The 144,179-nt window shown below is 40.7% G+C and overlaps 2 protein-coding genes and 1 pseudogene across 13 annotated transcripts in view; 2 read left to right on the forward strand and 1 right to left on the reverse strand.

The window, feature by feature from the left end:
• Positions 1 to 3,683: 3,683 nt before the first annotated feature.
• On the forward strand, positions 3,684 to 3,928 carry LOC118976837 (40S ribosomal protein S27-like; annotated as a pseudogene).
• Positions 3,929 to 10,879: 6,951 nt separating this feature from the next.
• On the reverse strand, positions 10,880 to 107,171 carry TSHR (thyroid stimulating hormone receptor). Of its 3 annotated transcripts, XM_037031479.1 has the most exons (11): positions 107,068 to 107,171; positions 106,355 to 106,668; positions 63,149 to 63,220; positions 61,230 to 61,304; positions 53,349 to 53,423; positions 50,395 to 50,469; positions 47,580 to 47,657; positions 44,017 to 44,085; positions 33,778 to 33,855; positions 19,039 to 19,227; positions 10,880 to 17,046 (listed from the first exon to the last, which is right to left on the reverse strand). In XM_037031479.1, the coding sequence occupies exons 2-11, from the start codon at positions 106,543 to 106,545 to the stop codon at positions 15,639 to 15,641; spliced, it is 2,310 nt and encodes a 769-aa protein (XP_036887374.1). In that variant the 5' UTR covers positions 106,546 to 106,668; positions 107,068 to 107,171; the 3' UTR covers positions 10,880 to 15,638. The 3 variants fall into 3 exon arrangements, with proteins under 3 accessions (XP_036887374.1, XP_036887373.1, XP_036887375.1); XM_037031478.1 differs by lacking the exon at positions 107,068 to 107,171 and having other exon boundaries at positions 106,355 to 107,054; XM_037031480.1 differs by lacking the exons at positions 53,349 to 53,423; positions 107,068 to 107,171 and having other exon boundaries at positions 106,355 to 107,054.
• Positions 107,172 to 117,052: 9,881 nt separating this feature from the next.
• The window catches only part of CEP128 (centrosomal protein 128), a 363,215-nt gene continuing 336,088 nt past the window's right edge, over positions 117,053 to 144,179 (forward strand). For 7 of the 10 annotated variants that reach the window (XM_037031444.1, XM_037031446.1, XM_037031449.1 and 4 more), the window contains exons 1-4: positions 117,053 to 117,231; positions 119,013 to 119,168; positions 136,505 to 136,666; positions 139,361 to 139,447. In XM_037031444.1, the coding sequence (XP_036887339.1) occupies positions 136,520 to 136,666; positions 139,361 to 139,447 (234 nt within the window). In that variant the 5' untranslated portion in view covers positions 117,053 to 117,231; positions 119,013 to 119,168; positions 136,505 to 136,519. The remainder of the gene's footprint in view (positions 117,232 to 119,012; positions 119,169 to 136,504; positions 136,667 to 139,360; positions 139,448 to 144,179) is intronic. The other 3 variants (XM_037031447.1, XM_037031453.1, XM_037031445.1) reach the window with 2 other exon arrangements.

Below are 144,179 nucleotides of genomic sequence, written 5' to 3' on the forward strand. Positions count from 1 at the left end.
TGAGGTCTGGGGTAACCAGAGCCTCTGTGTGGGTCGCCTCTGGCTGAGAGTGGCCTCATCCATTTACCTAGTGTGCATGTAGTACAGCTATATTCTCAGTGTTCCAGGAACACATTTGGGGAGCCCTGCTGTAAAGGGCCACTTGTCAGAGGACGAGGATTTAACACCTTAAAGGAAATGCCTAGTTCTTATACTGGGTTATCTGGTTCCCAGAACCACCACAGACTAATATTGGAAAAGGGTGCTGTGGGAACCTGGGGGCCCACCGGTCACTGAGCTGGAAGTGCCACTGTGGGCTGAACTCTGAAACACTGGAGTGAGTGCGAGCTGTAACTCAGAGTGCAGTAGCCGCGACAGTCTCTGCTGAGAACGGACAGACCACGCTTACTCCCCCTCACAGTGGTAGAGTGTGCCCATGATGGTCTGGGCTGCCGGTGACTGCTTCAAGTTCATTCTCTTCTTCGAACACCTCCCCAGCCAACCTCCTTCTTAGTGTTCTCCTCAATCCTATCACCCCTTTCTTTTTTAAAAAAATATATTTTATTGATTATGCCATTGCAGTTGTCCCATTCCCCCCTTCATTCCCCTCCATCCTGCACACCCTTCCCCCACCATTTCCCCCCACCTCGTTTATGTCCATGTGTCACAATTTCTTTAGATTCTATATTTCCCATATTATTCTTGCCCTACCCGCTATCTATTTTCTACCTACCATATATGCTGCTTATTCTCTGTACCTTCTCCCCCCTTCTTCTCCCACTCCCCTGTTGCCAACCCTCCATGTGATCTCCATTTCTGTGGTTCTGCCATTGTTTTAGTTGTTTCCTTAGTTTGTTTTTATTTTAGGTGTGGTTGTGAATAATTGTGTTTGCTGTCATTTTACTATGCATGTTTTTTATCTTCTTTTTCTTAGATAAGTCCCTTTAACATTTCCTGTAATAAGGGCTTGGTGATGATGAACTCCTTGAACTTGACCTTATCTGAGAAGCACTTTATCTGCCCTTCCATCCTAAATGAAAGCTTTGCTGGATATAGCAATCTTGGATGCAGGTCTTTGGATTTCATGACTTGGAATACTTCTTTCCAGCCCCTTCTTGCCTGTAAGGTCTCTTGAGTAGTTAGCTGACAGTCTGATGGGAACTCCTTTGTAGGTGACTGTCCCCTTATCTCTGGCTGCTTCTAGGAGTCTCTCCTTCATTTTAATCTTGGTTAATGTAATTATGATGTGCCTTGCTGTGTTCCTTCTTGGGTCCAACTTCTTTGGGACCCTCTGAGCTTCCTGGATTTACCAGAAGTCTATTTCCTTTGCTAGACTGGGGAAGTTCTCCTTTATTATTTGTTCAAATAAGTTTTCTACTTGCTCTTTCTCTCCCCCTTCTGGTACCCCTATAATTCAAATGTTGGCATGTTTAAAGATGTCCTGGAGGTTCTTAAGCCTCTCCTCATTTTTTTGAATTCTTGTTTCTTCATTCTTTTCTGTTTGGTCTTTTTTTTCTTCTTTCTGGTCCACTCCCTTGATTTGAGTCCCATTTCCTTTCAATCACTATTGGTTTCCTGTGCATTTCCCTTCATTTCAATTAGTTTAGCCTTCATTTGTGCCTCTAATTTGTGACTAAAACCAACCAGTTCTGTGAGCATCCTGATCACCAGTATTTTGAACTGTGCATCTGAAAGGTTGGCTATCTCTTGGTTGCTTAGAATTATTGGCTCTGGGGCTTTGAGCTGTTCTTGAGCCATAATATTTTGGTCTGTTGGTGCATGTTATGTATGAGGGGCAGAGCCTTAGGTGTTCACGAGGGTGGGCCGACCCAGGTTGCTGGGTTTTGACGCTGTATGTGGGGGCGGGTTCAGAGAGGGGCAATGGCGTTTGTTCTACGTTTTCTTGGGTTTTGGTCCCCTCTGCTGCTTCCCGCAAGCAAACCTGGCCCCCCTGGTGCTGGCTCCCAGATGTGTGGGCCTGTGCACCCTCCAGGACCCTGTGGGTCTCTCCAACAAACTCTCTGTGAGCTTGGGAGCCTCTCCTGGCACCTCAACCTTGAAAGTCTTTCCAGTTGGTGCTTTCAGGCTCTAATTCCCGTCGCTGGGATCTTAGCCTGAGTGGTCTGTCTCACTGCTCACTCCTTTGCTTGGTTTATCTGCACGCGAATATGTGAACGTGGTCAGCCAGCCACCTTGCACCCTCACTGGGTCTGCCAGTTGTCACCCCACACCTGGGATCTGCCCACCGCTGCCTGTGCTCCCACACGCCTGGGTCAGTCCGGCCAATCTTTCTTGCCCAACCCCGCTCCACCGCTGACTCCACCCCTCTTACTGGTCTGGCTGAATGGTTCATTGTTGTCGGACGTCCTTACAGTTCAATTTTCTGTGTTTTGGCTGCATTTTTGTTACTAAAACTTTGTTGTCTTTAAACTTGGTTGTGCAAGGACGCACAGTGTTTCCACCTACGCCTCCATCTTGTCTGGAAGTCTATCACCCCTTTCTTAAGAGGAAGAGCTTTACATGTGGTTGTATAGCACAACACACAACCCACACAACTCCATGTGAAGATCCCTGATGTTCCCCGTCATCTGCTGAATAGAGGCTCAACTTTACAGTCTGGCACACAAGACTCTCCATGATCTGCCTTTAATCTACCGGAATCAGTGAAGGTGCTGGCAGGAAACAGCCCACTCAGAGAGATTAGCTAAGAACTGAATGAATAGACTCTTTCCAGAGTGATGGGTATGACTGAGGGAACCTTCATAAAGGTTGACTTTCTTAAAGATTTCTCTGTCCCCCAAACCTAATCTTCTAGGTCAAGGGTATGTATGTCTAGCAAAACCTAACACGCTTTCTCTCCAACCCTTCACGGGAAAGGTTGGCGATTCCTGCTGTAAACCCTGTCCTGTGTGGGAGCCATTAACCACATGTGGCTGTTGCACAGGTGAAATGTGGCCAGTGCCACTCAAAACCATAATTTTAAATATTAATTAGCATATTTTGCTATGTATAGTGTGTACCATTTTTTGCCTAAATTTTTGAGGGAAAAATGAAGATGTGTATCATACATGGGTGTGATAATCCTGTGTATAATGCACCCCCAAACACGGCTGTGCATTATACACGCCAAAATGCAGTAACTGCGTGTCAAGTTAAAAAACCAATACTCAGTTGGTTATGTGAAAATTTTTAAGCCCTTTTAGAACAACTTGGGCATGCAAGTCTGTTTTTCAACTGTACATTTTATGAACTTCGAATATAGATCAATTTTTTCTGAAGAAAATTTAGTTTTCAAATTTCAAAGTGTTGTAATTATACATTGACTTTTGAAGACTTAGTAATAAGAAAAAGACCATAAACCAATGCAATAATTTCTATATTATGTGTCAAAATGATCATATTTTATATATGTTAGGTTAAGTATAATAAGTAACATAATAAATTATGTTATTAAAAGTAATTTGACCTGTTTCATTTTACCTTTCTGTAATGTGGCTACTGGAAAATTTACAGTGATATAGTGACTTGCCTTATGTTTCTTTTGAGTAGCACTGTTCTATACTAACATTCAGAAATCCTTCGCAATAATTTTTATACTGCTGTGAACACATCTGTCTCCCTCTCTAGATGCTAAGGTTTTTAAAGACTGGGATGTAGTTAAAAATCTTTGCTGTTTTTGGCGGTGACATCCTCCCCACGATACCATGCCACTGGCCTCCTTCATCCCTCTCCAGAAGAGGGGAAGGAAACACAGGAAGAAGTGCCTGGTGCAGAGCCCCAGCTCCTACTTTCTGGATGCGAAGTGCCCAGGATGCTTTAAAATCACCACCGTCTTCAGCCATGCACGGAGGTAGTTTTGTGTTTTGGCTTTTCCAAGGTCCTCTGTGGGCCTATAGGAGGAAAAGCAATGCTTACAGAAAGATGCTCCTTCAGAAGGAAACGACACTGAAAGCTCCCCAAATCAAGAGGAGCGGGAACCATCCCAATAAACACATTTTGGAAACAAAAAAAAATCTCTGATGTACATGTCTTTCATGTAATCAGTACTCAATAATTGCATGAGTTGAACCAAAAAAAAAAAAAATTCATTCAAATGCTTCTAATTGGATGTGGGTGACCAGAACTCTAGGTGTTTAAAAGGGAAGCTTAGACTGAATCTCAGTGATCTTCAGGGTTTTTAGCTTTGTGACCACAAGTACATCCTTCCTGTAAGACTGATGCCTCAAAAGATAGACTTTTTACAGAGGAAATGGTGTGTTGTGAAAACTTTCCTCATAGTTATTAAGAATATATAAAGCCATTTCTAATTTTTAACCAAAGAGGATGCCTAACTATACCGTAAAGCAGATAACCACCAAATAGTTAAGCTACTCCAGATATGCTGTTATATTTGGGACGATGCATTTTAAGGGCTCAGCATTATGTCTGTGACATAGACATGAACAATAATATATTGGAAAAGTAATTTAAATCCAACAAATATTTACTGAGTATCTATGAGGTATCAGGGATTGTTCTAGACTTTTGGGATAGTTCTGTGAATAAAATCAGCAAAAACATCTGTTCTGGGGGAGGCTGTGTTCTATTATGTTTATTAGAACATGATAAATAAATTATACAGTGTGTTTTGAGGTGATAAGTACAATAGGAAAAAAACAGCAGGATAAGAGCTTACAACAAGAAACAGGTTAGAATCTGAAGTAGGGTGGTCAGTGTAGGACTCCCTAAAAAGATGTCATTTGGGCAAAGGCCTGCGGGAGGTGAGGGATTTGTCCATAGAGCTATCTGGGGGAAAAGCAGTTCAGACAGTGATGAGCCAATGCCGAGGGTCTGGTTAGGGAATCTGGTGCTGTGATTAAGGGATAGCAGGAAGGCAGAGCAGCGGGAGCAAAGTCAACAGGAGGAGAGTTGTGGGAAATGAAAATAGTGAGACAATCAGGGCCAAATCATATGGACCTTGTTGGCTACTGCGAGGACTTTGGCTTTTGCTTTGAGAAAGCAACTGGAGAGCCACTTAAGGGATGTTGCTCAGAGCAACGACCTAATCTGACTTAAGTTTTAAAAGGACCACTCTGGCTGGCCTGTTGAGGGTATATCAGAGGTTGGCAAAATGTTCTATGATGGGCTGAAGACTAGATATTTCAGGCTCTGTGGGCCATGCACTCTGTCTCACAGTCACTCAACTCTGTTGTTGTAGCGCAAAAGTAGCCACTGACAATATGTCAATGAACAAATGTGGCTGTGTTTCGTTAAAACTTTGTGGGCGTCAACATCTGAATTTTATATAATTTTTATGTGTCTCAAAATGCTCTTCTTCTTTTGATTTCTTTGAACATTTAGCTCTTAGGAGGTACAAAACCTGACAGTGGGCTCAATTTGGCCAGTGGGAAGTTTGTCATCCCCTTAAATAGGACTGTAAGGGGACAAGAGAAGAAACATGGAGACCATTTAGTGACCCAGGGAAAAGAGGCGATGGTAATCCAGACCAAGATGCCAGCCGTAATGGTCTAAGGAGCAGTCATATTCTAAACATACGTTGCAGGTTAAGCCATAAAGACTTGATGATTTGGATGTGGGGTGTGAGAGAAAGAGGAGAATGAAGGAAAACATCACAAGTTGGGTCTGAGCACCTTGTGGTATGTATCGCTTTAAGCATGAGGTGGAGAAGGCTGGAGGGAAAGTGGGTGTTGGGGTAGAAGGTTTGATTTTAGTTGAGGACATGGTGACTTTGAGACATCGAAACGGAGATGGTAAGGAGGCAGGTGGATATATGAGTTTGGAGTTTGGAGAAAAGTCTGATCTGGAGGTATGTTCTTGGGAGCGTTCACAAAGAGGCAGCCTTCATACTCTGCATGAAATCACTTAAGGAACACGTGTTGGTAGAAAAGACAGAAGAACTGAAGTCTAAACCTGTGGGTGTCACCACATTGACAGGTTGATACAAAGAGAAAGCAGCAGAGGCCATTGAAAAGGAGCAATCAGTGAGGTGATGATGGCGCTTTCCCTGGAAGCAACGGGAAGAGAGGGCATAGGTCGTGAACATTGTATCAAGTACTTCTGATAGGTCACATAAGATGAGGACAGAAATATGGCCATGGAATTTAGCAACATGGGCTCAGAGGTGACCTTAATTCAGTCAGTTTTCATGGCGCTGTGAGATGGAAAACCTAGTGAGAGTGAGTGTAACAGAGAATGGGAGGGAAGCAATTTGCAGCAGTGAGTAAGGGCAACTCTTATTTCCTAGTCTTGTGACAAAGGAGCCGAGGTGAAAGGATAAGGTAGGGTGGAAGGGACCAAAGAAATGGGGGAGGAGTGGAGTCAAGAGGAGATATTTTTTTTTTAACATGGGAAAAACAACATCATGTTTCTAGGCTGATCAGCTAACAATAGAGGAGAATTCAAAGTATGGTAACTTTAACTCAAAAAGGAAAATCTTTACTTCATTTCTTAGAAAATTGGCATCCTTGTCTATAATTATACCAGGTTTACAATATACAGATTACATAAAAATGCTCCAAGTTAGTTGAATAACTACCTGTAAAACCTTTTGATGTTTAATTGACTACTTCACTTGCCCCTTTAGAATTTAGAAGAACTTTTTCTTTTGTAATAAATCCTATGACCCAATTTTGTTAAAGAAGCTGAGCTGGTACCTAGTTTTCCTCTTCATGAAATTTTCCTATAACAGAGGCATTTAATATTATTTCACTGAACATAGAACTATCATCATTAGCTTTACTTAACAGTAATTTTATTATCAACAAAGTTGATGATGTTTTTTTTTCCTTGAAAAATATTTCTATATGTTAAGGTCATTACCAATTTCTTCACTTTGCCCTTCCCTTCCTTGTCAGTTAATTCAGAGCAAGCACACCCAGAGGAAATACGGTCTACTAAGAAAACAAATCAGTGGTTATCAACTTCCGAGTTTCCATTGAACACTGAGTAGACAGCTCTCCTGGAGCTTTGTCATTGGAAAATCAAAGTCATAGAAGCAGTTATCAGGATGAGCTGAGATTTATCAAAAGCAGTTTCTAAACATCACTGTGGAACTAAGATCACTAGATAATCTTATTTCCCAGCCTGTTGGTGTCTCCCTAAACTCATTCTTTGAATAAATGAATGAATTGAGCTTTGTCTTTCAATTAATTATTTGAGGACATCAATGAGGACATCTCTTAGTACATAAGAGTACTTTGTGCAAGACAAAGCTGAGGGTTGATTTAGGCATTTTTGAGAAGGTTCTTTCAATAAAACCTTAAAGCAGGTAGGTGGATTAGATGCCTCTGGATGTATCTTCCAACCACCAATTTTGTTGTGGTTGTTAGTGACACATCAAAAGTTGTGGAATCTTTCCCGAGACATGGTGGACGACAGTAATTACTGCAAGCAGTAGCCATGTAAGTGTGAAATTATTAGCCCCCACATTTCCTTTTCAGCCGTCTGGGGCACATGATAAGACGCACTAGCCACAGTTTTCTTTCTCATATACAATTACTTTCCCTACTTGTGAACCATTCCTGATACTATGCTCTTCACCTTCTCACCTTTTCCATGGCCGGAGACGTGAAAATGGTTCTTGAAAAGTTTCTGAATATATCCTAGATGCAGCATCAACCACACTGCCCTTTCCCCCCTTTTTATGATGGCATGAGGGGCACAGTCGTGTCATTTTTAGCATTCAGAGAGAGAGAGAGAGAAGAGCATGAATGCTTAGAGAGAGGGTTCTGGGACTAGCATAGGTTGGAAGGGTTGGTGTAGGTTGAGGGTCTTCCAGGTGGTAGAGAGGGTGCGTGGGTTTGGAGACAACTCATTGGTACTCCATAGGCTGGATGGCCAAACAGTTAAAGAAGCAGAAGAAAATACTTTCAACTTCCTCTCAGTAGTGCTCCCACTAGTGGCTCAGCTGCACTAGTTAAAACGGCATCCAGTACAACTTGGATGTCTGGGAAGGGCTCTGAGAGCCAGAGGCGTGTGCTCACTTTTTCCCTCTGTCCGCTGGCCCGCAGATGGTGAAAACAGGTATGATGTCAGGCATCTCCTCTTTCATCTGGACAGTGGCATCAGTTGGCCAGGGGATCTCATTTCTCCAACATTTGCTGAAGCTATTAATACTTCCTCTCGTTCTTCAGTGAGACTGCTTAAGGGACATTCCGAGAAATCAGAGAGAGAGAGCTGACAGTGAGTAACGAAATGGCTGTGTGTCGCTCACAAGAAACCCTAGAAACCCCATATTCCCGGGTCCACAAATCATTTGCCAATATCTAGATTGACAGTATTTAAATTTGTCTGCTATTGTTCCACAAGCATTTTCCACATACTGTCTGGAGAACTCGAGGGGTATGTAATACAATTTAAGCCTGAGATTTGCTAAAACAACAACAACAAACCGCCCCCCCCCTCCCCAAACAAAACCCGGGGATGACTCTACTAGTCTTGTTTTTCTCAAACTTTTCCCTCACCTATTTAATATGGCCCTTGCTGAGAAACTCGAAAAGCATCCCGGAGAGCAGAGGCTCTTTCAGACCATTCTGCAACTCCTTTTGGGGGTAGTCCTTACATCACATCGCTGGTAGGGATAGAAAACTGAGTCACAGGAATACCTTATAAATAGGCTATTGTCAAAATATTACTTCACATGTAATGGGCAGATCTGTAAGGCTGTGTTTGACTGTGAATTGTACAGTCTCCCAGTGTATACTAGGGGAGACCCCAAACACCCAGGATTATCTTCTGGAGGGTGGGCCCCTTGTAGTTCAGGTTTTCCTTGCTAGGTGTGTGTTCTAGGAACCTGTCTGTGTCAGTGCACCAGCTGGCGTTGTGAGAGGCCGTGTTTAGCTTCAGTGAATTTTTTTTTGAAGAATCTCAATGCACTCATTTTGTGATGGGTGATTTATGAGTGTACCTGCCCACACCACGTTCAGTGTTCAGCATTTTTTGACTGAAAAAAAAAACAGCACGACCCCTTTGCCCTCCCCTCCCCATTCACCTGACCTTGCCTGGAGTGACTCTTTTTGTTTCCCAAGATGAAAAAAGTCCTCAAAGGGAAACGTTTTGCCAATGTGGAAGAGATGAAACAAAAACAGCAAAAATACTAAAAGGCATAAAAAAACCCGATGTGTTCAAAAGCTGTTTTGAGCAGTGGAAAAAATGTCTCTGTAGGTGTATTGCATCAAATGTAGAGTACTTTGAAGGTGACTAAAGTTTAAACCCATAAGAATAAATGCACATTTTTTATAAATAGATTTCACTTTTTTGCCCCTCCTCCTGTATATGAGAAACAAAAATTCTGATTTAATATAATTTGGCTGGAAAATAGAATAAGCTATAAAGGGATTTTACTCTTTTTTTGTTTAGCTTACCAGATGTTGTTACAAAGGATGAACTTTAAAACTCACTGGCTTAGATTTAGTATTTTCTAAGAATCTCAGTTTCATAGTGGCTAAATAATTGCTCAGGTTGCCTTCAATGTGCTATTTGCCTCGCCCTCTCAGCACTCCAAGGCATAGAGTAGTCCATTACCTGGTGAAATTATCTGTTCTCTCCCTTCCTCTAAATGTCACATTGTAATTGTTAATTGTCTTAAAGTCTAATATTATTAAAATTTCCATTTGAATATCCTAAAAAATTATGTACATCATAAAAAAAATCACCAGTACAAAAGAGCACCTTTGGAAAAGTTTCCATCTGTATCAGTGTGCTTGGGCTGCCGTAACGAAATACCACCCACTGAGTGGTCTAAACAACAGACACCCGTTTTCTCCCATTTCCGGAGGCCGGAAGTCCAGCATGGAGGTGCTGGCAGGCTCAGCTTCTGGTAAAGGGCACTCTTGCCAGCTGGCTGACAGCCACCTCCTTGCTGTGTCCTCACACGACCTTTTCTCTGTGTGTGTATGGAGAGAGTCTCCTGTGTCCGTTCCTCTTCTTACAAGGACATTAGTCCTGTGGTGTTAGGGCCTCACCACGGGAACCTAATTACCTCCATGCAGGCCCTATCCCCAAACATAGTCCCCTTAGAGGTTCGGACTTCAGTGTGTGAGTTTGACCAGGACACAGTTCCGTCCAAAACACCACTCAGTCCATCGTCCCGCTCTCCAGAGAAGACCACTTTCAGCCATTTTCTGATGTTAGTTAAGACGGTTGGTACTGTAATTCTGTTCTGTACTTGCGCACCTATTTTTTGAATTGTAGGTATTTAGACAGTATATCTTTTGGCTGCATATAATGATGACTAGGAAATTAGTTGACGGCATTATCTCCTAGCTCCCAGCTTTAAAAGGTTTTGCCAGTGTTAATTTTAACTTTTTCAGCTGGTTGACTTTGTAACCGAAGAAAACACATTTCCATTTCTTACTCTGTTAACTGTGGTGGTCTTCCTTCTCTTCCCCCGTGTGAGAGAGGAAATTAGCCCCTTGACTGTGTTCTGTCCCTCTCTGTGTTTCCCTCTCGCTCCTGACTTGGGTGGCTTGTTAGGGTTTGCAATATCACTTTATGGGTATCTCACAGGATTTGATTTAAAAATGAAAGGACAACAGTATTTATAGTATTATGGCATACAAATATTATTAACACAAACTGGTTGTGTGTTAGCATTCATTGAGAAGGTAATTACATTTTATCTGAAGTACAATTTTAAGTAACTTTTTAGAAGATTTTATTTATTTATTTTTAGAGAGGAAGGAAGAGAAACATCAGTGTGTGGTTGCCTCTTGTGTGTCCCCAATTAAGGACTGGTCTACAACCCAGGCATGTGCCCTGACTGGGAATTGAACTGGTGACACTTTGGTTCACAGGCTGGTAGTCAATCCACTGAGGAACACCAGCCAGGGCTGAATTTCAAGTAATTTTTCAAAAGGGGCAATATGGGGAACTTAAAAGAAACGACTCTTATGCAAATATGAAATAAACACTTGTCAAATATTTTATTTAACTTATAATTTAATGAAGAAACCAGCAAAATTGCTCCAAAGCACTTCGGAAGCTAGGTACTGATACACCGTTTTATAAGTGTTAGAGTTAGATTGCTGGGTTAAATACAATCTGCTTAACGTCTGATGCGGCCATATACGGTGCAGAGGTTATTTGAGTCTCTCGCAGAAAGGCATCCTCTGGATGAGTTCACCTCTGTTTCTACAGAGTCATAAAATGACCCAGACGCTAGGAAGTCAAGCCCAGCACCACACCAAAAAACGCCCAGCAATCCCACGAAACACCTGGTTATCTTTTTGCTTATTTCCAAGTTTTGAGGAATTTGTCTGACAGAGTAAGCTTTCTAAGTACATACATAGATAAACATGTCATTATTTCACCTTATACTTGGATGATAATTTGGCTGGGTATAGACTCTTGTGGGTCAAAGACCTTTTCTCTAATGCTTTCAAAATGTGCTCCGTTGTCATCTAGTGTACGGCGTTGTTCATGCACAGTGAAAAGATCAGCCTGCTTGTTTATCCCGTCCAATTCCTGAGTGTTCTTTCTCTCTTGCTACTCTCTTAAGCATCTTAGATCTCCCTTTAGTTTTGGTGTTCTGACATTTTTCAGGAACTCTTTTATTTTTTCCTTTATTCTTATTGTTGACGCCATTGCAGATGTCTCCTTTTTCTCTCCTTCACCCCCTCATCTCAGCACCCCTTCCCCATTCCCTTAGTCCCCACCACCACACTGTAGTCTGCGTCTATGGTATAAGAACTGTGTTACAAGTGAGTCTTTTTCATTCATCCCCCTTTGCATGAAGGAGACACTCTCCATCTTTGTCAATTCAAGAAGTATGTGTTTCCTCGTTTCCCTGATTATTGTTTTCTACATTTTCTCTAGAACTCCTTAGCTAGATGATGGGCATTGAGAATAATCTTCTATATCTTTCAATACTTAGCTCATATTTACAATCTTTGTTTAGTTGTTCAACATTCTAGGAGATTTCTTCTACTGTACTTTAATTCCCAATCCTTATTAAAGCTCTTGGTTTGGCAATTCAGTTTTAAATTTGCCAAAATTCTACTTCATTTTTGATCACTACTTTTAAAAAATAATAACTCACTTTTGTTTTAGGGCTAATTATTTCTCAATTTTCTCTGGTGTTACTAATTGGAATTAAAAAAAATACTCTGTTTTTGGACCATATGTTTTTTCTGGTGAAATGTTCTGTTGTTCAAGGTGTACCTTTGTGTGTGTACTTTTGACCTGAGGTTTGTTTTCCTGAAGTGTCTGGTAATTCTCGTGGTTCATTTATATTTCTGAGTGAAGAATGATGATGGTTCATGTGAGCAGATGGTGTGTATCTTCTCCCCAAGCACACCCTTTCCAACACGGGGCTGATGCTGATGCCTCGGTGCCTGCGTCCAGACTTCCTTTTATGATGTGAGAGCAGGAAATGGGGAAGTGGGCTGGTTTCCTGCCCCCTGCCCTCTGTCTCAGACCAGGAACTTAGCTCTACCTACATCAACCATTCCCAGTTTTTAAGATCAGCTTCTGGTTTCAGCCTGGGGCTAACACTAAGCTGTCCATTCTAACTGAATGGAGTGAGGGAATGGGTGGGTCCAAGTGAGATAGACTTGTAAGTACTTACCCTAAGTCTTGTGACTTAGCCCCTCAGTCTCGTGACTTTCAGGCTTGGGTCCCTCTGGGAATCTGCAGAGGGGATCCATCCACAGCTGTAGCCTTATTCTATATATGTTCTAGGCTGCAGCCTTTTCAGCCCAAAGCTATCCATCAACTCAGGGCCGTAGACTTTCCGTCTCTCAGAAGGCCGTCACAGACTCTGGTCTTTTATTGGTGCTGTTCTTCCTGTTCACTGTAGTTTTGTCTTGATCCCATTTTATATTTCTTCGCTGTCACTTCTGAGGAATTTGAAAGAGGAAGGCTGGTAGATGCTGGGACTCAGTCCACCGCTTTGAGATGGAACTTTTATATCTTTCAAAGCAATGCATTTCTACCCCCAAGTTTTCCTTGTCCCTTTAGGTGTCAGAATAAATAAGAATCACTCTACTGTGTTTTAATACATTATTTTCCTTAAAGACCTCAAGCAGTTAAGAATATTTATTCTCAAACTGCTATTGTTTTGAATTCTCATGATTACAGTTTTTCTCTTTGGCCCTCACAGTTACCTTATTGCCACTCTCAAGGCCGTGAAATACATTCTCTTCCTCCAACTGGCTGTTTGTGGTATGTAGTAGATTATCTGTAAAGCAAGAGTCAATAAACTTAGAGAGTGTTTTGGGAGACATTCTTTGAAGTAATGCATACACTTTAGGATATGCATTTTTGTGACTTCTGTTATGACAGGCCTGAGCTCATTTGTCCTCATCGATTTGGGTCTATTTTCAAATAGTTAAAAGCCACCAGATAAAGTGAACTCTGACCAGGTCTTATAGATTTATTATCTTCAGTTCAGTGCTATTTATATTCCTAGCATTAATATCAGTCATATTTTTCCTTAGCCATCATTGCCTGTCAATATATCATAATTTAACATAAGTTTTTTCATATAAAGATCATTTATAATCAGGATAAAATGTTGTAATAAAGCTATTGATAGTTAATAATTTATTAAAATGGGTTTATTAGTAAATGTGCCAATTGTCTTTTCCTGTTTTTAGTTTTAACATATAATGGTAACCCTGAAAAACGCTCACAAATTACAAAAATCAATACTCTAGGATCCAACACAGTCCTTTTCCTAGGAAGGAAATTTATTTCATGTTGTTAATGCAAATTTTAGTAACAATTCTGTTAAAGTTACTTTACTAGGACTGTTATCAAAGCACTATTTCAACTTCTCAAGATGAAACGCATTCTTTATTAAGATGTCACATTTCAAAATGTCACAGCTGAGAAATCTCTTGCCAAAAGGTAACACATTTGTTTAATTTCATTAGTTGCAAGTGAACTGGTGGATAAATTATGATTTTAGGTGTACATGACATTCTACTAAGACATCCAAGTTGCAGTGATAATCAGAAGTGCATATGGCTATCAAAGATTCCAGACGAATCGGCGGGGAGGGGGTCACCTCTGGGGGCCCACTGGGCCCACCAATCCTACTCCACAGACTTAAAACAACAAAATCTTTTGATTCACGGTGTGGTTTTAATTCATGGGTGGTTGGTTCATGAGCACTGAGAACTAAATGCCATCTCTGCTTGGGGTGAAATTAGGGGCTGCCTTGACAGATAACTTGGAGATTACTTCTATGGGTAAAGATCCTGACCATTTTAAGTAAGGGAGCACTATTGGAGTAGAAAGTTTATGTCCAGTGAGCAACAAGGTTGAAGAGATCTGGTAGTTTCTGAGAGAAGAAACCTCTCTTGTTGGCTTTAGTATTGGATTTTGGGTTGGAAACAGTGAAATAAAGTAACCAGTCCCCGAAGGCAAGTTAAATGTTTTCATGTGAATCTGCACAGTGACAGAGTAGTTCTAAATAGCCGAAATATGCAGAACTATCTTTTATGCTATTATATGAATACCAATCTGTTTTTGGCCTGATAATTAATTATAGCTGTGTAGGGCTAGTAATGAGATGAGTGACTCAAATCTAGCCCAATATTATCATTCAAAAGAATTTTTGGTAGAGTCATAACCAAAAATGAAACAATGAAATGTTCCCTGGGTCATCTGTCCCAGCTCCAGAGAGGAGGATACCACAGCCTACAGGAGGGAACAACAGAATCTTCTTCCTTAACGTATTTCTTTCTCTTTGTCATGGAAACATATGTTTTTAGGGGAAGAGATCTACGTAAAGTTTTAAAGCTGGAAGAGGCCATCAAGTTTTTCATTTCTACAGAATTCTGAGGCCCAGGAAGTTGCCTAAGGTTCAACAGTTACCTGGTGTCCAGCCTGCCTTATTAATCAGTGGGTGATTTAGTGTGCTCTGCTCATAATTCCCACTTGTTGCTACTTAGAAACATCTCTTCATGTCTTTTAGGCTATGAGACTAGCCAAGATGAGCAATTCTTTGTTGTATAAGTTGGCTGTATATGTTGTATTCTTTGGCTGTATAAGTTGAAATCCTGCCAGTTTTTCTGGGCAGCACATTACAGTTGGGTCACATCAGGTAGGTCTTTATGAGGAGATGATTAATAGTTTCAGGGTCTGAAAAAAATCAACTCAAAGCTAATCTTTCCCTTCCTTCCTTCAGGTCTCAAAATAACCATTTCTTGTGTGATGTTGTCCTGTTTGACTTTTCACTTTCAAGGAACTCAAACTCTCTTTGATTGTATCAGGAAACATGAACTTGGACTGAGCCAACATGTGGCTGATTATTTTGTGACTTGCAACCAAGGTGTTCTTTTGCCATTTGCTGAATCTTTTGTATGAAATGCTATATAACAGGAAGAAGGTCAGTGTTGATGTGGATGAGTTGACATCTGTTGAGCATCTTACATAATGTCATCTCTGCACTTAGCACCAAGCAAGCCTTCCAGAAAGTATAGATCATTTTGATATTCCCAGGGGTTCAGACATGCTGGTAGCCTCTCTTCCTTCTTGGGGTGATTATTAAGTTAATGCCAGTTCCCCTCAAGAGATGAATTCTTGCCCAATGAAATGTCACCTGCACAAGTGTTAGTGAGCTGTCGTGTGTGTTGAGGGATTGGAATACATGTTCAAGAAACCAGTATATTTTAAGCCCCTCTACAACAGTGAGTGGTGAGTGTAGGGTCAGCTTACAAAACTGTTTGCTTATACTCTTTTGAGATTTGGCTCTGCTTATTTGGGGTTAGATGGGACTTTTCAAGCAGTTCATAGTCATCTTGCATGTTGGGGTGATTTTGCCTCATGTCTTGGGTGACCTTTGGGACTTGAATACCAGTGCTGTTCTTTGGAGAAACCCTCTGGCCCCGGTAGGCCTGAGCCTGGTGTTTACAGATGCCAAACTTGCTGAGCAGGATAAATACATCCCGCTGGAAGGTCTTGGTGAAAATAGCATAGAGGAATGGATTGGCACACGAGTTAAGTGGATAGAAGAGAACCAGCAAAATTTTGGAGTTGGAAACAGTAATGAGAGGCTTGTTCATAAGTGCTGACAGAGCATAAAATGAGATTGGGGCCATGCACATGAAGTCAGTGAAGATCAAGACAGCCATCCTTTTGGCAATTTTGGTGTCTTTGTCCCTTGGGTTGTACTGGGGATTTCGGACTGTGATGTAGATCTTCACATAACAGAAGCAGACAATGATAAAGGCAACTATGTTGAGCAGCAGAACAAGGATAATATATGCCAGGGCAAGAGGGGTCTCGGTGTCCATGGGCAGGCAGATGCTGACCTTGGTGTAGCTGCTTATTCCTACCAAAGGGAGCAGGGCAAGCAGGAAGCAGCAAACCCAGCCCCCGACCATGACGGCAGATGCATGCCTGAGGCGGATTTTCCGATCCAGGCGCATGGCGAAGGTGATGGCGTACCAGCGCTCCAGGGTGATGACGGTCAGTGTGTACACTGACAACTCACTGGCAAAGACAGTGAAGAAACCAGCCGTGTTGCAGCCGAGACCTGTCTGCCAGTCGATGGCATGGTTGTAGTACTCAGAGTGAGTGTAGAGGTCTATGGAGGCGATGAGCAGTAGATACATCCCCATGCAGAAGTCCGCAAAGGCCAAGTTGCACATGAGGAAACGTGGGACGGTCAGTTTGTAGTGGCTGGTGAGGAGGACGAGCAGGACAAAGACATTGCCCAAGAGAGCCAGCAGACTAACAAACCACACCGCAATTCTCAGGAACTTGTAGCCCATTATGTCTTCGCAGGGGTTGAACTCATCTGACTTGGGGGTACACACCATGTCTTCGTTGCCCCCACACACTGTGTAGTCGTAATAGCTATCAAAGGCCTGTAGGGTCTCTTCCTGTGGGTTTTTGAGTTTCTGGCCAAAACCGATGATCTCATCTTCTTGTTCCTCAAAGAAGACATAATAATGAGAGTAGGTATCCTGGAACTTGGAGTTTTCCTTGTACCCAGCACTGTGGTCACCTGGATCCTCTTCGTAATCCTGGTAGAGGGGACCATTCAAAGCATTCACAGACTTTCTCTGCCGCAGCCTTCGAATACTGCTCTCGTTACACATTAAAGACTCAAGGATCCTGCAAAGCAACATAAATAAGTCACTGCTTCCTGAAAACCCACTAATGGTTCCCACAACACTTAGTGAAATTTGCAGAGTGCCTAGTATGATGTACGTGATTCTATGAGACCCTACATGACCTGGAAGGCCCTCTCCTATGTCATTGCCCCAGTGATATTGGCTCTTATTTCTCACCTGCAACCAGTTCAAGAACAGTAGTGAGAAAAAAGGTTTGGATGCTGGAGCCAGTCTGCCTTGGTTAGGACCTGGCTCTTTTATTTACCAGCTACTTCACCTTGGGCAGGTCTGTGAACCTTGGTTTCTCCCATTTTAAAAATGGAATCACGAAAGTATGTATTTCATATAAGACTGTTAAAGAAATAGATGAGTTCATCTTTTTAAACTCTTCCACAGCACCTAGAATGTGGTTAGTGCTGTATATGTGTGGTTATTGTTGTTATTCCTCTTCAGAGCTTTGGAATGCCATGCTCCCTTTGCCTGAAAAACTCACTCTTCAGTTCATTATTCAGTTTTAAACTCCATGTCCCTCTGTCTGAGGGTTCTTCAATGATCTCCTTAAATAAATTGTCCTGTCCTTGTGCTTATTTCCTTCATAGCATTATCTAGTATCTTATCTGTTTGCTTGTTTATTTTCTAACTTCCCCTACTAGAATGTAAATAAAATACTCTTGTCTGTCCTCTTCATTGCCATGGATAAGACAGTACCCGGCACACAGGAGGTCTTGAATAAATATTTATTGAACAAATGAATAAATGGACACTATCATGCCGGCATGCTCATGGGAGTAAGACTTAGTTTATTATTGGCCCCCCAGACTGACCTCAAAAGTCAGTCTTTACCTTGCTGCAGCTGCTGAGCAAATGTTGCTTCACCTACTGGGTTAAAACGCCCTGTGGGCTGCCTATTCCAGCCTGCTTGGAGGTCAGTGGGACATCTGGATCCCGCGCTTGGCGTCCATTTCAGCCTCCTGCACATCCCTGGTCCTCTCCCATGGCATCAGTATAGAGTCTGCTATCATCAGCCCTGTACCCAGCTCCTGGATTGTTGCAAGTGTTATGCCCATGCTGGCCTCTGCACAGCTGCTCAACTTTTCCATTTGCTTCCGCCCCACTATTAGGTCCAGTTTCTTTCCAAATGCAGGTATGAGTGCAGAAGTCAGCCAGTAGGTATTGTTTAGAGACAGAGAGAGTGAATAAGCTATAAATGGTGGTGGTGTTAAGACAACGGGATTGCATGAGACTTAGGTGGATATAATGCAGAGTGAACGTGTAGGTGAAGAGAAGATTCAGAGAAAGCCTGGGGAGAAAAAAAAAGGGCATCCCTCCTTTATGGCCTCACAAGCAGTCTAATCATAACATGATATACATTGAAAGCTTACAATATTCCAGGTTGTCATGATAGGTGTTTTCTATTCAGTTTCACATGCAGTCTTCTCAAAACCTTTATGAATGATAGCATCACGATCTCCGTTCACAGAGGCTCAGGGAGGTTAGGTTAGTAGGCTGGAATAACACAGCTAGGAAGTGGCAGACATGGGCTGTGAACCCAGTGGACTCCCCAGTCCACACACATGTAACCAGTAGGCTGTAGCCTTTGCAAAGCCCTTATTGACCAGGTAACCCGATTGCTTGTGTTTCTAAGTTTGTCTTCATAGCTGTGGCATCTAATGCGTGTTGCATCTGGAGGCCAGAAATCCTATCGTGTAATCTTGATAAGATTCTACATGATCTGGTCACTCCTGTCTCTCCTACGTCATCTTCTGTTCTCCTCCCCTCCCCTGCTGTGATCCATTGACCTTGGCCTTATTTCTTATCTGCAGCCACTTTGAGTCTGCAGTCATTGTGTCCCATGGATTTCATGTTCCTTATAGAGGCCTCTAATTCTTTCCACATGGGTTTCAAACCAACAAAGCTTCTTCTCCAGACCCAGAAATTAATTCAACTTTTTTCTGAGGCCTTTTGTCCCTTAGTCCAGACACCTGCCACTTACCCTCTGATTTTCTTCTGATTCTTAAAAGCACAGCAGTGGCTCGGATAAGAAAGGTCGGCCCGTGTGAGGTGAAGGAAGCTCAAGGAAAGTGGAAGTTTCTTTAGAGTCCAAGTGTTTCTTGCTACCAATTCCCTGAGGTGCTCCAGGCCTTTGGATGGCAGGGCAGTGACTCTGGTATAGGAGACGTCCCTGGGTGGGATGGGGAGGGAACAGAATAACACAGAGAGGTGGTGAGCAGCCAGAGCCTCCAGCTCTTGGCCAGAAAGTGAAACAGGCCTGAAATTAAGAGAGATCACAGACTCCTTCCCGTGGAGGAGGAAATTAACAGAGAGGTCACAGGCTCCTTCCTGCTATGGAATACGCACCCTGAATTCTTTTTATACAGTCACTGATCTACAAAAGGATATTAGGCTTCTAAATGATAGGATACAAGGGACTTTTGTTTTTATTGCTTGGAGCTCCAATATCCATCAATATCCATATAAATAGCTGCTTAGCAGACATTTTTTTTTTTGTATTTTTTAAAAGGTTTTAGTTATTTACTTTCAGAGAGGGGAAGGGAGGGAGAAAGAGAGGAAGAGGAAACATCAATGTGTGGTTTCCTCTCACATGCCCCCTACTGGCCTGCAAGCCAGGCATGTGCCCTGACTGGGAATCAAACCGGTGACCCTCTGGTTCTCAGGCCAGCACTCAATCCACTCAGCCACACCAGCCAGGGCTATTTTATCAATTGCAATACATACAAACTCGGAGTCAGAGGCAGAGTCAATTCTACTCTGGGAAACTATACCTATAACTCTTGGTAGTGTCTCAAGAGGCAAGAGAAATCCATTTGAACAGGCTCAAAGAGGCCAGAAGTGCTCTCAGTCTCTGTGGGACCTGGGGTTTGGGGGTTAATAAGCTGCTCAATGATACAGATCAACACCAGCACCCTGAAAATATCCTGAAGAATTTGGGAGTCATACCAGTTGCATGGGAAATTCATGACTCAGAACAGCTTCCCCACAGTTTCTTTAGACGGCTATAAATGTGTTCCTGGAAAGAAAACACTAGTACGTACATTAAAAACCTGACATCGGATTCAAGTCTCTCTGAAAACAATGGGAATGGTGGAAAGCTGGGAACAACGTGCATGTTTGTGTGTTAGTTACTAAAGCAGAATCAGTGCACAGCTTTTCGTGTGACATTTCCAGTCCTTTTCTCAGTCCCTGAGGGTCCAGGTTACCGATCTTGCTCCATCATTTTTAACTGCATTGAATAATAGCTTGAATGAGACCATGACTATTTAACTTAATATTGTATTTTATCAGTTAAAATATTTGCTACCTATTCCTTATATTTTACATATTTTACTATTCTTTACAATTACATGTTAAACTAATATAATTGTAGTGCCTGATTAGCAAGTGAATGTCAATGCTTACAACTTCTTCCTGCACATCACTGTAACTGGACGTTGCTGGGATTAACATTCTCAGGGTTCAAGTCTGCAAGAGCTTGCTACACAGTTTTTATAGACACAAGCTCATGTATTAACCCCTTTCTCACCACAGAACTGTGATTCTCAGAGAAGGGTTCCATGTTTGCTCTGTTGCTTTGTATTTGATTTAAAACTTCTATAATTTAGTATTTCCCACACTTGCCTGGTGCTAAGAATTACCTTTGGTGCTTGTTACTGTCCGACGCTCAGGTGATTTTTAATTGTAAGCAAGTACTTTTGGGGGAAAGAAACTGTCATACACAAGCAACTCTGCAGTTAGCGAGGGAGCTGAGGGATTTTGCAGCCAAGCTTGAGCACAGTTGTGAAGTGAGTGACACTGGCCTTTGCTGTCCTCGTCTGTCTGTCTGATTCATGCCTTTTTCTTTGCTCGTGCTCTGATCAAGGTGTGGCCATTTTTCTGCCTCCAGTTTCCTGGAAGCAACTTGTGTGTCTGTTTATCCAGTGATGAATTGTGTCGGTGCTGGGTACACTGACGGTGTGCGTTCCTTCAAAACGGTTTATCCTTCCAAGTACTGTGTTTCTGTTTTATTAGGTATTTCTTTTCTTAAGTTAAATTAATTTTTGTATGTTTTAATTCTAGTTTACATTCAGCATCATTCCGTGTTCGTTTCAGATGCACAGCACAGTAGTTTTACAGAATGGTCTCCCCAGTGTTTCAAGTCCCCCCACCACACACACACATAGTTGCCACTATGTTAGTGACTGACTCTATTCCCTTTGCTGTAATCCATGTCTCTGTTTTGTAACTACCAATGTGTACTTCTTAATCCCTTCACCTTTTGCACCCAGTTCCACTCCCCACCCCTGACAGCTGTCAGTCTGTTCTCTGTGTTCAGTAGATATTTCCTGACAAAACACTTTCATAACCATTCCAGTAACCACAGGGCAAAACATCCTCAAACTACGTGGCATCGAGCAACAATCCTTTGATCTAAGAATTGCTTTTATGGGTCAGGGATCTGAGCAGCACATGCTGTGGACGTCTCGTCGCTGCTCTGCGGTGCCTGGGGCTCTGCTGAGGAGACTGGAAGGCTGGGTTGACTCAGAGGCTGGGGGTGGGTTATCTGTGGGCTCCTTTGCTTAAATGTCTGGTGCCAGCACTGGGATGATTCAGAGCGGAGCTCAACTGGGACTGCTGCTGTGGCTCTCTGGGTGGCGTGCGTTTCTCACCTCATGGCAGCCGGGTTCTGAGAGGGAGCATTTGGAGCACGCGTTTTAAGAGAACTGGTAGATCCAAGGGCCAGGGACACAGAACCCATCTCCCAATGGGAGGAGTGTCGAAGAATTTGATGCCTAATTTTAACACCACCACAGTGATTTAAGTGGTGGGATATCACCGAGGCAGGTATTTGGTAAAAACTGGTAGCTTGCTGCTCTGTAAATCAGTGTTTCTGGTTCAGACACCACCCAGGACCAGTATCAGAACCACCTTGCTGTACAGTCTCCTGAGCTACCCCAAGCCAACTGAATTAGAATCTCTGAGGGTGGGGCACAGGTACGGGCATTATCTAAAATGCTCTGTAGATAATTTAGAATCTTATCTGAGTTCTCAGCTTTTTTAATGAAACAGGCGGATGCTAAAGTTAAGACAAAGGAACAAGGGGTGTTCTGTCCAAAGATGCAGCAAACCAAGGGTGGAACCCTAACTGTCACCTGGGGTTAGAACTGAGCCACACTGCACATTCTCCCAACTCGGGGACTGCTGGAGGAAGGGCCTCAGTCTGGACAAATCCTAAAATTCAAGAAGGCAGGGCCAATTTGAAGTTATTTGAAGCTACATCTTTTCTCATTCATCTAAAATTTTTAGCACACCTTGAATCCAGAATTTCTGAATAATGTACCTTCATTTATGAAATAACATCTTCAAAATATAGTTAAATTTTGTTTTCAGAATGAAAAGAATATAGACAGCGGTAGCTACCGGCAGTTAAGGGATCTTGAGTCTGAGAATGTAGCCATGTGGATGGAGACCTACAAGCTGGAGGGCCTCTCTCCCTCTTATTGACTCTGGCACTTTCCACAAAGAGTTCATTAAGCAATAGGCACTAAGCTCCAGGAGAATCTGTCTCTAGCACATATTTACTCACAAAACAGAATGCAGCTGAGCTGAGCCTGGCAGACAGTGTGAAGTCTAATTGCCTAGGTCATGGGAACCACCTCCAGTGAAGTGCCTGATGAAACTAACAGGACCTGAATTTGGAGAGAGTCAGTCTTACAGGGTTCTACCCAAGGCAAGAATATCGCCGGATTCTACGTTGCTAGGAATTTAAAAAAGAGCCAATTGATATTTGACGTCATAGGAAGAACAGATTGCTCCTCAGAAGCAATTATGTACAGTGGCACCCTCAAACACCAGAACAGTTTCCATTTTTTGTGTGAGATATTTTGTCTTTATTATTTAAGGGGAACCTTTAATGAGTTTACTTGCAAATCAAATAAGCACTAATTGGCTTGCCCGTGTTTCAGCAGCAGTGTAGTCTCTGTTGTGCTTGTAATGAGTGTGGGTTTTCTAAAGGTCACCGTGAAGAGGCTGTTATAAGCGGGTAGCCAACTCTGTAAGTTGGCAGATGAAATACATCTAAGAGCAGAAAAAAGATTAACTTACTACTTAAAAGGCAGTTTAATCGATTTATTAATTTTAAGTTAAAAATAACTTAAGGGTGTTAAAGCTGTAAGTTCAAGACAGGGAGCTTGTCTAATTATTTGTTTAAAAGAATTTAAAAACACGATACGCATTTATTCAGCCAGTGTGTGTGCATTGCTTTCTGTGTCTTGGGTACAATTCTAGATGCTAGGGCTATAGCAGAAAGACGAACAGGCAGAAATTCCTATTCTTCTCATGCTTACATTCTAGAGGGGAGAGAGAATTTAACATAAGTAAAACTTGCAGTATGTTAGATGATGACCATTAGTACCACAGGGAAAAGAAATACAGGGAAGGAGAAAGGAAGAGCCCAGAAGGGTGGTCACAATTTGAGGTAAGGGAGGCTGTCAAGGAAGGCCTCACTGAAGAGAAAGTTGAGCGAAGATCTGACAGGGGTGAACAAGAGAGACATGCCGATATCTGGGGAGAGCGTAGTAAGCAGAGACACCAGCCAGTGCAAAGGCCCTGAGGTGAGGGTGGACCTTGGTGTGTTTAAGCATGCAAGGGGGCCAATATGTCTAGAGCTGAGACAGTGGTGGTCTGGGGTAGGGGGAGAGAGTATAGGAAATGTCGGAGAGGAAGTCAGAGAGGTAGTGGGGAGCTATATCATGTATACTTTGTAGGTCATCAAGAGTACTTTGTCTTTCCATCAGAGTGGGATCATAAGCCTTCAGAGGAATGGTATAAACTGACTTACTTTAAAAGGATCAATCTGACTATTGCTTTGAAAGTAAACCAAAGAGAGCAAAGAGTAGAAACAAGATACCAACAAGAGAGAGGATAGTGCTTCAGACAAGTGTGGTAGCAGTGGGGATGCTAAGAACTGTTGGAATTTGTATAGCTTTAACAGGTAGAGCCAATGGGATTCACTGATGGCTTGGATACAGGGTATGAGAGAAAGAGGGAAGTCAAGAATGACTCCATGATTTCTGGTGTGCAACTAAAAGGATATAGTTGACATTTCCTGAGATGGGGAAGGCCACAGGCAAGGCAGGTTTGGAAGGAATGATCAGGAGGATTCAGTGTCAGACAGATCAAGTTTGAGATGCTTATTGGACATCCAGAGGGCAATGCCAAGTAGGCAGTGTATTGTAAGTCTGGAATTTTAGAGAGGTGTCTGGATTGCAATGTTCCATTTGGGTAGCATAGACATTGTGTGAAGTCATATGACAAGATGAGATCACCAAAGAAGTGAATGGAGCTAGAGATAAAAAGGAGACCAAAGGTGGAGCCCAGGGGTCTCTAACATTAAGAGATCAGGAAGAATTAGAAAAGGAGATGGGGAAGGAGCAATCAAAGGTGAGAAGAAAAACTGAGAGACTGGTGTCTTGGAAGCCAGAAGAAGGAGGTACTCCAAAGAGACAGGAGTCGTCATCTGAGTCAAATGCTTCTGAGATAACAACTAAGAACCGGTCATTTGATGTGAGGTCACTGGGTCCACAGTGTCACTAGCATGGTGGGTGGTGAGAACCTGACGGGGCGAGCACAGAGGTGCGGGGAGAGGCATTAGAACCCTAGCCAACTCTTCTGTGTTGTCTTGCTGTAAAAGGACACAAATAAATAGGTCAGAAGTAGGTATGGAATTGAAGGGATATTTTAAATTTATAAATATTTCAATATATAGCTCTGAAAGATCATCTCTTTAAAATGAAAGAGCACCTGAACATAATAATAACCCTTCAAAGACATCAAATATTCTACCAGTGTTCCAAGAGAGGTAAGGGAGTTGTCTTACCAGAGTCAGGACCCAAGTAGACCTAAGCATTATAGCTGATTGATATATAGTTCAGGTGTATTTTAAACTACAGGCTCAAGAAATATTGCTTTACAATGGCAGAAACTGTAGCATGTTTAAGTGCTGATGGGGAATCATCTGGCAAAGAAGAAAATATAGGGTGCTTCACTACAGAAAGGCAAGGCTCGCTAAAGAAATGCCCTCGAATCACTAAGAGAGCATGGAACGTAGGCCATGGTGAAGGGACCAGCTTTAAACAGGGACTGAAAACACAGGAGAGAAGACAGAGGATGCGGATGTAGATGGAAGATGGGCGGATGCGGTGGTGGGAGTGCTGGAATTCTCTTCTCATTTTGTTCTCAGTGGAATGGAGGTCAAGGTACGCCAGTGGGTGGGACAAAGAGGGAAAAGCACTAGAGGGAACTCACCCAGGCAAGTGGAAGAGTGAGAGGGTGGATGGGGTGTTGCTGCGCTGTAGCATGGAGGACCCTGTGGGGTGAATGACTTAATGTGAGACCACTTGCCACACCCACCTGCAAACGTTCAAGCCCATAAAAAGTGGGTAGGTGGACTTAACCAGGGTAGGGTTTTCCTAGGAAAGGATTATAAGAGAGAAGGGCATTCAGTTAGTTGTCTGTAGGTACACGTCAGTGTTTGTAATGACAGATCCGGGAATCCAAGCTCACTCAGAAGGAATGAGGATATGAGAGAGGCAAAATATAATGCAGTGTTAGTGATGGATTGTAGATCCCCGTGGGACCAAAAAAAATGGAAGGAGTCGGTGTATTACTAGGAGAGAGATGGAAAGACAACAGGGTGTTTGAGGTTGAGATTATGGAGGGTCCGCAGTCATTGGTAATAGCAGGTCCAGGGTCAGACCGTGGAAGTACAACTTGGAGGGAGAGCGGGAGGGCAAGTTTATTGGAGGGATGAAGGTCAGAGGCCAAAGTATAGAAAAGATGATGTATGTGGGTATTGAAATCACCAAAAATTATGAGAGCAGTAGCGTTAGAAAAGTCAGTAACATTGAATAAATAGCCAAAATCTTTTAGAAGCGAGACAAAATTACTTTGGAGTTCATGGATAACAAATAAGAAACACATCTGAGTGGTAATGTCTGATGACATGAGATGGAAGTCGGGGAGGGTTTTGAGGAGGAGGGAGGGATAATGATTCAAAATTGACAATGAGGAGGGAGGACCTCCGACTCAACTCCATTTCATAGAACCTAGTTTAGGCTCCTGCGACCTGAGTCAACAATCAACTGAGTCCTTAAAATAAGGACCCCTCAGTGCAGTTACCTGTGCACCTCAGTCTTCTCGGTTGCTAAGCAGAGATAGTAACACCCACTGTGGAACAGTTAAAAAGGGCTTGAGGTGAACAAGAACCTAGCACAAAGCTGAAGCTCAAAAATAGCTGCTATTAAAATTGTTTAGAAATACCTGTCTATAAATTCAGATGATCGTAAGTGACCAGTCTTTTCCAAACTGCATGTGTACGAATGAAATTGCTTTGTAACTCAGATTGCTTTGTAATCACCGCTACCCTCTTTCTCTCCCTCTTGAGTTTGCTTAATTACATTTTTTAAAAGCCTATAGTTTCCATGACAGATTTTGAAATCTCATGGGGTTTAATGTCGCAGCATAACAGACACTGCAGTGAAAAACTACCTGTGTACTGTAACTCGGTGAGGCCAGAGATCCTCCACACAGTGACGAGAGGACACGATGCCAATTTGTTATCAATAGTCAGAAGCTGACACAGAAGTATGCCCTCCCCAATTTTACATCCTCTCCCCGCTCCTTCCCTACCCCCAACAGATGTACAAAATGACCATCACTATAGTGACAAAGCGTCAGCCTCAATTCTGTGAGAAATGAAAACTCCACTTAAAAAAAGTGCTCAGAAGCAGAACGTAATTTACAAAATGGATTTCAGAGACTTGGCAGAGCCAGTGTGTCGGAATGAAACCCCGTAACTACCTTACTTCCTTCCACCTGTTCTTAGAGTAAAACTCCCAGGGGAGTCAAAGAACTCAGTGCTCATCTCATCTTTGCTTGGGAAAAATTGAAAACTGCTTCTTGTGTTTGGATTGTGGGTTATTTACTGAAAATTTTAATTGCAGGTGGATTTATCCCCTCCTGTTGGTTAGCTTATTCGCAGCCTCTTTTAGTTAATGGTGAAGCCGTGAGGAAGATGTGCTACCCAACAGAGTAGACATGATTTTTGTCCCGTCTGTTTGGCCCTATGTAATCTCATCTCTCTTCTTTCATCACACAGACAGTTGGAGCTTGATATGGTGAAAATCAATAGAAATTATGAGAGGAGTGATGGTAAACAGGTCAGAACACTTTGTGATTGATAGGCTGAAACAACAATTTAATTAAAAGTGTCTAGCGGTGAGCCTAGTAGATAGACACTAATAGGTAGACCTATGTATATTTAAAGTTGCAAAGAAAAAAATTGTGCTCCTACTTGTTTCTTTTATTTTGAAGATTTATCACTGCCGATAGATTCCTGGCTAAAGAGTGATGACTGGTTAATAGAAGTGTTCAGAATTCATATCACTTAGAAAATGTTACAAATATTATTTTCCTAGGATTCAGATTCAGCAAATATTCCTTTATGTTCTGCCAGTTTTGATCAAGGCAAAAAGCTCTTACTTAAACAATTAACTTGGGCAAAACCATGTCACAAGAAACAGTTCATGGATTTGTGAATTATTCTTTTTAAAGATGAAAAGTCATCTTAGTTTATTGTTTGGCTTGGCTTGGGTATGAAAACATTTACTCAGACCGAATCCCCTGACGCCAAATGTGTGATCGTTTGAGGTCACCGCTCTTGGCCAGTGGCTCTCTGTGCTTTGGAGAACGCCTCCTTTTTGAAAGTAAAAAAAGTTTTGAGGATGATAGTAGCCACGCTGTCAGTCATCCAAAGAATCACAAAGGTTTGCATGACTTCAAGGATCTTTGCAATAACTCCATTACCTCTCTCCCACCAAGAGCAAGCCCCCTGGTTGGGGGACTGCTATGCAAATTTCTCAGTAGTTATAAAAAGAAACCTTATCATTATAGTATTAATTGTTTTTGTCATACTGGTGGCTATGGTAAAAGATGTTACTAATGAATAAATTTGAATTTTTGGACGAATCAATTATCTTGCATTGTTGACACAACTTCAGTGGCCTGACGGTCCTAGGGCTCAAATTGACCATCCTCTTGCTCCCAGCAAGAAACCCGCATGCACACAGTTCTGGAAAGGTCATTGTTCTTTCTCTTCAAATCCTTCTGTGACCTCCGTGGAAGCCCTCAGAGACTCCATCAAACGGGAACAGGCTCTCTCCTCTGAAGACAAGGGTGTGTTTGACTTAAGAAGCACAACCTGCTTCAGTCGCTAACCCAGCACCTCGGCCCCTTGGCACGCATGAGTTTGGCTTGGTGCCCAAAAGGGAACTGCAGAAGTCTGTTTATCTTTGCCACTCCCTTCATAGTCCAGGAGCAGGGCAGCCTAGCAGACAAAGCTCCTCTGGTTTCCGCCCGAGGAGGTTCCCTTCCTCTCCGAGCGAGTTGCTTCAGAGGCCCTGCTCAGCGAGCACCCACAGGAAAACGAGGAACCCCAGACTGATTAGGTCTCTAGGCTCCATCTGACCCCCACGGAGGGAGGTCCAGTGCCCGCCAAAGAAGGAGGAGCAGGTCCGGAGCAGCTGCGGGGACAGGGTATCCAGGACTGACAGTCAGGGCAGAGGGCAGGGAGAGGCGAAGGAAAGAGGCACAGCGAGGAGCCACACACTGTGCATTATGCAACCATCACTAATATTTCCATGGCAACCCTCAGTGGGTCAACTTACCTACTGAGTCAGGCTATATTCCTCACAATATGATCTCAACATAACACACTTTTAGACACTATCATTTGGCCCAAACTCTGTTTTTCTTTCCTTTTTTCCATTTACAGTTGACATTCAGTATTGTATTAGTTTCAGGTATATAGCATAGTGATTAACACTAATATAACTTATGAAGAGATTCCCCCAGTAAGTCGACCTGGCACCTTACACAGTTATTGCAATATTATTGACTATATTTCCTATGCTGTGCTTTACATCCTTGTCACTATTTTGGAACTGCCAGTGTTTCTTTTGTTCCCTCTCTCTCTTGTTCTTTGAACACATCCTGTATTATCCTTAGACTTGCCTTTTGTTTCTTCACTCCTAACTCTATCTTTGTTGCAATTCCACCCCTCATCTGAAGACCATCTCAATACCACCTCCTGAAATGAGGCCTTTGCTGGCTACCCTAGGGAGAAGTGATATCTTGATTCTCTAATATCTCTTATGGCTCTTTTTACTTGAAACTTATCGTATAGTTACTTACATTCCTCCTGAATTTGACTGCAACCTCTTTACAAGCAGAGGCTGTGTCTTATCCTTCTAACTTTCCTGGCGTTCAGTAGGTGCTCAGTAAAAAGCCTGTAGAATAAGTGAGTAAATGAACACCTTGCATGAGTTTGTGTCAAATTAACCATTTCTTCTTAGACAAGGAGGAGAAAAGGGAAAGGGGGTGGGGGAGAGCTGGTAGTTTGGACTAAAGCTGATTTTACTTAGGCCAAAAATTTTACCCAGGATCACAACTCAATAAAAAGACAAACAACCCAATTTTAAAAGTGGGTAGAATAGCTGAATAGGCACTTGACAAAAGAAAATATACAAATGACTAATAAGTACAGGAAAAGATGCTCAACATCATTAACAGTCCTGGAAACACAAAGTAAAGCCACAGCGTGATACCACTTTATACCTGTTCATGGCTAGAGTCAAAAAGATTGACAATGAAGTGAAAGAGCTGGCCAGCCTGCAACTCCCCGACCTCACTGGTACAGACAGAAAATGGGACAACCATCCTGGAAAAGTTTGGCAGTATTTTTTACGAAGTTAAATACATATTTATCCTGTGACCTGATCATTTTTCTCTTAGAGACTTATACGAGGTAAGATATGTACACATCTGTGAAACAGAGGGGCATAAGGGAACTTTCTGGGTTATGAAACGATCCTAAGCCTCAACTGGCATGGGGTAACGTAGTTTTGCTAAAACTTATCACACTGTACACTTGAAAACTCTGTGTGTTGTTGTATATAAATTATACCTCAATAAATTGAGTGATCTAGAAACGCATGTATTCAAACATAGCTGTGGACTTTAGGAATACCCAAAAGAACCCTGTTACAATTTTTCAGCCATCTAATAGTATGATCTTGTGACAGTCATTAAGCATCAGAAAAAAATAGAAGACGTATTTTTTTTTTTTGTGAACCAAGCTGGCAGTGCCATGACCCTTAGATTGTCAAAAAATTAGTTGGATTACCTAAAAGAACAAAATTTAATTTTGAAAGTTTATTTTCATTGATCCATATAATGTAAACAAGGATAGTGTACAGAGATTTTCTCTTCTTAGGAGATGCTAATAATAGTAAGGGGGACTGTGATAATATAGTCATGTTGGACAGTAAGTTAGTGCTTCTCAGTGTGGGTTACATAATTCAGGCCGTAGAGAACTCTGATTATTATGGAAGGCATTACATTTCACTGTGTTCTTTCTGTTGGGATTATAAACACCAAGAGCTTCTCTTTCAAAATAAGATGAAAAGAAAAGAAGATAATAAAGAGTGGAAAGTATAAAAATAGAAAATGAGGTTGCATATCTTGATTAAAAATCAATAAATAAAATGTCATTAAATGAAATTAAAAAGGCTTATTTTAAAAATAGCCAAGTTTGGAGAAAAGACTTCACTTTAGATGTGGCACCTATTTAAAATTAGATTCTTTTTTGAGAAATTACTCTGCAATAAGGTGGTAAACTAAGTGGGCAAGTTGGTTTTTGCCAACTGTTAGAGACAAGTGTATTTTTTTCATAAATAGCTTTACGAGGCAGAAATGTACATGTCATTCAAATCTATTTTTAGATGGAGTTTAAGCTGGTCCCAGTTTGGCTTTTACATCAAATCACAACCAAATCCTGGCTGTTTGATGTCCAGTTACAATTTATTAAATATTTACTGAGTGGATGCTGTCTTTTCCTTTGAAGTGGAGGAGAGATTACAAAAATATATGACATAGCCCATTTCCTCTACCATCTTAAAATCTAGTTACGAGGAGAAGATATGTAGGAAATAAAGTAATGAAGATTTTAACGAAAGGTCAAGGTCAGAATTAAAGTGATGTCAGTGCATGATGAGTTAACAAATGCATTTTAAGACAACTCTGGGCTCACCCTTGTTCATTTTTACTTTCCTCCTCTTGGCCTCTCAGAGGCTGCCAGCTCCCCTGCCTTCTTTTCTTAGGCCTGTGGCTTTCTTTTGACATTGAATTTTTATTTCTATTAAAATTACACATGGGCTGATTTTTTTTTTAAGTTACACTGGAGGCTTGATAGCACTCCTAGCTTGCCTCCTGTGCGGCCCCTCCTTGCATTCTGCTTTTTAAAGAAGCAACCACTCTCAACTGACATTTTTCCATAATTGTAAATATGTCTTGATTCATTGGTTCTTGATCTACCCACCAACTCCCTACTATGGATAATGAGGGTTTAGTTCTTTTTTTTAAAAAAGAGTTTATTTATTTATTTATCTTTAGAGGGGAAGGAGAGAGGGAGAGAAACATCAATGTATGGTTGCCTCTTGTATGTCTCCTGCTGGGAACTGGCCTGCAACCCGGGCATGTGCCCTGACTGGGAATCGAAACCGCGATCCTCTGGTTTGCTCAATCCACTGAGCTACGCCAGCCAGGGCGAGGGTTTAGTTCTTATCACCCTGCACACACCTACCTGTTACCCCTCTACTCTCCTAAAATAGTTTGAGGACGTATTTGGTTAAACCCATATTCAGTACTTCAGTCATTACAACACAACTCTGCATATTATAATTTGATGTCCTTTCTTGTAAACTTTTTTGTTTCTTCATGAGATGTCTCTCTCTTTTTTTTTTTATTCACATCTCTTGGTTTGAGTAGCCCTCTGGCTTAGTCTTGCCCCCCATCTCCTAAGTTGCATAAAAAACCTTCTCAAACCAGTTTTTCAGATCTTTGAAAAGATTGACAGATATGAAAATTTGTCAGATACTCCATCAATCCTTTTTATTTCTAGAACTTTCTCTTGGTACCCTCCATCCTTTAGCTCTGGTATAGATGCCTTCGTTTCAAGATTCCCAGGACCTTCCTTTTTGGTCTTCCTGGGAATTACATCTGTTTCTCTTCTGTGTTGATTACTGCTTCTGAATTCCTCACTTTTCTCTTTCTTGGTGGGATGGAGCGGGACCAAGAGGGAGGGCAAGGGGAGATCTGGAGACCCTTGTTCTCCAATCTAGTGCTACTTAGAGCGTGGTGCCCTTTGGCTAACTGCATCGTACAAGTCCTTGGTAAGGTGGGAAGCTCGGACTGGAGTGTAAACCAAATACTTCACTCAGCACACAGCGCAGTCTGAGCAACTTCATTCTCATGGGAAGTAGGGGTCAGCATTTAATTTCTGATTTTAACAAAACCATTGTTATTAAGGGACATTCACCATTTTCATCAGAAAAGTACATAATTGGAAGAGTTTCCAAATACCTATTTCTAAAGGCTCTTTCCAAGTCACAAATTTCTTTAGAAAAGCAACAATTTTCTCATTCCTTGGTGAACTATCACTTTTATCTTGAAGTACAAATGTCTTTGAAAAATATCTTTCATGTTAAAGAAAATGACAGAGAGGGTCAACTCATTTTTTCTGCTTGTCTTTTGTAAAAAGAAAAAAAACACTATTTTAAAGTAGTTGCCATGAATTACAATGAATCTCCATGTGAAAGAGTAATTTTTCAGGGTCGCTCTGCCCTTTTACATGGAGCCTATATATTAAGAGAATAAGGCCGTATACCCAAGTAAGTGGGTGCGCTTCATCCAAAAGTATAGTAGAAGCATTAACAGTGAGAATGAGGATAAGTTCTTGAGACTGGATCACCCACTGTTTCCTTGCGATGCATCCATTCCCCACCTGACAGGTAAGTGATAGTGGTCATCAGTATATACAATATTAGTAAAACGCAATTTGTTCTTATTTTCAAAAGCATAAATATACATAGAGCCTCTACTATTTCCATTTGCCTCTACTGGATTGTCTCGTGCTTCTCCTGGAATGCTGTGCTCCAGTCTGGCAAGGAGTTGGCTGAGATGCTCCTTGCCAGACTGGAGAGTCTAAACTAAGGTCAGACCAAGGGGATGAGAACGTGGCACTGATAGAGAGGCTGGAGGGAGACCGAACTGACAGACCTTGATCACCGATTGGACATGGAGGTGTACAGCAGAGCAAAGGCACAGATAGATACTTCTTTCTGTGCTGTTTTTAAAAAGGTTTATACCCCATCTTCCCCAATGATGACAAGTTCTTCCAGATATAAATACAACGATCATTTATACTCTTCCCTCTTTGTCCCAGGCATTGTTCATAGAAGCTTTCTGTGCAAACTAAAGTGCTCTCCGCCTTTATCTAGACCCCATGTCCTAGCATTTTGCAAATAGCAGCTGTTCAGAAGTGTCTGTTATTTTCCACAAGAGGACCTCCCTGAACGTCCACACCAAAATGGCTGCCTGATCCAGCATCGGGTTAACATGGTGGGGGACTGGGCCTCCTGAGTCTCAAAGAACAAGGACTTTCTTCCACCAGTAGTAGCCTGTATAGCTGGGCAGAAAAGTCCTGTCCGAAGTCTTTACCCAACCCAACTAGTGTTCTATACAATGAACATCAGCTGCTTCCCTTAATGCCTACCTCCCATCCAGAAAAAGAAGGTAAAAGAAAAATTAGTCTACATATTGTTTTGTTTGTCTTACTCACAGCAAGGTTGGTCCACTGTATGCTCCTTCAAATGCATCTTTGTCGATAACTGTCAGGTATTTATTCTTGTTCAGGTAACTAGAGGGAGAGAGAGAAAGTAGATTAGGTGAAGTTAAGCAAATGAATAGAAATACCAAAATAAATTGTGAGTGTGGTCCCTTGTAGCTATTAACTGGTTTTTAAGAACTTGGAAATTTAAGAATTACCTTCTATGGTTTAAGTACTCAAAAATTCTAGATTTTACTTGTTTATACACATTGATGATGGCAGAAATCTTTCAAAGTGAGCATGTTTATCATTCTGTTTGTATATCTAGATTTTACACAAGTTGCCTAATCCCCTTTTTATGCAGCCGGTGGCAACTGTGTTTTTCAATCCTCTTCAACACCAAGTGATTTAAACGTTTTCTCAATATAGTTCAATATTCCCATTTCCTTCCCCCCTTTTTATTGAACTTATTGGGGAGACACTGGTTAACAAACTTATACAGGTTTCAGCTGCACAATTCCATAACATGTGGACACCGTATTGTGCATTCACCTCCCCCGTCAAAAGATGGGGCTTCAGTAGGAATGGAAGGAAGGTGGTGAGTGGTGATGCGAATGGTCAGGGAGTCAGATCTTTCCTCTGTGGCAGGGTTACCGGATTTAGCAAATAAAAATACAGCCCAGAAGAACAATGAATGCATTTTTAGTATAAGCATTCCCCATGCAATTTTTGAAAGTCGAGTGAAAAGTTATTTGTTGTTTATCTGAAATGCAAATTTAATTGGGTAACTTGTATTTTCTTTAGCAATCCCATTGTGGGGGGTTAGCTTATGCAGTCCAGATTACAGAGGATACCTTCATGGAAGAGGTTTGATGGGCACGTTGATCTTTCTGTTTTGAAAATGCATTGGGCATTTGAGGGTAAAATAGTTTTGAAGGAAAATAAGTCACAAAGTATGTTTGAAACAAAGTTACCTTGAAATGGATAAAAGCTTACAAGGATTTTAAAACTGGCTTTTTCCCCCTACTTTTTTTTAGAGAACAAATTCTCTGAAAAGAAACAAAGCATAAATATATATATATATATATATATATATAGGTAGATAGATATAGATATATATATATATCCATCCTTGTTATAAGCGATCTAAATTTACACATGTTTAGGATAACATGCCCCATAGCCCGGTCAATTGAAGAGTTAGTGAGTGGTCCCCTGTCGATGCAAAATGAATGCAACAGAGGCCCTCAGGAGGTCTGCCTTGATACAGATAATGCTACCATCATTCTGTTTATGGTGTTTGCTCTTCATGATGGAACATTCTCCAGGATGATGGCTAATAATAATAGTGTGATAGGACTTCCGGTCAAGAGGATCCCTTTCCAGAGCCCTCACAGACAAACTTCTTGGTTAATTGGCTCTTCCTCTTCTCGTGGAATCAGAGTTTTGGAGAAGGAGGGTGACTCCATTTGTGGCTGACTCGAGGGGAGGCAGCCTCTGTTACTGCTCAGTGGCAAAGCCAGGAGCAGCTTCCTCGAGCTCCTGCCCTCAGCCCCTCCTGGTCCAGCAGCTCCAGTCTTCTCTCAAGACCGGAACTTACTTAAAACAAGAGGTGGCAGCCTCAGAGCCAGACATGGGTCTTCACTGGAGCAGTTGGAGGAAGAAGAGTTTTACCAAACTTTACCCATGAAATCTCCCTGCCCTGGGCAGGATGAGAGATTAACCCAAGACAAGAAAGTCTCCTAAATTGCTGTAGATTCTGTGCTTCTTCCCATTTCCTCTCAAACTGAGGCAGTAAACTTGCCAATCTAAGTAGCTGCCACTGGTTTTTCTTGTTGGTGTCTTTATTTGCTTCATAGCTTCTTCAAAACATGTAATTATCTTATGTTTTATTTGTTTATTTGTTCATTGCCTGTCTCCCCAACCAGAACAGAAGCTCTCTGTCTTTTTTTTTTAAAGATTTTATTTATTTATCTTTAGAGAGGAAGGGAAGGAGAAAAGCAGAGAAACATCAATGTATGGTTGCCTCTTGTGAGTTCCCTGCTGGGAACTGGCCTGCAACCCAGGCATGTGCCCGGACTGGGAATCAAACCTCGATCGTGTGGTTCTCAGGCCCGTACTCAATCCACTGAGCTACACCAGCCAGCACTGAAGCTCTCTGTCTTATTGACTGCTGTATCATCAGTGCTGAGTTCAATGCCTCTATAATTGTTTATTGAATGAATGTGTAAATGAATGAATAAAAAAACCAATGCACATGTCCTTCAAAATAGTAAGAAGGGTGATGCTAAACTCTGGGTGTGATACATATGATTGTCTTAAGGGAAAAATAATGGAAAATGAAAGGTTAGGAGATTTAGCATATGGTGTGGCGGCCAGTTGACTTTCTTGATGGCTGTGATAGGGCAGCTGGTTTACAAATGCCACAGGGATATGGGACAGACATGGCCTCTTCAGCCAGTGGATGGAAACTGAGCTTCCAGGGCATTAAGTCTGAAATGGAGGGGGTCAGTTAATCACACATGAATATAGGGCCCAACTAAGATGCTGCAGCAGCCAGTACGTGCCTTCTGGATGAACGGCTGTCACCTGACTCTCAACCACAGGCTTCATTTGGTCATTGTTTGACTCTTCTTCAGCTCACTGTGACCTCAGAGTTCCTTTGTTCAGGGACAGAGCAGGCAAAAAGCCACCTCGGAGCAGACAACTGGAGAGATCTTGAACAGCATGGTTTTGTAAAAAAAGACAACTAAGCTCAGCACAGGGGCCTCTCTCACTTGTGTCTCTTTTTGTATTCTTTGGACCATGCAGCTCGCAGAGCATATTCTGTTTCCAGGCGGCTACAAATCAAGTAACAACTGGTGGATTCATCTCATTCTGTTCTCATCTCCTCCAAGTGCTGTGAGCAAAAATCGGCTTGCTCCAATCATTAGAAATTGTTGTAGAACTAAATAATTGCTTGTCCAATTCCACAGTGTTTTCTCTGATACTTAATACGCCCCCAAGGATAAGGAGGCGGGTTGATAAGAGTTGTAGTTTACCAGAAACGCTGCAGAAGATTTCAAACTGGGAAAGCCAGCCAGAGTCCAGGAGGGGACAAGGAGAATGAGTGAGGATGCAGCCAACTTGAACGAAGGTGAACGGGGTCTCGGGGGAGGCTGAAACCAACATGGTATTCTCTAAAACTAACGTGGTTCTTTGGGCCCTTTACCTCTTAGGTGCGTAGGAATGAAAACCATTAGCCAGCCCTTAGCAGTGTGGAGGGCTGCCTCATTTAGCTTTTAACCATGGGTTGGGTAACTATGACTTACCCTGATTTCTCTGGAATCTACAGTCTGTAAACTGACTAGGGTAAACCAATCACAATTCTTGGTAGGCTCTATGGGTAGCTACTCCAGACAATGATTATTTGATAAGGGTGTATGTGATCATTTCAACTATCTCTTGCGATGGCCATAAATGAACTTAAAACAGAGTAGAAAGGCTTAGAGTCAGAGTTGAAAGGAAAGACCTTGAAATTGAGGATTTCTGAATATAAATACTGGGAAGGGCTTATGAGAAAAATAACTGGTACTGCCTTTAAAAATAAGATAGATGTGCTACATGTGTGTTTTCAATGCCTTTTCATTCTCTGGAGGGCTTAAGCCTCTTTGAGAATTTCTCGGAAAAACATGAAGTTCTTCCTCAAAAAGATGAGTCAGATTTTTTGGAGTGGGGGGTTATTGAGAAACTCTGCCCTGCGCATGTGAACCCTGCAACCAGGAAAACGAAGAAGGTCAGGCACGAGCTGGGGAAGAACATCCAATAGAAGAACTCAATACAACAGATACAATATTATGGCTCACGTCCTTCCCCACTGGACTCATTCTTGGGACAAAGAAGCCATTCAATGCAAACATGCAGGATGAATAAATGAACATCTAGTTGCAGGGTAATCCCTAGCTGGAGGATCCCCTACATTACATTTAGATGAGGGGGTGACCCATGGCAGAGGGAGAAGTATGACACTGTGGCAAGGAAAGCTGTGGTTGGTGCCGAGCTTTGCTCTCTGGGCAGTTTTAGGATGCATTTCAGCTCCAAGATGGAATTTCAGCCTGTGTCTCCATAATTCCTTTAGGGGACACGTGGGCTGGCACCTATTTATGTTGTGAGACCCTCATGGGAACACTTCTGTGGGGAACTGTGGTTCTCTCTCACAGCATTTGTTATTTGGAAAATTAAAAGGAAGCCCTGCCCAGCCCTCCTTGCTGTATAGAAATCCTTGGGTAGCAGAAATCAGGCTACCTGTCTGTAAATGGTCTCGGGTGAGAAAATGCACAAGGTTCAATAGGCAGAGAAAGCCAGCCTTGGAGTATATCTCACAAACCGTTTAAGTATTCCTGAGAAATAATGGCCTGCTTAGTCCTATAATCTTCTCTGTCGTCATCTTTCCCCAGTGCCCCAAGATGCCATGTTTTGCTTTTAATCAGCTAATATGTGATCTTAATTAGGCCACGAATTGTGTTGACTTCTCTGTTCAATGCTTAGCGTTTCAGGACATTTTTAGCACATCAAAAGGATATTCCCCCTCCCCCAACCAAATGTTTACTGTGAGATAGTAGCTAGTTACTAGAATTTGACACTAGAAAATACAATGTGGAGAATTAGACACTTTCAGATAAGCAGTATATTGCCACACCAGATTGGATGGGAAAAGGTTCCGTAGAATGAATGTGTGACTTGCGACTGCACGCGGTGCAACTTCTGTTGAATAAAGGATGCTGTGTTTTTATTAATTTCACATTTGAGTGATGACAGCGTGCTCGGTTCCATATGAAATCACAGGACCACGTGCTTTTACACATCTGCCGTAGTTTTCGTGAACTTTTAACTAATTACCCAGCTGCTGCGGAGCCATCGGCGCTCGCTAGTTCTCAATGTGGAATTTCTCCAACTTGGCTGCAATTGTATTCTACAGTTTTACTAACAAAACTCTGTCTAAATGAGACCAAATCTGCTAATTTCAGTAAATTGGCACGAGGCAAATGATGGGGGATAATGGTTCTTTTTGACAACATATTGCTTAAATTTGAACCGAGAGATATTTGAACACACTTTTGGAGAATTTACCAATTTTCTAACGTGAAATGTATGATCTTTGAACAATGTTAGGATGATTATAGGATGTTGATGTGTTTGTATTAGTTCAAAATCATAACTAGCTTTGAGACCAGGGGCATCGGTCCTATGTTAACACCACAACATGAACACTATTTTATTATTATATGAAAACCTGACCTCTGTTTCCTCCATCTCCAGGTCAATCTGTATCTTCCTCCAGTCCCAGGCCTCCTTATCATGATCACCTTGAGTTCCCCTTGGATTCATGTGATACCTCTTACTGAAGTGCTTAAAGCTAAGAAAAAATAAAGTTTCTACCAACCAGAAATCAGAAACTTAGGGAAGAATGATGAATAGATGGAACATTGTTTTATAACAGGAGCAGTATTTGGATTCAAGACAGATTGAAAAAAACCCCAAGATCTTTGTTTTCTATTATGATTGGATATGAACTTTTGAACCCCCAAATATTTTTATCCAGACACGTCGTATTTTTATCCCATGTCTGCCCATTAACCATTACTAGGAACTGGGAGAAATAGACTACATATTCCATCACACAAGGGCCATTCTCACTGAATACCTTTATCTAGACCAGAGGTTCACAAACTGTGACCACTCGGTCAAATCCTGCTTGCTGGCTGTTTGTGTGCATAAAGTTTTGTTGGAATGCAGCCACACACATTTTTGTGTATTGTCTGTGCCTGCCGTCACACTCCGGTGGCAGAGGGGGGTAGCTGCCTCACAAAGCCAGAAATATTTGCTCGCTGGCCCTTTCCAGAACACGTTTTCCAGGCTTTGATCTAGACTTTTAAAAACCAAGAAACCAATGATTTTTCATTATGATGTATTTCCGGCATTTGTTAAACTCCTCCATATAACTTTAATATTTTATAGGAAAATGGTAAGAAAGTATGGTGAAAATGGTGCGCAGAAGTTTTTCCTGTGTTTCAAGGGATAGTTACAATGACTAGAACAGACTGTAATTCAGGGAGCCACTGAGTTAAACTCTGCCGTCTCCAATAGAATAACTCCCTTCCACCAGCCAGGCCTCTCACAGAGCCCTTAATATGGACTGAGGAGAAAGGGGGTGGGAATGTTGAGTCTCCCTACATAATCTCTTCAGAGGTTTAATTTCAGAGACCACCAGATAATCTGAGACTCTTCTGAGCTCTTATTAGATGCTGAACAGTCCACCTCTACAATAAACCTTATTAAACTTACCTGTCTCACAACAAGGTGGTATATCAAAAGAATCTTCTTGAGTAGCATTACCCCAAAAGAAGAAAGAAATGTTCCTGGTACTAAGAGCTCCCTGGGAAATTCAGTACCCCCCTGTTGAATACGACTAACTTAGTTTGCTCTATTAAAAGACCAGAGTGGTCCATCCACCTGAGTACTTTCATTTTATACGGTTGCGAATAGCTTTTTTAAAGCAACATTCATACATTCACTGTGAAAGGAAAGTTCAAGGAACAACAGTTTAGAGATAGTTCCTGCCACCCAAGCTTGTCTCTTGCCACAGAAGAAGAGAATCTGGTACAGAAATAGTTGTTTCCTTGTGAGTTTTTCTCTTTTCAAGGGAAAATGTCTCTAAACTCCTTTGATATTTTGCAGCTCATTTTAGGGCTAAGGCCATAAAGTAATAGGCTAAGAGAGTTACACTGAGATCCACTTAGCCCAGCAGAGTCTCCTAATTATAGAAAATACATTTTGGAAAGCTCATGAAGTCTTTTTGGAATTCTCTAAACATGACCAAGAGGCCACTTATGAGCAGGTATGAGAGATTTTGAAACAAAATCAACTTATGTGGCCCAACTTATGTGGCCCAACTTATGTGTCAACTTATGTGGCCCAACCTCAAACCCAGTTCTTTGAACTTAGTGACATTTGGCCACACCAACACATTCATCAAGGTTGAGAGACGGTATTTGGAAGCTCCCTGAGTTGGTGACTGACACATGGGTGAAGCCAAGTCCTCACTAACTAATAATCCCTTTGCTCGGAATGACTGTCCTCTGAAACTTCTGGCTGTGTCTTGAGCCTTGAGTAGCCTCCCTTTTCTCATGTGAGTCCACTCTTCACTATTGCAAGATATTTTAGCTTCTGTATCTCATGCCTGTCCTGGGCTGAGCAAAGAAATCTAAACCTTCTCCTAAGTGAAGAAACAAGTGGTCAGAGGAGGAGTTGGGAGTCCATGCCTTGGTGGTGGTGGCTGGTAAGTCTGCAATGGCAAATCCCAGTAGGACACAGAGAAAAGTCTTCAACCAGGGGATCCGAGTTTTGGCTTTGGCTTGGCCGCTAGAAAGCTCTATCAGATTTTAAAAGCCATGGTAAAAGACCATGTTTAAAAAACCACATCTTCACTTTGGGCTTCAGGTGTAAAATGTGCCCACTGGGCATGAAGACTGATACAGGTACGCCACAGCAGCAGCCCTTGGTGTTTGCTTTCCATGGGACCCACCAGGGCAGGTTTTAAAATCTCCATGCCCTGGCTACACCTAGACTGATTAAACTAGAAGGTGCGGTGGTAAAACCTAGACATCAGGGCTGCTAATTCTCTTCAGGTGATTTGAATTTGCAGCCAGCTTTGAGAACCATATCTCTATCGAACTTGAAGCCTGAATTTTATACCTCAAATGTCTGTCCTTAAAAAGTGATAACGGAGGATGATCGATGATGATCGATGTCGATCAATGTCGATCGATGTCGATGTCATGCCTTCCAATGTCAAAATATGGCAACATAAAGAAGCAAATAATTTAAAGCACAGATCTTAACCTTGGGTTTAAAAGTCTTTTGCTTATGGGGAAAAGGCTTTAGAAGTGAATTATCCTATATCCAAGGTTGCTGTCAAGTCCTTGTTCTCACCCAGCAGTCTGGGGAGGCAGACTTGGTCCAGACAAGATTCAGCTGGAGACACCGAACTCAGGAGCCACGCTATCAGCTCTGGTCAAAGGTTTCCTCACGGTTCCTACCCCTTCCCTTGCTAATGTGATTCTCTGCTGCCTTAATGATAATCTTCTGATATCCCCAATGTCTAGAACAGCATGACAGTTTTCTGAAATCTTTATACCCTAAGGATCTACAAATTGTCTTAATTATTTTAAGACGCTCCAATAACCTACTTCTGTCATAAAAATATTGAATTAGGAGGCTCATTTCTCTCAAATCAGGGCTTTCTAGGAATAATTGAATCAAAGAGGCAAATATTTGGTTAGAGCCATGTAACATCAAAATCAAATGCTAATAATTTAAAAAATATAATAAGTCTATGAAAATCATATTTATTAGCTCTAAGAAAGGAGGCAATGCTATTGAATATTTAGTGTCCAGTTATTTTCCATCTGAAATGCATATTTTGTTTCAGTACATTTCTCCCTAATGTGCTTTGACCCTTGATACTGCTGCCCTCGAGTTGACCCCACCAGAATTCAGTGTGAGAAGAGAGCTTGCTCATATAACACCAATGATGAACACAGCACCTGGCTCACTGTAGGTGTTCAATAAATATGCTGAAAGTAAAAGTAGGATTGTGTGAGATATGTACCATAACTTAAATTGGAAGTTGGATTTCTCCAGTACTGTAAGTGAATTTTGATATATAAGTTTTCATAGTATTCTGATGAGTCTTTTTAGACTTCCTCTATAATTATGGATTTTAAAAAATGACTCAAATCAACCTATATGAGCCCACAACCAGACCATCCAGAGAAAGGCGCTCAAACTCTTCATTTGATAAAGACTGTTAGGAAGCGCAAAAGCCTGGCAAAGATAAGACTGCACTTCCAAAAGAACTGAGCCATCCCGAGGTGTAATTACTTCAAGATATATGAGCATTTATTCTTTAAAAATGGAATAATACCAGAACCCATGACTTAACCCCTAAACCAGAACAATGCCATTCAGTCCACATGTGTGGGCTTTTCATTTGTTTGTATCCAGGCCCCTGCATGAGGTCGTGTAGGTTATTTACCTCCCCCAACAACTTCAAGTGCGGCGATAGATGAGAAGCATCAGTGTCGCCTGGGAATTTGTTATCAGTGCAGAATCCCAGGGCTCCCCAGACCTACTGTATCAGAATCCATTTTTAACAAGGTCCCCAAGATGGTTTATATGCTTGTTACAGCCTGAGAAGCTCTATATAATGCAACAGATCTAGAATCCTACACCTTCAGACTTTGCAATGGTCATTTCTGGCAGAATTGATGTTGGGAGCTACACCTTCTGTGAAAGTTCACCTCTTTGGTTTCAGCTCCTGGTTTGTTTTATTTGCCTGTCTTGAAGCTATAAAATAAAATGTTTGCTTTTTAAAAAATTTGTGATCTAGTTGTTTTATAGTAGGAGAGCCTGACAAATTAGCTAGTTTACCATACTGTAGGAAACATACTAAAGCTATTTTTCATTTGCTAGATAGTAGGTGAAAACACATACTAACTAGCATGGCAGAACCTGCCCAGAAGTTCTTAGACACAAAGCACATCCTGGCCTGGATACGGGGGACCACAGAGACCCACAGAAAAGTACAGCGAAGACAGACACCCATGTCAATGGCTATCTCTTTGCCAACATTCTATTTTAGGCATTCTTTATTTGGGGGGAAGGCAAAAGTTGGATATGGCTTCTCAGCTCTTTCTGAGCAAATCAAATATAAACTGTTACCTTTCCTGAAAATATATCAGAAAAAAAACTAAAAGAAAAAAACTTACTTTCAGAACAGCTTTGGACTTAACTAAAGATACCCCTTTACTTCCTGCACATCGTAGATGAACCCCCCACACACGCGGTCCTACAAGATAACTGGAGAGGTGTGTGTGTGTCAGTGTTTATCTGCTATGCGCAGGAAGTAAAGGGGTACTTTAATTAAGTTCAGAAAACTTAATTAATGAAAATCTCTTATGTCCCCAATACCATCATTTTAATGAGGGTAAACGCTTTGGGATGTAGAACTGGAGTCCCTGTAAGTGTCCACTAAAGCTGGCTCTTGCCAAGATCCTTAACGTCACCCCCAAGTTTTGATCATAGTAACTCTGCAGTTTAGGAGTGCTCTGTCAGAAACTATCTCTAGAAGAAGTCGGACCCTTGGGAAGGTCCTTCTTGGGGCGGGACTGTGGGGGAGCATAGTGGTTTCCATGGCTGCCCTTGACTTACACAGCATCCAGCTTTGTCCCATTGAAAGCATGTCCTTGGACTGAAGTAAAGCCATTGTTGTACATTTTCCTACAAGCAGAGAGGGGAGAAATCAGTGACCCGTGAGAGGTGGTGCTGGCCCTTTCCGGAGGTTGGGCTTCAATTCTTCAGTGTCAGAAATGTGCCTGGAGGTTCTCAGGCCCCACATCTGAGCCCACAAGAAAACTTTATAGTATGTCTTGCTTGGGACATAGAATAATACTTCTCAGTTTGAATCCCCATTCTCCAGACTTAGCTTCTAGTAACTTTGCACTGCTTCTCAGAAACAGATTCACTTGGAGGAACAATGATTTGCCACCATTAACGACTTAAAAAAAATATTCCACATACACTCAAATAACAGTGGTTTTAGTTAAGTTAACCCAATGTCAATAACGGAGAAATAACTGCAGTTCCCTAAGATCAACCCTTTTTTTTCTTTTCTAAAAATATTTGATTGTTGATGCTATTACAGTTGCCCCAGTTTTCTCCCCTTTGCCCCCCTCCACCCAGCCCTGCCTCAGGCAATCCCCACACCATTGTCCATGTCCAAGATCAACACTTTTAAATACATTATTCATCTGAAGGCATAGGCTTTATATCTCTCTGTTTAAAATGCTATTTTGAATTTGTATTTTATCTATATTTTTATCTCAGGGATTATCATAGATTAAATGATTAATTGTGTGGGCTGAACTAAATTGAACCTTAAAGACAAATATAACATAGTAGATAGGGTGAACTGAAGAAAGTGGATAGACTATGGTGGAAATTTTAATGTTTTAATTTGTTGCCATGTTTCTTCAACTAATTAATTTATACAGCGATCCCAGGGCTGGACTGAGGCGTTATCCCCTCTCTTTCCTGCTGAAAGTACTGCAACTCGGAGGTGACTTGTCCTAACAATGCTGCGCAGAGCTGTCAGGAATCAGGACTCTTGACCTCGAAAGCCATTTTTTCAACTCAGCAGAAACACACACCCTTCAGGCAGGAGAAGGAGCCCCAGCTGTGGGAACTCTGGTGTATGAGAGGGTGCATGGAGTTATTGGGAAACATTGTTGTGCAATAAGAGAAGGCAGCTGTGACCACAGTCAGGCAGCTGTGGGGAAACTTTGAACACCAGTGTGCAGTCCCACCTGTACACTCTGGTAACACAGGAAGAAGCACAAAAAGAGACTCCGAAGTTGCAGTTACACCTGGCTCTGACACTTCACAGTAGGTGATCCTGAGAATGTCTCAACCTTTATTATCCTCACTTTCCTTATCTGTAAAAATATGATAATAATACCCAATCAAAAGGTTTCTGGGGCAGTGAAATAGCTATGTGTTCAATGCTGTGAAAAACACTTGCCCCTATTTTTTCAGACTATAAGATGCATCTTTACCCCAAAATTTGGGAGGGAAAGGGGTGTGTCTTATAATCCAAATGTAGCTTACCTGGCTTGCTGTTAGGGGAGGGGAAGCAGCCTATGTTATTTATGTCATTAAATATTTTGCCACATTTTTTTGCTTCAAAACTTTTTTTCTATTTTCCTCCTCTACAACCTAGGTGTGTCTTATGGTCTGGTGCATCTTACAGTCCGGATAATTTGGTAGATGGCCATGAAAAGTTGGATTTACCCTATGTGTTGAACTAATAGGTAATCTTTGCTTGTTTTAAATAATTATGCAATGAGTTTAACTGCACCTACCAAGGTATTCTAGGTGAAGACTTCAATGCACAGGGACACTGGGCACAGAGGTTGAGAAAGCACTGATTGTTATTTCTGTGTGTATGAACCCGAGTTCTTTTATGAAGACGTGAGAATGATACATTTGATGTGTCTATTTACCCGAACTTTGTTGAGAGTCCTAGATAATAAAAATGTTCTTCGTTGGAATTATGTTTCAGAGATTAGAAGAAAGTATCATACAAGTAGGTCTTGGAAAGAGAAACCAGTGCAAGAAGAAAAATAATAAGGAAAGATAAAGGATAAGAAACTTTAATTGAAACCCTTCTCTACCAGGAATCTGGGTACAAACTCTTCTGTGGGACACCAATCCTTTCAAGTTTGCAGTTTTTTGAGCATGAGCTTCAAAGAATCAAGGACTTTTGCAGGAATGTAGAAATAATCATCTGAAAAGGTAACGGGCAGCCCATGCTATCCCCACCTCTAGATTTCAGGCAATCCTCATTTCCATGTTTATCAAATACCTACTGGGCCCCAAACTAGTTGTGGGACAATCAGCTGCTTTCGCTTGGGTGAGCTGCTTGGGATATGGGGTCCTCGGGGGGGGGAACATGCCCAAAGGGGAAGGTAACATTCTGTAAAGAAACTGAATGGCCCTGAGGTATGACGAGTGGTAAATGGTACAGAGGAAAGTTTTGCAGAGGAAGTAAAAGACCCCGAGGTCTGGGGGTGAGCAGGCTAAGACCCCAGGTCCTTGCTGTGCTGACAAATGAGGTGGTGGCAGAGAAGGAGTCTATTCTTTGCAAGAGAGCTCTCTTGTTTCAAGGAGAAGGATGAGCGTGGATCAAAGCCCAGCAGTGGAGACAGTGCCATGGGCCTAGATTGATAGACTTAGAATGGCTTGGAGACAGTCTCTTAGAAGACTTGTGTGGAAGTTGAAGCAGTTTTGCTGAGGAATAATTCAGTGAGGTCTGTATATGATAAAGAGTCCCTGAATTGTAGTGTGACCGGAGAGGGAGCCGGGTGACAATCCAGGAAGAACACCCACCATGTCTGCACTTGGGCATGATACTAAAACTAGACAGAGAGGTCCCCTTGCACATGGTCCCAACCCTACTTTGTGGCTCATTCAATAAAAGAGGGGAATTCTTTACCAGGTTAGAGAGTAAACTTATTTATATACTTCTATTTGATCTTCTTATTAGAACATTTTGTGAATTTCCCTGATAAAGCATCTCTTTTTGGACATCTACAGAGTGGAAACCATTCAAAATGAAAAATGATGTTGGTGATGATGGTGGTGGTGATGAGAGTTGGTGATGACCAAGGTAAAGTGTGAATCCAGAGGGTAAGAAAAGCCCTTAGGGACACCATTTCCTAACTCTGGCCTTGGGAAAATCACTTAAATTAGCTTTAGGCTTGGGTTCTCCTCTTGCACAGGGAAGATGCTAGAACACGGAACATGACAGCACTTGCAGGCCAAATCTGGCCCACTGCCTGTTCTTTAAAGAAAACTTTATTGGAATATAGCCATGCTCATTAGTTTATAAATTGTTCATGGCTGCGTTTGCCTTAAAATGGTAGTTTAGCTGTTTCCACTAAGGCTGCATGGTCTGTAAAACCTATGTGGCCTTTTACAGATAAAGCGTACTGGCTGTTTCTACAAGGACATCCTCTTGTCTTGATATCAAAGCCATTTTGTCATCTATGCAGTACTATACCGTAAATCAATGGTCTTCTTTAATTATGTGAAACCCTTGGTAGACTACAGAGCACTCACTCTGAGGGAGTGTGAATCTTAGACGGCCTATGAAAGTAGGATATCAAAATTCAGTTGTTAGCACTTGTAGAATGAAAACTTATAACAATACTCACAGTGTCAAGGTTTCATTGCACAGTCCCTGAAAAGCATTTGCAGGGATTGAAGTCATGTATGGGTTGTCTATAATTTCCCTGCAAGAGAAAGATAAAAACACTTGGTGAAAACAGTAATTTATTTTATTTTTATTTTTTGAAGTTGGACTCTTGCTGCCCATATGCACTTAAATAAATAACCTGACACAATTTAGTTTAACCTTACTTCTTTTTACATTTCATTAACTTAGCTGCTGGTGGCTGAGAGGTCAAGTGAGGTGATGAGAGCCATCCTAGACAGATATGCACGCAGGGCCCCAAATGTCTAGTAAGTAAGTGAGCTTTGGATTTGGCTGGAGTCCCTGACTCAGTTCTTATCTGCAAGGGGAGCAGGTGGGTCTCCGAGACTTCTTCTGAATCTGTGACAAATACGTTGTCTGTATCATCTAGAGTTTTCTAAGTATATGGCACCTCTAAAAAGAGTCAGTAGAATGAGATCGATGGGTTTCATTTCATGAGTAAATGTTCTCCACTTGGAAAACACTGCATAGGAGAGTGTTCCCAGAGAATGTTTCTGTGCCAGTCTAGTTGCTGAAAGGCTGTCTGTGTTTGAACTGAGCTCTTCTGCAGCAAAGAAGCATGGTCAATTTTTCCTAGCAAAATCCCAACAGTTTGGATCCTATCACCCCACATTCTGCTGACTCTGTAGGTCAAACTCAACCTGTAACTCTCTTTGTATACATCCTTTCACATTTTTATATATACTTAATTTTTAAAGTATATTTTATTGATTATGCTATTACAGTTGTCCCATTTTTTTCTCCCCTTTATCCCCCTCCTCCCTGCATCCCTATACCTTAGTTTATATCCACGGGTTATATATATACATTCTTTGGCTTCTCTATTTCCTGTACTATTCTTAACGTCCCCCTGTCTATTTTGTGCCTACCAATTATGCTTCTTATTTTCTGTACCTTTTTCCCCCTTTTCCCCCACCCCCTCCTCACTGATAACCCTCTATGTGATCTCTACTTCTGTGATTCTGTTCCTGTTCTAGTTGTTTGCTTAGTATTTGTTTTTGTTCTTTAGTTTCAGTTGTAGATGTGAATTTGTTGTCATTTTACTGTTCATAGTTTTTTATCTTCTTTTCCTTAGGTAAGTCCTTTTAACGTTTCATATAATAAAGGCTTGGTGATGATGAACTCCTTTAACTTGACCTTATCTGGGGAGAACTTTATCTGTCCGTACACTCTAAATTATAGCTTTGCTGGATAGAGTAATCCTGGATGTAAGTCCTTGCCTTTCATGACTTTGAATACTTCTTTCCAGCCCCTTCTTGCTTGTAAGATTTTTTTTGAGAAACCAGCTAATAGCCTTATGGGAAGTCCTTTGTAGGTAACTGTCTCCTTTTCTCTTGCTGCTTTTAAGATTCTCTCCTTATCTTTAATCTTGGGTAATGTAATGTTGATGTGTCTTGGTGTGTTGATTCTTGGGTCCAACTTCTTTGGGACTTTCTGAACATCCTGGACTTGCATGTCTGTTTCCTTCACCAGACTAGAGAAGTTTTCCTGGATTATTTGTTCAAATAAGTTTTCAATTTCTTATTCTTCCTTTTCTTCTTTTGGCACTCCTATGATTTAGATGTTGGAACATTGAAAGCTATCCTAGAGGTTCCTCAGCCTCTCCTCATTTTTTAAGTTCTTGTTCCTTTATTCTGTTCCAGTTGGATGTTTATTTTTTCCTTTTTTCCCCAACTCATTGATTTGAGTTTCCTTCCCTTCACTGTTGGTTCCTTGTATTTTCCTTTATTTCTCTTTGTATAGCCATTGTTTCTTCCCTCATGTTGTGACTGAATTCAGTAGTTTCTGTGAGCATCCAGTTGCCAGTGTTTCTGCCTCTGATAGGTTGGCTATCTCCTTGTCACTTAGTTTTATTTCCAGAGTTTTGGTCTGATCTTTCGTGTTTCTTTGTCTTGGTGCATCCACTTAATTTTGTATAAGTTCTCAGGAGGGGATGGTGTTGTGCTCTGTGTCCCTGGAAGCACGTGCATAATTAGCACCAGAGGTTGTGGAGGCTTGGCCAGTCAGCAGTTGCTGCCCCATCCTTTCCTTTCTGTACAGCTGGGTAAGACATCTCACTATGTCACAGGTTTTGGTAAAGAGCGCATAGCCTGTCAGAAGCCATAGGAAATAGTTTGAGCACCTCTAGGGTACTGCTCCTTGGGACTCTGCTCAGAAAAAAATCACTTAGGTTTTCTATTCCTCAGTTTTCTCATTTGTAGAATGGAAAAATTATAACTTTTTATGACTTAAGAAGGTGGTTCAGAGGAGCAACCTTGATAACACACTGGAAAGTGTTTAAAATTATTTAAAAGCTAGGCAAAAGTTCAAGTATCATCATTACCAAAATTTTCTTCTATTGAATCATTTCTCCCAGTAAACAAACATGCCATAATTTCTACAATGGAAAAAAAATAAAACCAACCTTTTCTCCTGACCCAGTATCCACCAACTACTGAGACATTTGCTGCTCCCTTGTAGCAGTAAAACTTCTCAAGGGTTTGTTGCGATCACTGTCTCTGATTCTCCTTCTAGCACACTCTAACCAGACCTCACCAACAGCACTCCCCTGGGGCTGTCCTTGTCATGATCACCAGTGTCCCATATTACTAAACCCAGTGGCCATGCCTCAGCCATCAGGGCATTTGTCATAGCTGGTCACTGCTGCCTTCTTGAACAATTGTTCTACTTGGCTTCAACCAGCACCGATGGCTGCACACTATTTCTTGTCAGCGACAAATAAAATATTGCCAAACCTGGCACAGGTGCATACTTACAGTATAAAGAACACATCAGTGGAATAGACTTTGGTCAGGTCAGGGAATATGTTAAGCCCAGTGTTGAAAATGCCACTAAAGTAATAAAAAAGAAAAAAAATAGATATCAGCTAAGAAAATTAACATATAGGAAGTAGAATAATGTAATACCTGAAAGCATGGGTTTTGAAGGCAGACTGAAAGCAAATCCTAACTGCTGCACTAAATACCTGAGTGACGCGGGCAAGTCCTAACCCTTGGATGAGATGATATTCCCTCAAGGTACAATAATCTAATCTAGTCCACCAGTGTCAGAACTTCTTTTTTGTTTAGAAGAACCTGGGGATTGTTTGAACCAAGTAAGAGTCCAAGGAACAGCGTTCAGATTTCTGCATGTGTGTGTGATTTTCATGTTTTAGTTGGAAGACACTGTGGGTGTCCATGTGTGGGTCTTGTGAGGATGGAATACAGGAGTGGGACAGGTAGACAACGTAACTACCCAACTCCAAGCCAAGCTTCCTCTTTCAAACTCTACTTTGTACTGAGCTCATTATTTTGCAGGGACTGTTTCCTCCTGGTAGTCACCGGGAGTACCGTGCAGCAGCCCCATTTAAAAACTGTGTCCAGCCAAGGAAAAAAAGCAAAGATATATTTTCTTTCCAAAGTTTGTATCATCAGGACAAAATGTCAAAAATAAAAGATGTATGTTAACAGCATAAACACAAAAACTCTCAGGTTCTGGATGCCTCCCAGATTGAGTTGGTAGCTATTAGACTATAGGTAGTAGAAACAGCTGTTTTTTTGGAGAGGTTTGGCATGGCGTAGCATGAGACCTAGACACTACCAGGGAAGCTTTAACCAAAAGTCTTCCAGCAGAAAAAACCCTAGTTCCACTGATTTACGTTCTAAGGTGACTTCTGACCTGACTCCTTCTAGAGAGGACAGAGGATTTGAAGAGGAAGCAGGAGCCAGAGGTCTCAGAAGAAGCAAAGAGAACATTGCAGAGAACAAAGGAGGGACATGAACAAAAACTAGTTCAATTGCAATAGTGGTTTGCATGGGAGAGTAGGGGAAACAGGCCTGAGATTCAAGTGGGGAATGTGTAGGAAAGGGCTGAAATGCCAGATTAGGGACTTGGATCAGGATCTCTCTACTCAAAGATCTAGACAAGTCATCTCCTTTTTGCTATCTCCTCTAACTACCTGTATCCCCAATACTGTATGTAGTTCTCATTGTTCACTTACCATTAGTCCCCTGTATGGGAAGAACTTTTCTGTTTCATATATAGTATCCTCCCCAGCTAGACTGTAAGCTTCTTGAAGGCAAGGACAATATTTTAGTATCCCATGTGTTTCCCATAGAGCCTTGCACATAGCAGGGATCATTGTGTCAAAGTTGTTTATTGATTGAAACACAAAGTCCATACAGGAGTGATTGCCTTATCCCATAAGTTGTTGTCACTCCCCAGATACCCCTTCAGTCACATAGCCTATTAATATCCCTTTCTAGTCTTCCAGCATCTCCTGATCCTACCTCTTAAATACTGAACTATTCTTAGTTCTACCCCCACCCCCAAATACAACCTTTGTGTCTTTTTTAAAAAGCCCTCACCCAAGGATATGTTTTTATTGGTTTTAGAGAGAGGGCAAGGGACACAGAGAGAGAGAGAGAAACATTGATATGTGAGAGAAACATTAATTGGTTACTTCCTGTACATGCCCGAACCAGGGATCAAACCTGCAACCTTTTGGTGTATGGGAAGATGCCCCAGCCAACTGAACCACCTGGCCGGGGCTACCTTTGTGTCTTTATCATGTTTTTCCATCCATCTGTATTTGTCTTCTACCTCAACCCCCTTCTTTTCCTGGACAACATCTATTCATCCTTAAAGACATTTCATAAAACATACACGGCTATATACTTTTATGTAAAATCCCTAGATGTAAATGAACTGTGTCAATAGTGATTATTTCTGGGCATTGGGATTAAGGTTGATTATTATTTTTTTCTTTCTAATATTTTTGTGTTTTTACCTTTTAAAATGCATGTGAGCAGGAAAGTGGGAAGATGGGAGGCGCTCCTCCAGCTGGAGCCGAGAGGACCCGAGGCCACACATGTACATCCACCACACACGTTTTTGTTGAGCACCTACTCTGTGCTAGTCAGGAAAGATGTAACAGAGAATACCAGTGTGGTTCCTGCTCTCATAGAATTAGACTTAAGGTGTCACCAAAGCTAAGCAGTGAGTGCTGTCCCTTCCATTTTTGCCCCGACAGCCTCCAAAAGATTGGATTTTACCCCTTGTGGCTTTTTAATTTTTGCTATGCAGTAACTACTCTTATGTATTTGCAAACCCTTTTTCTGATAAAATTGACCAGTGGGCACTCAGAGTTCTTCATTTTGTTTGGTTATACTCTATTTAAAAACATGTATGTATATATATGTATACACACATATATAATGTTTGCATTTTCTCCTTCATGTCTCTTGGAGCAGGTCTCTGGTCCCAGCACTACATGCTAACTGTTGAATAGGTTTTTATTTTTACATAGAATTTATTTATTTTTAGAGAGAGCAGAAGGGAGGGAGAAAGAAGGAGAGAACATCGATGTGCAAGAGAAATAGCCATCAGTTGTCTTTAGCATAATCCCCAACCCGGAGCCTGGTCCCCAAGCCAGGCCTATGTCCTGACCGGGATGGATGATTTTTGGTTTGCAGGATGATGCCAAACCCACTGAGCCACACCAGCCAGGGCTGAATAGGTTTTTTTTTTAAATGTGGACTATTTCACCTGATACTTTGCCTGATGGGAATGGGGGAGGAGTATGCCATAGGATGTGATTTGCCCCAGGTCTTACCCCACTGAAAAATGATCCTGGCCCACATCATGCCAGGGAGATTCTTGGTAGACAATAACATTATAATTCTCTAGAAAAAAAAGTTAAAAGTGGTATTAGAGTGGCCTTACTACTTACAGGAACTTGAGAAGAGGCAGCTCTTTTAGGGCACCGGGGTCTATGAAAGTTAAGCTTCTGGTATTCCGAATCTCTCTATAAAAGTTACAGAGAGCACATTCACCATAATACATCCATTTCTGTTCTTAGCAAAGATAAAACAACACAAATCAGGTTTAACATGAGAAGAATACACATTGACGTGACACCCCACAGACTCTTCGTGCCGGAAGTCAGTCCCAACACAGTGCTTGGGGCTCTTTGCAGAGATGTAGTAGCTGTTCAGCCCTCTCCCATCATTGAGTTCGTTTTGGTCCATTTGCTTTTATGGTAACCTTTCTTTTCATCTTCGTCCCAGAGCCTTTTCTTACTTTGAGGTATAAGTAGGAAAGAAACACCTCTGCAGCGGTTTCTGGAGGACAGAAACCTTCATTACAGACAGGAGCAAGTATCCTGGCCCTGGCTGGGAGCTGGAGTGGCTTCGATGGGTGGCAGCAAGGTGATGAGGGCAGTGAGGTGCCCCTGTTCATTGCTATTTCAGAAGTAGTAGGTGTAGTGAGTCTCAACAGTTCCCTTGGGTTTACTTTCCTACACCAGTAATTCAAGACTCCTCAGCACATGTGGTACACATGTGTGTAATCTCCATAGCTGGGTTTGCATGCTCATCAAAATGCACAGTTAGCATTAGTGAAACTAGTGATTGTTAGAAATAGGCTTTCGCTGGTCAGACTCAATGTAGTCAACATGCATAGATTGGTTAGAAGAGTTTCAAGGTGCCCCCCGAGCTTACAGGAAGAGCACGGAGGAGCCCAGGAAGGCCCCTGGCTTCTCCTCTTTGGGATGGACCCAAGGCTTGATGCCTGAAGGGACCTGAATTCAGTTGCTGATAGTGACAATGACAAGACTTAGAATACTGCAGGAGAATTTCCACAAATTCATGCATGGCAGGTACAGAATTAAACGACTCTGGGCAAATTTAAGTTTTTTTAAAAAGATTTTATTTATTTATCCTTAGAGAGAGGAGAGGGAAGGAGAAAGAAAGGGAGAGAAACATCACCTGGTTCCCTCTTGCATGCGCTCAGGTGGGGGTACTGGGCTCACAAGCCAGGCACGTACCCTGACTAGGAATCAAGCCAGCGATCTTTTGGTTCCTAGGCCACCGCTCAATCCACTGAGCCCACCAGCCAGGGCAGATTTTTGGGATATTTATAGAATTGTGCAACCGTCACCACAATCCAGTTTTAGAACCTTTCTGTCAATGACAAAAGTGACCATGTGTTCATTTGCAGCTAATTCCCACCCCCTTTGCCATGCTTAAAAACCACGAATCTGCTTTCTTTCTCTATAAATTTGTCTTATCTGGGCATTTCATATAAATGGAATCCCAGATATGTAGTCTTCTGTGTCTGGCTTCTTTCCTTCGGCATAACGCCTGTGAGGTTCATCCATGTGGCGCGCATCGGCAGTTTGCTCCTTGGCATTGCTGAGTAGTCAGATGGACCCGAGATTGACTCTTAGCTCTGACACTCTGGCTACGTGACTTGGGGCAAATTCCTTGACCTTCTGAGCCACAGTTTCCTCATACATAAATAGGGACAATAACAGCTCCTGTTTCGTCATAGGGCTCTTGTGAAGATTGAATAATGTCTACAAGGAATTCGATGTGTGACCTGGCACACAGTGAGGGCTCTGTAAACAATTAGTTTATTATTGTTATTCTCCTGAGTGTAAGGAAAGTTAGAGCAGACACCGAGAACTTGGGTTGGGCTGCGATGTTCACACAAAATGTAAAAGCAAAACAACAACAAAATGCTAGGTTTGTATTTGACTAAGGATGTTGAGCATGAAACTGACCTTGGAAAAGAGAGGGTGGAATTAACTCTGAGAACAGAAACCATCTACCTCAGTTTACTGTCTATGTTAATATGACCTTACTGGCCCATTGTTTTCATTGCCATAACTTTTTCCCAGATAAATAACTTTATTGTTCACTATGGGTTCTTTTTAAAAGACCTACCAAGCCTCACAGAACATCAATCGTTTATATCCCAGAACTCTGAGAACCCTCAGTTCAAAACCTTTGTCCTGTTTCCACTCATCTTATCATATCACGATCTTTACCCAACCAAGACCCTGCATTGAAAGACCCACTTTAAACTACATTTAAATTTTTCTGCTGTTTTGATACTAAAAACCTCTCTCCTGAGAATCCCTCTCTCCTGGGTAAACTGGGGTGGGTGGCCACCAGCTGCACAGTCTCACATCTGTCCCGCCCTGCCCTCGGAGGGACTACAGACTGTCAAGGAGGTACCATCTCTGCAGGGTGAGCAATAAACTCCCTCCAGAGCTTTCCATCTGGGGAGGAGGGTTTGAGCCGCGCTGTCAGAGACAATCAAATGTAAATAATTTAGGAGAGTTTAGGGAGCTGTCTCGAATGTGGTTTGTAGTCTAGAAAATTGTTCCGTAAGAGTCTGTGGTTTAATAAGCAGACTTCAGTGAGTGACCCGAGAGAATGTTACCATGAAATGAACTGCAGCCAAATGAATCAGCTTTAGAGGTAAGGAATGAAAGGGAAAGAGGCAGTACTGTTGGTTACAGCTGATTAAACGAGCTGCAGCCTTCATGGCTGCTGTGAGGGAAGAAAGAGGTGGGAGAGGCTGCAGGAGAGGGGGTGGGGGAGACACAAAGAGAAGATGGGTTTCTGGGGCAAATGTAAGAATTAAAGGAAAGATAAATAAGAGATACTGCAAGAAAACACCAGGGAAAGGAAACCACATTCCAAGGCAAGAAGGCAGTCACTCAAAACCCGCTCACAAGTGACTTTAAAAAAATCTATGCTGAGAGAAAGGTAAACTGTGTATGCTATCGCTTATCTGTGGGATCTAAAAAGCTGAACTCAGAGAACCAGAAAGCAGAGTGGCTGTTAAGAGCCTGGGGACTGGGGACGGGGAAATATCAATCAAAGGGAACTGACCTCTCGTTATGAGATTAACAAATTCTAGGGCTCTAATATGCAGCACGGTGACTATAGTGAATAATGCTGTACTATGCACTTGGAAGTTGCTAAGAGAGATCTTAAATGTTTTCACAAAAAGGAAATGGTAATTACATGATGGGATGGAGGTGTTAGTTATTACTATAGCAGAGATCATTATGCATAATGTACGTGTATGAAATCAACACCTTGTAGGTTAAACTTACACAATGTTGTATTGTTAATTATAGCTCAGTAAATCTAGAGAAAAACTAAAAAATCTGCTGAAGTAAGGAAGGGGTGGGAGTGTTGACTGCCAGTAGTTAATTAAATGGAGACAAGGTCAGAAGTGAATGTAGCTGGTAGAAGAAGCTTTTCTAAGAAAGCAAGCAGGGAGGAGTAGAAGTAAGTACCGTAGAACCTCTGCTCATAGAAGGGTGAGAGAGGGTCCATGAGTGAGTTCCAAGCATGCCTGGGAAGTTGAATGCGAATCACAGTTTTCAGTTAAGCAATCATGGCCCAAGCCTACAGGAGGGTAGTGTTGCTGCCAGGAAGTTGGGGGCACGGAGGGAAAGGAAACCTACATGTAATTGAGTACAGTGGGCTGGAATGGAGATATCTTCCCTAGCAGGTATGAACAAAAACTGAAGGTGGAGGGGCCACTGGGTCAGCAGCCTGGATCCCTGCATGAGTGCATTGGGGAGAGATGCCCTGCCGACCTTCTCCTTCACCCAGTATTGTCCCAGGAGCAAGAAATAAACTCCGGTTACCTTAGGCCTGTCCCACGGTTTTATGTTTGTCCATTTCTTATAGTAATTAGCCTACGGAAACCAATATCATAAACACTGATAAAATTCTTAACATACAGAGTACACTGTTCACAGTGGCCAGCTCTGGGAGATAGGTTTGGAGAGTAGAAAAGTGTGTGATTTTCACTTTTTATTTTTATCTTTTTCAAAAGAAGAAAAAATGTAATAAAAAGCCTGCAAAAATCCTGAAGTTAAAAAACAAAGCAAAGCAACAGAGATTCTATACCCATTTTTAAAAAATATGCCGGGCCACATAGTGTGTTCGACTCTTCAAGTCCGCTCTTCTGTGGAGTGGGGTGATTTAACTGTGTCAGGGAAGTATCTGAAGATTGTGAAGCTTGTTGGTTAGAAAAGCCCAGCTTTGGAAGGTTAAAAGATAAGAAAGGGAGTGGGTATATACTTTGTATTACTCAAGACAGTTCTGCCAGTGAGAGAATGGCAGAAGTGACTTAAGTGAAGGAGGTGATACCATCCCCATGTTGCGAACACAACAGTGGAGACACGTTTACAAAGGTGAGGTGCCCGATCTGTTAAACAGCTAGAGGCAACCCTGGGCCTTGATCTAGGACTTCTAACTTTAAATTTAGCCTTTTTTTTTAAGTAATGGGAAATCACCCACCAGAACTAAGAAAAAATTTAAATACTCATCATTGTTTAATTTCCCTTCATTAGATTTCAAATTAAGTTGACCTTTAAGCAAAAAGTGTAACATGGGTGCCCAGGTGTGCAGTGTTTTCAGAAACCAGCAGATTAATAGCTTAGCATACATTAGGTTCACTTTAGTCATGTGTCTAGATTCTGGATTTTTAAAAAATTTTTCCTGAGGAACATTTGTTAAGTCTCAATAAGAGCCAAGAACAGAGAAATCGGCTTATTTAAAACAACTGGCGTTACGGCAGGCACGTAGTAGCCCAGCCTAAACCCCAAGAATATGGGAAATCAGCAAGGTGAGAGGAGGGAGTGCTCAGGTTGGAGGGACAGGGGGCCAACAGAGGGAAAAGGGAGGCCTAAAACCCCTCTAATCAAGAAACTTTCCAACGACTGATTTCTTTCCATCGTCTGGTGGCCCCCTTCCCACCTCAGTTAAACAGGCATTCGATCGTGGCATTTGACTGTGATCCTCAGGCTTAGAGGTATTTATTTGCCCACACCCTAAACCTCCCTGGCCCATGAGCAAAAAGCACGCCAAACTGGGAAACAAATTGAGGGCAATAGTGAAGCCAAGCTGGCATTTCACCTGCCAAGTTCAGTGGGGCCAAAGGAGATGAGGAAGCTTCAGACTTGCGCAGGACAAGGAGGCAGACTGAGAATGAAGTATCTGAGGAGCAGAGAAGCTGACCTGGAAGCGGGACTTTTAAGAAATATGAATGTGTTCATGTGTAAGATGACGCTGTTTAAAACAAGAAACTGAAGGAGACGTCAGCCAAAACCTAGCCTCAGCCAGTGCCCAGCTTCTTTTCAACTTTTACTTTATTTTGATTTTCAATATTTTTCTAGTCTGCTTTTAAGTTCCAATAGTACCAAAAAAAAAAAAAAAAAAAGGACAGAGGGAGGCCACTCTGACTGTTCCTAGGTCTGCTCTGGTGAGTGGCGGGGGGTGAGATTCACTAAAATTAAACAAAAAATTATTTGACATCTTTTATGCACAACTTTACTGCGTGCTCTGGGAGATCTAGGGAAGTGGAAACTAATTATTTAACTACTTTAAAAACAAGATGTGCATATATTGGCAAAGCCATCATTCTGTGACTTTGAATACTCCAAATGCTGTATAGTACCAAGGTGAAAACTAGGAACAGAATTAGGTCAATTAATTTTAAAGTAACATTTTATGTTAGACTTCTATAACATCATCATAAGTCACTTGGGTCTTTTTAACCTCAAGTATTAATTTCAAATTAATGAATATGAAAGGAAACTTTAATTTTTTAGAAAAATTTATTTAAATTGACTATAAAAATGTGAAATCTCTCATAATTCCATGATTCAAAGAAAATCAGGTTTTTTTCCTTTCTGTAAGTTTATCTTTTTTAAAAAATAGCATTATGTCAAAAGCATTTCCTCTGGGATCAAATAGTCTAGGACGACAGACTTCTAGTGCTTGCTCAGTACTTTGTGTTCACCCATTCTACTTAGCTAAGCATGTGAGCCATTTCCAAATTTTTGCTAGTATAAATTAACTCAGACAAATGGCTCTCTATGTAAATTTTTCTTACTCCAGCATTTATTTTACTAAGGAAAATTTATAGATGTGAAATTACTCAAAAAGTATAACATCTGACAAAGTTCTTGGTTATATGAGATCTTTAGCCTCTATAGTCCTGATTTTTAAACTAGCATGCACTTTTTAGTAATAGTCTATAAATCCACAGAATAAGTCATCTCCACATTATCAAGGCTTTTCAATGAAAGAAGTCTTAATTAGTCTACTTTGATAATTATCAATGAAGTATTTTAGTACTAACATTCCATTATGTGACTGGGGAAAAATCACCTATAGCCAAAGGGTGATAGTCATGATTTTGATGCATCTTCTAACTGTTGAGGAATTAAAATAATAGATGTTAACTCAAATTCTTTATTTCTTTTTCTTTTCCATTTTTTAAATTTAATTATTTTTCAAGTACAGTTTTCTGTCTATTAAATTCTTTATTAATGTTGAGATCTTTGAAGCAGACTGAGGAAAATGTAAGTTTATCAGAAGATTTTCCACTGGAAATGGAACTTTGTAAATGTGGTTTTTTTGAATCGCTGGGAAGATACATATTGTTCCTTTCATAATTATGTAATGATCAGGACTAAGACCGGTTCTCTGAGACCTCCAATAAATCCACTTGATTCAATTTAATGAATTGAGAAAATTAAGTTTTATTACACTATTTGCTAAAAACCACACATTTTATGTACCTAGCTGTAGAATTTCTATTTACTTGTGATTTAAAAAAACATCCCTATACAAGTAAAAACATCCTTCTGAAGGCAGCATTTTATTTAATTATGTCTGCTTTTCATTAAAGAGATGTTATGGTTTTACAATGGTTTTGAAGGCAGACACTCTTGGTTTCAAATTCTGACTAATTTCTTGGCCGAGTAAACTTGGACAGGAGCTGTCGGCCGAGTGTTACCATCTTCATTTTACATAGTAGAAACTGGGGCTGAGTGAGATTAAGTGGGGCAGTATGTGTGAAGCACTCTTAGCACAGCCCTTGCCCATGAAAGGCATTCAGTGATTGGGAATTATTATTAATCGGAGCAACAACAGCAATCACTTATATTCTATTGGCTTCTTTAGAGAGGAGATGAAATAGATGGAAGTGGCCACCAGTGTTTCACTTTACAGGTATAAATCTTTATCCGATGTACACTTTAGGGTCCAAATAGTACCCTGGCTGAAGTTTAAAACCCGGATAACTGGTTTATGTCTACTTAGGAGCCTCAATAAGAAACCTGTAAATGTTGTAGTTTTCTCTTGCAAATCCTCAATGTCTTTTAATCATCCTTAACTGATATATCAGCATAATGGCCACTTCTTTTGGCTATCAAATTACCCTAAACAAAGTGGTAAAATAACAATCATTTTATTATAGCTTAATTTTGTAGATTAGGATTTCAGCCAGTGCTAAACTCGGTGATTCTGTTGCTCCATGTGGGATCCACTGGGACCACTGGCTGGTATTTAGCTGGTGTCTGGATTGATCTGGAGGGCTCCGTGTCTGGGGGCTGCTAGAAGGCAGGGCTCAGCTGGGCCTTTCTCCATCATCATGTAATCTAAGGACCTCCCCATACGGTCTTCCCATTAGCCACAGATGGATTATGATTGCCATCTGGAACCCCCAAATTATCAATCAAGAATGGCGGTGGTTTGGGTCTATGCTGCATTTTTCTTTCTCTTTTTAAAAAATATTTTATTTATTTATTTATTAGAGAGAGAGGAAGGGATGGAGAAAGAGAAGGAGACATCAGTTGCCTCTCACATGCTCCCCAACAGGAGACCTGGCCTGTAACCTAGGCATGTGCCCTGACTGGGAATTGAACCAGTGACCTTTCAGTTCGCAGACAATGCATAACCCATGGAGCCACACCGGTTAGGGCTTATGCTGCATTTTTCATTGTACTTACATATGCGTCATTTTGCTCAAATTGTAGAAGGAATGTGATTCCAGCCGCTGCAGAGTTGCATCTATTGATAAGTAGCTAAACATCACAAAAACATAAGACAAAATAAAAAATTAGGGTTGTGAACTCCAAACACACTATTTTGATGTAACTTCTTTGTCAGGGGCTCCCTAGATCATAAAACATATATAATATTCATGGTTCCTTCTGAATGATGTTAAAACTAGTTACTATTTTTTTAGATCTGGTGAGACGTGAAAGTTTCTCAATAAATGAAATCTATTCATCCTTCAGGATTCATTTAATTGCTACTTCCTTCAGAAGCTTTCCCTAAATTTCCTGAGTAGGTCAAATTTCTCATAATATATCCTCAGGGCAGCATGAAATTCTTTCCCTAGTGCAACTTGGCAACTGTTTGGGTGAGTTTGACTTGTGTTGTCTCATTACACCCCAAATTCTCTGAAATGGTGAACTATGTTTGTTTCTGGTAGCCAGTGAATCTCAAATCCCTTTCGCAGTGTTTGACATGTAGCAGATTCCTAATAAATGTGTCAAGTGAATGAATGATTAAATGAATGAATAGGTAAGTTATGCAAAAGAGCAGAAAGTGAAAGATATTACAAAAGAAGTCAAGAATGAATGAGGCATTTTTAATGGATATCTAATAATGTGGAATTAAAGATGTAGTTTCAGAGAAGATGAAGAGAAATCCATAATGCTCTAGTGGAACATTCCATGGAATGATAACTACATTGTATCTTAGCAATTTTATTCTTGATTTGGATGATGCTAAAAAAATTAAGGTTTGTTCTGAACTTTTAAGTAAAAAGATAACAAAATTTTACGTAGTAAAAAAAGGGAAAGAAAGAAACCTCTAACTATGAGACTACATAAGGAATGACATTTCAAATAGTTTCCTCCAATTTCATCTTGTAACGGGGATGACTAATGCAGCCAAGTTCAATGATGGGATTTTTATTGAGAGGAATGTCTATGACATTTGGGAAAATTAACGATTAACAAATGGTGTCCACCTGTAGACACAGTGGAGATTCTCAACCCTGGCCATACAATTGAACTACTGGGAAGGCTTTTAAAACAAAAAGAAGTCCAAGACTTGGTCCAGGATAATGAAGTCAGTGTTTATGAGGGATGGGGCAAACACTTATATTTTATAAAGCTTCCCAAATGATCCTACTTTGCCCTAAAGTAGGGCTCAATAAACATTTGTCAAGCAAATGCATGAATATAGACAATTGGAGACACAAAATAGGTCATTGGACAGGGAGATGAGGGAAGAGGAAGAGCTGAGGGGAATTTGAGGTTTTCAGCTTGCAGGCCACTAAACACTGGTGCTGTTAAAAGGACTAGGGAAGGGGGAAGGTGATGAGTTTATTTTGAATATGCTGAGTTTGTCCTGGCTGTGGGACATCAAGGCGATGATGTTTGGAGGGAAGTTGGTAAAGCAGGCCTAAACCGTAAGTGCAGGTCAGGGCTAGAGATGCTCCTTTAGGAGTTAGTTGTATTAGATAATAATGAAATCTGAAGTCATTGACTACACTTATGGAAAAATATAAGCGTTTGTACTAGTGGTAAAAAGTGAGTAATTAAGATAGATTGATTATACATAGATAGAGAAATCTGTTTATGGGAGAGACTTTTAGGTAAGATTTTGCCACATTCCAAGATATACTAAAATACATCAAGAATTATTAAATTTTCAAGAGCAAATTAATTTAAATTTATTTTAGGTTTAAAAATCATTTAGGCATTAGGGAATAGACATATAGCAAAATCAAATAAACATCTTGTGCATAAAATATTTGTATGCATTATATATGAAGATCATTTTTCTGGATAGGACACATTTAGAAAATAACATGTCATAACTGCAATATTTTTATTTAAAAGAAATGACTTACATCCTGGAAATGTTGGGCAGATTTGAAAATGCACAACTGGGAATGGTTTTCAGATGAGTCTCTGTAAACTTCCTATAAAAATGATACATGATTAGAGTTTTAATCATTGGCCTTTTCTCATAACCCACCTTAATTATACAGAACACATTATTAGAGGCATAATGGCCCTTACAATATATATTTCATTATACAAAATCAACAAAAATAATACTCATTGGAAAAACAACCATACATTTCTTTCCAACAAAACAAGAATTAGGAGTGAGATTTAAATGCAGCAAATAAATCCTCAAACTTCATTTTCGAATTAGCAGTAAATTCATATGCTGTGTCTAACATCATATTCAGTTTGCTAACTAAAGGGAAGCATAATATATTCGTAAGTTTCTTAGTACTACAGAATTCACATTATGTGCTTGTCAATGGAAATGCCATCAGAATTAAAAGTATGTGATATATCTTAAAAATTAAAAACAGTGGTAAGGTTACAATACTTTTGCCTGAGTAGAAGTCCCTTCCTCTACTACCTTATTAAATCGTTTTCTTGCTGCAGTTTGGAACTAACTGACTGACAAGAGCTAATTCTCAGGATCATGACATCTTTGTTGCCCATGGAACTTAAAGTTTGAGGCTCTTCTTCCAGTGTGCTTTTTTGGATATTTTTGGAAATCTGAGATGGTTTTCCTTATAGATAATGAGACATCTTTGTGCATTCCAGTATGGCTCTCCACCTAGGTGCTCGTTTTTTACTTCCTTTCTTTGCTATAGCAACTGCTCAGATACAATCCTGCATAGAAAATACAATCCTGCTGTCCTAACTCAGTTTGCATCATGCTTACCATCTTCCCCCGGGGCTGTTTTGCCATTTAGATATCGGTCACCACATGCCATCCATTTAGTATCCCATTTGAAGATTTTGACTGCAATTGTGTTATTTTCCTCTCTAGGCTGCAAGGGTATTTTTCAAGAATCTATTTCCTTGATCTATGCATTCTTCGAACTATTCATTTTTGCAGAACTGGAAACTGGAAATTCTAAATATGGGGATGGGCAAATGTAGGTTTACGCTTGTCCGTATGGAAAATAATACAATAATTAATAAATAATGCAAGAATAAATGCAGTGTTTTGTGTGTTCACAGCTGTAAACCTACTTTGGCCCCACCCTGTTTTTAGAACTTCCAGTTTCCAGTTCTGCGGGTCAGGATCCTGAAAGTCCCCCCTCCATCCTAACGATGAGTAAAAAGCTGATCAGACTGAAAAATCAAAACCTCTTCTTGTATCTATAAGAGAGGGATGACCTAGGGCCAACTGCTGCCCCCAAGGCTGAGGAGACTGCCAACAACACAGGAGTCCGGCTTCACGGAGCAGAGACACCGCGTGGAGGCGCCTGGGGAAGCAGTGCCAGGCCGGAACCCCTGCACCGTGATGACGTATTGCTGGAGGCCCAGAGTATGAACAGTTGTGAGAGCTGAACACTACAAGGGGACCCAGGCATAGTGGGACCTCCACAGTTTTGTGAGGTTTACCTCCATTATCTTGACCAGGTTCTAATAGTAAATGTCAGCGAGAAATCCCCTTGTGCTTCAGGCAAAGAGGGGGACAGGAACTGCTTGGAAGTGCACCAGGGCACTGTTCTCCTCTGTTCTTAACAAGGCCTGCCCACAGGGGAAAGTGGTTAACCGAAGCCTATCTGACCCGCGGAAGGGAAATACACAGCTCTGGCCCAGTGTGGCACCCTGCCCTGCAAGGAAGAGAGAAAAACACTGAGAAATACTCGTGAAGTTCACGGTCTAGAGGCGCAGGCTTGCTGAATGACTAAGACTAGTCAAAGGACAGGAGAACGCTTCCCCTCTCCAACACCTCACCACCACATTACTACAGGCCTATTCATAGCAGTTCCTTGTACTCGCTGTATTTTGTCTGCTTCTGAAGAATTACATCTGTAACTTGACGAATCAAAGCCTCAGCAGGACCAAAATAGTTGCCAGAAGAACCTATTCAATAATATAGTCAGCATTATTGGGACATTTGCATGGTGACAGATGATTACTAAGTGGGGCGATCATACTGGAAGGTATAAAAATGTCAAGTCACTATATTGTACATACGATACTATTATAACTAATATAATAATGTGTACCAACTGTACTTAAATAAAAACAAAAGGACCTATGAACTTGGAGGGTGGGAGGTGAGGTGAAAGACAAAAGGGCGGATTGTCAGCCCTTTGCAAACCTCCGTGTTTCAGCATGAGGCCCAGTGTTGCCTTCATATGATTGCAGAAATTAGGTCCCATAAGTTACTTGCCCTTCCCCACTGGACTCCTGTTTGCATTCGCTTGATTGGTCCAGATCTGAGATTCTGAAGTTACAAAGAGAGGGGAATAACAAGCGTCTGACTAAAATCTCTGAGAGAAACTGGGCCATGACAAAGGCAAACAAAGAGTAAGATACCCACGTGTTGGGTATCACCCAGGGATACTGAGTTTCTTAAGCTCAAAGATAGTCTGACGTACAGAGCGTGTCCTAGGGCGTGGGTCTGGGGCACACTTGTTGTAAGACTGTACACACTGCTTGTAGGTAACATGGAATCATTTGCAACTTGCATTAGCTAAAAATTTGGGGTTTATGCTGTGTTCAAAAGTAAATAACATATTTAATTTAAAAGAAAATTAGAATAATGTTTCTAAGATGTTTGACTTGGAGCAGAAATAGCATCTAAGTGCTATTAATAAACTTTGGGGTAAAGATGCAAGTATTATTTACATCCTTTCCCGATGTATGAATTCCTGCAATACATAATACATGTTTCTTGAATTCTCTCTTTCTCTTCCACACAGAGAAGCACACACACACTTTAAGTTGAACAAAGATCTTTTCCTAGTACTGGGTTAGTCATAGTTGATGGGGTTCAGGACACACTGTCCCCAGATATGGCACCGTGGCATTCTGAATATTTTAGGCAGGAAGAATTTGAGAACTAGCAGGTGCAGGAATTGATCTGACCCTCCTTCGTCCCTAAAGCAGGTTATAAAATCTTCATGTTGGAGGCGTCCTTGCTATACCCAAAGAAAAGGAGCATCTTGATCTCTAAAGACAGTGAGGGGAATCTAAAGGAAGACGCCTTGCTGAGTTCCCCCCAGTTTACTACCCTTATCTCAGACTTCTTTGTCCTATCATTTTCCCTTGACTTTCCACTCCTCATCACACTAGCGTAACAATGTTCAGGTTTAGCTACTTCTCCAGCTGCTCATTTCCCTATGAAGGCTTCTATGACACATGACACTTAGAAGAAATAAAGGTGTGTGCTTTTCTCTTGTAAATCTATCTTCTGTTAGAAAGCTCCAGTTAGTAAACTAGGGCAGAGGGAAAAAAATAAATATGTATTTTCCTCCCCTGTAGTTTCTGGCAGCGAAGACGGGACAGTAAAAGGCTGCAATACTCCACTCTCCTTGGAGACTGCAGCTGAGGTCAAGGTCAGCTGACCAAAAGCTGGCCGAGGTAAGAGTGCTTAGCAGGCCACTTTCGTAAATCTCTGCCTTGCTTAGTTGAGAGAAGGAGATAAAAATGTCTCTTTGACCCTCCCTTTCCAAATTCAGATTAGCAGGAAAAAAACATTTACAAGAGTTAGTTGTTTGGACTGTGGCCCTTGGGAATTTGGTTTTGAGTCCCCACTGGTTGCCCACCGAGCCTCCATCCCAGGAGCAGCTGTTGCTTTCCTGCAAGTTGGTTTGTGTCCTGAAAGCTTGGCTTGGTTTTCACCCGCCAGGGTGTTCAGGTTGTCAGTTCCCTTTCCAACAATTCACCTAGGAGACAAAGATTCTTTGTTTTATCAAGATAACTTCCGATGCTTTGTGTTGCCTTTATCGGGTCCTTTGATTAAAGGAAAACTAGTCTCCTTAACATTGAAAGGGTTTTGTTCACCCTTCTATGTAACCTTCTATATTAAAATCTTTTACTATCACTTTGGTTAAATAGATGACCAGTATCTTATTTAATCAACTGTTCACGTCTTTTGGTATTTTGACAAACTTCCCCAAATCAAATTCTAAATAAAATCTCTTTGGCTTTGAACCGATGTTCAGATTCCCCAGAGCTCCCCTGCAAAGCAGACTTAAAGAGAGTTTATATGACCAATCATTCTTCTTGCTGCCCTATAACCAATTAGGCCAATTTTAATGAGACTAGACTTATTTTTGCAAATAGAAATATCATCTTTGATTGTCTTTGATAGAAATGGAGGTGACTGTAGAGGAAAAAAATCTATTTCAATGCAAAATTATAATCCACCCTTGTGAATGTTTATTATCTTTGAGCTGTTTTCATCTCTTTATAAACTGGATCCTGCCATTTGTGCCGGTTATCAATAATTGATATTTCCAGTTGTTTCCCAACTTTCTGACTTGGCATCACTACAGACCAGAACTGCTCATTTCCCAAAGCCCTGCAAACTGAAGCTGGAGTGATATTAACTGTGCCATGACAGATCACATGTGGGTACTCTTCCTGCCACTGTAGTTTGGGCCACTCAGAAGGTTCACTGGAACACTTGCTGCTATCACCAGAGATAGTCAAACTGCAAACCAGGAAGTTCATTGGACTGTTACTGTCTGTCCTGACCACCTAAAGATGCCTTGAACCCAACATCTGGAATCTTCTTGCCCTCTGGACTCAAAAACTGAGTTTATAATTTGTTCTAACCAGTAACCTTTCTTTTCCTTTATTCCCATTGAAACTTGGTTAGTATCATGATGATTTTATTGCAGGCTAAGAGAGAAGATTGATTTCAATAATGTTAAATAAATGATCAGAATGGCAACTGACCATATAAACTGCCAAATTCAATTTAGCACCTTGCACAGTTAGCCTGAATACTTCATAGTAATGTAAAAATAATCCGGGCAATAACCCCATTAATGAGGTGTCTTTTAAAAAAACTTTTTGTGTAAAAGTTGCCTCTCTAAAATCTCCCACATAACAGTGTAAGCTTTCCTTTACCTTCTTCCCTTGCTTTTAAAATCTTATTAACCTGATTAACATTATGAAATACAGGAAGAATTTTCCTCAATGCTTTTATTTCTCAAAGCATGCACATCACTGGCTAGGACATGACATCTAGCTAACTAAATAATGAAGATACCATATTTACTCATAGAGTTTTACTCTGAAAGTCATGGAGAATAAGCTACTGTAATTCGTGGATGCCTTGCCTCCCTCTCCCTGGTCCCACATGCACAGCTCTTAACCCCGACGGAAGCTTCGTGGTCATTTGGTTAGGCAGCAATTTTGTAGCTAGAATTAACTGATAGGAGTGTGTAATGCCAACCTGCCTGTCTTTTTGTCCCTCCACCAAGGGACAAGCAGCTGGATGTTATTTTTGATTGTCTACATTTTCAAAAGCAGAACTTTTATTTGAAGAACTTTGTGACATTGTGGTCACTGCCTTAAAAGAAGATGGGAGAGAAGAAATGCAAATGATTGTATTTGGCCAAAATATTTTACTTTACTTTCACAATACATCTTGGATATTTGTAAAAAAAAAAAAAAAAGGAACAACACATATATATTGATTCTTCTGCAAATCATTAGAAAAACTTCTAGTTTTTCTAAAAAAAGGTGGTCTTTTATTGTCCAAAAATTAGCATCAAAATAGTATTTGTTTCATATGAAACTATACTAGGTACTAAAGAGATTGTTTTTAACTTGTCCTTGTTGGTTCAGAATAAGAAGGCAATGATTATTTTCTTTAAAATATAATGAAAAACCTCAGAAAACTTACCCTGTACCAATAGTACCACTATTTACTATTAGTGATTAAGGCATCATATGTAACTCATCAAAGAAAAAGAGCTTACAGCTATAATTTTATATCCTAAGTGGAGTACATACATTTAATAGTTAAACAACATGGCTTTCGAATATGGAAATTATAAAGGAGAATAAATATTTAAACTGATGATGCAATTTAATTTATTTTTTCTATGCCTTACTTAGCTAAGAATGATTAGTGAGAACATGACTTTGAGTCAAATGTTGCCTCTGAGCCTTGCTGAGGCATGATTTATATTTCTCAAATGACTGCATTTGGCAAACATAATGCAGAAATAGAAATGCCTGTGAATTGCCACTGATTGACTTGCAAATTTTACGGAATAGGATCCAGTTTTAGGTAGTGTGTATTTTGTTCTTGCAATAGCTGTAGGAGAGAGAAATCTGGTTAATGCAAACAAAAGGAGCAGAGAGTTCTCTGTCCCAACAAGAACAGTTCATGCAATTACATTTCTCACAGTAATCTTGCAAGATAGTAGGCTCATTTCTCCGCAGTGTGGTCAACATGTAAATCCAATCAACTTTCCAACACCCTGTTTCTTACAAGGCTTCCGAAGTCACAAGCACACAGTTGGTGTGTATGTGTGCACGGCTGGGTTTTCAGTAAGACGGCCTGTTTGCTGCTGCAGCCCCTGCTCGATAAAGAATGTGAAGCCTGAGTGGTTGAGCAGGACCGGATTTTACTGCGTTGAGAAGCCTGGTTGGCCTTCTCGGCCATGGCTGAGCTGAGCCGCCTTCTCGGCCATGGCTGAGCTGAGCCTGGGAGCTCCAGAAAGACCGGACTTCCCTCTGTTTTTGGTCTCTTGGCAATCAGGCTGAGGATATTTTGTGATTCTGCATCAAGCTTTTCTGTTTAATATTGTCATCTGCATCTCAAGTATGAAATAGTTGTGTCATTGCTTAGCCGATGTTTCATCGAGATGTGCCAAGTGTGTAACACTGAACTACCGACATGACCAGAGAAAGTACTGGTAGTAGAAAAAGGGAATTGGTGCAGAGAGTCCAGATACTTGTACAACGTGGAGGTGCATATTGCAAACAGGAAAATATTAATGTATTTTTAATGTGACATTTATCATTTGCCTCATGTTTTCACTTTGCTGAGGGGAAATTCTTACTGGTAAATTTTTACTATTGTGCATTAAAAAAATACTTTGTGGTGACCTGAGCGGTGGAGGCTCAGTTGGTTGGGCATTGTCTGCAGAGTGAACAGTCAGTCACCGCTTGGATTCCCAGTCAGGGCACATGACTGCGTTGTGCATTCAACCCAGGTTGGGGCGTGTGGGAGTGGCAACTGATCGATGTTTCTGTCTCACATCAATGTTTCTCTCCCTCTCTTTCTCCCTCCCTTCCCCCCTCTAAATAAATGAATGGATAAATGAATAAGCAAATAAATAAAATAAAGCCACCAAGTCTTTCTGGTGAGTTGGAGAGAGTGCAGCAAGCGCAGGAATTAAAATCGGTGATGTAGGCCCAGAAAGATTATGCACTCAAATGCTTGGTCTCTTTACAAATTGACTGTATTTTTAATTAGGAAAGAATTTTAAATCTGTACCGTGGTACATCTTTCGTTTGGGGTGGTAGATTGGAGCTTTAGTCAATGTTGCTGCTGAATTATTTACAAATAATATGAAGATGCCAGGTGATGTTTACAACGGAAGGTGTGAAAGTGTAGCTGAAATACTTGGACACACCACCCAGATTCCAAAGGCACCTGTGAGTCATCATTTTAGGACAATTTCCATCTGGGCTTTATTTTTGTCATTTGAGTCTTAGAAACCCAGGCAATGGCTTCTTAGGCTTGGCTTATGGAAGCTGTCCAGCTTAGGCTGTCTGGGAGAAATTTTCATTTGCCAGGCTTGGTTTAGATGTCCAGATTTTTTAAAAAATATTTAATTTGGTTTTATTTTATTATTTGAGATCATTTTACATTGAACCTTTTTTTTTTTGGTCCCACAAGTTTGAAGTATAATTTACATCCGGTTAGATACACAGATCTTAAATGTCTACAATTATAAAAGTATACTAACACTTATATGTGACTCACACCTGGGCAAGATGTAGAAAATCTCCGTCACCCAAGAAAGGTCCTTTGTGCCCCTTCCCCATCAGTAAGTCCACCACTGTTGTGACTTCTGTCACTACAGATTGCTTGTTTATTAGCCTCACATACCTGTAATCGTACATTAGCCACCATTCTCTGTCTGGCTTCTTTTGTTCAACACAGTGTCACTGAGACTCGTCCATGTTGGAGAATGGATCAGTAGTTATTTTTACTACTNTTTGAAGTATAATTTACATCCGGTTAGATACACAGATCTTAAATGTCTACAATTATATAAGTATACTAACACTTATATGTGACTCACACCTGGGCAAGATGTAGAATATCTCCATCACCCAAGAAAGGTCCTTTGTGCCCCTTCCCCATCAGTAAGTCCACCACTGTTGTGACTTCTGTCACTACAGATTGCTTGTTTATTAGCCTCACATACCTGTAATCGTACATTAGCCACCATTCTCTGTCTGGCTTCTTTTGTTCAACACAGTGTCACTGAGACTCGTCCATGTTGGAGAATGGATCAGTAGTTATTTTTACTACTAGTTGTGAATATGCATAATTTGTTTATTCATTCTCTAGTTGATATTTTTTGCTAGTTCAGCGCTATTCTGAATAAAGCTTCTTTGAACATCCACGCAGCAATATTTCTTCAGGCATATACACAATCATTGCTCTTGGGTAAATACCTAGGAATGGGTTTTATGGATCAGGGGTAAATACATACTTAACTGTACCAGCAACTGACAGCTTCTAGAGTAATTGTCCATGCTCACTCTTACCAGTGGTGGGTGGGAATTCCGTTAACTTCTCAGTTTCACTAACACCCGGTATTATCAGTCTTTAAATGTTAGCCATACTGGCACCTATATATGTAAACATTTTTATTTGGTATTTTTAATAGCTACAGGATATGGAGAAATGCATAGTCAAGTACAAAAGTACATTTGTGGACACAAATATGAAGGTTGATTTTGTGTTTCAACTCGACTGAGCCATGGAGTGCTCAGATATTTGGTTGAACACAATTCTGGAAGCGTCTCTGAGGGTGTCCCTTCTCTGCATGAGATTAATTAACATTTGAATTGATAGACTGAGTAAAGCAGATTGAGAGTTCTTTCTTTCTTTCTGACTGACTGTCCTTTAAGCTGGGACAGTTATCTTTTTCTGCCTTTGGACTCAGACTTGAAGTAGAATTTTTACCAGTGGCTCTCCTGATTTTCAGGCCTTTAGACACAGACTGGAATTCTACTACCATCAGCCCTCGTGGTGTCCCCAGCTTTCTGACTGCAGATCTCAGACTCCTCAGCCTCCCTGGTTGCAAGAGCTGATTCCTTATAAAAAAATCTCTCTTTCATGTATGTATATATATACACACACATACATGTATGTATATATACAAATATGCACACACATACATAAGAGAGAGGTGTGTATTTTTAATATATATAATACATATATATACACACACATATATATACATACACATACATAAGAGAGGTGTGTATTTTTATATATATAATACACACACACACATATAACACACTCCATTCTTTCTTAAAAATCTTGGGTTATATGATAAACTGACCTAGCCTTACTGGCTATTTCTCCCTCCTTTTTAGATACTGTCTTACTCTACCCATTTTCCCGATTTTGTACCACAAATCATACAAAAAGTTTCCAACAAACAGCCTCCCTTTGGAGGAGGAAGGGAGACATACACTGATACATATTGTCCCTGCTGCAAATAATCTTATTTAAAAAATAATATTAAGATGCTTCCTTACAACAGTTTTAAAACCAATTATTATTCTTTTAAAGGTTTTATTTATTATTTCTTTTTTTTCTTTTTTTAAATATTTATTTATTTATCTTTAGAGGGGAAGGGAAGGAGAGAGGAAGGGAAATATCAATGTATGGTTGCTTCTCGTGCATCCCCTGCTGGGAACTGGCCCCTGCCGGGAACTGGCCCCTGCCGGGAACTGGCCTGCAACCCAGGTATATGCCCTGACTGGGAATCGAACCTCGATCGTCTGGTTCGCAGGCCCGCACTCAATCCACTGAGCTACACCAGCCAGGGCTAAAAACCAATTATTTTTATGAAGCCACAAGCAGCTCTCCACACTATGGGACTCTCTGAAGGTAAGACTGGCTCATAGCCACTTTATGCAGCCCTTTCAGCTGGAGAACGAGGTGAGTCACTTCACAATGGCCCCAACTCATTCCCCCCCCCCCCGCCCCCCGCCCCGTGAAATGATTTACAAAGTTTCATTGTTACTTCAACCTGAGGGACAAGCTTTACTAATATTACTGTATCTGGTGTCCAATTAAGCAATAAAGAACAAGTAGAAAGAATTGCCCTTAAAATATATTTATTTCCCCAAATTGAAGCTTAATATTTTTCTTAAGCAACACATTTGATATTTTTACCATGACTCAAAGTATTACTCATTCAAAACTAAGATTTTTTGATAAAGATAGTCATCAAAATGTAAATGAATATACTCAGCCAGAGCACATGCCTACTTTGCTTTGTGTATGTGAGTTCCTCTATAGCTATGACTGTAGGGACCCAAATTAGATGGCAGTTTTGCCAAGAGCGGAGTGGTAGGGTGGAGGGAAGTATAATGCTGGGGCAGGCCAGCTCCCCATCTCCCCTGACCCCAGGGGCAGGAGTGTGGACAGGTCTGTGAGACCCAGAGTGTACCTGGAGGAGGGGAGACCCCTGCTTATTTTATTTTCAAGGCAATGAGTTAGAGCTTCCTGGTTCCCAATACTCTCCACCTTTCACCAACAGGTCTAAATTTTGTAAGAAATGGACAGCAAAACATGGTGTGTACTCCTGAAAAACCTCCCATGTCACGAAGGAAAAATGCCATGACCAAAAACGCACATTTGTTCCATGTGCTTTGCAGACAGAAATCATTTCTCATTGCCAAGCCTCTTGATTAAAACAAAAAAAAAAGATAACAAAGCCACATGCACATTTCTTCCTGACAATCCTCTCAATGAAAAAGAAAGCAGTAAAAATGAAATCACGTGATTTTCCATTTTGAATGAAACAACCCAAGTGCATCAGTACGTGGGAGGTCCCATTCAGACAGGTCCATTCAGAGCGATTAGGAACAATTTCCAGTGCAGTCCTTTTTGGAGTAATGCTATTGGATGTTGCCCAAAATGAGAAGTCTTTGGTAACAATGATTGAAATACCATTTATCTTCCAGTATGATTTTAAATAATACTTCTGTACGTCAATATGCTGAGAAAGGGATCAATACCAAAATATGTTGTTCCACCTCATAATTAAGGTCGAATTTGCTTTTAATAAACTTCAGAGTAAAAATTTCAGATTTAAAAAAAAATGCATTTTGATGGGACAATCTGGAGGCCCTCCTTCATGTGGAAAATGAATTTTACCAAAAGCAATACAGTTTTTTTCCCCCTAGAAATTCAGTGAAGCATCAGTTTTCTCTGGTGTTTGAGCCAAAACAGAAGGAAAAAAATATGAACTTGGTCTATTCTTTTTAGACATCAGAGAACAGGCAGTTGCTCCCTGTGCAAGTAATTTTTTTTTCCACTCAATGGCTCTTGAGGGTTCACAGTGGAATGTCAATGACTTTGTTTTCTCAGAGTTTGTATCTACCATTTTCAACTGCCCTCTCTGCTTTCGTAAATATGCTCCAGTAATTGTAGGTACTGTTTCTAGAATCTAACAACATCATTCCTTAAACATCAAGGGGATGCTTTTTACAAAAGCAGGCAAAACAGGCTTTATGCAAGACTCTCATTGGATGCAGTATGATCCCCAGCACATCCATCCATGCTGTGGTCCAAAGTCCATGTGTGTCTTGGGACTATTCTCTAACACCAGTGTACTACCTGATGCATTGTAGATGGTCATTAATTAATTAATTAATTAATATTTACTAAACACCTCTTCTATGACTAAGTGTAACACACACACACACACGTGATCAATAGGTATTTGTCACTGAGCTTTGTCACTAGTGCGTGTCTTGATGAAACCACCCACGTTTTCTTGCCTGTTCAGTCTTGCTTGTATTTGGTGTAACTTGAGTCTCCCTCGTTATATATTGGTCATGCTACCAATTCTTTGGAATGGGCACACTCACATGTTACATGATTTATAAGATTCTGTGTCTGCTTTTGAGTTCAGCAAATGTGGTTATTTTATTACTATTTGTTTGTTAAGGAATGTAGTTTCCTTCTCCCACAATGTCTTCAGTTGTATCTCTAGAGTCCTGGTCATTTTCTTCACAAATATAATCCACTTTGGTTACTAACTTGATTTGCAAGAGAAATCTAATCTAGGCCTTGCTCAGTTTCTGAGTTGGTTAGATTCCAAGTTTGTTTGTAAATCTGTCTGGGGAGCTTTTGAGTGCATTTTTCTACGGGCTGGTCAGAGTCTCAGGCCAGGCCCCCAAAGCCTGTTCCAGCTATTCTTGTAGCAGAACTAGGAGCAGTTTGAGTTTTGGGCTTGAGTTCTGAGGAACTAACTGTAAGGAGGCCATGGTATGACATGAGGAGAGTTCTCTCTCTCCATTTTGACAGCAGGGCTCCTTTAGGTGAAATTCTGAGGTAAGCAGTTTTCATTCTCCTCCCCTCACCCCAGCACCACCCTCACCCCCATCTGTGTGTAGCACCGCTCCTACCTCCACTCCTTCCTGCTCAGCACTGTTGCTGAGCCCTCAGCCGCCGCTGCTGCCCACCCTCAGAGCCAATTTAATCCTAAACATTCTGTGTCAAAATCACCCATGTCACCTCTTCCTTATTCTGTGTGTGTTCCTCTCCCATCTTTAGAAAACCCAGGGTGGAATTAATTCATGCTGTTGCATAACTGACTTATTTCATAAGTCGGTTATGAAATATTTAATAAGTCATAACTGACTTATTAAACTGAAATTCTCAGCTGCTTCAAATGGAACCTTCAGGTCCACGAAGCAGCAGCAAGGCAGAGTGAAAATATTCAGACTACCAGAATGTGCAGGTTAGAAACTATGTCTTAGGACATCAAGACATGAATTCATTTCTTAAAGAACATCGACTGAGCATGTTTTATGAACTAAGCTCTGTGTTGAATAGAAGAGATAAATGATCTGAAAAATACATGGGCTAACGGGAAAGATGAGTGAGTAGTTCANTAGAATCCAAAGAACTTGAGACACGTGGTTATAAACTAAGGGGGGGAGAAGGGTGGGGGAGGGAGTGTGTGGGTGGAGGGGATTGAAGGGGGGGAATAGAACAACTGTAATGGTATAATCAATAAAATATATTTAAAAAAAAGAAAATATTCAGACTACTAGAATGTGCAGGTTAGAAACTATGTCTTAGGACATCAAGACATGAATTCATTTCTTAAAGAACATCGACTGAGCATGTTTTATGAACTAAGCTCTGTGTTGAATAGAAGAGATAAATGATCTGAAAAATACATGGGCTAACGGGAAAGATGAGTGAGTAGTTCAGTGGAGGACATTAAGTGCTGTTATAGAGAATTGTACAATATGGAATCTAGGGTGGCCAGGCGTCCTGGAGGAAGTGACACTTGAACTAAGCTGTAAATGACAAACAGAAATTTGCTGAATGTCTTTTTTCCTGAATGAAATTTGCTGGGGTAAAAGACATTCTAGGCGAGGGAACAAGAGCAAAGATGTAAACACGGGAAATCGTTAGTGCACTTGGGGAAATGCAGTCAGCTTCCTTTGAGATGATGGATTTTAAGATGGGAATGGAGACGCGGGAAACTGGCCCTGGCCCGTCTGTCCCGGTAAAGGGCATGCTATCTACTTATTCAGCATTTTGCCACTCTTCCCTTCTTCCTTTTATACACTAGAGATTCTCCATAAGGTCTATGTTTGAAATTTCCCAATGACTGAAGGCAACTGCAGAGGGGATCTTGACCTACGGGCTGTGGAGGCCTGAGCAGTGGCCATTTTTATGTATTGTGTTTATAGGTTCCTTCTCATGTACTCTTGACTCCTCTTTTGTGCAGAGGTCCAAACTGGACCATGGCTAAGAATTACCTGGGCTGTTTGAAATGCATACTTTCTGGCCCCATTTCTAGTATTCTCCTTCCACTGATTTGGGGTGTCATCCGGAAACTTGGGTTTTTTGATAGGCCCAAAGATAATTTGGATGCAAGCTGTCCAGGGACCACATTTTGAAGAATAACACTCTGTAGTGCCAGGCTTAAATTGTAAAGTGGGGCAGGTTTCCATTTCTGCATTATATTCCCTCCTTATATAGTGCCCCCGAGCTGCCCTTGGGTTACTCAGAGCTCTACGGGGTTCCTTCCAGCTGTACCTGCATCAGCCTGGTCCCTTTTCTCCACCACCCAAACTTACTATCCTGTAAACTCACAGAATGTTAGCAGAACATCAGAACTAGTTGAGACTTGTAGTGTGGGTGACAGCAAGACACGGCCCAAACTCAATTCCCTTGTTAGCTTCCCTCTGTAACCCCCAAGTGCCCCCGATTCTACTGACTCTCAACACCTATGCTCTACTTTCTTATGCCCTTGCTGTTCTCTTCTTCTGTGCTATCAAAATTTTAGGAGGTGACTTTCCTGGGCTGGGTTTATAACACGCACCTGACACTGGAACTGTGTTCAGATAAGATAAACTGAAATTTTTGCTGGTCTTGAAAACTGCGTGGTAAAATTTGACATAACATTTCAAATTGACAATGATTACTTCTTCCCCTCTTTTTGTTCCTCTTTACCACAAAACAGAATTTTCTATCCTTTCCACCTTTGACTATCCAACTTCTTTGCCAGCCTCACATTTTCAAGAGCCACCTTTTAAAATTGATTTTTGAAATTAAGTGTATGGGAGTGACATTGGTGACTGTACAGCAAGAGAGAAGAGGTTCCCCTCAGGTCTCAGTGCTGCGGCCACCTGCCATGAGCCAGGCTCTGGGGTCAGAGTCTCTCAGAGTTACTTTTCCAAGAAGCATTCTAGATGCAGTGTAGACCTTTATGGCAAGAAAACTCGACGCTTATTTAAAGTTTCTCAAACAGAGGGATTTAGGTTGTTTGCAAAGTCCAATTTCTATGCTTCAAAACAAAACACGTGACTTAGAGAGGCTTTGCATTTATACCAAAACACTGCTTCTAATACTCAGAACCAGACAATTTTTGTATTTATATGACATAAACAGAGAACTCTATCCCCCACATTCAAATCACCAGTTTATGGAATTGAAATGAAAATTAGGATCAGGTGAAGGTTTACTTTTAAAGAACATCTGACTCAAAACAAAATGAAACTTAAAGCTTAAATTCTCTTCTTCCTGATACCCTAGTTTCTCCCTGTCAGTGCAATTGGCCAAAACTCTCTGCGTGAAGAACCAGGTTTTTGGAAAGCATTTAGGAAATAACTCTTTGAGATTGCGTTCCACTAACACACCATGACCAATAGCTGCAGGAACTACGAGCAGCTCTCCAAGCCATTTTATGCCTCCTACTTGGCGTGGGAATTCTACAGTCAAATCTGTTAGCCTCAGTTTTGTTGCCAACCTGCTGCTCTCTTCCGGTGAGGTTGTGGCCATCAGAGCATGTTAAAGAGTCTAGCAGCATTAAGTGTTCAATGAAACCTTTAGCGCTCGTGCTGACAAGTCCAGGGGGCTGGGCTGTTGAGGATGAGACAAAGAGGAGAAGGAGGAAGTGGAGAAGGAATCTATTGAAGGCCTTTTTCTTTTTTCAGGTGCTTTGGCTGGCTTTTCATATACATTATTTTAGTTATTCTCCTTTAAATCCTCTAGACACGAACCACCCCTGCCCCATTCTGGACTTTGACACCTAACAGAACGGTATTTGTTGTTTGTCATCATGTGACTCGGGTGGGATACCCCGAAAAGCGTGGATTGGCTGCTGATAGCCAGCCACTCCCTCTGGTCTGACCCTTAAACTGAGACCATCTGGTTTCTTCCTGGGGCTCTGAGGAGGATCATCCCTGACATTGTTTTCTCTCCTCTTCAAGGCTGCAAGCAAGTGAAAACCAGGTCCATCCCACTGGATGGCTGGGGAGCCTTACTCTAGAACAGATCTCCCAGTGGCCTTTGGACTGAAATAACTAAACCTGCTAGATAGTTTAGACATGTTCATTTATTGCATTTCTCCCATTCAGATGAATTTTATAGACATTAAGTCTCTCATGGGGTTTTAATCCCAAATTAAAGATTAGTATACATTTTCCCCCACACATCTCTCTATGAGTGGAAATTCATCCCACAAACACCATGACCCATAGGTTAAGGCCTAAAAATCCTTTAATTAAGAGGTAGGATTATCTCCATCCCAACTCAAGCCAAGTAAATAGAGGTGATGCCAGACCACGAAACAATGTTCCCTCTGCTCGGAGGGGCAGAGCAGATATCACTCCTTAGGCCATATGTGTGGTCCAGTCTGAAGAATAAGCTTTAGAAGATGAAATACAAGTTCACTGGCTGTGAGCTCCAGGCCAGTCACTTACTCTCCCAGGAAGCCAGTGCCTAGTGTCACGAGGACCAGTTAATAAAGCCTGCACCTCATAACAGAGCAGAGTAGACAGTGAAGAGGGGCTATAAATTTTCACTGGCTTGACAACTCCTAGGAGACAGAGCCTGTATGCTGATCTTTGTAGCAACAATGTTTGTCACCACGGTGCTTATCTAATAAATCCTACGTAAACACATTCATTAGAAAGAAACACTTAAATGTCTCCGCAATCATGTGTATCTGTTAAGATTCTCCTTGGAAAACCTACATAGGAAAAAAACTTAATTCACATTTTCCAGGGGACTTCTCAGGGTCATTAAAGAAATACTTTTTCCTATAAGTTACTATATATGACTAAGTATTTGAATTAAAATTTCTTTTAGGCCATACACATTGTACCATAATTTTTAAAAGTTTATAAACTAATCTAAAAGCTGGTTCTTTGGGAAAAAATTAAACAGACAAACATAGCAAGATTGATCAGGAAAAAGAAGAGATAAAACATAATATGTATTTGTATTAGGAATGCAAAGGAGAGTACAAATACTGTAAAAGTGGATAAAAATAACTTAGAAGGAGATAATGAAGATAGACCTAAAACTGTTCTAAAATATATATCTTTTGTTTTTAAGACGTGAAGCCCAAAGAGGTGAAGCCAAACAGTGCCATGATAAAGCCCACTTATACCTCATACTCTGAGGGCAGGTTGTTTACCCTCTTTAAGCCTTTGCTCATTTGTGAAATGAAGGTGGTACTGTCTGCCCTGTTTACTCACAGGAGTATTATGACATCAGCGGAAGTAATCCATGCAAAAACGATCTAATCAAAGAACTTACAATGAAAAATTTTGCTCTAGTCCCATAGTTATTTTACATAGAGGTCAAAGTTTTTGAAATTCTTGTTTGCTGTTAATTTAGTCGTCTTCCTATCATTCTCAATTGACCCCACAACTCAAACTTTGTATTCCAGCAACTTCAAAAACACAGTCGCCAGTTTCCAATCTTTGGCACGTAATAATCTACTTCTCTGGTCAGAGGTCATTATAATCCATGATAGTTGACATGTTAAATTGGAGATTTTTGTTGTTGTTGTTATTGTTTGGTTTATCCATATTTTGTAGTAGAAGGAGGTTTACATCATAAACTTCTACTTCATTTACACTTGGGTACTTAAAACACTTTCTTATGACTTGGTAAAGGAATGATTAGTTTAGCACAAGAATAACATTTTAGAATGCCTTTTCACTGTGATTCACGGAGGCAATCTAAATGGCCGATGAAGATAACCCAATGAATAATAGCATTCATCAGGTCAATCACTATAAATCAAAACCAAAATGCAATAGCCATGCACAGCCATGAGAATGGCTAAAATGAAAGAAAAGTCAGTGTTGTGGAGAAAGGACAGATTTTGGAGAAACTAGAACTTCCATACACTGCTGGTGGGAGTGTAAATCTGTATAAATACATTGGCAATATCTAAAACAGCTGAACATAAACATTTAAAAAATGTGATTCACCAGAAACACCAATTCAAGAGAATTTATGCACCCTAATGTTCATAGCAGCACAATTTACAATAATCAAGTGCTGGAAGCAAGCTATGTGCCCATCAGTAAATAAGTGGATCAAAAAACTATGGTACATTTACACAATGGAATACTATGCAGCAGAAAAAAGAAGAAGCTCTTACCCTTTGTGACAGCATGGATAGAACTGGAGAGCATTATGCTAAGTGAAGTAAGACAGGTGGTCAAAGACAAATACCATATAATCTCATGTATAAGTGTGGCCTAATCAACAAAACAAACAAGTAAGCAAAATATAACCAGAGACATTGAAATAAAGAACAAACTGACAGTAACCAGAGGGAAGGGGGGAAGATAGCAGTAACAGGGGAAGGATCATCGAAGAACATGCATAAAGACCCATGGACAAAGCCAAAGTGGGGGTAAGACTGAAGGTGGGAGGTGGAGGTAGGCAGGTGAGGAAAAGTGGTGGCAGGAAAATTAAGACAACTGTACTTAAACAACAATAAACAAATAAAAAATAAGAAGTGTGATTCACTGGTGATATGATTAAAAGTAAATAAACCTAAAGTAAATCAATATAGTTATGCTTTATGGTGAAACTTTGAAATTTTTATAAAATGCAATAGTGCACGGAGGAACATCTGAAAAAACAATGTGGAATGAGCAGGCAATTTTATAAGGCAGCAAGATAACTATCATCTATATTACTTTATTGGCACACTGGCAGAAGTGACTTTTAAAAGGTTTCCTCTGTTATGCGCCCATTATGTTACTGAGTTACACAACGATTTGTTTTAGTAGTGTTCAAAAGAAAGTGACTTTCACTTAAATCAAAATATGCTATTTTTTAAATTTTAACACATTGGACATTCTTTTTCAGAAACCGCTTTTTCCTTTACAGAAAATTTAAAGAAAATATTACCACACACCTAGTTGCCCATTTGACAATGTCAGTTTTTTAAAACTTTTCAAGCTATTAGTGTTATCTTGATTATCTTTTAATTTTATTTTTATGGTGGTAAGAATATTAGAGAGCCGCCTTCCCAAGTTTTAAGTGCATAATACATTGTGGGTGCAGTGCACTGCTGGTGACCACAGGTACAGTGTTGCCCAGCAGACCTCTGGAGCTTGTTCATCGTGCTAGACTGCAAACAAACTCTGTGCTCACTGAGTAGTGACCCCGCATCTCCCCCTGCCTCAGACCCAGGCAACCACCATTCCCCTCTTTGATTCTATGAATCTGGTGATTTCAGATTCGGCTTATCAGTGGAGTCCTGTAGAAACCTGAGGACATTCTATTATGTGAAATAAACCAGCCACAGAAAGACAGGCACGGAGGGTTTCTAAGGAGCTCAGGTGTAAAAGGACAAGGGCAGAATCCTCGGGATGGTCACCCTTTCACCAGCAAGTCTGGGGAGAGCTAGAGGGAGAGAAGGAGAGCCAGCTTGTTAAGTACAAACATCATATGTTACAGGAATATCAAGCAGAGTAAACACTAAAGTGTGACATTTCCAACTGGCAGTTAAGCAGCACCAGCCCTTCAAGAGAGCAGTTATTATAGAGTTGAAAAATGGGACGACCAACCGAATTATAGGAGGTGGGAGAGTAAATGAAACTGAGAAAGGGTGATATTCTCTTTAAGACAGAAAATGGAAGAAGACTGAGCGGGTTAACTATGGGGAGATAGAGTCAAGGGCGGGGCTTTCATCTTGGGGATATTAGGTCACACTTGTAGGTAGTGGAGAAGGACATGGAATGATGGTAATAGTAAACCCAAGGTGCTTACTGTGGGCCAGAAATCACTCTAAGCACTGTACGTAGAGAAACTCACTGCAATCTTCACAACAGCACTGAGGTAGCACTATTATTATTCCCATTTCTCAAGTGAGAAAACTGAGACACAGAGAGGGGAGGGACATTGAGCAAGGCCATGCACAATGGATATCAGAGACAGGATTTGAACCCAGCCTGGGGCTCCCATGCCTATGAACTTCTGCACTTCACTAGAAAGAGGAAGATGCAGGGAGATGGGGCATAAAGGGCCATATAATCCCTTACCCAAAACTTTTTTGGGCCAGATGCATTTTGGAGCTCAGACATTTTTAGATTTTTAGATAGGTAATAGAATATGTTTCATTTCACCCATGCAGGGGGGTCTGGGGCCGAACCTTAAACACAGTCACATTGGTAATTGATATTTTTGTAGTAAATAGCCTCACATCACTTTGGGCTAAGTTCTGCTGCCACAAGTTACCAAAAAATTGCCAGTATTCAGAGCTGTTCATATTTTAGACTTGTGCTCCTGCAGTAGGCAGACACGTCTCCAAAGGAGGGGAGGTGGGGAAGCTGGAGGCGGTGGCTGTCTGGCCCCGGAAAAGGTCAGGAGCCCCCTTTCCTTTGTGGGAAGAGAAGAGGGCAAAAGGAAGGCCAACAAGGTGAGGCCCCAACTCCTCACTCGCAAGTGCCGCAAAAAGCTCTGTTCTGCTTTCTCCTCAAAGATCAGGTACCAGACAGGCATCACCTTCTTTCCTTTAAGGTCTAGAATGGCTTGTTCTGGCTTTTTCTGTATTTGACTTGGCTTACCAGTAGGGTCAAGGTGATCTTGCCTCTACCTTCCAGGTATAAGTGAGAGAGAGAAAGGGGAATGAGGGAGGTGGAGGGATAAAGGATGCTACTACAGAGTTTGTCACAGGTCCCATTTCCCTTTGGCAAGTGGCCATCGTTCATTCATTCATTCATTCATTTTGCTCCCCACGTTAAAACCTTGGAGAGTGCTTAAGGGACAAAGGAAGCGAAACTGAAAGACTTTACTGTGACCTTTGGGGGAGGGGAGAGAGAGAAGGAGAGCAAGAGACAGATTAAGAACGAATATGGATGAAGAGTGTGTGAATCAGGCTGACATGGAAGCTTTTTTATTTTTATTTATTTATTTTTTATTGATCATTAGCGGGGAAGGGAAGGAGAAAGGAAGAGAAATACCAATGTATGGTTGCCTCTCGTGCATCCCCTGCTGGGAACTGGCCTGTAACCCAGGCATGTGTCCTGACTGGGAATGGAACCGCGATCCTTTGGTTCACAGACCTGCGCTCATTCCACTAACTACACCAGCCAGGGCTGACATGGAAGCTTTTAATGGGCACCTGAATAGAACCAATGAAGACTGAGAAGTACAGCTGAGCACTGTGATTTTTCCGGGGTCTACAGCATCTATCACTACATCTCACCTTCCCAGCCACCACCAGGCTCGGATGACAAGGAGCCCAGATTTCTTAGTTTACTTGACTGGGGCAGGGAGTTGTTAACGCATTTGCAAGGAGAGGGGAAGCATGAAAATATTTCTTGTGTTCCTAGTAGTCGCTTGGACATATTAATTCAGGAAAACATTGTTAAACATGGTGTTGGATGCTACCGTGTTTCTAGTGGTGCTTAAGGTACATGTTAAACAAAAACCTGAGACTGAATTCTGGTTTGCCACTAATTTCTGGGATGGTATTAGATGTCAGGCACTTTAGGGGTTAAAAAGTTTTTGGTGGGCTAGCCAGAAAGTTGAATATGCATGCAAAATACATCCCAAACTGACTTGGAACATAACCCTATAAGTCAGGGACTGTCTGTTTTTGTATTCCCTTTGCCAAAGTTACGAAAATTAGTAGCATCATAGAAATAAAAAAATTATATGTTCTTGTGACTGAACAGCATGGCAGCATCTTCAAGGCTCGGGATGAATTTTAAAGTTAGTATTATTTTATTGGGCATTTTCTAGAACCAAAGAGAATGAGTTGGCAAGCCACCCCATCTGGCAATATTCATGGAGAAATGCTGCTTTTACCTTTACAATGAAAGTACCTCTGTGCAGTTTAATTATCACTGGGAATGGGGGCACAGGTGATAGGCTGATGAACCTGCTTCTATTATAAAACTGGGAGAAATAGCAAATACATTAGTCAAGAAACACAAACATTTTGTTTCTCTCCCTTCTTCTCAATTTCCTTAAACAAAAATGGAAACAGTTCAGAGGATCATTTTTTGTGCATGATGGAGGGAAAAATTGGAATGTTTGGCATTGAAAAGACTTATTACAATACCAGAAGGAGAAAAGTCTTTGAGGGGAAGTGGCATTCTGGTTTGGTTGATGCGTTCTAGTGGGGTTCTGTGGTGGTAGATTTTCTCCAGTGTAGGAAAGGTTAACAGGATTCTTGAAACGCGAGATAGTAAGTTCCCTTTATCATATGTATTCAAGGGACGAATATCATGAATCAAGGACAGGAGAGTCTCCCACTGGGTAGAAAGTTAACGTAGATGGTCTAATAGTCACTCTTCCAACCATAAAGCTCTAGAAGTTCATGAAAATCATAATAACGACTCCCTCTTTCTTTCCCAAGCAATCTGATATCCTTAAAATTGGATGCCAATGAGACAATTCCAGTTGATGCTAAGACCCTAGTTGGCCATACAATCGTGCAATCAAGTTTTAAGGATGGAGCCAGCCAACCCGGGAGTGCCCGTTTCCTTAGTCATGGAGATGTACTTTTGGAAACCAAAATCTGTAGCAGGCAAAAGTCAGGCCAAGCCGTGTGGCTTTCCAACAGGGTATGATTACAAAAGAGGCCGAAATTATTATAGCCCCAGAAGGGGAAAGTCAGCAGAAGTCATTATCGTTACAAAACTCATTCTTTGATCTTTCCTTCTACTATATTGCATGCACTATTTCTTGGACCATCTAGTGGTCAGTGAGGTCAAGATAATGTCATGCATATCTCATTGCCATTATATTGGCTCTAGAGAGCCAAGATTAGTTCCTTTTTAGAATAGCTATTATTTAAGAAATTTAAGGTTTTCATTGTTGGAAATCATCTGGAGTTCTCTAATATGCTGCAGTAGTCTCTACTTGATCTTTACAAGCAACAGCATCAAGACATTGCAGTGTGCTCAGAAATAAAGTCATGATGGGAGCCTATCTGTCTTTATAAACACACTGTACTTGTGATTATTGGACCAACACTGGCCACCCATCTGGAATGCAATTCCATGGCAGCCTGAACAAATTATCTTGCTCAGCATTCCATTTCTGTGACCTAGCATACTGCCAGCACTAAAACTCTTGAACTGAAAGAATAAACCTAGCAAGGAAGTGATTACCTGCTTTCTCTAATGCTGTATATTTCTTCCACATCAACACACACTTGGTTTCTTAAAAGAATAGAAACAGCCTACTTTTTTTTTTTTTACAAATTGCATATGAAAAACAGCACATTCTTGTCCATATGTCCTGGATCAGTGCCAAGATTCTGTTCCTTCCTTGTAAACAACTTCATTAATCTTTGTTACCAACTCTATCGATGGGTACTGAGGCCATTTATAGTGCTGGAAGGACAACTCACCTTCCTTTTCAAGGCTTCCCTATAAAGTGCAACAAAACTGCTTTCAGTCCCATGCAGGGCAACAGGAGCTGTGGGTGGCCTCCAAGGAGGTAAACGCCACTTCACGGACAGTCAAGACATGCAACCTCATCACAAAATGTAAGTAAATATGGAAGATCCCCTGCCTCTTAAATACCTTCAAATGCCTTTGCAGGGAATTTTTTTTTTTTTTTCTGAGAGGCAAGAGAAAGCCAGCAGGAGTGCGTGCGGGACCTGGGAATTGGAAATTGGGGAGGTGAATAGTATTAAACACTAACCTGCCCTGTCTTGCTGTTTTACCGGAAACCAGACAATTTAATTTCTATGGCAGGATAGTCCTAATAATAACATTATCTTGGTTTGTATATCATCTACTTATTCCATAAACACCCATGTATAATATTTCATTTGATCTTTGTATTAACATTGAGGTAGTTAACATAGGTATTATTATTATCGCCATTCCCATCTATTTTGCATACACAGAAACAGCAGGGTTTAAATGACCACTTGAGGGTTAAGGTGCTGGTGAGAGGCAATGCTGTGTCTGTACCTTTAGGAGACGAACAGTGTGGTGTAGCAACCACAGGACTAAAGTCTGCATAATTCCAATCCCATTTATTATTTAAGTAACTGCAGAAAAACCCTTTGCATTTTCTGAGCTTTCGTTTTCTTTAAATTTTTTTTTACATGGGGGCTAAAAGGGTGAAGAGGGATGGGCAAGGGCAGATGTCAATGTTTGTCCTGCTCACCACGTGAAATTAGTCTGAGGTGGGGCTAACAAAGGCTGAAGTACTTTGTATGGTGGGTGTAAAGTAACTGAGATGGTATCACTCTAAGAAGAGCAATACTTCTGAATGCAGATGAAGAGAGTGGGTCTTTGGAGTCAGACAGCCTTCGGTTGATTCCCAGCACCACTCCTTTCTAGCTGCTTGACCTTGACTGAGTTCCTGAACTTTATGAAACCTCGGTATCCTCATCTTTAAAAGGGGAACAATGAAACCTGCTTCCTAGGGCTGACCTGCAGATTAAGTGAGATTACGAACAGAAAATAGAAGTTAATCGGATGATAATAGTGGTAGCAAAAGAATTTAAAATAATAATAGTACTAATGATTTATTTATAGTTTAAAAACTGAAGTGTAGCAGTTTCTTGATTTGGTCTCAGGGCACCCAGAGAGCAGAGCATTAGGAGGCTCGGTAAACCCATGTTGAGCCTTGTATTTGCTTTGGAAGAACAGATTTGGCGAGTGGAAGCTGTACAAGGAGAAACTTTTTTCTTTTTCTCTCCATGCCCTCAGCTCCACTCACCTCTGTCCACATGTTCTATTTCTTTAGGATTTGAGAAGACAGGAGTCATGGAGGCCCAAGGAGAAACCAGTACAAAAGAGACTTCCCTCCTTTATTGCTGTAAGAACCCCAAGAAGTCTTAGGCAAGAGATTGGATTCCTAGTGGCGCGATTGCTTAAAGCCCAGGTTTTTTCAATTACCAGGACTCTTCTTCCCAGTGAGGACAAGATCTCAATCTGTGGGAGGTTTCTTGCCCCTTAATCAACTGGAAGTAAACTTCTGAGAGGCAATCTGTCTGTCTCTTTATGCTCCCTCTGCTGGTGGGCTAACAAATTAGTGTGACGAAGCAACATGATTCAGAAGATTCTGCAATAAACAAACTGTGCCCACTTCCTAGGTCATAGGAGAAAGTTCCCAAGAATAAGGAAGAATTGTGTGTGGAAGAAGGAATGTGTGGCATTGTATTGCATAATAATTCATTTAAAAATAGCTAAAATCTCCCTGGAAAGGGAGAAGATATTGAGGAAGCGAAGAGCATCTAAGTACTCAAGCAAGGCTGCTGGGTTTCTGTTGGGACTCAGAGATTTCACTGAAAGCTTGACAGAAAGCAGTAAGAACGATTGACTCAGTTCCTGCTGATGTGTATTTAAATACTGTATTTATAAGGGGACACCCATATTCTTGAGACACAAGTCAGAAAAGCTGGGTCTAAAGCATGCAGGATCAACAGGAAACTGATTTAAAAAATTTTAAAATAAAGGCTTACAAAAAACCTGTACAGAAATTCCAAAAAATCACTTAATCTTGTTTTAAAAAAAAATCCTAATTTTATCTACATGGGAAAAGGGAAAAGAAAAATGAAAAATAGGAACATGTTTATTTACTGATTTTTTTAGAGAGAGAGAGAAAGAGAGAAACACTGATTTGTCATTCCACCCATTTATGCATTCGTTGGTTGCTTCTTCCATGTGCTTGAATTGGGGATCGAACCCTCAACCACGACATCTACAATGTTGATATAGCAGGACATTGCTCTAACCAACCGAGCTACCCGGCCAGGGCGGGAAATAAAAAAAAAAACTACCTTAAGACTGATATGTAGGTGATTCAGACCAGCAGGGTCTGAAATATCCAGCTATTTGAGATGGAAGCATGTGCTCTGCAGAGTGGCCAGGATGCGTGGTGCAGGCAGAAAGAAAACACACTAACACTTCGTCATCTCATACTTCTCACCTTTGTGTGTATTTTATAGACCCGTATAAGATGTGCTAGTTAGCACCTTAGTATGGCATTTACAAATAAATGTGTTTATTAGGAATACACATTCAAAAACTTCACTGATAGGTCCACACAATGAATTAAATCTGGAGACCAGAACTCTAAAAACGCTGGCCCATTCTAAACTGTAAACCGAGCAGAGCAGGCATGCACTCGTAGTTCAGTACGATTATTTCCCTTGGCGTCACTCTGTGAAAAGTATTAGGGAATATGGATTGTGTACGCAGTGCTAAGGTAGGCACGGATGAGACTACAGGAAATGTCTAAGCCACGGGCGTTTAGCCTGAGCCGAATGCCTCTCGTGACATGGTCTCTCCGCTTCCAAGTGGAGCGAGCCCATTGCATTGCTGAGATCAGCTGTGATCATTAGACCATTCCTTTTTCTACTGGACCTAAATCTGACATGTGACAAGGCAACTTGGAGGACAATTTTATTCGTGGTCAAAGTTTCACCTCCAGGGCAACCCTGGATAGGTTTAAACATCTGAAGACAGCTCAAATCTAGTGCTTCTTTCTCTCTTCCCCAGGACCCCGTTTGGGCTTTTTCAGCTCTTTTCACTGTATCATGGGGTAGTGTCTGCCCTCTTGGCTAGCACCTGAATTTACTCTACTTTGTCAATTCCCCTTTATTTTTATTTTTAATTTAATTTAATTTTTAAAAAGATTTCATTTATTTTTTTAGAGAGAGAGAAGGGGAGGGAGAAACAGAAGAAAAACATCATTGACGTGAGAAAGAATCATCAGTCCTTTGAGAAATGCCTTGACTGGAACTGAACCCGCAACCCAGGCATGTGCTCTGACCAGGAATCGAATTAGTAACATTTTGCTTTGCAGGATTAGGCCCAACCAACTAAGCCACAGTGGCTAGGGCTCAACTTCCTTTTAAAATGTGATCCAACTTGCACCGAACGCATGAGACTATCATTTCTCTTGATTCAATCCATGTTCTATGAATAAAATTAATATTAATATTTTTTAGAAATTCCATCTGTCTCTTGGAGTTTTTGATAGTTAACTATAGCTCTCAGAGGTTTTTTTTAACCATGAACTTTGGGCTAGGACTGTTCCAATGTACTTTTACAGTTATCCCTGTAATTGTGAAATATATTATTTAGAGCTAACTGTGGAGTTTATACTTATCTAAGTTAAATATCATCCCACACGTTCTGATTTGTAGCACAGCCTGCTGAGATTATTTTTTAATCTTGCCTCGTTTGATGAGTATTTATTACGTATCCATTAAGTGCTAGTGAGTGTTCTGGGATGTGAGGTCCTATGAAAAAATGCTGGATCCTCTTCCCGAGTATCTCACTTTCTAGACCGGAAACCAGATGTCAACTTTTCCATCATGCAACGTGTTCAAATCTGTTACAGAGGTAAAGGGCAATGAACATGAAAAGAAGAAAAAGACGTAAGTAATTACTAACATTTTTATGTTGATTTAGAATGTATGATTAGCTTGAGTATCTTATTTAATTCTCGAAAAAATTCTGATGGATAATCTTCAGTTTATAGGAGAACCCAGGAGAGGCTCAGAGCAGTCAAGTGACCCCCAAAATATGAAGTACCTTTTCCTTTTCTTGTTTTGTTTGTTTGTTTGTTTGTTTTGTTTCAGAAAACCAGAACTAAGTGATCCTTCCAGGTCCAACATTTATATTCCAAGATTCCCCAGAAATTCCACATGGCGACCTCAGAGACTTATGCGTGGATTGCTTAAGCACCCTCTGGGCTTGTTTAAATTAATATAAAGCAGCTTGTCCACCAGTATGTCAACTGATCTTGGTCTGCAATACTCCTTCCAAAGTTTGAAGTCTGTGAATAGACCTTTCTTAGGCTCCTATTTGTCATCTGCTAACTTCACAGTGTCCCCTGGCAGTCGGGAGATCCTTCAATTACTCTTCCTCTACTCGGAGCATGACTTTAAAATGCCCCATTAAGTTGAATTTCATCATCAATTCCTAGACTTTGCTTCCCTTCTCCCTGTCCGATACCTGACACTAACATGTGGAAGGAGTGGTAGGGTTAATAGTAAAATGAAGCCAAGTCCCCAGCCCCGTCATCATTAATTGCTTTCAAGTTTTGGCCCGTCTTTGTGAAATTTGTTTCTTTATTTCCTCTTTGAAAACAAACCTGGGTTATTGAACATCTGGGCTGGAATTTCTGCTGAAGAAAAACATTCAGAGGCTCTTGAAGTATGTCCAAGTTCTCAAGTCTTTTTTGTAAGTAGGTAAAACCACTTGTTTGGAAAAAAAAAGAATTCTTTCCCCACTTAAGTGATTTTTTGTCATGTGCATTGGTGAGCGACTTTCATGGCAGGTAATAGTTAATGGGGACAGGGAGTAACAGGTAAAAGAATGGACTCCAAAGAGGAGTTTATGGGTCTTTTAATTTTGAATCATAACATCAGAGGAGAAAATACAGATTTTTAAAAAGCCGTGTATGGATTTGTAAATGTTTCTTGATTAACAGAGAGAAAAATCGGGACTTTTTCAGTCTATATTTTAATCTTCTTATTTGGGAATGTCACTGCTTACTTGTTTCAAGCTTCTCTCTTAAAACGGCCACCAGTTTTGTGTTTCTAGCATCAGTGTATTTCAAGAATGAACACAGTCAAAACAGGCTAAGAGGCAGGGGTAGTTAGTTGGCCACATGTTGCATGCATCCTTGTCCACTCCCTAAACTCAAAATGAGAAGCCTCCCTAAAGGCCCTGGAATCGGCTTTCCAGGGAGCCATCCAAGGTGCCAGATAGAAGTACAGGGGAGTGACTTCGGTCGATGAAAAAGGGGATGGGAGGGAATGGGTAAGTTCCTTCTTAGGAACTGCCCTGAAACATGGGTTTCCACAGAGCCTGTCCACAGATACCACATGTGGCTGTGCAGACGCACTTGCCATGTTACCTGCTGAGTTTCTCACGTCTCATTGGGAAGCAAGCAACAGCCCCCCTGCCTTGCTTTTATTTTTCCTCACTCTCAGATCAGCAAGTAGCCTCTGCCCCAGACTTTGTTTTCTAGGGAACCCAGAATGAGATGGCTATGGGTGGAGAATATCTACTAGCCAGCACATTAAAGGTTCATTTTAACCCAGGATAATTTTATGAAACCGCTATGTGCAAGGCACTAGGTTAGGTATTTAAGGGAAGCAAAGGTGAACAAAATTCAATCCCTGACTTTAGGTGCCAATAGACTAGAAGAGAAGATAAAACAATTGTACAGGCATCATTGCTCTGGGGGAAAAAAGAATTCTGGACAGTTAGGCTCTCCTGAGAGCAAAGGAAGCCAATAATCTCTGTTAAACAGGAAACAGAGACCCCATCCACAGTACATTCTGTACTTAATTACTTTGACTACTGTGTTTAATAAGGACAGAAGAAACTCCATTTATAGTGGTTCAGGTGGAACACAGTGATGGTGGTATGAGCTTTGATGGCAATAGCAAGAAAGGAATGGAGACACATTAAATACATATTTAGATTGGTAATGATTATGGATTACCAATTATTAGGAATAATAGAGAAGACAATATTAGAGGAGACTATATGCTGTCATTTTTGAAGATCTGGGCAAATAGTGATCTATTCACTGAGATGAGGATACAGAAAGAGTTTGACTAAGAAAATAATGAGGTCACTTTTGGAAATGCTATGTGTTAGAAGTCTGTAGGATATCTAAATAAGCAGTTGGGTGATATAGCCCAGTGCTCAGGAGAAACCTAGCCTGAAGATGTGATACTGAAATTCATTAGAATCTCATTTGGGGTATGAATGGGAATAGACGGTGTAGCTGGTGGAAGTGTGGCATGAGAAGAGAACCTAAGAAACAACATCAAGTAAGTATTAGGTAGAGGAAAATAATCTTGTAACGTAATTGGCAAGGAAGTAAAACTGAAAAGATGAAAAAATAATAGATGTGGCATGTGGCAACCCCGAGACATGACACTCTGGTCACCCTGTAAAGGACATCTTTCTCTTTAGCTGACAAGAGGATATTTGCTGGCAGCCTCCATCTCTAGCACATGTTGTATCTGTCCATGTCTGAACCAAGGTCCTAATCTCACCGGGTCAGCCCACAGCCAGTGGCTGAGCATAGCAGGGCACTAGAGCCTGGCTGTGATGCGTGATGTGGGGACCCTCCAACAGGCAATCTTCACTCAAGATTTCCCCCTTGGGTTGGCAGACTTTGTCAGATGTGCAGCATGGTTTGAGGCTGTCCCTTTGAAATTCTCCTCTTCTTCCTTTATCTTTCATAGTTGTTACCACCACCACCTCCCTCAGCGAACCCTATGCATTCCCAACTCCATCTCAGCATTTGTCCCAGAATAACTGAACTGATACACTTGGTACCAAAAGAGGCCCAAGAGAATAGGAGGTAAAATGAATCACTTTATGTCAATTGGTAATGAGGCTCCCATATTGGGGAGCACATGGGAAACAGTCCCTGCAGAAGGTGGCAGCCTAATTACTAAAACTTTCACCAGTGATGGCTTGGAAGAATGGTCTGCGGAGGGAGCTGCCCTGGCTTGTGCAATGACTCAGGCTCAAGAAAGTACATGCATCCGAGCTGGGTTGGAGCGGGAGTGAGGGAAGTGAAGTAAAGCAGTGACTGAGTTGTTTTAAAGCTAGTGTAGACAGATGATGAAAAGTGGAGAACAATCGAAAACTAAATGTAAAGACCCTAATCTAATCCTATGGGAAACCAGAAAAAGTTGAAGACCAAATTTAGGACTTATAGCTAAGAGGTATGCTTTTATTTATCCCTCTGTAGGAGAATGGGAAATAAGCTGTGGTTTATTTATTTAATGGACAACTGTGCAAGGATTGCTGTGTCTGTGTATCAGTTGCCATGGAGGTCTGTCAGCTTGAAGTAGGAACTGAGCAGGACTCTGCACACCAGATTGTAATACAAGCACTTGGACCAAATGATCTGGTAGGACTTGTTGGGTTGGAGGTGTTAATAGTGGAAAAAGAGGTATTGTAGTGTGGAATCTGAGGTGAGCCCTCACAGAATATTCAAAATGCAGTCCCATGGAGTTCGGGAGCAAGGCCACACCATCTGCAGTGAAGAAAAACAGCTTTTGGTATGCTTCTGGGCTATGAGGTCCATTCAGACTGAACATTTGACCATAGAAACCAAGTGACCATGCTTCTTAAGCTGCCCATCATCAGTTGAGTTCTATAGGGATGACTAAGGGATCATAATATCAGGCAGACTCAGCAGCAATTAATCAGATGAAGAGTGATACATACAGAGCAAATCTAAGCAGGACTATACAGCATGAGTAAACTGTATGAACGTGTAACCTAGAGCCCAAAGTCACCAAGATCACAGCGCCATCCCTTCCTTGACCTACACCTATGGCTGTATGAGGTATCACATATGAGCAGCCTAAAGAACAAAGAAAAATCCAGAACTTGACTAATGGAATATTTGGCTTGGTATATAGATGTTGGTTCCGATTGCCCACCTAAAATGGACATCAGCTGCCTGTGGAACTGGCCTTGAAAGACAGCAATGAAAAAAAAATCTTCCCAATGGGTGGATTTTGTGGAAAAGTAGACTGAGAGAAAACTATGTGTATGGAAACATAAGCAAATGAATTGGCCAGCTGGTCAGGGGCCTGGGAAGAAAAAGATTAGAATTTTTCAGAGAAAAAAGTGTATACTAGATGCATGCAAATAAACATATGAGAGTGGTATGAAATCTGAAGAACTTTGTATTATGTATTAATGACCTCCAGAAAGTAACCACCAGAGAAGAAGCATTGAACAACTGAGACCAAATGACTTGATCAGATGACAGCAACTGCCCTTTGTCATTGACCACCCCAGAATTAGCATGATTGGAACATTAACAGAGTGGAGATTATATGTCAATAGTATGGATCCCCACTTATTAAGACTGATATGGCTACTACTACCACTGAAAGTCCAACCACATGGCCACGTCATGGCAAGATGACCACTTTGAGCCCTTCCTGGAATGGCCAGTGTTTTATTGTCATAGTTTTATTCTTGGCAGCTGTCTACCTTTCCTGACTCTGGAGCCTCAGACAATGCCACTGTCTGGGAGATTTCAACATGTCTGATTTAGACACATAACCTCATATAATAGAGCATCTTACCATGAGTCTTACTTCACAGAGAAGGATATAGGAAGGTGAGCCATGGTCATGGATCCACTGGTCATATAAAGTAGCACAGCACCCAAAAGCAATTGATTTTACAGAGCAATAAAAGAGCCTGCCAATGGCACACCTGAAGTGCCAACTTATGGGCAATACTTCTGCTCTGATAAGGTATCATCATGCAGGTTATACACTGAATTAAAAACTAATTGGATATTGTATCCTGCTAGGAAGACTATATGGATCTGGGAACCAAGGGGCAGAAGAGGAGTGGCCTCAGTTGCCATTATAGCTAATGAATGACCCACTGAGTGACTTTGTGTTTCTCATCCCTACAGTTCTAGGCTCTGCAGGGAACTACAAGCAATGACCGCTACCTGGACATTTGGGACTCCTTATGTCCACAGACATAAGGATCAGAGTACCTGACCTGACCAGCAGGAAGAGGCAAGCCAGTTGTTATACAATGGCAGTGGGAGGAATATATGTGGAATTCAGGACTCCACTAGGCCATATATCATAGTACTTGCTCAATTGTGATGAAAATGGACAAGTCCAGCAATACTAGATGAGTCGAGTATGGTTACCACAGGCTCAGACCCCTCAGGAATGAGATCTTAGATCAGATCAGATAAGCCATCAAAGCCAGCAGAGGGGACAGCTGAGTGTCAGGGTAATTTAGAACAGACAGTGGACAATAGAGATCATAAGTATTAATTGTTGTCCCGAGACCAACTGTAGCAACAGGAACTGCAGTCTATTCCCTTGACCTCTCTTCTAAATTTCTCCTCAGGAACACAGACCCACTGAAATCCTGGATGATCTAGTCTCAAAATGTGGATGGAAAAATCAATCTACACAGAGCAAGTGCTGGGCTGTGGCAGATATGGAGGTGAGCGCCTACCTGGCTCAGTGTTTCACATCTGCCCTCACTATACAGCAGCAGCCCTCCCCTCTGTGCTGATCAGAGACCCAGTCTGAGATACCTGGCAATTAAGGTGTGTGATGTGGAGGAGACGAAGGGAAGAGGTCATCACCAGCAAAATCTACCAAAGGTTCAATCTAGGAAAAGATCTAAAATGTCCACTGGATTTTGCAACAAATGTCAGTGACTTTGGCAAGAGCTTCTTCAGTTGAGTAACGGGGGTAGAAGCCAGACGGCACTAAGCTAAAGCGTGAATGGTATAGTAGATTATGTTTTTTTTAAGATATAATTTATGAACAAGTATAAAGGACACATGGACAATAACTAAGGGTGGGGGGCGGAAATGGGAGGGAGGCGGGGAGCATGGGGCAGGGGGTGGGCAGGGTTGGGAATATAAGACAGAAAGCTGTACTTGAACAAGGATTAAATAAAAAATTATTTTTAAAAAGATATAATTTATATACAATAAAACTCACACTTTTCAAATGTAAAAAAAAAGAATGAATGGGAAGTAAGAACAGCAAGAGAGCAACTTGAGAAAATTCTATGAATGTTTAGCTGTGAAGGAAGGAAACACACAGGGAAGTGGGGAATGGTAGATGAACTATAGGCCTGTAAGATGTGAGAACTATGGAGGGACTTTATTTTTTAGCAGAAGGAGCCTTTAGTTTGTCTAGATAACAGTGGAAATGATCTGGGGAAGAAGAGAGAGGGGAAAAGTCAAGGTAGGTTTAGGAGACCGGGGAGAATGAAGGCACCCTTCTTCCGTTGCTACAGGAGTACAGTATGGGAACAAAGGATGGGTGTATATGCTTTTAAATTCAGAATTTAGGGGGTTTTGTTTGTTTTTATAGTCTAATTCTCTCAAAATCCCTATATTATAAACCTGTGTTGTCCAAAATATGTAATGAAAGCATAACTCTCCATACTTTTACTCTGCTGAATGAGAAAGACAGGCCCTGAATAATGAAGAGTCCCTTGTTTGCTTAAACAATTATGTCCTTAGTTTTCCCAACAGTTCTTGGAAGTAGGGCAGAGCCATCCTATAGTTTTCATTTAACAGTTATAAAAGATGAGGCACAGAGATGAACAGCGCCTCGTTAAAACGTTCGTGACCTGTGGAAGGTCTCCTGACTTTGGATCTCCATTTCTATTTTCCACTCTTACCATATAAATAGTCCTTCTACATAGTCATCCAAAAAATTTCCTTACTGTGTGGGAAACTTCCATCCTCTACCCTTTACCATGACTTGTAGCTGACAGAGTTTTATCCAAGATATTTTTCCACCCTACTTTGTTGCTCTTGAAAATGAAGATACTGGATACACTGTAAAAAGAAAGCATAGCATCCCCAAGGCACCCTACTTTTCTTGGTCATGAGACAGACCTAATTTCTGGAATAAGTATGGTAGGACATCTGCTGTCGCACAGAACTGAATCAGAGCCTTAACAGGTCCTTTCATGCTTCGTAGAGCACATTTCTGAGCTTCAGGATTTGTTGTTTTATGTCCTGGGGATAGAGGGTGGTTGTGAAATGGCAACTTGGTTATGCTGCCCAGGAAGGCCAGCCAAGCGTTAAATAGGGGCATCTGGAGCGTTTACAACTACCAACAGGATTTTCAGCCAAAATCTGACACAGAATAGATGAATCCCTTTTACCGATTTTTGGGCCCTTATTGGGACAGAGATATCCCAGTTAGAATTCCAGTCACTTTACCCTACTAACAGTAACTCCCTAGGGGCAACCATCTCTGGAAGAAGGTGAGAGACTAAACCTTTAAAATGTCCCCTTCGCGTAGTGGACAAGTGTTTGCTCTTCGTAACAAAGTTGCATAGCCCTCAAGCCTCACACCTGCATGGAAGTTTCCCTCTCTAAATAGATGTAATGTCGAGGGTTAAATCGGGGCAGAGCTCAGAGGTCTCAGACCCACTACTGCGTTAGTGATAACAGTTCACCTGTGATCAAGGCTTTATTCTGGTTTACCAGGTACTTCACGTACGTGCTACCAGCATCATCTCACATGCACCTCATAACCACTCCATGATGTGGGTGTAGCAGATCTCGCTAGTTGATTCATCGTGTGAATTGCACAAATAGAGTCTCCCACACAGCGAGTTGGTAGATAGCTAGACTTTAAACACACATCTGCCCCAACGCCCAAGACCAGAGCCGGTTGGAAAAAAAAAAAAAAAAGCCGAGAAGTAAGCTCTGGTAAACACAAGGAGAAGAAGAATTTACTTTTCTCATGTAATCTTTTTGAAACAATTCTTAGCAGATTTTCTTCATTGGAATATCGGTTAACTTTTTGATGGAGGAATAAAATAAGATATAGAAGCCAATATTATTATAAGAAATCATTATAAATAGGATATTGTTTGAGTTCTGTACCTTGCCTGTAGCACAGCAAAGCCCTTTGCATAAGTATTGGCTCTTTAAAGGGTAAAAGAGGTAATGAGTAGCGGCTACACTAAGCATTGCTATTAAGTCACCTTTTTTCCAGAAGTGTTGACTAAGATTGCCATGGGATCTAGAGGGGATAAGTGCACGGTGTTCCTCAGCCAGCTGGCTAGGAGCACTGTCCCTCACAGACCGGGGACTCTGAAAACCTCTGACATGGGAAAGTGATTTCATGGCTCTGTGCCTCTGAGAATGAGTATGGACATTGCTGGGTTCAGATGATCATATCTAAGGTGTAAGGCTGCTCTCTACACTGGTGTGTTAGAAAGGAACCTGAGTGCAAAGTCCTGAAAGAACACAGAGCTTGGCTTGTTTACATCAGTTTTCCCTTTGGGCTCCTTGTCTGATTGCCCACACTCTTTCTTGTCCTGCAGTGGGGATGCAACGTGGAAACGCTAGGCTAAGTAAAACAAGCCAGGCACCAAGGCCACGTCCGAGATGATTCCAGTAAAATGTAAATTGGATCACAGACATTTCTTTTAGCCCCCAAATCCTTAATCGTTTCTTATCTCATTTAGAATATATACATCTTTAATGCCTTATAATGATCTGCAAAGCACCACATGATAGGTCCTATCACTGCTCTAATCTTATTTATTAGAGCCAAGGCCCCTCTGCTTCAGCCACACTTCTCCCCTTGTCACTTCTTGAACACACTATGCACCTTCCTCCCATACACTCCCGAGTGTGGGCCTTTGCACTTAGAATTTTCTCTCCCAACATTGATATTCAAGTGTCGCCTTCTCAGGAAGGTCCCTGACCATTTAAAATGCAACTTTCAGCATTCCTCCTTCTTCCCTCCTCCTTTACTTTCTCTTCATCATACTTATCACCACCTGACATTCTATGTGTTTTACTTTTGGGGGAGGGGCTATCTCCCCCTGCTAGAATTTGGGATCAAGGAGATCATTTATTATATATCTCCAATGCCTAGAATAGTACCTGCACATAACAGGTGATCAATAAATATTTTTTGAAAAAAAAGAAAGAAGAATAGTAGAAAGGAAGAAAAACTAACTACAATGAATTGCTACCTATCTAGAGGTAAGCTTTCTGGTCATCTCCAATCTTTGGACCATGGCCATGTACCCAGAAAGAGCCGAAAAGGTTGTTGAGAAAGAAATAGTTGAGTCGTAAAACCCACCAAGGACTCTGTCACAGGACAGCCCCTCGTTTGTGCCCTCCCATGTACAGATCCTCCCCCCACACTCAGCCTTCTTGTTTCCCAGTTCACAGGAGATTGAAACAACAAAATATTCAGTGACAGTAGCTGGCAATAAGAAGAGACAATTTCAGTCCCCTCTCTGGAGTTGAGTAATTATGATAACACTCGGGTGTGGGTAAAATTAAGCTAATGGCTACAAGATGTAAGCCAAAGGCTTCATGTATCATAAATACAGAGATAGTGTTTTTGAAAGAAAAATTGGGACACAGGGAGCTCTTTCCAGGTGCAGGAGGGGTGTGGAAGGTTTAGTTAAGATGATGAAATATTTGAGTTTCTAGAATATTCTGATGCTAAAATATTTTAAATAGGGCTGCAGTAGAAAAATCCAGGGCATATTTACATGTTACTGCATGTAAGAGAACAACATTTATAATATGGTTTAAAAATCACAAATGCCTGCTTTGTCATTTTAGGAAAAAATTATTTTGAAAATTTCTGGAATACTCTAAATGTTCTTGAGGATTCAATAAAAATCAAGCCAAGCATGTCTAAATGCAACCCTTTAGAAATCCCATCTGTGACCTTGAACAAATGGTACCATTTCCCCATACTTAAAATTTCCTTCAATTATGTTTTAATTGTAGAAATGAAAGGCAAATATAGTAATTAAGCATACTACCTAGCATCAGTGAAAATGGAAACAGTCAGTATGAGGGATTTAAAGTAGATAAGAGGCAGTAGGCTCTTGAAAACCTATTTTTAAGCTGTTTTTAAATACTTTTAGTGAACTTTTGCATGAAAACCCTATTGAAGGGCTAAGTGTGAGGCATGGCACAGTAATAATATATTCCAGAGGAAAAAAATACCACACTTCAAGGTCAGGACATTTTTATGTATTTTAAAAATATGTTTTGGTGTTTTTGTAATAAAATAAAAATGGGGGAGAGGGACTAGTTAAAGAGCAGATACGAATACCCCTTGGACAACAGTGTGGGAATTGACTTGTGGGACTGGGGGATGGGATGGGTAGAGGAGGGCAAAGGGGAAAAAATTGGGGCAACTGTAACAGAATAAATAAAAAAACTTAAAAAATAGAAATTAAAAAAATGATTTATAATTACTACCAAATATATACTTGTCAAACAAAAAAAAGTTAAAGTATTTCAAAACAGAATTTCTTGACTTTTTGTGGGAGCCAAGAATACCTCTGAAAATCCAAGGAAGGTTATAGATTCTCTCAGCAATGCCCTGCTGTGCTTGTAGACAAAATTTCACTTCATTACAGCTTCCCAGGAGAACAACCATGCACCCTTCAGGCAGCCCATGAACCTCTGGTTAATACATCTGAATCTGAAGGGTAATACACATACTTCCTACAAAAAGGAAATATTAAAATGATCAAGTAGATCAATTCAAGTTAACAACTTCTCAGCTCTGGAGGGGAAAAATCTTTTTTATATAATTGATAATTCCAGATAAAATTCATTCATTCAACAATATGTTTTAGGTATTTCGAGTATTTTCTATGTGTACTACTTTATCATCTTGATAAAAGATGGTAGACTCCAGGGTAGCCAGGGCTAGTTCCTGCAGGTGAAATAACTAGGCAGTGTGGACAGAGGGGACAGAAACAGGTCACACTGGGCATGGCCTCTGCAGAGCTGGTCTGACTGCTGGGCTGGGCTCTGCACCACATACAGCACTGTCTCCTCATGAAGCTCCTTAAACCCAACTCCTACCATTTCATGATGGCACCCAAGCCTTCCCTTAACAGCAGTTTAAGTCAGTGGCCCACCCCATTACCACCAAGTGAACTCTCAGCACACGGACACAATTATAATCATGTCATGTGATTATCTGATTAATATTCAGCCTCCATGCTAGACCGTAAGATCCCCGAGGACAGGGACATGTTGTCATTCACCAAATCCAGAGTGTAGCACAGTATCTAGCATATAGCCAGTGATGAATTAACAGTTGCAGAATGAAGGAAGTGATAAGTAATGTTGAGGGTACATAACCCCTCTGTAGGGCACTTCCCCATTGTGTGTAATATTGGAAAGACCCAGTTCTGCATCTGCCACTACAGATGCCCAAAGTGGGAGTGGGGACCTCCTCCCTCTCTACCCCCAGCAGGTAGGACACAGCAGGTAACACAGGCAGGTAGGACACAGCAGGTAACACAGGCAGGCAGGACACAGCAGGTAACACATGCCAGACAATCAGATGCTCTTACATAGGATATTACTCTCTAGCTAGCAATTCAAAGAGGCAGGGAGAGTTGAGCGATTATTGATGGCAGCACATAGATCGTTAGGTAGCTGTGGACCTGGGAGCCCAGCACCACAGATGTCCAGGGGCTGTGGCTGAGGACTTGTCCACGCAGTTGTTCCAACCAGATGGTTGGCTGTGGCTCCAACTTCCTGTCTGCCCTGGGCCCTGGCGTATTGTCAAAGCCTGGTTTTACAATGGCTCTGTAAGTTACATGTTATTCTTCTAAGACATTTCTTTTCTCTTTAAGATAGACAGACTGGGTGTTCTGTTACCATCAAAAACCTTGACATACACGCAAAATAAAAAAGAAACCATGGAGCCTGGAAGCACGAAGGGAAGGCACCTTATAAGACACAAAGTGTTTGGGCAGCATGTGGGTGCTAAAGCAGACAGCTTCCCTGGAGGTTGAAAACCAAATATTACTCAGGGTACGACTAAAACAATTGTGAAATGTGGAACAGGTGTGACTTGGAGATACAAGAGATTATTTTAGGTGGAATGCCCACGTGGCATTAAGGAACACTGAATCCTATAGTGAGAAAGTGATTCTTTTTTCCATCGTCTTTCAGTCCTTGTGATACCACCAAAGGACACGGTGTTGGACTGGTATCTCTTTAATAAAGTGCATGGGTGGGACATGGCAAAAATCCTGAAGACACCGAGTGACTGTTTTCATCTTAGAAAGCACTGGGACAGCCCATCCGCTAGAGCCGCAGATGTAGCAGGCAAATAGACTAAAGGCTAAAGTGAAGACCAGAACCCAGATGCAACAGCCACAACACCTGCTTTAGAAACATTTCTGAGGCACGCAAGTGGGTGATGAACAAACCATTGCTCCACTGAAGCGCTAGACCCCAGACAGCGGGGGTTGGGGGGTGGGGCAGTGGAAAGGGCAGGGTGGTGAATACAGGTTATCGCCATCATGAAACTACAAGCAGGGAGCTTAAAAGGACAGGCATGATCAAGCAGCTCTTTGAGGAAGAATCCACACAAATCCAGACTGGCTGTCAAAGCCTACTGACCTTCCCATTCAGAGAAGGGAAAGTCCAGCCGTGCACACAGGTAGCAAGTGGCTACACTCTGAAAAGGAGTGATGGGCCAATCTTGCTGTCCTTGGTTTTGACGTAATATGATCTACAGTCATATACCCAGATTTAAATTTTATTCTCTTGCTTCATTTATGTTCCCTTAGGTCAGTAAGTCCCCATTGAGAAGAGCAAACTTTTTCGAACTACCTATATATCAAAGATTGTAGAATATTCCCTGAGGCAAGGCAGGCAGGGGTGGCGATAGCAGCTCCCCCTCACCCACCACCTAGTTAGAACCACTATTGTAATGAGAGGGCATCATGTCCCTCTGAAAGGGGGAGGTGGGGGGGAAAACTCAGAACCATCATTTCAATGAGAGCCACAAAGAAGACAGCTCTCTCCCACCCCCACACCAGACCCTGTGGCAGGTGTCTGGGGGATGGGGAAAGAGGTGATCTGTTTGCCTTTCAGGACCATAATATATGGATAGAAGACAAGGCTTGGGAAAAATTTGCCTCAGCACCGAAATCATTTTTCGATCAGCTGGGCAGTAACGCAGCATCTAGATTCAGAAAAGCAGTTACCACTCCAAAAAAGTTTGTGATGACAAAGATCTGATTTGTTTCAGCAGGGAGTGACTTCTATCACACAGATATAGTCTATATTTTCCTCCTTCCCTCCTACTCCTCTCTTTCTTCTCCTCTCCTTTCCTTTTCTCCTAACCTCCTGTTTCCTGAGTTCTTGCGTATTTCTTGAGCCAACAGCCGCCCCTCAAGGTTATTTGTGAATTATTGGACATCAATTACCTTTCAGTCTTCTTACTCCAAAGCCTCATGACAGTAATGGGAGAAGCCCACAGGGTGAGACCCACTGTCGTCTGAGAGCAGTGTTTTACGGGTGCAGCACTGTGGCACCACCACTTACAAATTGTGAGACATTGAGCAAATGGAATCATTTTTGTCATCCCTCAGTTTTTTTTCATTTATAAAATGAGGAAAATGAAATCACTTACTCAGTATGTTTTGGGAGGACTCAATGGGTTGAGTTTATGTAAAGGGCTGAGAATAGCAATAAGTGCAGCATAACAACATAGCTTTACATGCACGACTTATCTCATAAAGCTCCCTTTAACAAGAGTCCTGCTCCCCCAGCCTCCACAGTTTTGGAAATCACTTTGCTCCTGTGATAGATGGCTGTGGTCACTGTTTAAATGAGCAACCATTTTTACCCATGCTTTTCTAGAATTTTCTCTTCCTGATCTCAGAATAACTTCATTTTTAAAATGGTCCCCCCCCAACTGTTGTCAAGGTCCGATTCTCCTTGCTACTGTCTTTATCCAGCCTTTGTGACTCAATGGGTTCCCTCTGGAGCGTTGCAGACATCAGAAAGCACCTAGCTAATGCCTCTGGTTTACTCAGAGGGAAACTTGGTTCCTCCTAAATAAATTATCTTGACCTAATTCCACAGCTAGTGAAGGGGGATGAAGAGCAGGCAGGTGTCCTGACTCCTACGCGGACTCCTACTCCGCTGCTCTTACTCTCAGGTAACCCTTCCTCCTCCTCACTTGGTGGAATTGACCGGATGACTCCAAGTTCCCTTCCACTGTCAGAGCCTCCTCTCTCTTCAGTGATGTGCAATCGTGTCACCTGGGAAGAAGTCTCTGAAGAAGTGATATCTCTAGTCTTCTTTATTTCCACAATGAATAATGAGACTAGCTTATTTGTTTGTTCATTCGTTCACTGAAGTTTTTTTTTTTTTTTTTTAACGTCACAGTAGTTCCAGGGCTGAAGGATAGGGTTTCTGGGTTAGCAGAGCTCACAGCCTGCTTGGGCAGGCATGCAAAGGAATATGTTACAGGACAGTACACCGTGTATGTGTAAGGACTAGGGTAGGGTTCCTGCACAAAACATTGGCGGCAGTGAGCGGAGGTGGGGGGGGGCGGGGGGAGGGCGCTCATCCAGCCTAGGGGCATAGATCAGGAGCAGTTCCTGAAGGAGCTGACCTCTAATCTGCCTCTTGAAGTAGGCATTAGGCAGGTGAAGACAGGGTAATGGAAAGTGGGAGGAAAGGCAAAGACAGGGGTGGGAGCAAAGAACTCCGAGGAAGGTGCCAGTAGTGCTGTGAAGTGGGAGGGAGAAGTCAAAGAGATTAGGGACCCTGAGGTTGAGAGAAAGACTGGATTCTTGAGGGATCTTGGAAGTCGTACAAAAGTTTCATCTTGGAGGCCGTGACGAGTTGCTGCAGGGGTTTAATCAAGAGTAAAGGGCATATTTTATTCTGTGTTTGGAGCATGGAGAATAAAGCCGTATTTGGAGGATAAGGCACTAATTAATCCAGAAGAGATAAGAAACCGAGGTAATTGGGAGCGAATCAATATACATACTGGTACAGATACATCAACCACTAACAAATTATTTTTTTCTTTCTCTTCTATTTTTAACCACTTAAGAAAGCTCCCCCCCCCAACCCTTGCTTTTGTCTGCAGTTATCCTCTCAATGGTCATTGATTTAAATGGCTGTTAAGGAACAGACATATACAACACTGACTTAACATGGCTTCTAATTTGGTAGCTTTTTAAAACAATTTTTAAAAATTATAGTTGACATACAATATTACACTAGTTCCTGGTGTACAACATAGTGATTAGACATTTACATAACTTATGACGTGATCACCCCCAATAAGGCTAGTAACCACCTGACAATTTGGGGTGGTATTTAATATGCAGAAAAAATATAACTTATAAAATTTCATCTCTTTAACCCCCTACCATGCCTATCTCGAAGGAAATTTCTGGATCTACCATGTCAGCGGACAGGTCACATTTGAGAAAGTGACTCAGCTCACACAAAGTTACCTTCACAGAAAGTGCAAAGGGTGTATTTTAAAAAGAGCCCCTGATTAAATTTTGTCAACGATTGGATGAATAGCAGACCAACTAAGATGATTTCCCATCTACAAAGACTAAGAGGAGAAATACATGTTTTGCAATCTTTATTCCCCAATATAAGATTTTAAAAAATCAGTTCTTGAATTGCTATTAATCTTATTAATATCTGAGGTGAAACTAAGATTCAGCCTGGGTGAGGAGTAGGGAAGATGCAGAATAGCTCTTCAAAAGGAACAATTCTTACTCTCACCTTGTACCAAAGTTCTGTTACATTTTTTCTGTGTTATTAATAACATGGTGTCAGCAATCCCAAGTTTCTGAGATTGAGTTTTTATGCACTGCATGCGCGCACACAACACAGACCCTCTGGCCTATTCTCAAGTTCTTTTTGTGTACTTCGGTCCACTTTTCCAGTTGCCCTCAGCCTCCGGGACCTACCCTCTCCTCTCCCAGGTACTTACAGAGTCTGCGTACTGGGCGGTAGGCTGGGGATGTGGTCGATATCCTTGCAGGTGACTCTGAAGTCGTCCTCCTGGTGGCACTCGCAGGGCAGAGAAAGACACCCTTTCCCCCCCAAGCCCCTGGGCATGGCTACAAGCAGCGTTAGCTGCAAAAGGGGCATCAGCCTCATGTTCCACGGGTCCAAAGCCATTTCTTCATCCTTCACTATCGTCTCATTCTCAGCCCCCTGCTTTTCGGGTTCCCCAGGCCGCAGGAGAAGGACAAGGGTGAGAGAAGACTCCTCGGGGTTGTGACTTCAGCACCAAGGAGGAGGCTGGAGAGGGGACAGAAGAGGCTCTCAAGTGTTCTGTTTCCCTAGGCAACTCTCCGACCAAACAAGCCTGTTGGCTTTATTTTCCCAGCCCGAAGCCACGCAGCCCACTCCGTCTGTTCCCTGACACTTAACACCAGTCCTGGCTGTCCCCACCCTGCTTACCAACCAGCCCGGTACATTCCCCGCATTAGTTCTTTCTGAAACCTCGTTCAGAAGGCCCCTCCTTTCCTTGTCTCTACATGCAATGGGCCACCTTTCCCTGGGGGTAGACTCCTAAAAGCACTGCCTGCCAGGATCATCCCCTCTTCCTTCCCACACGCACTCTCTATCTGAAGAAAGTCCCCGTGGAATGGACCGTCAGGGACAGACGAGGATCAGTCTGCTTCTGTCCTGAAGCACCTTTGCTGATGCCAGGCCGAGATGCGGCTGGAGCCCGGGCACAACACTCCTATCAGATTCTCACTGTTCCCTCACTTTAGCGCAAACCCGAACCGCTTTGCGCAGAAACGGCAGCGAGGAGTCAACTGGCGGAGCCCAGCTCCCCTTGCAGCCGGCTGGCGGACTCCGGGAGGCGGCTCGGGAATGCGGCTCGGGAGTCATCTGCTGGGAGAACTGAGAATGGCAGGAAGGGTTCGGCGCCTGGGGGGAACTCTGAGTCCAGATTTGCAGCCCGCGGGTACATTCTGGTCCGCCCAGGAATTTTACTGAGCCGCAAATTTCCTATCCACCCCCCACAAAGATGGGAAAAACAAAAAGAATAGTTAAGTGGTGTGCTATCACCTACTCATCATTCTTCACGCGGTAGCCAAAAGATAATAATTTAAAATATAAATCAGGTTGTGCCAATTTCCTTCTTAGAAGTCTTCAATTGCTTATTAATTCATCTTGGGGTAAAAAGAACATCAATTCTTCACATACTGTATGATTCCATTTGTATGAATTTCTGGGGCAGGAAAGGAGAACTATGGTGATGAAACTCAGAGTGACATTTAGGGGAGAATAATTAGAAAAAGGCAGGAGAGAACTCACCAGGGTTATGGAAATGTTCTATATACTAATTACACTAGAGATAAGTAAATATGTACTCTGTCAAAATTCATTGAATTGTATGTTTTTAGTGGCTTTATTCGTAATCATCCCAAACTGGAAACAATTCAAGTGTTCCTCTATTAGACAAGGGATAAACAGTGGTACATCTATACAGTAGAATATTATTCTATAATAAAAAAGGAATACTAAGAAAAATAAAAATTACATGCAAATTCTAAAACAAATTTTAAACATTTTTATTGTTGTTCAAATGCAGTTTTCTGCCTTTCTCCCCCCTCCCCTCTATCTCAGCCCTCCCTACCTCCCTCCCTGTTTCCATGCCCCCCCCCATTATTGTCCATGTGTCCTTTATAAGTAATTGTTCCTGTGAACCCTTCACCCTTTCCCCCTATAATCCCCTCCCCTCTCCCTTCTGGTCACTGTCAGCCTGTTTTCAATTTCAGTGTCTTTGGTTATATTTTGCTTGCTTGTTCATTTTGTTGATTAGGTTCCTGTTAAAGGTGAGATCATGTGGTATTTGTCTTTCACTGCCTGGCTTATTTCACTTAGCATAATGCTTTCCAGTTCTATCCAGGCTGTTGAAAAGGGTAGGAGCTCCTTCTTTCTTTCTGCTGCATAGAATTCCATTGTGTAAATGTACTATCATTTTTTATCCATTCATTTACTGATGGGCACTTAGGTTGCTTCCAGCACTTGGCTATTGTAAATTGTGCCACTATGAACATTGGGGTGCATAGGTTCTTTTGGATTGGTGTTTCAGGGTTCTTAGGATATAATTCTAGCAGTGGAATTGCTGGGTCAAAAGGCATGTTCATTTTTAGTTTTCTGAGGAAATTCCATACTGTTTTCCACAGTGGCTGCACCAGTCTGCAACTCCACCAGCAGTGCACTAGGGTTCCCTTTTCTCTACAACCTCTCTAACACTTGTTGTGTTGTTTATGACGGCCATTCTCAATGGTGTGAGGTGGTATCTCATTTTGGTTTTAATTTGCATCTCTCTGATGGCTAGTGATGCTGAGCATCTTTTCATATGTCTCTCGGGCCTCTGTATGTCCTCCTTGGAGAAGTGTCTATTCAAGTCCTTTGCCCATTTTTTTTTAATTGGGTTGCTTGTCTTCTCAGAGTAGAGTCCTGTGAGTTCTTTACATATTTTGGTGATCAAACCCTTGTCTGAAGTATCATTGGCAAATATGTTTTCCCCTATGGTTGGTTCTCTTTTCATTTCAATGCTGTTTTCTTTAGCCCGTGCAGTAGCTTTTTATTTTGATGAGATCCCATTTGTTTATTCTTTCCCTTGTGTATCTTGCTCTAGGGGACACATCAGTGAAAATATTGCTGCATTGAATATCTGAGATTTTTCTGCCAATGTTCTCCTCTAGGACTTTAATGATACATGTACATTTTTTTTAACCTGACCAGTAACATCCCATTACAGGATCTGGTTAGCTTTTCTTGTAAAGAATCAGATAGTACGTACTTTAGGCTTCCTGGGCCCCATATCATCTTTGTCACGTCTCCTCTTTTATATAAACCTCTGCAGATGTAGAATTCATTCTTAGCTTGTAGTCTGTACTGAAAGAGGCCTCGGGCAAAATTTGACCTGGAAGCCACAGTTTGCTGATTCCTGGCCATCAAGATCCAGCCCTTACTTAACTGTGCAGTCTCATTTCACAAAATGCTCCCCTGTTCTCTGCATTCAGCCACTTTGCTGGACTTGGGACAAGACAAGTTGTCATCTCTGGGCCTTTGCTACTGCTGAACTCTATGCCTGGAACAATCTGTGCCCAGATCTTCACATCTCCAAGTCTTACTGTATTTTTTTTTTTACTATAGGACTCATTCCCCCCACCCCCTGACCAAATTTGGGAGGAAAAGGGGTGTGTGTCTTATAGTCCAAATGTAGCTACCTGGCTCACTGTGCAGTGAGGGCGGGGGTGGAAGCCTATGTTATTTATGTTATTAAATATTTTACCACAATTTTTGCTTTGAAATTTTTCCCCTATTTTCCTCTTCTAAAACCTAGGTGCATCTTATGGTCTGGTGCATCTTATACTCCTAAAAATATGATAGTTTAAATATCACTTCTTCAGAAAGATTTTCCCTGAAAGTCTTGTCTAAAGCAATGATCCTCTATCACGTTACCTATTTCACTGTGTCCAAAGCACTCATCACTGATTATTATTATTGATGAGTTTACTTATTTATCGCCCGTCTCTTGCTGCTCTCCCATCGCCAAATACATGATCCGTGAAAATAAACACCCTGCTGATTTTTTGTCACTGTTTTTCCTAACGCTAAGAAAAAATGCCAAACTCCCAGTTAGTAAAGAATAAATGTTGAATGCACATGTTTGCAAAGCCTATATTAATTATTGGGTGCAGCATGATGAATACTCTCCCCAAAGAGACTTACAAAAACATTTATTATCTTGGAGTTTCCGTGGAGCAGCGTGGGAGTAGCTTAACTGGGTTCCACTGGTTTAAGGCCTATTGTTAGGTTGTAAACAAAATGACAGCTGAGGGCTGCAGTTATCTGATAGCTTGGTTGCAATCTCACTAAACTCACTTACTCCAGTAGTTGTTTTGTAGTTTTTATCAATCAACCATAAACTGAATCGTCTGAGAATGGACAGTTTTACTTTTTTTCTTTCCAATCTGGATACTTTTCATTTCTTTTTCTTCTCTGATTGCACAGGTTAGAACCTCCAGACAAGTTTGAATAGAAAGAGTAAAGGCAGACATATTCATCTTGCTCATAGTCATAGGGGGAAATAATTTTTCATCATTAAATATGAGGTTACCTATACGGTTTTCATAGGTGCATTTTATCAGGTTGAGAAGGTTTCCCTCTATTTCTCATATGTTTAGCATTCTTAATCAGCAATTGGTATTAGGTAAAATGCTTTTTCTACATCTATTGAGATGAGTCAACATTCTTCTTTTTTAGTTTGTTCATGTGATAAATCATAATGGTTGATTTTTGAATGTTAAATCCATCTTGCATCCCAGGGACAAACTCTACTGGATAATGATGCATTAAGATTTTTTAAATGTATTCTAGGATTAGACTTGCTAAAATTTTGTTTAGTGGTTTTGCATATATGTTCACAAGGGAAAGGGATCTGTTATTTTCTTTTTTGTAGTATTTTGTTTAGTTTTTTGTATCAGGATAATTCTGCCACCGTAGAATGAATTAGAGAATAACCTTTCCTTTTTAAATTTTTATCAGAGTTTGTATATGAATCAATATTTTTTCTTTTAAAAATTATTAAAAAGATTTAATTTATTTTTTAGAGAGAGGGGAAAGGGAAGAGAGAAACATCGATGTGTGGTTGCCTCTTCCATGCCCCCCACTAGGGACCCAGCCTGCAACCCAGGCAGGTGCCCTGACTGGGAATTGAACTGGTGACCCTTTGGTTCACAGGCTGGTGGTCAATGCACTAAGCCTTGCCAGCTGGGGCTTTTGTTTTTTTCTTATTTGGTAGAATTCACCAGTGAAGCTCTCTGAACCTTGAGGTGTACTTGTTGAAAGGTTTTTAACTACAAATTCAATTTCAAAAAATAGATGTAGGAGTGTTTATTTTAGTCTCTTTGTGTTTTTATATTTAAAGTGCATTTCTTACAAATTAGCATAGAGTTGGGTAATGCTGACAACATTTGTCTTTTATTTGGATTGCACAGAACATGAATATTTGGTGTTATTATTGATATTAGTTTAAGTTCATAATCTTGCTATTAGTTTTATGTTTGTCCCACCTGTTTTTTTGATGCCTTTCCCCCACCACTGTTCAAAACTTCTTGGGTAAATTCAGGAATTTTTATGATTCCATTTCACCTTTTTTGTGTGAAAAAAGGTTATATCTTAGGGTTATATCTTAGGGTTATATCAAAGGGTTATATCTTACCTATAACCCTTTGATTATTTTAGTGGTTGCTTCAGGGCTTGTGGTTTATGTATTTAGGTTATGAGAGTCTGTCTTCAGTTGATATTATACTACTTTATGTGTGGTTTAAGAACCCTACAAGGCTATTACTTCCATTTCTCCTCAGCTTTATGCTTCTGTTGCCATACATTTGGTCTATACATAAGTTATAAGCTCTATGATACACTGTTATCTTTAAGATAGTGGGTTATCTTTTAATGGAATTTAAATCATAAGAAAAGATTCATATACTTTTCATTTCATTATCTTTTCTGATGTTTTTCATTCCCTAATATAGATCCCTATTTTCCACTGACATCACTTTGCTTTTGCTTGAGAGACTTTCATGAACATTTCTTGTATTATGGATCTGCTAGTTATGCGTTATTCCGTCCTTTTTGTGTCTGAACAAGTACTAATTTTGCCTTCGTTTAAAAAGGATATCACTGCTATGTACAGAATTATAGATTGAAAGTATTTTTACCTTTCGGTACTTTAAAAATATTGCTCCACAGTCTTGTTACTTGTTTCTAAGGACAAGTGTTCTATCATAATTTTCTTTTTCCTATGGTAACATGCTCTTTTCCTCCCTCAGGAGGCCTTGAAGGCTTTAGTTATCACTGGTTGAAAGTAATGTGCCTTGATTTACTTTCCTTCATATTTCTTATGCAGTCTTTCAAGGTTCTTGAATTTTTGCATTTATGGTTTTCATCAATATTGGAAACATTTCAGCCATTATTTCCCCACATATTTTTATGTCCCCTTATGTCTTTCTCTCCTCTTTTTTGGGGGTTCCGATTATTCCATTTATATTAGACTGATTAAAATTATCTTACAAAAAACTTATTGATGCTTTTTTTTTATGAAAACAATTTTTCTGTTTTTCACTTTTTTAAGACGCATTTTCTTCTTCTTCTTTTTTTAGATTTTATTTATTTATCTTTAGAGGGGAAGGGAAGGAGAGAGGGAGAGAAATATCAATGTATGGTTGCTTCTCAGGTGTCCCCTACTGGGAACGGGCCTGCAACCCAGGCATGTGCCCTGACTGGGAATCGAACTGCGATCCTTTAGTTTGCAGGCCCGCGCTCAATCCACTGAGCTACACCAGCCAGGGCTGTTTTTCATTTTGGATAGGCTTTTTTTTTGCTATGTTTTCAAATTCAGAATTCACTTTTTTCTGAAATAGTTAATCTGCCGGCAATTCCATCAGTGTATGTTTTACGTCAGGTGAAATTTTCATATCTAGCCATTCAGTTTGGGCCTTTTTTAGGCCTGCCCTGTCACTGTGTAACTTTTGACATTCAACACACGTTTGACGTCTGTATTAGTTTCTTAGGGCTTCTGTGGCAAAGTACCACATCCTTGATGGCTTAAAACAACAGAAATGCATTCACTCACAATTTCGGAGCCTAAAAGTTCAAAATGAAGGTGTTGGCAAGACTATGCTCCCTCTGAAGGCTCTAGGTGAGGTTCCTTCCTTGCCTCTTCCAGCTTCTGATTGTCACCAGCAGTTCTTGGTGTTCCCTGGCTTGCATCACCCTAGTCCCTTCTCTGTCATCACAAGATACTCTGTCTGCATATCTCTGTCTTAAATTCCCACTTCCTACAAAAATGCCAGTTGCTGGATTAGGGTCCTTCCTAGTTCAGTATGACCTCAATTTAACTTGAACATCTGCAAAGACCCTGTTTCCAAATAGGGACATTTTCACAAGCACTGGATGTTAGAACTTCAAGCTATCTTTTTGGGGAACACAATTCAAACCCTCACGATGTCCTCGTCTGATAATTCTAACATCTTTATCAGTTCTAGGTAAATTTGGGTTGGTTGATTTTTCTCCTTAAAGGGAGTTGCATTTTTCTTTTTCTTTCATGCCTGTTCATCTTTATGTGGATTGCAGATATTGTAAGTTTTACCTCTTTTGGCACTGGATTATTTGTTTTCATAGAAATATTCTTGAGATTTGTTATCAGATGTGGTGAGGAAACAGTAATTTCACTTGGCAACAGTTTGATATTTTTGGATCTTGCCTTCAAGGCTGGTGAGTGGGACCAGTGTAGCATCTGAGTTAGCACTAATTATTCCCCACTCCTGAGGCCCGGCTCTTCAGAGTACTCTACGTAATACACTCTGAGTTAAGAAGTGTTTCCGTCTGGCTGGCGGGAATACTCACTACCCCTGGTCCTGTGTGAGTGACAGGCGCTTTCCCTCCAATCTTGTTAGATGCTTCTTCCTCCAGCCTCAGTTTCTTCCCATACTCTGCTGAGTACTCCAAGGAGGCCCTTCATAGTTCTTTGGAGTTTTCTCCTTATGTAACTCTTTCCTCTCTATTAGTCTGTTCAGCCACATTGGTCTTCCCAAACTCTCATCTCTGTCTTCTCAATTCAAAGTACCCACTGGGCTCTGCCTGGGTTCCTTCTCCAAGAGCCTTGGCCCAGAAATTCTCTCAAGGCAGGAAGTCGTGGGGATCGAGAGCCTTACCTTGTTTGTTTCCTGTCTCTCAGGGGCCACTTTATCTGACTTCTCTTGTCTTTAAAAGCATGGTTTCATATATTTTGTCCGTTTTCTTTCTTAAAAATTCTGGTGGGAGGGAAAATCTGCTCTCTGCTCCTATGCTAGTGCGTCTTTGCTGGAAATGGAAATGGCATGCCCAAATCTGCAACATTTCAATTATGAGATTGGCTCACTGGTGGTCATAATATAGGTAAAGTCTCCTATGTGTACCAGTTGCGATTCAGGAAAGGTCATCTAGCCTGCAGGATAACTACGTTCTAATAACCTGCTCAACAAATTGCTATGACCATCAATAAGGCAATTTTCTTTCTTTAGCCTAACTTTTAAACTGGGGCAAATAAACATATGAGAAGATGAATCTGTTTGAGTAAAGAGAAAACTGTTTGCACACAGATCCTTTAAACACACAAAAATGCTTTTAAAGATAAGAGATAAATGAGAATGGCTAAGAACATTACTTTCTCCTCCTCGTAGGAGAATCATTAGCATGGTCCAGATATCAGAAAGTGACATTTAGCAATACATTCTTCTGTTTCCACCCCCCCAAAAGATACCTATTAAAGTGGACCTTAGGCTATATGGCTTAGCTACACAAAATGTTTTATAGTTTTAAATTTGTACATTAATAGTTGTTCATTTTGACTAAAATGCAAACAAATTGCTGTGTCGTATATTTGTAATGCTCTTGACAGTGACAAATACTATGTGTGGCTTAAAAGAATATTATGGGATCAATGGTACGCAATGAGTGGCTGAAGATTATTCTTTGAGCAGCAGGCAATACCATCCTTGCAACATTTTGTTTCTTACTTTGGCTGTTCTGGATTTCCAGTTAACCTGGAAATACGGTGCAAGAGGAATCAAAATCATTTATGATGGCTTTGTGCTGGTGTAAACAGCGTGGCTTTCACGACTCTCCAGGTTCAGAGAGAATTTTGAGTAGTTCCAATTAGGATATTGTAGATATCTCTTTAACTTTACACATAGGACCCCTCTTTGGTGCTCTGTCTTCCTTCTTGTCACTTATAACTGTCTGGTGATATTATAAGGAGGCTTGAGTATCTGTGGTGGCTAGATGGAACCAAGCTATGTCAAATGGTAGAGATGGCATTATTTGTGCTGGGCAGTCACTGGGCAAAAATACGGGCTGTACCCCTTTCATACCACTAGGAGGACAGTCAGGTTCAGGCTATGAATAGTACTTGTTTGAACAGTGGCCAAGCAGTCTATGGACATGGGCTTTCCTCCAGGACCTTCAGGTCTGCGCACCCACCTTCCCACAAACTCTCCATCTCCCCTCTCTGGGGCCCCCCTTCTCTGTTTCTTATCACATTTCCAATCAGGAATCCCTTTTATTTTGGGGAACTGCTCCTTTTCATATATTCTTGTCTCTGAGCAACATGAGAACAGAAACTATCTCATCTCCTCATTTTCAGTGCCTTTCTAGTTTCTAATATGATGTCTGGATCCTACAAAAATTCAGCATACCTTTGATGAATTAAATGAATGAGAATAATTGGTTTGAAATGAGTATAATTGTATAATTTGTTAACATGTTAACAAATAAATGAAGTTACTGTTATGCTTCTGCATGCATATGGGACAATTTAATGGGTGTTCTTAATTTTTGTTCACATTTGTGGCAGATAGTGTGTATTCTTGAACACAGCTGTGACCAACCGGCTCGAAGATAGATGCAAATACATAGGTAGGTCCTTAAAATAATTATTTCCTGTTCATCTGGTTGTAACATCTACCTCCTAGTGTTGGCTGACCAGAAAAAAATATTTGAATGATTCTAATATATCAAATTATGATACATCATATTTATGTGTCTTGTTTTTGTGTGCATGTGCGTGTGTGTGCATGAGAGAGAGAGAGACAGAGAGAGACAGAGAGAGACAGAGAGAGAGATATAAAGAGAGGATGGGAATTTTAAAAGGTTAGGTCCCTGAGTTTGAAAAGCTTTGAGTCTAATGTGAGGGACCAGCTGGGGAATGGATCATTACAGCATACAATATGAGAAGAGGGGACCTGTGTCATTTAATGTGATCTAGCTGTTCTTGAGGAAGCCAGGAAAGAAGCTTACAGAAAAAATAAAATTTGCTTTTAGCCTCCACGAGTAAAACATCAATGGCTTTTTTGGCAGAGCTGAAGGAAAGAACCATCTTCGCGACTAATTTGGACTTTCACTTCTTAGCCTTTCCAAAGCTCAGTTCTTTGTTGAGGTTTTTTACAGTGACCCTTTCCTGATTGAAACCAACTTCTCTGAGGGGAATATGTCTCTCTCCTGTTCCAGAAATAGGAGGTGACACCCTGGCAGCAGTCATGAAGCAACATCCCTATATTCTATTTTTGATTTGTCATTAATGAGCTATGAGATCTTATGCGAGTCATTTACTTTATCCAGGCCTAAAATGTTTGTCTAGATAATCTCCTCTGTTCCCTTACAGTTCTGAGAATTTGTGAGGCAGAAGACATTAGGCTCTGGCAGTAGGGGGATTTTTACATATGACTGCTAGAAATCACACCTGCCTGTTCCCCAAGGAGTAAAAGAAAGCTAGTCTGTTAGGATCATAACTATTTTGATTTTTTCTTTTTAAAATAGTAAAATAAATATTTTAGGTTTTTCTGATTAAATTATACTGTGGGCCAAGGTAGCTCTCTAATTCCTTGGGTCGAAAAAAAAAGGAGAAAAAGAAGAGGGCAAGAGGGCGCGTCCTGGGGCCTCAAGTGGCAACTAATCCGGCTTTTTCCGGGAGAATCACCAGAAGACAGTCGTGTGGCATCTTGGGACTTGCAGTTTATTTCAGGGCCGCTGTCCCTGAGTAATTCTTTGTTTTGCGGATGATACGGACTACAACTCCCAGAGGGCCAAGCGCCACCAGTGGGGCCCAGTACGCTCGCTGTGGCTGGGCGGCTAGTTTAAGTTGCCATAGCTGCGAGTCAGGGCAGAGCACCGTCGGTTGCGCCGCAGCGTCGGGTCTGCAGCACCTTCTCGGTCACAGGTGGCCGTGGGAGCCGGGCAGGCCTCGGCGATGATCCGGCATTAAAGATCTGGGACTCTTCTGTATCTCAGGTACCTTCCCCCAACCTGCCCCTGGCCTTTTCTTGATCACTTCCCTGTCTCGTAGAGGTTTTAAGTCCCACTTCTCCTTGTCCCAAGGGTGGGGACAGTGACCGCGCGGAGATCTGGAGTGGGGCTGTGGCTGGGTAGAGTGTGTGCCAAGGTCGGGAGAGACGGGGTGCCCGGCATCCAGAGGCCCCCGCCCTCCGCAGGGGTATCCGCAGTCAGGTCTTTGCCAAGTTATCCAGGGAATTTGAACTTGGTTGTCCTCTTGCGAGTGGCTTGTCCTGCCGTTGGCAGCTACGAAGCCTAAGCTGTCCAGGAGATCAGCCTCATTTTGGAGATTATTTGCCAGGCCTGCGATATAACTTGCCGTTTTGTACCTGTTCTATAGTCACAAAAGTGTGCTGCTCTGGGAACGCTGTATCAGTCTTTCCTGTGCCAACATGGAAGTTGCCATAATGTTAATAGTGCCTGGTTTGAGTTACTCCGTGGGAACACCTGACACGTTTTGATGGGGCTCAGTCTTCCGTAGACTTCTTGTAGAGCCGCTTTGTAACGTTGTCTCAGATACTATGTGCAGTATCTAGCACGGGGCCTGGCACGTTGCAAGTGCTCAGTATTTTTTATTTATTTTTATTAATTACACAGAACAGTGCTGTCAAATAGAGATATTTGTAAGCCACATACATAAGTTTCAATTCTCTAGTATCCACATTATGCCAGTAAAAAGAAACAAGTGAAATTAATTTCAATAATTTATTTAGCACAATGTATCCAAAATGTGTTAATTTCAACATGTAGTCAATATGTAACTTATTGAGATATTTTAAAACCGTAAGGATTTTTAAAAAATGGTTCTAAGTCTTCAAAATCTTGTATTTTACACTTACAGCGCATGTGAATTCAAACTGGCCAGATTTCAAGAGCTCAGTAGCCACATATGGCCAGTGACTATTGTGCAGTATAGGTTCAAGATGAAAACTTTGGCAACTTCATATTGGCACAGAGAAATTGGGGTTTGTGACTCGACTCTTGGGGTGAGGGTGCTGCTTTGCTCGGAGAGCCAAGTATGAGTAAAACCTTTGCTCTCAGCAGGTCCTCTCTGCTGTTTCAAGACTTGTGTCACTTGAACTCTCCACAGTTTATTTTGATTGACTTTTCCAGAGTACTTTCTTCTTGAAGTGGCTTATAGATGAAGTCCCAGATCTACTTTTTATGTGGACAACTACCAGTTCTCTGGATAACTTTCTGTGTATTCTTACACACCGCTTTAAAACCAGTCACAAAGAATTGAGAATATTTCTGTTCACAGCTCTTTCTTACAACCAAAGGGATTTTACTTACTTAATTGTGATACTAGATGTGGGAAGAAGTGGGCAGCTTATAAAATATTTCCTTTAAGGGGAGCAAGCATATCGTGTGTTAACTGGCTTAGAAATTCATTGGGTCATTACACTTAGAAGATACATGTTAAATTCATTACCTGACTTAGTTACTCGCTGATAGACATGCAGGGAGAGAGAAAGTACTTTTAGCTAGACTTGGGCTACAATTCACACTGCGTGATCTAGCCAGCCCAAGGGGAGAGCAGAAGGGACCAGTGAGGAGTAGGCTGGCTGGGCACTCGGATGTGAAGACTATGAGTTCAGTGAGGTTTTTGCATGATCCAAGGAGCATTTCCTTTGTTCTGTGATATGCCGTAAACTGCACATAGTAAGGGTGAGCTTATTTTCATGTTCTATTATTTAAAAAATTAAGGTTGTGGGTGTGTTTTACCCCTTGTTTTATAGGTGGTTTGGGGAAAGTGTAAGGGCAATCAAAGATCATCTACTTGACTAGGCCTTTTGCCCCGAACCTCATGAAGAGATGATAGGAGGCAGACATATGTGCCTGAGAAGAGCACTGAGCTCAGTGGAGAGCAACACGGAGATTTGGGGGTGTGCTTTGTAAGTATGCTTTCTCCCTGCGTTTCTGAGATAACAGAGTTTCACATATTTATAGTGGAAAAGAATATGTCAACAAATAGGCTTTTAAGGGGGCAAGAAACCCCTTTCTCACAGTGTAGTATGAAAATTAAATAGAATGCTTGTGCATGGAGTGGTATAAAAACTCAGGGGAAGAAACTAGGTAACAGAAGCAACAACGATGCAGATGTTTCTATTAGATGAGTATTTGAGAAGCTGTTTTGTGCAGGCACAGTAATAGGCATCTTTTATGTATTACATACATAATGGTTTTACTATGCTACTCTCCAATTTACGAATGAGGCAGTTGAGGCTCAGTTAGCTCATCTGATTTGCTTGGGATTCTGGAGCCCAAAGAGCGGTTTTTACCCCCAGGTGTTCTGACTATAAGCGCCCAATGGGAAGAGGCCCCACTCTTGTCTCCGATGGCCCTCTAAGGAGATTTGGTTGACAGTCAGCATTTTTAGGTTAATAGTACCATATAAGCAAATCTTACAGTTATTTAACTCTTTGAAGGTTCTATTACCTTAGTTTTTTTCAAGCTATAATGGTTCTTGCATTATTATTGAGGTAAGAGATGGTTATAATTTGTGATTTCTATAAAAAACATGAATTGTCATTGATAATGAAGGACTACCTACATTTTACAAAGTAGATTTAAAATTCTGGACCCTTTGTAGTGTCTTCATACTGCATTTTGATGACGTGCACTCAAACGTAGAGGAGACCCACTGGGGCCTTGGAATAACAGTTTCCAAGATCTATACTGTCTTAAGTTCTTAGAATTAAAGAATTTTAAAGCTGGAGGAGCCTGATAGGATCATATAAACATGGATTTTCAGCTGCAATCTTGGCACATTTGTGAATAATATAAAAATATTACAGTAGATTCAGTAGTATTCATGTAATAATGTCACTGGGTTGATTCTAATATGAAATGTTTCAATATATTCATGTTATTCTATAGTGTGTTTTTGTTTCTTGTAATAACATATTATTTACATGTTAGCACATAAAATTCTACCATGTCTCTTTCAACTGCTATATAGTATTTGAGTTGACTGCATTTAATGTATCTATCCCTTATCAGTGGATTTGTAGCTTTTTCTGTAATTCTGCCATGTAACTCTGTACATACATATACACATGGGATGTATACGTACATCTTTTACATACAGCTTCTTTTGTTTTCTTGGGGATATACAGGATGGTGCAAAAGTAGGTTTGTAATTGTGAGTATGCGAAACAGTTTATTCTTATATTGTTGTTTGTTAATGATTTTATTATTTTCCCTACAAACCATTGTAAACCTACTTTTGCTCCACTCTGTACATAGAATATCTGGGTCAAAATGGATGCATATTACTTATATTTTACTTGTCTCACCAGATTGTTCTCCAGAAAAGCTATATATTTTATTTAATATTCATACAGCAAGGTATGCTCTTATCAACTCTGGAGGTGAGAGCTTTTTTCTTTTTTCATCTATACAAAACAGATAAATAAGAATATCATAATATTATTCTAATGTTCAACTCTTTAATCAGTAAAATAAAGTATGTTATGTATTTGTTAGGGCCACATGTATTCTGTGAATTGCCTGGTTATATATCCGGTACTTATCTGACACCACACATAGTTATTACAATATTATTGACTATATTTCCTCTGCTGTACTTTATATCCCCATGCCTGTTTTGTAACTTCTCAGTCCCTTCATCCTTTTCACCCAGTCCCCAACCTCCTTCCATCTGGCAACTGCCAGTCTGTGTTCTATATCTATGAGTCTGTTTCTGTTTTGTTTGTGTTGTACTTTAGATCCCACGTGTAAATGACATCATATGGAATTTGTCTTTCTCCGACTGACTTATTTCATTTAGTTTAATACCCGCTAGGTGAGATAAGCAATTTTATAGATTGTAGACGGAAGGCAAAAGCTCAGTGGTGGGAGAGTGAAGGCTGTGAGTTGGCCAAAAGGGTTTGCTTATGAACAGCACTTGGGACATTGAAAGAGTCCCGAGAAGAGTCCCAGATGATCAAGAACCTAGATGATTTGGAGTGCAGTGCTTTATAGTACAGATAGCTGGTAATCGAGCACTGCAGGGAGCTGCAGATGACAGTAAAGAATTAAAATGATTTGCAGTAATTCAATCAGGGCTTCTAGGTTTGATTCAGTTGTTTTAACACATTTATTTAAATGGATTTGAAATATTTATCCTTGTTTTCTCTATAAAAGACATTATCAGGTGTTCATATTTATACTGTTAGTTTAATCCATATTGTTTGAGGATGTAAGATAACTAATCTAGGCCATTTCCCACAAGAATCATTTCACCCAACAATTATTTACTTTGTACTAATTGCAAAGTCCTCTTCTTTGAAATTTACCTCTGGATTAATCAGACAGGATAATAAGGAAATTTAGTTGTAAATTCATTTAAAAATGTTCCAGCTACATGGCAGGTACTATGCTAGCTGTTGAAGTACAACTACAGATAAAATAAATGGAGTCTCTGGTAAGATTTTGAATCTGGTGGGGAGAAAGACAGTAAAAAACCAATTAGCAATCTTGGGGTTGTGATGAGTTGGTATCCACTGTGGATACTTGGTCCAGGGCTAGGGTTGCGGGTAGTGAAGGAAGGCTTTCTAGGGGAAGTTTCCTGTGAGTTGATGCTTAAAAGAAAAGTAGAAGTTAGACAAGGGAAAAGAAGTGAAAGGAATGTTCCAGTCAGTGAATCCAGCTTAGGCTTGATGACAAGGTGAGCATGACATATTTGAGGAATTGAAAAAAAATTCTGTGACACAAATAATTATATTTGTTCATGAAGATGTTTAATAAATGTCTTGCTGTAATTATAAAGTGATGCAAATGCAGAGGAAGGAAAGATCCCTTCCAGGTGGAGCTGAAAGGCTTCCCTGAGATTGCATTTATTGAGCTATGCCTGGGAAGATGAGCGGAGCTTAAGTCGGTGGTGATAGTAGACAGCAAAAGGCATTCCCGCCAGAACTAATGACATTAATGAGGGATGGTGGTGGGAGAAGACTGGCTGGTCCTGTGTTTTCTGTGGTTCTTTTGTTAAGACATAGGTGGCTTGCTGAGGGTCTTAAATTCTTGATTCGAGAAGCTAGACTCAGTCATGTGGCCAGGGGAGGGTCAATGAAGTTGGAATATGTATGAAAAGATTCAGAGTTAGAGAAACCATTTTGGTGGCTAGGAATGAGTTAAGAAAAGTCCTGAATTTATGAATGGTGCCAGTGGCAATGAGAAGGATTCAATGGCTATAAACCTGGACCTTGGAGAAAGGTTCAGTACTCAGCTCTGCCACTTGGTAGCTCAGTAGTTGGTGTACCTTTCTTAGCTCCTTTAAGCCTTTTCAGTGTATAGCATGTGGCAGTAGTGTTTACCTTGTAGGGTTACTGTGTACAGCAATTTGTGATATTAAAGCATTACTTATTCAGTAATATGTCAACTTTTGTTTTTTGAAGGTTTTTGTAAGAGGTTCTGAACTGGAGTCTTCATTCGTTTACTTCCCATAATTAAATTTCATTATAAATGGATTTCTTTCTAATCCTATATCTTTAAAAATATTTGTGTATACATTTAAAAACATTTCAGGAAACAGTTCATGATAAGGTCAAAGGTAAGAACTCCAATTACCTTTGAAAACATTTAGAACCTATTATATTTTGGAAGGAATATGCCAGTTGTTCTGTTTATTCACTTTTAAAATTATGAATAAAAAATACAATTGAGAATATTTTGCTAAGTGAAATAAGTCAGCCAGAAAAAGCTAAGAACCATATGATTTCACTCATACGTGGGATATAAAACTGAAATTCACAGATACAACAGTATGGTGGTTACCAGGGGGAGGGAGGGTATAGTAAAGTGTGAAGAGGGGCAAATATACAATGACGGAAGATGATTTAACTTTGGGTGATGGGCATACAGTGCAATAGACAGATCATGTATCATAGAAATATACACTTGAAATCTATATAATCTTATTTTTTAAAAGTATATTTTATTGATTATACCATTACAGTTGTTCTATTCCTCCCCTTCATTCCCCTCCACCCTGCACACCCCCTCCCCCACCCTTCCCCCCTTTAGTTTATGCCCACGTGTCTCAACTGCTTTAGATTCTGTATTTCCCCTACTATTCTTGCCCTCCCCCTATCTATTTTCTACCTACTGTCTATGCTATTTTCTGTACCTTCTCCCCCCTTCTCCTCCTCTCACCCCCCTGTTTCTAACCCTCCATGTGTTCTGCATTTCTATGGTTCCACTCCTGATCTAGCTGTCCTCTTGGTTTGCTTTTGTTTTAGGTGTGGTTGTTAGTAACTGTGAGTTTGCTGTCCTTTCACTGTTCATATTTTTCATCTTCTTTTTCTTAGATAAGTCCCTTTAACATTTCATATAATAAGGGCTTGGTGATGATGAACTCCTTGAACTTGACCTTATCTGAGAAGCACTTTATCTGTCCTTCCATTCTAAATGAAAGTTTTGCTGGATAAAGCAATCTTGGCTGTAGGTCTTTGGATTTCATGACTTGGAATACTTCTTTCCAGCCCCTTCTTGCCTGTAAGGTCTCTTTTGAGAAATCCGCTGACAGTCTGATGGGTACTCCTTTGTAGGTGACTGTCCCCTTATCCCTTGCTGCTTCTAGGATTCTCTCCTTCATTTTAGTCTTGGCTAATGTAATTATGATGTGCCTTGGTGTGTTCCTTCTTGGGTCCAACTTCTTTGGGACTCTCTGAGCTTCCTGGATTTCCTGGAAGTCTATTTCCTTTGCCAGACTGGGGAAGTTCTCCTTTATTATTTGTTCAAATAAGTTTTCCACTCGTGGCTGTTTCTTTCCCCCTTCTGGTACCCCTATAATCCGGATGTTGGAACGTTTAAAGATGTCCTGGAGGTTCCTAAGCCTCTCCTCATTTTTTTGAATTCTCATTTCTTCATTCCTTTCTGGTGGGATGTTTTGTTCTTCCTTCTGGTCCATTCCATTGATTTGAGTCCCAGTTTCCTTTCCATCGCTATTGGTTTCCTGGACATCTCCCTTCATTTCCATTAGTTTAGCCTTCATATGTTCCTCTAATTTGTGACTAAAATCAACCAGTTCTGCGAGCATCCTGATCACCAGTGTCTTGAATTGTGCATCTGAGAGTTTCGCTATTTGCTGGTCACTTAGACTTATGGGCTCTCGGGCTTTGAGTTCTTCTTGAGCCATAGTTTGAATTGTTTTTGCCTGTTACGTATGAGGAGCAGAGCCCTAGGTGTTCACCAAGGCCGGGCGACCCAGTCGCTGGGTTGTGACGCTGTATGTGGGGGCGGGGCCAAAGGAAGGCAACGGCGAGCACCCTCCCGCCGCCACCATGGGCCGCACAATTCGTCCCACTGCTCTCGAATGTGCGACTGAGGTCAGCCGCTGCTGGGTTCTTGCTGGGGGCTGCACGGTCCGTCTCACTGCTCACTCCCGTCGTCCCAAGCCCTCGCTGGGTCCGCCGCCGGCACTACCCCAGATGCCTGGGCGCCTGGGGTTGGGGGATCCTTCCTGCCCAATCCTGCTCCGATGGTGGCTCCGCCCCTCTTACCCATCAGGTAGAACGGTTCATTGTTTTTGGACTTCCGTATAGTTCAATTTTCTGTTCTTTGGCTGTGTCTTTGTTCTCCAAACCTTTGTTGTATTCAAACTTGGTTGTGGGAGAAGGCACAGTGTTTTCATCTACGCCTCCATCTTGGTGGGAGTCTGTATAATCTTATTAACCAGTGCTACCCCAATAAATTTAATGAAAAAGAATAAGAAGTACAAAAGTCTTGAATAAACATATCAGTGAGTTCAATAAAATGTATTCAAGTTCTTTATTATAGAAGACTTAAAGAAAAAATCTTAATGTATAAAGAGTGGGGGCAGGAAGAAATATGGGAACTGAGAAAGAGTGTAAGAAAAAGAGAGATAGATAATCCATGTACATCAAAAAGAGTAGCTTTAAAAAAATTAAGGTTTCAGGATACGGTTTCTGGAAAAAAATAGGAATGCTTTTCTGCCTGAAAGAGGTAAATATTCTTAACAAGAGAAAGCGTTATTTAAAAGACATCTTAAAATAGCTGTAGAAAGTTGGACTTATAGCAGATTTATGTATTAAATCCTTTATATCTTGTATCCATTATAACAAATCTCTCATTCTAAGCATATAAATACGTATGGCTTACTCTGGCATTAAAAGCATTTCTTGGGATGGGGGAGTGATAAGATATATGATAGGGAAGGCAAAGAAAACATTTCAGTGATTGGGCAATGTATTTGGAATTTACACAATCCTTTTACACCTAAAAATGTATTGGAGCCCTTGCTAGTGTGGTTCAGTTGGTTGGAGCATTGTCCTGTAACTGCAAGGTCGTGGGGTTAATTTCTGGTCAGGGCACGTGCCCATGTTGTGGGCTTAATCCCCTGTTGGGGCACGTGCTGGAGGTATCCAATAGGTGTTTCTTGCATTGCTCTCTCATAAAACAAACCTTTAAAAAAATTAAAGTGCAGTGGAAAAGCACCAGCTCAGAGACAAGCTATGAGTTCTGTTTCTGAAACTTTTTAGCAAAGCAGTCATGGACATGTATTTTACTCAAAGCTTTGTTTTTCTTTAGTAGCGAAAGTAAAGGGTTGTAATTATATCAACTTTATAGGATTTAATGGAGATCAAAAGAGTAAATCTAAAGAAAATGCTTTGTAAGCTATAAAGCAATGTGCAAATGCAAGGTATGAATAGCAATAAGAAATATTTCCCTCTTAGAATTTTTAGTGTTGTTTGTTCACTAGGGAGGTCAAGAGGAGTCTATACTTTAAAAACTAGAAGGGAGAAAACAAGTATTATGCTTTATAATATATTTAAGAAACAGCTTATTTCTCATGAAAACCTTAATGCTATGGGGAACAAATAAGTAGCCTCAATTGCTATTTATGATTGCTAAATGTTTCTTCTCAAAAATTGCTAGTCTGCCATTTGTTATATCAATTGCTTATGCTTATTTTGTGTGTCCTAGTTTGAATTTGTTCCTCCAATTAACCCCACCATTAGAAGACAGTTTGAAAACAACCTGTTTTCTCAAGGAAAGTAGGTTTTAAAAAAAAAAGATTTTATTTATTTATTTTTTTAGAGAGGGGGAAGAGGGAGAAAGAGAGGGAGCGAAACATCAATATGTGGTTGCCTCTCACATGCCCCCTGCTGGGGACCTGGACTGCAACCCAAGCATGTGCCCTGACTGGGAATCGGACTGGCGACCTTTTGATTCACAGACCGGCACTCAACCTCTGAGCCACACCAGCCAGGGCTTCGAGGAAAGTAGTTTTGAGGGGAAACTTCAGGAAATTATCTATTTTCTGAACTAAGTCAAATGATTTATTAGTAAAGTACGTATTGTCAATGGATTGTCCTTGGTGCCAATTCAACACCAATAGGAATCCCATTTGGAGTACAGTGAAGAAGGAAACTTGATTCAGTGCAAACCAGGTCAACTGTGATACAGCCTGGCTGTGGTGTGGCCCTGGAGCCAGGCAGGCCTGGGGCCAGGCCCCTCTCCAGCTAGATAGCTCTTCTCTGTTCCTTCCTGGCCTACTCTGCCCCATGCTGGTTTGCTTTGTATTGTGCTGGTCTCCTTTATGCTGGTCTGCTCTGCTCCATTCTGTGTTCTTTGCCAGAGTGCTCTGGCCTGCATTGATATGTTCTTCTCTGCTCCAGTGAGACATCTTTAGTGTTTTATCTCAGCCAGGGAAATACACTCTTCAGTCTTTGGTGGAGGGGCAAAGTGCATGCTCAGAGCCAGAGGGGAGCTGGCTGATATCAGAGAAGTCCCTGCTCTGGTCCCTGATTGGCCTGTCCTCATGCAACTGAGGACTACAAATCTTCGTAGTTTGATTGGTCCAAAAGGCACTTTCATGATTGGTCATGAATGAGCTGCTGTACTTGGTTGGTGGAGATGTTGATGAGGATATAACTGTGCAGCTCTGATGGGAGAGTGGAAGGCCTCAGTCCCATTGGTTGAACTAGGGTTTCAGGAACCCCTTCATAACACCTGGCTCAGATCGCAGAAGCAGTGAGGGCTGGCAGTTCAGGGCATATTCTTCCTGAAGGGTAATATGTGAGAATTCCCTGTGTAGAAATGGCTGGTAGGCTCTGTTTTTTAAAATTTGAGCCCAATTAGCCACCAGGAGCTCTTCTTCATAGGTATCTTTTGTTTTTTAGGGTTCACAATATAAATCATTTAGCTTTTGCTGCATAACAAAACATACAAGGCATACAACAATGAACAGTTATTGATCGTACAATGGGTCAGCTGAGCTATCCGCTTATGATTAGACGTATTTATTTGGGTTTAGCCGGCTGGTCAGCTGGTCTGCTGATCTAAGCTGGAAGCTTCTGGTGTAACCCTGTGTCCCACATCTTCCACAGGATACCCTGGCCATGCACTGTAGGTGATGGAAGAGGTACAGGGCAACAAGGCCAGTGTGTAACTCCTTTTCAAGACTGTACTGTGTTAGCTAAAATTCTGTTGGCCAAAGCAGGTCACACAGCTGAGCCCAGAGGAAGGGGCTTGGGCAGGTAATTCAACCTATAGTACGAGGACAGTGCATATAGGAAGGGGCAAAGAATTGGAGCCAAATTATGCATGGTACTACACTTTTGTTCTGAATTTAGTTTTTGATATATACAACAGTGTGAAAACACTCTGAGTAGTTGGGTTTAAATCAAGCCCGTTGGCTGTAGTAGGGTCTTATCCTGGTTTTGGGGTCCATAGACATGGCTAATATCAAAGCGGTATTACCCAGTTTCCTTTCGGTCTATAGAGGAAAGCATTCTCTCTTAAGCATTTAATCTTCATTAATTCTTCCTGATCAAATTGCTGATTTTTAATTAGGGAAACTTCCTTTAAAAAAGTAAATTTCTTTTTTCTTGTTTTTTTTTTAATCCCGAATAAAGTTGCAAACTCAACTCGGGTAAGGTAGTGGGTGAAGAATGCCTGATGGGGATTTGGGCGAACAGGAAGGTGCATGTCTGGCTCTAGGGCGCTGTTACTGATGTCTGTGTTGCCATGGGAAAATTTATCCCCGGTGTCTCCAGATCTTTGGGTTTTTCAAGGGAAGCAGGCAATTAGACTTGTTATGTGAAATCTACTTGTTTTCAAAATAATATTTTAAAATAGCATAGTGTCATTTTCAAATACATGTTACCTGGCTGGACTTGGTCTGTAGTCAGTCTTCCAGTTTTCATTCTCTGATTTAAACAAAATGGTGTCAGAAACTCGGGGATTCACGTCCCATTTTTGTCCAGGCTGAGCCCTTGCCCAACCTGGCGCAGTTTAGACAGTCATTAGAGGATGTCTGTCCATCCAGAGGACATCATTCTTATTTGCTACTTTAGGAATATTGTAGTACATGCTTCGTTTTTAGTCCGCCAGCAAATGCAAGGGTGCGATTCCAGGACTTTACTACAAGTAGTACATCCATCACAGGGGTTTCTTAGCATCCATTTCTCTGTAAGCTTTCTTTTTTTCCCCTTGAATTTTTATTTGTTGTTTTATAAAATTTTTTTTTTTTTTTAAAGAAAGAGGAGTCTTTTTTTTTTTTAAGATTTTATTTATTTATTTATCTTTAGAGGGGAAGGAGAGAGGGAAACATCAATGTATGGTTGCCTTTTGTGCATCCCCTGCTGGTAGTTAGCCTGCAAGGAACCAGCCTGCAACCCACATATGTGCCCTGACTGGGAATCGAACCGCGATTGTCTGATTCGCAAGCCCGCACTCAATATAAAAATCTTGACATGCTTTTATTTAATTTTGTAAACTGCCTCATTTATTTTAGAAGTATGTATGGGTGTATGAGTTTAAAATATGTGTCATTTTGTATAACCAAAGACACTGAAATAGAGAACAGGCTGACAGTGACCAGAGGGGAGAGGGGAGGGAATTTCAGGGGAAATAGGGGAGGGATTTAGAGGAACAAATATAAAGGATACATGGACAACAACTGAGAAGGGTGGAAATGGGAGGGGGGGAGCACGTGGGTGTGGGAGGGGATGGGAGTAATAGACAGAAAACTGTACTTGAAAAATAATTAAATAAAATAATATATATATATATATGTGTGTGTGTGTGTGTGTGTGTGATTTTGCTTGTGAGAGAGGGAGGAGGTTATTAAATAACTTTTTTTAAAAGTACACTGATTTTTAACAACTGGTGCATATAAAATTATCTGAGCAACAACGAATTGTTTTCTCCGTGTCTGAATGGCATTTTGTATGCTGCATGGCTGTTTTTAGAAATGCTCACCCTCCCCGCTTGGGAGGCCCTGGTCCTGCTGACTCTGCTCTTGTTCTCTGAGGAGCTGGAGTAAGGGGAGCTGGGGACTGAGCCTGGCTGGCTTCACCCATGAGATAGAGGTGTGTGTGGCGGAGGGAGGAGGCGTGGAAATGGATGGCAGCAACAGGAGTAGGTGAAACATACAATAAAAAGTCAAATCTAGTATATATGTATCTAAAAATGTTAATTCTGTAAGTCAGAAGTTTCAAACCGGATGCTTTTACCCATGCATGCCCTCCCCGCCCCAGGGGACATTTAGCAGTACTGGAGATAGTTTTAAATCCATTCCATAGTGGAAGGTCGCCAGCCTTATGCTTCTTTGTGCCCCTCTAGTTCTTCTGAGACAAAGAGCCTTTTCGCTGGATCCTGTTTCCTCCTCTCATCCATCTGTCAAACTTCGACTCATCCTTCCTGAAGAGTGGAGCGACCCTGGCCCCATTGCCCAGGCATGTGGTTGTACTACTCAGCTCACTGTAGAGAACACTTTCACAGCTCTTTCTTTCTTATCAAGGATGCTAACTTAATTTATTTACTTTCACCTTTCATTTCTAATGTAAATGTGATTCAGTAAATGAGGAATGCACGATCTGTCCAAGTTTCTGGATTGTTTCCTATGTCTTACTTTATCTACTGACTTAACAGAGAATTGGCTGTTGATTTTGATCTTACATGAACTTACCAAAAGGGTTTGAGGAGATTAAGTTACAGAGGAGCATCGATACCAAGAAGCCAGGGACAGCTGAAAATTGTGCACGAAACCTTTCCTGGCTTGTTAACTTTTTCTTTGGAGCAATAAGGCAAAACTCTGAAGTCCTGCAGCTGTTGAAATGGCGAGAAGTGCATTATAAAATTTGAACTTGGATAATGATTAAGCTTAAAATACACTCCCCGTCTCCTGCAACCCCCTTAAATATCAACATCGTTACCTTGAACATGTCTTTGAGGACGGTTGCATTGCATGGGTATAGCTGAGGCACTCGGAGGCCACAGAAGCAATCAGCTACTCAACATGCACTAGTCAGCCTTTGTGAAATGTCACCCCTGATACTGGGTGCTTATCTTTTATGGAACAGCTTGCAAATCCTAATTGTTTTAAACTGGCTCTGAGGAAAAGAGACTTGAGAATCAATGAATTACAGCTCTCATACATACAAATGTGCATCATTATAATGAAGACAGTCGGATGGCTTCTTAGGTCAAATAACAATAGAGGTGGGCTTGAGTTTGGAAAGACTCACTGCCAGTCATCTTATTATGGGGCAAAACGCAGTTTCACTCTCTCTGGTCACCGTGTGCAGGTTCACACATCCGCGTTCATTTTTGATGGATAGATCTCAGTGGGAGCGAATTGATGAGGGTTCATTACTTGCTCTGGTGGCGGTATGTCTTCTTTATAAGGTTCATTAAGGCAGAGGCAACAGTATTTATGCCTTTAAATACTGATGTGTTGGAAAGAGCTAAATAAACTATTTTAAGAATTGTACCATCTGGTTTCAGACCCAGGGCTTTCTCTCACACTGTGGAGACTTTCACCCAAGGTCACCCAACGTAGTCCTCTCTAGTCTTGGAAGAAGCTCAGCATCTGAAAAGCAGACACCATCAGTATTACTGCTTTCTCATCAATGGGACGTTTTGTTGTACCAGTAGGTGGTAGTAAGAGAATATTTTGGTTTTTTTTCCAGTTGAAAGAAATGCCTTTCTCAACTTTAACCAGAATTTAGGTGGTTCAGCTTTTTAAAATTGTTCTTTAAGAGTTCTTCACTCATTCCTCAAATTTAGCAACTATTTCTTACCAACATATGTCATGCTGAGAAACTTCTTTTGATAATGAGAATGAATTTCTAATCCAACTAAACTTTTTACTTTTATACCTTTAAAAGTAATGATGAAAATATTCCTTGAACATACATGGATATTTTTCTACTAGTCTTAGTAATTCTTCTTTGAGCTTCATATTATGATTGTGATTCAATAGCATTCATGAGCCATTTTTAATTTGTTTTCCAAAGCAGAATTTGATTGCATAAGCCATGCCAGTACACATTAATGTATTTTCACATAGTCCTTCAACTTTTAAGTTCATTCCATTATTAAGAATGTTTCTTTGAGAGTCAGTTTTTGAATCTCGTAACTCATGTCCTTTGGCAAAATGGCAAAGTAAGAAATATACACAATCTTTTAACTCATAAAATCATGACACATGGTTCCTTTGGGCAGTTAGTATCCTTGAGTATGAAGGGGAGATGAGCATTGTGATCCCATTTCTTTAGCTCATCAGGTGGTGAAACTAGTGACCCGACCCCACCTAGGCAGGTGTGAGGGGACTGGGAAGTATAATCTAGAAGTTGTCAGGGGGGAAAGGAAGCAACTGCCAAGAGAAAGGGAGTTCTGGATGTGCAGCTTTTATTTCAACACATGTTTCAGGTTGCCAACCTGTTATTAATCTGCTGTCTCTGCAGGCCATCTTTATATTTGTTTTTTTAAGCATGCATTGTTTTCCTTTCTGATAATACATTCTTTGTAGAAATTTCAGGAGAGATAGAAATGTTTAGAAAAATAGAAATCTGCTATAAACTCTGGATGGTGAGTATACTTTTGCTGTATCTTCTTCCCTTTTTATCATCACCCTTTCCTGCTCCTCCTATTTGTATACTGGTAATTTATAGTGACTGTAGGGTAAACGGAGGCAGGCTGGTTCCCTCACCTAGATGTCTGGAGAACTAAGATAAGCTGTGTTCTCATAGCCTTGAGACTGGGTCCAATAAACGGTTCTCAGAACACTGAGTCTGAGTGGGCTCACATGTGCAGAATGTTGTTGTTATTATATAATGTTCTGGCACGCTGCTGGCTTTGTCTATATGTAGTATGTAAGGGAGTTAAGACTTCCTGCTGGGGGACAGGTGACATGCAGAGACATGCAGAGACACGCAGGGACATGCAGGGGGACACGTGGCTTGCAGTGTGTGTGGCTTACCCACTCCTGAATAAAGGCATGTCAGGCATCCCAACGGCTCCATGAACATTCTTCTGTGAGCCTGAATCCCATGAACCTCTCTGGCCTTGAATAGTTGCAGCACAGTCTCATACAGACAACATGGGATGCTTATTACAAAACTGCAATTCATACTTTTATCCCTTACATTCTTACTAAGTGTCTCCAAGATCAGGGTGCTTAATGCCTGTGTACTCTTCCATTGTATGAATGTATTGTATTTTAACTGTTAATTTTCTTCTCATTTGATATTTAAATTATTTTTATTTTCCTTCTATTATAACTTCTCAGCCAGCATCCTTAATATAAATTTCTGTATGTATTCCAGATGATTCTATTAGGTGAAAATGTAGTTACTTGGTCAAAGGTACAAACTGCTCTTGATGTATATGGCTTGTTCCCATTCAGACAGTTTCCTTAATGTATACATTCCCCGTAGGACAGTCAAAGAGTGTTCTTTGACCTGTAGGGTGACCATAAACATTATTATTTAAAGGAAAACAATAGGGTAGAAAAGTATTTCCTTGCTTATTAGGAAACACATTTTTTTCATGGCCATGCATATTTGATTTCTTTTTTTTCTTTTTTTTTGTTAATAATTTTTATTTCTTTTTTTAAAGATTTTATTTATTTATGTATCTTTAGAGGGGATGGAGAGAGGGAGAGAAACATCAATGTATGGTTGCCTTTCATGCATCCCCTGCTGGGAGTTAGCCTGCAGGGAACCGGCCTGCAACCCAGGCATGTGCCCTGGCTGGGAATTGAACCACGATCCACTGGTTTGCAGGCCTGCGCTCAATCCACTGAGCTACACCAGCCAGGGCGCACATTTGATTTCTTATGTGACCATTCTCAGTATATTTTTATCAACATGAAATGAATATAATGCTTTGGGTACACTTTCTTTAGGAAGATTTTCAGAGCCCTGGTCAATTTTCATTAATGCCACTGATAGTAGGATATACTGTTTTTATAATTAATTTTAATTGTTGTATAATACATTTCTGATGCTGAACAAGGTATATGATTGGTATTTACTGCATTCTGCTTTTCTTCTTTAGTCAGCTGTCCTAAGGGCCTCTCAGGACTATTTTCATGGCCCTCCACACATTGTCCTCTGGGTTCTGGTTACGTGGCGGGAGCCTCTTGAGAATGCCCGTGGCCGCCTCTTTCTCATTTCTTTCCTTCCCCTTCCATCACCTCTGTCTGCGGAGTGGCGCTGTGACTGAAGAGAGACTGGCATCTCTCGGTGAGGCCGGACCTCTGCTCCCACAGCTGTCGTCTGCTCTGTGCCGCTGAAGGTTAGGCGTTCTTCCCGGGGTGATGACAGCCGTTTTCACCTTTTGAATCATCAGTGATAGTTGAAGGAAGTGCTAACTTTTTATCAACAATGAAATAATCTAATTTCTATTTTGTATTGTAAGCAGACTCTTTAATTTTCCTTAGTTTAACATTTATGATAGTTATGTAGTGAAAATCCTTAGATGGTTGCTAATGTTTCATATGCTATTAAAAATATATAAATTCTTAGATACATCTTACCTTAAATCTTGATATTTCCGTAACTGTTCCATCTGATGCAGGAGTTTGAACTTCTTTATTGTTCAAAGTACTTGGAATTAATAGCTGAAGACTCTGTGTGTGTGTGTGTGTGTGTGTGTGTGTATTAGTGAAATTCATGCTGGAAAGTGCTTCTATCTTAGTGAAAGTATGTACGCTTTAGGAGGTGTGATAGGTCATTTTTTGGTATTATATGACAATTAGACATAATTTAGTTAATTTTGTTCTTAATTTTATTTAATGCTGCTAAGATTTTTCTGCTTTAAAGTTAAAAACAGATACCCCGCATCTCTACTTGTTAATATTTATCAATCACTTGTAACATTTGTTCCATTAAGAGAGCCCGTGAAGTACAATGCATATAACTTGTGGTAAAAGTATGAACATAAGGAGGGTTATACACAAAATCTTGCTAGCAGTTATCCCGGGGAGGCGGGGCAGGAATAGTTTGGGGTGAAGGGTGGGGTGGGAAGGTACTAAGACTTCATTCATAGTATTCTAAAATATTTTACTGAAAATATAAGAAGCACACACACATCAGAATGGGGAATAACAAGAATAATATTAAGAATATATTCTTGGCCCTGGCTGGTATAGCTCAGTGGATTGAGCATGGGCCTTTGAACCAAAAGGTTGCCGTTTCGATTCCCAGTCAGGGCACATGTCTGTCTCTCCTTCGCTTTCTCCTTTCATTTTGCTGTGTCTAAAAATAAATAAATAAAATCTTTTAAAAAAAAAGAATATATTCTTAAGAAATAATAGGGAAATATGATAACAGAAAAAGAATGATAGAAATAGGAAAGAATAATAATAGTTACTGTGGATGGTAGATACATACATACTTGTTATAGTTATCACTTCTACTTTATTTTAAACATTTATCCAAATTATTAAAAATAACCATAAAATTATTAGCTGTAATTATCTGTAGTTAAGTTGAAACTCAGATTGTTTGCTCATGTTTCCTGATGTGGGAGGGAGCTACACTGTGTGCACTGTACCTTCGTGCTTGTCGACAGGAGAAGTATGACAAGAATTACACAGGGAAGATAACTGTGGCGCAGAGCGGCCTTGGGCAGAGGAGAGGGTGAGTCTCACAGGGTGTTCTCTAGCCCGTGCGAAGACTTTGGTGTTTTCAGCCAGTACGAAGACTTTGGATCTTCCATTGATTCTTTTTAGATGCTACAAGATCAGACTGTATTTCACTCTGAAAAACCTAAACTCACAGCAAAGTTCTTTGCCTGTTTAGTTTTATTTTAAAATCATGTTTTAAAATAAAACATGATTTAGTTTTATTTTACAATGCTTTAATTTAATGCTCTAGGATCTATATATTTTTAGCAAATTCTTTTTATCTTCCCTTTAGATGTATGGTCATGTACTTCCTAGATGCATTCAGAATCAAGATCCAAAAAGTCCAGAATACTATAGATCATTAAAGAAAGGTTTTATCACACTGGATTTAATAAGCCAGAGAAAATGGCCATATAGATTTTAGGAAGAGTATGACAATTAATGTTATAGTAACCCCAGTAAGCAAAAAATAGAATTATTAGAACACTCAATAATAATTATGAGAATACTCATGAAAGTATGAGAGTTTTCTCTGATACTTCTTTGTCCCAAATACATTTTGTTTCTTCAACTTCTATAAAAGGTTTTCTGAAACTTTTGCTGTTGTCTTATATGAGCTGATTTTCTTTTGCACTAAATAAAAAAGTGAAGTAAGGATGGGGAAAGCATATGTAGAGAATTGTTTACTGGTGAAGTTACCCTCAGTATGTTTGACTTCCTAGTTTGGTGCCGATGTTGATGATAGCATCTTCCTACATATTTGTTATAGAATTTGTACCTTTGTTACAGCATTTGTTACTGAAACGTCTGAAGTTAAGGTGTGTGAAAGTATTCACTATACACTGGGATTCTCTTATTTTAAGTCGTTCTGTGTCCATTGTATGTTTGTTTAAAGATACATATACTCTTACAGCTCAGTAGAATGGACATCAGAATAATACTGAGACCTTCAGGTCTTAGAGAATCTGGCTTTTCCTTTTAGTTGCAGAGGTACCAAGCTCTCTGGCCTATTTACCTGTTAGTAGGGTTAAGTGAGGTACTGTATGTGAAAGTGCTTTAAAAATTTTGTAACATTGCATAAAATTAAGAGATTTTTATTATTTGGAATTGTAAACAAGACTGAAATAACATTTGAGGAATTACTCTTAAAGCGGAAAACACAAAAGAGGGAGAACTACATAGGGAAGTGACTTATGTTTTTAAACTGTCTGTTTTGATATTATGATAAGCCAATGGACTAATGTAATAAATACTTCAAAAGATCAAAAAGTAAACAGTTAAATTAATCTCTTATTCCCATGCTCTTTACTGTTTGCTTGATCATGGTCTGAATTTATTTTTAAGGATTTGTGTACATCGATGGCAGAATCCTCCAGTGATTCAGACCACTTCCGCTCTCGTGACCGATTGAGTCGATGGGCTGCGAGGTCTATACACGGGGAATTTGGGAATCGTCCCGCACTAGATGTCACCGAGAAGGTCAACTCAATAACAAGTACTTTACAGGTGAGTTTAACAATGCTTGCATCGAATTGATCATAGAGAGTTTAAGCTGAGTAATAATTTTGGTCAGTATATTGGTTTTTTTTTTTGCTACCATACCAAATTACTGCAAAACAAATATCTTAAATAACAGAAACTTATTTTCTTACACTTCTATAGGTCAGAATCTGACACTAGTCTCATTGGACAAAAAGTTGGGGTGTTGGTAGGGCTGCATTCCTTCTGGAGGCCCTGGGGAAATATCTCTTCCCATCCTTTTCCAGCTTCTAGAGGCTGCCCACATTTCTTGTGGTTCCTCATCTTCACATTCTTCTCAGATCACATCACCCTGAGTGCTTCCCTTGTCTGCTTCCCCCCTCCACTTTTAAGGGTGTTTGTGGTTACACTGAGTATTCCCAGTAATCCAGGGTACTCCCTCAAGATCCTTAATATAATTATGGTATGTCTGCAAAATCCCTTTTGCTGAGTAAGATTACAGGGATTAGGGCTTGAACATCTCTGAGGGTTCTTATTCTGCCTACCACAGTCAGTAAGGATATTTGAGATATGTGATAGGTTGTGGAAAGTGTTTTGGGATAGGGTTATATTTCCAAATAAAATATGGTAGGAGTGAAATCATTAGGGATTACCATCATTTAGCCTTTTGTGGACATCTGCCTTTAGAAAAATGGTTCATATTTTGGCCTGGTAGATTATTCATGGGTGAGTAATAGTGAGATGCCATTTTGATTTAGAGGCTAACCTTTGCCTTTGACGGTGTTTGGAGTGGGGTTGAGTGGGGCAGTTTTCATACTTCCATAGAAGGGGCTTGGGAAAAGAAGTGGGGAAAGGGACAAAAAAACCCGAGAAATTGGATTTTTTTGGAGATCAAACCATTGTCTGAGGTTTCATTTGCAAGGGTTCGATCGCCAAAATATATAAAGAACTCACATGACTCCACTCCATGAAGACAGACAACCCAATTAAAAAATGGGCAAAGGACCTAAACAGACACTTCTCCAAGGAGGACATACAGAGGGCCCAGAGACATATGAAAAGTTGCTCAGCATCACTAGCCATCAGAGAGATGCAAATTAAAACCACAGTGAGATGCTACTTCACACCAGTCAGAATGGCCAGCATAGAGAAAGCAACAAACAAGTGCTGGCGAGGTTGTGGAGAAAAGGGAACCCTAGTACACTGTTGGTGGGAATGTGGACTGGTGCAGCCACTGTGGAAAGCAGTATGGAATTCCCTCAGAAAACTAAAAATGGAACTGCCTTTTGACCCGGCAATCCCACTGCTGGTATTATACCCTAAGAATCCTGAAACACCAGTTCAGAAGAAGCTGTGCACCCCCATGTTCATAGCAGCATAATTTACAATAGCCAAGTGCTGGAAGCAACTTAAGTGTCCATCAATAAATGAGTGGATCAGAAAACTGTGGTACATTTACACAATGGAATACTATGCAGGAGAAAGAAAGAAGGAACTTCTACCCTTTGTGACAGTATGGATGGAACTGGAGAGCATTATGCTAAGTGAAATAAGCCAGGCAGAGAAGGACAAATACCAAATGATTTCACTTATACGTGGAACCTAATCAATAAAACAAACAAGTAAGTAAAATATAATCAGAGACAGTCAACCAGAACAAACTGACAGAGGAGTGTGGGAAGAGAGATAATGGGGGAAAGAAGGGGAAGGGTTGTCAAGGAACATGTATGAAGGACACATGGACAAAGCCAAAGGGGGTAGGTAGGACAGGAGGTGGGGATGGGTGGGGTGGGGGGCTGTGGAGGGATGAAAATGGAGACATTTGTACTTGAATAACAATACAAAATTTTTTAGAAAAGGAAAAAACATTGAATTTTTTCCTACCCATTAAACCCTTACCTTTGTCTTGCCTGGATAAGCATGCATTTTGGCTTTTTATTGTTTTGGGCTAATATACTTTAGGGAAAAAAGTCTAACTTCTAGTGGAGGGGACATAATTTGATTTGATTTTTCTTTTTGAACTTATTGAAACTAAAATTACAATGGCTTTTGGAGTACAGATTCTTGTACTTTTCTACCAATGAGACATATTAGTAAGTATATGTTTTTGAGAGAAATGCCTCCATAAAATCTCAGGAGAAACCTAACATATTTAGATAGATACCATTATTGTTATGATTAGAACTAAATTTTTTGTTTATAGCTAAGTGTTAAAGGATGTTTTTACTTCCCTTGTAATGAAGTTCTGAGGTGAAGTAATAGTTGAAATAACAGATCCAATGATTTGCTCCTTTTTTTTATTGTTGTCTCCATTCCTACCCCCACCCCTGGTTTATTTCTCTTGTACACAATCTACTAGATTTGTTATTTTAGGATTCTTTCTCATAAAGAGGGTGCACAAATTGATAATGAGGATTTATTTTTGTTTATGGTTTTGTTTATGGTTTTTGTTGCCAACTTATTATGGAACCTTGGATAAGGACTTAAATCATGTGCTTCAGAACTCATACAAGTAAATTGCAGATGGATTTTAGTTTTTCTCTGAGTTGTGTTAATAAGATTTAATTGATAATTGTTTTTGAAGTATGTTGATATCTAACTTAACTATGATATAAAGTGTATCTTTTACAAATGATTGATTTAGCTGTTTGACATACTGGTAAGAGTGGTTGGGAAAAATGTCGTTTGGAAAAATTAATAAAGTCCATTTTCTTTCTTAAGGACACCAGTCGAAACCTACGACAAGTAGACCAGATGCTTGGACAATATCGAGAATATAGTAATGGACAGGCAGGTGCTATAGAACACGTAAGCATGCTTGTATGTTTGTATTTTCTCTTACCTTTTTGGAAATGCAGAGTTGAGGGTTAGGGATGTGTGCTAAAGGAGATAATAATTGTGAACAGCTTAAACTTTTAGACTGCTTCACTATTTTGTAGTTTAAATTTAGGTTAGCTGGTCAGATGGATTGCCAATTAGCTCATGCTTATTAGAGTCTATTGAATTTGAAAATGTTAAGCCAGAGGGGGAAGAACTCAGGGCACGAATCAAACTGAGATTTATTAAATTTGGGCTCAGATACCTCTCATGGGGAGGTAAGAATTTTAAGGCTGGTTTATTTTAAAGTAATACACACTCATTGTTTAAATAAATAATGAAATTCCTCCCCCCTGGCCCTTCTGAGTCCCACTCCAAAGAGGTGACAATTTTGACACTTCCTTGTATATCTTTCCAAAGATTTTCTATGCCTGTATAAGCATACTTTTGATTGGTTTAAAAGCTGGAATCATATATAATGTTATGCAACTTTTATTAGTAATATATGTTTATATCATTTTCTATATGACACATACCTCATTTATTTGAACAATTACACAATACTCCATAGTTTAGGTGTATCCAGTACTTATTATTATTATTTTTTTTGGTTTGGTGTTATTTTAAATAATATAGCAGTGACCATTATGCTACATGTGTTTTTCTTTAATCACATGCTTCCTGGGAGCAGAGTTGCTGGGTTAAAGGATATGTACACTTACAGTTTGCTAGATATTTCAAAATTACCCTCTCAAGGATATGCCAGTTTTTACTTACTTCACATGGGGATGTAAAAGGAAACACATCCAGGAATCTGGAATAAATAGAATATTTTTATTAATATTTTGCTAATTCAATCTATTATTTCTCTCTTTTGAAATTTGTTAATTCATCTTCAAACTCTTAGAAACCCAGTTAAATTTATTTCTTCATGTCTCCAATTGTGTATGCACTTTAACAAGAAGACTAGTGTTTGTACTATATGTACTATATGTAAATTTGTACTGTAATGATTGTTTTATATATATCTGTGCTATACTGAATTGTCACACAACTTCCAAGTTATAATTGGTGATTTGTTACCTTTTTATAAAACAGAAGCATAGTTATTATTTGCTTGTAATTGGAAACTAATTGCTTCTAATTGGAAAGTAATTGCTTGTACCCGAAAAAAACATATCTTCTGTCATAAGGTTTTCTACTACTTCTACTTAGAAAATAAAGTTGGACTTTTTTTGCAGCTTAAAGGTTTTTATGATTTATGGTATATGTGGCAGAGGGAACCATAGACTTTTGATATTTGCATAGCTCAGGAAATGCTATAGATTAAACTACCTTATTAACAATGGGAGTTGTTATTTGCTTTTTAATTTATTTGTGAAAAATTGAACACTAACTACCAACAGAGAACAATCCTACTTTGTCATGTTGAATATTAAATGCTTACTTATGGTAGCAAATTTTTGTTGAGTTTGCAATGGGGAAATGAAATTGTGTTTTAGAGAAACTTCTGTACAGGTAAGCATTTAAAACAGAAAATGTGTTCCACTATGGCAGTAAGCCTTTGAATAATACTGGATGCAGGGGTGTGGTTTTATGTCTGGAAAGTAAACACACTCAATGGGTACTTCATCTCCCTCTGAGTTTTAAGTATGTAGAGTGCGAGGCCCCTCATGTAAAAAATAAGACACAGAAGAGCAAGAGTTTTTCTTTGGCTTCAGACTGTAACTTGGTCTAGTAGAGTCTCTGTATTAATTTCTCCCAATTTTTGTGCTGTTAAAATAGTTGGTTCTCAGTGATTTTTCCCTCTAGCATATCACAGGAGTCATGTCACTCCTTGCCTTATGTTATACTCCCCTGATAGAGAGTGATCTTCACCCTGCCACCTGTAAGTTGCCTTGGGCAAAGATTTTTTTGGAAAGATGTGCAACTCAGAAAGAGTGCTTTTCACAAGGGATTCTGATGGGCTCCTCAATGAACATTGCTTTCCTAGCATTCAGATATTTACTGCTATGGAATGTATCATACCTTAAAAGGAGTATACATAATGCGCCAGTATCATGATTTGTCTGAATCTTTCTGTTTATATTCCTGAAGTCCTTTAAGTACACAGTAGTATTATCTTTTTTATTTTCTTGTAATCAATGTATGTGCTGTTTAGGGAGGAATGCTGGAGATTGGTCTTTTTTTAATATTTATTTTTGAGACTATGTTGCAACTCCTACAAGTCTTCTTGCTGTGAAACCTGCTATATTTTAAAATAAATCCTGTAATAGCTTAATTCATTTTAACCAGTGTTCAACTGTTAAAAATTTTCTCCCTATCTGTTGCCCTATTTAAATTAGCACTTCTTTTTTAAAAAAATAGATTTCCTAGACAGTGAGATCAACTGTTTTGCTCTAGAGAAGACAAGAACTTTCACTGTTAATTTAGGTTTTATAAATGATTGTATTGCCGAACCTCAGGAAAAGGATGTTTTATATAGGCATTTAAAGATTTCTTGTATTGGGGTTTAATTTTATGAACATAATTTTCCAATTGGTGAAGTGGGGGGAAATAAATAATTGATGCAATGTTTTCCTCCTGAGATGCCCTCCCCCAACGAGAGAGCCGTGAGAATCATTGCTGTTGATTTTGTAAGGCCTGAGGGTCAAAGTCACCTTTTTGGCTACTTTGCCTTAAGATGTACATAATTCCTTTCTGCTGCATAGTATTCCATTGTGTAAATGTACCATAGTTTTTGATCCAGTCATTATGTAAGTGGAACCTAATCAACAAAATAAACAGGCAAGCAACATGTAACCAGAGGCATGGAAATAAAGAACACATTGATATAACCAGTGGGGAGGGGTGAGAGGGATAATGGTGGAAAATAGGGGAAGAAACATAAAGGAACATGTTTAAATGACACATGGACAAAGACAAAGAGGGGTAGGATTGAGGCTGGGAGGTGGGGATGGGTGGGGTAGGGAGGAGTGGTGGGGGGAAATGGAGACAACTGGACTTGAACAGCAATAAAAATGTATGTAACTTCACTATTGTTCCCTTGAATCTTTTTTTTTTTTTTAAGATTTTATTTATTTATTTATCTTTAGAGGGGAAGGAGAGGGAGAGAAACATCAATGTATGGTTGCCTTTTGTGCATCCCCTGCTGGAAGGTGGCCTGCAGGGAACCGGCCTGTAACCCAGGCATGTGCCCTGACTGGGAATCGAACCGCGATCCTCTGGTTCGCAGGCCCGTGCTCAATCCACTGAGCTACACCAGCCAGGGCTCCCTTGAATCTTTATAGCCTCCACCCTAACTTTAATTCTTTGCCTATGAATGTGAAGCTTCTCTGTGAGGAGCTGAGCAGTCTTAGAGGATCAGCAGTGGGGTCTGTGGCGTTTGGGGGAGAAGCAGCGCCTACCTGCCTTGTTGTAGTCTCTGGGAATTTCTTCATAAACTTGGTATATTCCAGGGGCTTTTTTTTCTTACATCAACTCATTTCATTCTCTCAACAATCCTATTAGGCAGATGCTGTTATTATCCTCATTTATAAGATAAAAAAATTCGGACACAGAATGGTCGCCAACTTGCTCAGCTTGTCAGCCAAGGACAAGATGTTATCCTAAAACCCAGCATCTGGATTCATTGCCCTGATTTACCTCACAGTTGTGCACATTTCTGTGATGTTGTGAATTTAGGATTCTGAAAATTGGTACTTCATATTCAAAGTTTGAAGGGTTATGTAATTTACAATGATAAACTAGATTTTTGTGAATATCTTAACTGATTGAAAAAGAGAAGCCCATCATCACCCGTGCCATTAACATCATAGCTGGTATTGTGTCAGAAATTAGAGTTAGATGGAACAAATGCAGAAACAGAACTGGGAAGAAATCTGGTGCTGAACGGGAACTGGCATTGACAGATTGTCAAGGTTGGCAGCTTTGGCATCATGGTAGATTCTGCAGCTAGTCTACACCAGTGTCAATTGTCCCCTTCTGCCTAAGTAACAACTGTTGATTTTTTAAAAAATATATTTTATTGATTATACCATTACAGTTGTTCTATTTCCCCCCTTCATTCCCCTCCACCCGCACACTCCCTCCCCTACCATTCTCCCCCCCCCCTTAGTTTATAACCACATGTCTCAAGTTCTTTAGATTCTATGTTTCCCCTACTATTCTTGCCCTCCCCCCTATCTATTTTCTACCTACTGTCTATGCTATTTTCTGTACCTTCTCCCCCCTTCTCCTCCCACTCCCCTGTTGCTAACCCTCCATGTGTTCTTCATTTCTATGGTTCCACTCCTGATCTAGCTGTCCTCTTGGTTTGCTTTTGTTTTAGGTGTGGTTGTTAATAACTGTGTGTTTGCTGTTCTTTCACTGTTAATATTTTTCATCTTCTTTTTCTTAGATAAGTCCCTTTAACATTTCATATAATAAGGGCTTGGTGATGATGAACTCCTTGAACTTGACCTTGTCTGAGAAGCACTTTATCTGTCCCTCCATTCTAAATGAAAGCTTTGCTGGATAAAGCAATCTTGGCTGTAGGTCTTTGGATTTCATGACTTGGAATACTTCTTTCCAGCCCCTTCTTGCCTGTAAGGTCTCTTTTGAGAAATCCGCTGATATTATATAAGAAAAAGAAGATGAAAAATATTAACAGTGAAAGAACAGCAAACACACAGTTATTAACAACCACACCTAAAACAAAAGCAAACCAAGAGGACAGCTAGAT

The sequence above is a fragment of the Sturnira hondurensis genome, unplaced genomic scaffold, assembly GCF_014824575.4.
Source record: "Sturnira hondurensis isolate 20B ecotype Veracruz unplaced genomic scaffold, ASM1482457v3 Scaffold0021143, whole genome shotgun sequence".
Taxonomy (NCBI): Eukaryota; Metazoa; Chordata; class Mammalia; order Chiroptera; family Phyllostomidae; genus Sturnira; species Sturnira hondurensis.

Excerpts from the sequence above, each read along its gene's own strand:
- TSHR (XM_037031479.1), bottom strand. The coding sequence starts at position 106,545 with ATGGCTTTGGACCCGTGGAACATGAGGCTGATGCCCCTTTTGCAGCTA. Across the intron at positions 50,470-53,348 it reads CTGCCTCTTCTCAAGTTCCT|TGGCATTTTCAACACTGGGC; the intron begins GTAAGTAGTAAG and ends TTATTACTTTAG. Across the intron at positions 33,856-44,016 it reads GGGACAAAGCTGGATGCTGT|TTACCTGAACAAGAATAAAT; the intron begins GTAAGTCAAGGG and ends CTCTCCCTCTAG.